At 30.0% G+C, this 144,179-nt stretch overlaps 6 protein-coding genes and 1 long non-coding RNA gene across 8 annotated transcripts; 3 read left to right on the forward strand and 4 right to left on the reverse strand.

Annotated features, from left to right (window-relative positions):
• Positions 1-4,480: 4,480 nt before the first annotated feature.
• Positions 4,481-20,237, reverse strand: LOC107443670 (carboxypeptidase B). 2 transcript variants are annotated; one of them, XM_043049079.3, is made up of 11 exons: positions 20,154-20,237; positions 18,482-18,557; positions 15,210-15,346; positions 14,631-14,721; positions 13,632-13,733; positions 13,425-13,529; positions 12,106-12,216; positions 9,061-9,160; positions 7,334-7,536; positions 7,071-7,155; positions 4,481-4,687 (listed from the first exon to the last, which is right to left on the reverse strand). In XM_043049079.3, exons 1-11 carry the CDS (start codon positions 20,222-20,224, stop codon positions 4,512-4,514), a joined length of 1,257 nt encoding a protein of 418 aa, XP_042905013.2. In that variant the 5' UTR covers positions 20,225-20,237; the 3' UTR covers positions 4,481-4,511. The 2 variants fall into 2 exon arrangements, with proteins under 2 accessions (XP_042905013.2, XP_071038911.2); XM_071182810.2 differs by lacking the exons at positions 18,482-18,557; positions 20,154-20,237 and adding an exon at positions 16,885-17,112.
• A 19,099-nt stretch (positions 20,238-39,336) lies between these two features.
• LOC147812512 (uncharacterized) lies at positions 39,337-46,944 on the forward strand. Its single transcript, XR_015432900.1, has 3 exons — positions 39,337-39,500; positions 43,722-43,962; positions 46,675-46,944. It is a non-coding gene; the product is annotated as an uncharacterized LOC147812512 (long non-coding RNA).
• Positions 46,945-51,669: 4,725 nt separating this feature from the next.
• LOC107444006 (uncharacterized) lies at positions 51,670-56,908 on the forward strand. Its single transcript, XM_016058051.4, has 2 exons — positions 51,670-51,775; positions 56,442-56,908. Exons 1-2 carry the CDS (start codon positions 51,755-51,757, stop codon positions 56,760-56,762), a joined length of 342 nt encoding a protein of 113 aa, XP_015913537.2. The 5' UTR covers positions 51,670-51,754; the 3' UTR covers positions 56,763-56,908.
• A 4,330-nt stretch (positions 56,909-61,238) lies between these two features.
• Positions 61,239-70,947, reverse strand: LOC107444013 (uncharacterized). Its single transcript, XM_016058061.4, has one exon. The coding sequence runs from the start codon at positions 70,806-70,808 to the stop codon at positions 64,131-64,133; it is 6,678 nt and encodes a 2,225-aa protein (XP_015913547.3). The 5' UTR covers positions 70,809-70,947; the 3' UTR covers positions 61,239-64,130.
• Positions 70,948-88,314: 17,367 nt separating this feature from the next.
• Positions 88,315-98,894, forward strand: LOC107444005 (uncharacterized). Its single transcript, XM_043049078.3, has 2 exons — positions 88,315-88,430; positions 97,804-98,894. Exons 1-2 carry the CDS (start codon positions 88,419-88,421, stop codon positions 98,665-98,667), a joined length of 876 nt encoding a protein of 291 aa, XP_042905012.2. The 5' UTR covers positions 88,315-88,418; the 3' UTR covers positions 98,668-98,894.
• A 13,605-nt stretch (positions 98,895-112,499) lies between these two features.
• LOC107444012 (flavin-containing monooxygenase 5) lies at positions 112,500-125,869 on the reverse strand. Its single transcript, XM_043049077.3, has 3 exons — positions 125,647-125,869; positions 115,310-115,955; positions 112,500-113,520 (listed from the first exon to the last, which is right to left on the reverse strand). The coding sequence occupies exons 2-3, from the start codon at positions 115,949-115,951 to the stop codon at positions 112,564-112,566; spliced, it is 1,599 nt and encodes a 532-aa protein (XP_042905011.2). The 5' UTR covers positions 115,952-115,955; positions 125,647-125,869; the 3' UTR covers positions 112,500-112,563.
• A 4,777-nt stretch (positions 125,870-130,646) lies between these two features.
• On the reverse strand, positions 130,647-137,769 carry LOC107456334 (flavin-containing monooxygenase 5). The gene is made up of 3 exons (XM_043049073.3): positions 137,633-137,769; positions 133,447-134,092; positions 130,647-131,667 (listed from the first exon to the last, which is right to left on the reverse strand). Exons 2-3 carry the CDS (start codon positions 134,086-134,088, stop codon positions 130,711-130,713), a joined length of 1,599 nt encoding a protein of 532 aa, XP_042905007.2. The 5' UTR covers positions 134,089-134,092; positions 137,633-137,769; the 3' UTR covers positions 130,647-130,710.
• Positions 137,770-144,179: the final 6,410 nt, after the last annotated feature.

The raw sequence follows: 144,179 nt of genomic DNA on the forward strand, positions 1-144,179 counted from the left end.
CTGACTATATTTGATTGATATTATGCACCAAGCATGCTTGGGAGCTAAACACTGGATGTTCCGAGTTCAACTGACTGCCTAATCGAAAAATCTGCTCCTGCACCTTAGAGCTCAAGATCAAGGAAACTGGGATGGGCACAGAAGGCCTTGGCCTTCTTTGGGCTGTCGCACCACTGAGTTTAGTTTATATTTGCATAAAATTTGAAACTAATCATATTGGTACGTTACTAGCGCAACGTATTTAATTTTTTGCTACTAAAAAAACTCGTTAAATATTTTCAACAAATAGATTATTCAGAACAATGAGGTAAGGGATTCCTAATAATGTTTTGAAATTTTTTATTCATTTATTTAATTGCTGCAATAAAAGTATTCATTACTCACTTACTGTTGATAAATTTTATTGTTAATATTCCGGTTTAAATCAGAAAATGTTGCTTTATATCCTATATCGTAAGTTTACCTTACAATAACGAAAACCCTCCTTTAGTTTTAAGAATGTTAAATGAAGTAGAGAATACTAAGAAAGAATGATATATAAATATTGCAGGTAAATACCTTTAAATTTGGGATAGAGAAGTATTTTGCAACTAAACGGTACTTTAATATTTATTTAAATGACTAACATAAAAATTATGATGACAAACAAAAGAAATCAGTATCCTTATGTGAGAAATCAAGATCATGCCAAGTGATGTATCGAATCATTTCGAATATGCAAACTGGTCATAATTTTCATCTGATCCTTTTTTTTTTAGTAAGATTACTAGAGAGCAAAAAGATACGTTGTTACGTAATTTAAGAAGCTGTGGAAATGATGATTTACATAAATCAAATGATACTTTTTAAATAATACTTTTTACCCACCGTTATTCAGCGTGATTTTTCTTTTATAAAAATATAAGATATTTCGTTTGTAGAAATTGTTAAGGGAAAGATAAAGTGTCAGTTACGAAATCGATTGTTGAACCTTTATCCACGCAAGAGATTCAATTTATAACTGAGAAGATAGATAATTTTATCAATATTTGAAATATAATTAAGTCAAGGTAGTTGTTGTTTCTACCTTAGGAGTTTTTAATTACTATATCAATTAAGCTAATTGCGAAAATCAAAAGATTTTAATAATGGAATTTAAAAATCGCGTATTCATACATGCTTTACTGCTTTTTCTTATTTTTTAATTTTTAAAATTAGTTTACCTAAAGTACGATGCTTCTGAAACCATATTTCTTTTTAATAAAACCAAAAGAAATGGTTATTAAACCATTCATTTAGTTATTTTTTGGTTCACATTGTTACGGTTTTTTAGAAGTTAGAGTTTTCAAAATTATAGTTCTTAATACCACACATTTGGTAAAAAATATAAAATTGAAAAGTGAATTTAACCGAATAAATGGTTTTTTATACCATGCTCTAAGATATCCTGATAAATTTACCACATTTACCAAATTTTATCAAATATTGCATAATTATATTTTAGTGTTATTTTCATCAAAATCATAATGAAAGAGCTTTAGTAGGGAGCTTTTTGGTGTTCCCATAGAGTCAGAAGTACGTTCAATTTTACCATATTCTGGTAGTTTCAACCATACTTTTTTCTCAGTGTTTAGTTATGATAGTTTAAACCATACATTTACTAAATATATTATAAAGGTATTTTAAACTTTAAGAAATAAATTTGGTAAGTACTTCAAAAAAGTACCTATTTGTAGCTATGCTATGATAATTTTTATTTTAAAAAAAACTTTTAATGTTACTATAAAACATAGAAACAATATTTTAATTTCTTTCCTCATAAGAGTATGTGCAATTATGCTTATTAAATTGCACACATGTAGTGCAAAACGTTAAAATTAAAGTTTTATTTAGGAGTTATCAAACCATCGATACATTGAAATGTTTTTTTAATTTAAGTCACCTCCCTTATTTAAATACATGTGCACTAATAAATCACGACAAGTTAGATTAATTCTCAAACCATAAGTGATAATACAATCATTTCATCAAAATCTATTCAGTATGAAACTTTGTTTCGCTTTCTGTGCAAAGATAATTTTTTTTAACATACGATCATGTTAAAACTGCTTTCAGTATTTTCTCATGAATACAACTCATCACGTGCATAGCCTCTCTTACATCAAGTTTTTAATTTTTTTTTGAAAAAAACTATATTTTTCAGTTTGTTTGAGTTCAAATTACCTACACGTTTTTAACTATCAAGTTATATCTTTCATTCATATTTTGTTTGACGTAAAATTAATTTTCGAACGAATCCGGGGTGATTCTACTTCGTGAAGGAGTGATACGCTGAGATATGCACTCATCGTAAAACAAATTGTCTTGTATCATCCTCTTACCCACATTTTGATTAAATCAAATCGAAATTGACGCATACGCATGTGAGCAAGAAGGTTGTCTTATGTTGATGTTACTAATGCTTCTGGCCAACATCACCAAGCCTGCAGAGGGAATCCAAACAAATTTTTAAGCCAGAGGGAGCGTTTCATGTTCTTAGTGGCGCCATCTATGGCCAAGAATAAGACTTCAGCCTCACAGACTTCACAGTCCTTTTTACAGATAGGACCCATTCCTACTCATTCATTCATTCACTGATCGTAATTTAGACCTGAACCAGATGAAGATCAATCTCCAATACAGTACCCCAAGAGGTATTGATTTGTTACGGAAATTGGAGGACTTTGTTTCCCGGGCAGATTTAACATGCACCAGTCACCATTTTATACACGGATATTCTTCAACCGGCACAATTCGAACTCACACTCTCAGGAACACGAGCCAATGGTATTACTAGCCAGGCTATCCCAGCCTCGGTAGTCTCATATACCGGTTATAGGGATCATGTATCGGCGACTACTTTCCTGAATTGTCGCTGACACATGTTTTGCTCCAGAATTTTAGTTTCGGAATTGCCAAAATATCGATATTGAACACTGCGTAGCGATATTTTTCTCGTTGAACTAGCTTGTATTATTTTTACAATGGCCAATTCAATAAACTCTAAAATCACTATAATATCATATTCAATTATTGTCGATTGTCGTAATGTATAATAGTCGAGATAGGCATTTGACCAAGATATGTTGGTTGGTTGGTGTCGTATCCTCTATAGAATCATATTTCATGGTGTGCTTGAATAGTTTTTGTTATTTCTATTGCATTAAAAGAATACAAATCCTCTTCTGTGGGGTAGTTTAAGAGGTGAAGGCCTGCAGCGACTGCAGGGCAGTTACAAACATGATATGGTGTCAGTTCCACATTAAGACAGTTGCCACAGTTTTGATATTTTCTAGTCTTATCTGTAGAAATTTTCATGATTTTATGATGTTTTGTTCTTAGTCTGATGAGAGTAGTGGCTGTCTTCCTATCGATGTCAAGATTAGTTATTTGATCGTGGGCTTTGATTTTTAAAGGGGTGAATAGTCTTGAAACCAAGATATGTTATCAATACTTATTATCGTATTCAATAAGTATAGTCATCAATAGCAATATTACGACTTTTGTATTCTATACTCATAATATTAATTATGATCGCGATATGGGCATATTTGATGCTCCTATGAGTTTCACCAATATCTGTTGACCTCCGTACCAGTATCTATAGTTTAACCAGTATCTATAGTTTTTTTCTAGATCTTTGCGAAATTGTCTTACGAATTTTTATTCATATTTTTTGTCTTTTTTTTAAAACTCAAATATCTCAATCAATTGTCAAAAAATACCTATAGTTTACACAATTGTACTAATTTGTATATTTTTCTTAAAAATTGGCAATCATTTCGTAACCCAATAAAATTTATCAACACTCACGATAATATCGTATTCAATAATCAAAATTATTTAAAAGAATTAAAACCACCTATACTATCCTTTACAATTATTTTAGAAGATTTGTCAACTGAGGGCATTGCTTGAACTAAACCAAATCTTTTTTGTCTATGTATTTTATTTATTAGACAAATATGACAATGTTTATTAAAATTTACAATTTCTGAAGTAACATTTCCCGTAATAAACAGGAGTATGTAAATTGTTTTTTGAATTACAGGCTGACACCTAAATTAAGTAATTTATGTCTTAAAGAAAATTTAACAACAATTTTGGTAAAAAAAAATAATTTTTACTTAAACATAAAATATTATTTGGAAAATTATAAAAAAAAGTCCGATTTGACTATCCTATTTGAAAGTCCTATTTGAAAAATTTTAAATGTTTCAAGCAATTTTTTAAGTAGCCGTTTTTATGTATTACCGTATATTACAGTTTGTGACTTGATATATGCTATCAGAAATGATCATGATATTATTGTAACCGATATGCATTGTTAACTTAACTTATATGTATAATCAATTGATTGTAACTCTTGTAAAACAGAATCCCGCGTTGTGTCTTACGCATTTGTGAACTTAATAAGAAGGTCGCGATCATAGTGTTGAGTGAAAAATCAGAGACCAAATCATTATAGAAGAAAATGCTTTTTATTTCAGTTCTTATAAGGCTTCGATTGCAGCCTTAATACCATCCCAAGTCTCTTCGCACATGGGCAGTATAAACTTGTCAGGTAGAATGAAACCAAATCGACCGTTGTCCCGCAACTCCAGAGCAAATCCCATTTTGACTCCTAACACCTCATAAATGTAATCCAGAGATGATCCCGCAGCTTCGTCTGAAATCGAAAATTTAAAATTTATATATATTACCTATGGAAATCCGTTATTTTATAGAATGACTAGGAATTTTATGATAACTGGACAAGTCAGTAAAAGTATGTAAACTAATTGAATTCAACGATTACTTGATCGTTAAAGTATGAAATACAGCACTCGAAAGGTCTTTGAACCGGTTCTAGCTGCTTTCAGTCAGTTTTGAACTGCTTATAGCTGCTTTGCAAGCTATAAGCAGTTGTAAGCTCTGCAAGCTATAAGCTCTGTGTGTACGCTTTTATGCATAGTTTTTAAATTGAGCAGAAAATCATCTGCTTTTTCTTATTATTCATCAATTAATCATCTGCAATAGGGATAAAATGCATTTTTTGGGAGAATTTAGCTATTTATGATGAATTAATAGACTAATAAAGTAACTTTGAAATTATTATTTTTCACTTTAACGTTTTATCATTAGTTATTTCATTGAATAACTAGGTAAAGTATAAAATATTTCTTCTATTAAATACTTCAACTGGCTTGTCTAGTTTTTTCATGAAATACCTAGTTATTTTATGAAATAACTGAATTAGATTTTTTATTGCTAACATATATATTACAAAAGATAGTTGTTACTTCAAAATATATATATATATATATACAGGGCCTGCGCTAAGGATTTCAAATTATTCGCCAGAAAACTAACCAAATATCAAAAGTATTCAATTTTCGGAAATCTTTGCCAAATGAATATTTAAACTTTTTATGATTTTTTACCCCATAGAAAACTATTTTACTATAGTTTGTTTCAGGCCTCAATATTATTTGGACCCAATTCTAATAGATCATGCGGCCCATCTATCGAAAAGTACTGTAATCGAATAAAATTTACTGATTTGTTTAGAAAAATTCCGTGATTTTGAGGATCGAGTTTTTTCTCTCCAGTGGAAAAAATCATTCGCCTAAACTCAATATATATATATATATATATATATATATATATATATATATATATATATATATATATATATATATATATATAAGAAGATATGAAGATAAATATATTTGAAGAGTGTTTCATAACGGACATTATATTGGAAGTAGAGTTTCCTTGGATAATGTTTTAGATGTCGAGAGCCAGAGATCTCTTATTTATCCTCAATTTTCCAAACAATTAATCGATATGAAAACAAAACTTTGACAGTTGGGAAATCATGCTGATCTAGAGTGATATCAAATGGCCCATGCCTTTCAAAGTTATATTGTAACTGGTATGAGTACAGAGATGTGTTTTTGGAACCCTATGGGATTGAGTTGGTTTTATTTTAATGGATGAAAACACGCGGTCGCATCGTTCTTTTGACAACAGAAATTTTGTTGAATGTGAAAATGCGTTTTATGGATTAACTAGCCTGATCTACTGGTCTGAATCTGATCGAAAATGTTCAGGATTTTATTTTATTTTATTTTATATCCGTCATTTTACGAAGGTGATGATGCAACTGTTACTCATGACTGTTAGGACAAATTTAGCCTATCTAAAGCCAGGGCTGTCTACCGCTTATTTTGAAAATGAGCGTAAAACATCAATATGAAGAAAAGTAACAGTTTTGTAAAAATGCTTTTGTGGTATGATTTTTTTTTGATATTTAAAAACTTACTCAACTGCATTACCTGGGCTGATAAAAATTTGCAAAAACTGATAATAAGGCAGTGGTTTTGAAAGTTTTCATCAAGGTGGAAAATTGTCGCAAAATTGGTGATTTTTATAAAAAATTTAATAACTTTTAAAATACTTAAACTAATTTCCTGTTCTGAAGCGCAGATAATTTTTCACGGAAAGATTACATGTATATTTTAAAATTATCGCATCGCTGCAAGTGTAAGTAAACTGTGGCTTCTTATTTTCCTTGGCAACAGAGTTTCGAAAAACACTGTTAAATTGCCTCAGGGGCATTAAATTAACTATAAAAAGGGGGTATTCCATGTAAGATCTTAATGATTCTTTTCAGAGACCTGCAGTTTGCTCAGCAGCGCTTGAAGTCGATGACACAAATGCATTGTAATTAGAAAAAAGGTATTCCTAACTGCAATATTATATATATTTAAAAAAAATTTTTACTGGAGACCATTTTGTAATGTTTCGACAACATTTTTCCTCATTAAACTGATTCCTGCTCAGTGTGGTTTTTTTTTAATATATCATGTTTATTATTTAATTTATGTAAGTTTCTATGTCTGATCAATAAGCAAGTTAAAACCATATTTCTTACAAATTATAATCATTCATTTTCAAATTGTTCAAAAAAAAAAAAACATTTTACCCCAAGTTTTATAGGGCAATAAAATATAAACATCAAGAGAAAAACTGAATATACTTAACGTATAATAAATAAGCAGACTCACATATAATGTTCGCAATGCTTCCTAATTCGAATTTTGTCCCGTATCTCTTGGCTAAACCATCTACACCAGCTTTTCCTACTCGAATCTGAAACACAAAATCACATTACTCATATTAAAGAGACTCTTTACTTTTACAACAGTAATTTCCATTCGTCACATATTTAAAATTTAAATATCAGTTTTCATATTTATGAAATGAAGCGTTTATAAATAATGTATTATCCTTTAGGAAATTTTATGAGGCACCAAATAATGTAACCTACCAGTTCGTCGTAGTTGGAGGGCAGAGTTTTCTTGATTCCATAAGGCGTCATCCAATATTGAGAATAGGCGTGAATTGAGAAATATACCTTCAGGCGGTCTTTTTTGGCGATCATCATGTCTCGCAATGCACGAGTCTCACTTTCAGAGAATGGTTTATCACCGCAGTAGATTTCTTCGCAAGGTTTCCTACTAGTTCCAACTCCTGAGGAAACAATGCAAAGTTATTTCAATGATTTTTGAATATTCCAAACAGTGCTCGATATCATTAACTTCCATAAATTTTTTTATTTAATGCATAATTTGTAAGCTAAAACGAAATGAATTTTGCCAATGTATCATTCTGTAGTGCCGATAAAATTCATTAACGTTTCAAAAGATATCGAACTAAGTACGAACAATAAAAACTGACACAATGAACAGATTTAATACAATAAATAAAAATTAAAGCAACAAAGTGGGGAAGTTTTGGAAAAGCATTTTAGGTTTCTTTTGGGCTCATATTCCACAATATAGATTTCTGAATACTTTAAAGTCTATATCTGCACAATTCATTTAAGCTAGTTAACCTTATGTCCTCCTCTAGCAACAGTATTTTTGTTTATAAATATCCTTAAGGTCCCGCAGTGGACTGGTCGTTAAGACACAGCTCCCAGCAGATCACCGATGTCAAGCATCACAGGCTGCGGTCAGTGTGCGGGTGGGTGACCACTTCGATCTTTCTGCGTAGGGACCGAGGGTGTTCGGTATTGGTCCTCGTTAAACTGTTCTACCGTAAAGTGCTCGACTTCGCGCGCAAGTCGTCGGGCTACCGAAGCGGGGGTGCCATTCCCTCTGCAGAGGATCAAAATTGTGATGGCATGTCTTCGGATCATCCTCAGGGATGTTTCCCAGACCGTCGTCAATAGCTTATTGTGCAGCTCTAGTGCGACGTAAATGAACTACAACAACAAATATCCTTAAGAGAAGCAATATTTTATTTTAAATGATTGATATTCTGGATTTTTTTTTCCGGCTTACTTGCAATTGACAAACATTTATTAACATAATATTTAGTTAGTCCTATAAAGTTATTCGAAATTATGTTAAATCCAGGCTATCAGGTTATCATATAAGGCTCTCATTTACAAATAAAAGTTCTTTACAGCCTTTGAAGATATTGAAATGAATGTTAAGATTGAAAACCAATGTTACGGTTAAAATGAATGTTAAGCTTCAAGACAATGTTAAGAGAAACGATATCAAAATAGGTAGGTAGATTGGAGACGATCTGGGACACATCTATGAGGATGATCCGAAGACATGCGATAGCAATTTTTATCCACTGCAGAGGGGATGGCTCCCCTTTGGTAGCCCGATGACCAGAGTCAAAAGTCGAGTACTTTACGGTAAAACAGTATAACGAGGACCTATACAGTGCATCCTCGCTTCCTACGCAGGCTGATAAATGTTGTCACCCACCAGCTCCCTGACCGCAGTCAGTGATGCTTGACCTCGGTGTTCGACTTGGAATTGCGTCTTTATGATCAGTCCACTGCGGGAAATATAAAAATTGATTTTTAGAAAGATGAATATTAAAATATCGTGATAGCAAACTACTGCATCTCGATACTTCTTATAATTCCACCCACTGGCATAGATCAAATAAATTGTTTAGAGACAAAAATAAGTTTTAAGAGTCGACTTATATGAAATATCTCTTAGGCTATTAAAATGTTAAAATATTCACCGCAATGGTCAATATCGAAGTTTCTGTTTGCATCTGCTCCTCTGCACACACCGAGCCAGTCAATACTGCTGCGAGATCTAGTCTTCCTCCAAAGACGATCCTATCAAAATATTTAAAATATTTATAGATCAATCTTAAACAAAGAATATTTATTCTTAAAAAAAAGTAATTTTGCTTTTATTGCATCTTCTTAAAATATATTCTCAGGAATATTTGAAATAATGTTTTAGAGAGTCAATTTGGAAACGCTTGCAGTAGGGGAGAGTGGGGTCAATTGTAACAGGGTACGATTGTAACAGAGCAAAAATTTCGAGTGTCGGGTTCTAGATTTGGTTCCTAGGTGGCGCACAAGGTGTATTTAATAAATCTACATGTACACCCCTTATGGCAACCATTTTTTTGTACTTTTGAAAGAGTTACATCACAAAAGATATTTTCACGCAAGTACTTTTTTTGGTATCAGAATATTATATTGTAACAAAGTAATTTTGTTTAAACAAATAAAAATTAGTAACCGAATATGTAAGTGGACACTTTAATTAACATTTCAATAAAAAAAAGATTAGTTTTGCTAATTAACTAGCATTGTTTTTAACAAATGAAGCTGAAATGGCGTCTTGGGGACAATTGTAACAATAAATAAAGGGACGATTGTAACAGCTGAAAATAAATAATCATATGTTTACAAACGATTACTTAACTCTTTAAGAACCACCAATAGTTTCCTATATCATATATATTATGTTGCACGTGCATTATTTTATTTGTCACCTTTCACAGCATAAATTAAAATTTTTAACCCCTTAAAGTTAAAAGTTTAACCCTTTAGGTCTCTGCTCATTATTATTTTTATTCCTAAAATATCACTACTATTTTGATCAATAAAAAAATATATCACAACTACGATAATATGCATAATTAACTATGTTTTAGTTGAATTTATGAACTGTTACAATTGACCCCGTAAGTGGGGACAATTGTAACAAGTGCACGACTGTCAAAAATTGTTAATAACTAAAATAATAACATTTAAAATAAGGTAAATATTTTTTTTTCTAGTAGAGGATAGTCTACTTTACTCGTCTTTCAATTAATACTAATAATATATTGGAATTTTTGTTAGTTAAAAATAGTTAAGTAAAAAATGTTACAATTGACCCCACTCTCCCCTACTATTAAAAAAATAGGCAAATTAATTAATTGCTAATTAAATTGCCTGGTAAGTCCTTGATTGTAACAGTATAAATGACAATTGTCTCCTAAACAAGGAGACTTGTTATTGGTTCAAGAATGAATCAGATCACAAATATTATATTTTTAAAATATTACTGAATTGTTCTTCTTCATAAGTTATTAAAGTAGAGAATTTGAATGAAATCGGTTGACTGGTTCACGAGAAATTCAAATTTTAAAAAAGATGAATATTTCGAAATTATTTCTTGCCAACTATTAGACTTATTCGTTATTGTATTATTTAGTTTAAAATTTTGAAGCAGAATTTTCATTTAAACATATTTTTCATATTTTATTTGGTTCAAAAGAAAGGGAAATTGTTATACTTAGCGCTTTCATAATTTATGTCGCCTGAAACACTGGTGTCTTGTTCTGCACTAAAGGTAAAATGTTCCAAACAATAATTTTTCAGTTTTGCACATATTTGCAGTTACTTAGATCTTAAAAAAAACAGTTATTCATCATTACAATTTATTTAATGATGAATAACAGAGAGCACCGAAATTATAGTTTTAAAACTTAACTAAATTGTTTTTATTCTTCATAAAGTGTTAAAGTAGAGAATTTAGGCAAAATCAGTTGAATAGTTCACGAGAAATTCAAAAAAGTTGAATTTTCTGAAATTATTTCTTACAAGCTATTGAACATATTCATTTTTTTATTTTATTTTTTATTTATTTTTTTTTTTTTTTTTGCATACTATAACCTTTTGACACAGAATTTTTATTAAACATATTTTTCCCACTTTTTTCATTATTTTGTAGTAATTTAGGACAAAATAATGGGAAAATATTATACTTAGCGTTTTAATAATTTATGGTTACGATTAAACTGATTTAAGTGCAGATTTGTTTTTAAAAAAAAACATTTAGTTGGAGATCTTAAAAAAGAATTAAAATCTGAAAAAAAAATGTACTCGTGTAATTTTCTAATTCTTACACTGAGAGAAAAAAGTATGGTCAAATTACCAGCATATGATAAATTAGACCGTATTCTTGGTTCTATGGAACACCGGAAAACTCGGTTATTTTTACAGAAGCACTTTGGTAATGATCTCGATAAAATTAGCAATAAAATATGGTTTTATAATATGTGATAAAATTTGGTAATTTTATAATGATACCTTAGGGCATGATATAAAAACCAATATTTCGATTAAATTTACTTTTCAGTTTAGTATTTTTTCTAAATGTGTGGTTATAAGAACTATAAGCTTGAAAAGCAGGATTTTCCGCAAATCGTTACCATATGAACGGAAAAATTATCAAATGAATAAATAATTCGATGCATTTATATATATTTTTTTCATATTAATTTCCATGCCATATATAGGTATTTTTACAATATTCAAGTCGATTAGGACATATTGTCCCAGGAGATTTACGGAAAAATGAGAAAAGTGAAAACTCAAAGTAAACTTATTTTAATATCTCAGCATTAGCATAATCTGCTTTTCATACTTAAATTTTTTAATGCTTGCAAATGTCGGGTTTAATGAGTTAAGATCACTTTGTAAATATTCATGTTACGAAGCATTTAATTTAACGTGATCTTGAATTAATTCTTTCACTTCAAAACTATTTCTTAGATATTCCAAGTCCAGATATTTTTATACATTTTTAAGGTCAATTTTTTTTTTAAAAATATGATACCATTCATTATTAAACAAGGCCTATATAATGTTTAATATTTCAATATATACATAGAAAATACATTATAACTGTAGTTTTCCTACACGGGACCATAATTCTGTATAAAAATCTTTGCGAGATTTAAAGTTTAGGAAACGCTACAGTAATACAAATTATTTACCTGGTCCCATGTGAATATATATCCATCAGGATTTATCTCAACAATTATGTTGATTTCGTATTTATCAACAAGAGCTGTAATTTCAGAATCCGACCCATAGGAGGTGAGGAGCTGCAAAATGAAAATAAAAATAATTAATTGCATATCTCACAGCTTGGAAAACTTTCCAATACTTTATCAATTATATAATTTGGAAATTTTTTAGCATTAGAATGTACTAAATTCGAGTATATCAACAAGAGCTGCAATTCCTGAATCCATAAGCTTCAACAAGAAAGTATTAAAATAATTACAAATCTTACGGTATTAGGAAATATATCAGGTTGCATTAATTGCATAATTTATAAATTTTCCTTCTTACTTTAATTGAAAGTTTTTCATCAAAGGATTCATAAGTTATTTTATAAATATTAATTTAAATTTCCACTGCCCGCCTGCGTTAACATCGTCAATTCAGGCATTATTTTTATAAATATTAGTTTGACTCATGTTGATTAATATTAGTTTTACTCATGTTGATTATTATTAGTTTTACTCATGTTGTATCAATACTAATGTTGATAATAAATACGAATTCAACGCAGTTAATAAATCTTACATTTTATAAATATTAGTTTTACTAATTACGTAGAATTCATATTTCTTATCAATATGAGTATTGATTTCAGAATCCTCCCCATAGGAGACTGCAACAAGAAAGTAATAAAAAAATATTACAAATCTTACAGATCTTATATTAATTACATTGTTTATGAAATTTTTAATATCATTTGAAAACAAAATTTTCATAATAATAGGACCTCTCGAGTTTCGTATTATTATTACTTTTTTTTAATTATATTGAATTGTTTATCAACAATTCAAGATATTAAAAAAAGTAATATTTATCAACACGGATTTATCAACTTATTTATCAGCACAAAAGTAAAATTTATCAACACGAACTGAGATTTTCGTATCTAACTAACACCTCCTAGAAGAAAGAGCGCCTCAACACGGATCAATTTAGTTGTCCGATGTAACGAACATAAACTGCGCAGTTGATGAAAAATGAGAAAGATGTCACTACTCGGGCTACTAAGCTGCGCAGTGGTGGTTAATGCGAACGATGTCATTACAGTTGGACTACTAAAAGATCAAATTTCTTGTTAACGGTAACCCGTGCTGAGGCCTTATCTTTACCTGTATTGATCTAATCCATAAGAAATGAAGAATACCAGCGAGCACGAAAATAATTGCTGAACTTACAGTACTCAGAAAACCATATATTCACTAGGTAAATAGGATATTTGTATATGGTTAAAATAAAATGTTATTACTTTGTTGACCATGTAGGCTCCAGCAGCTACAGATGACCATTCCCTTGCATGGATACCGCATTCCATCAAAATGGCTGGCTTGGCAGAACTGTCTCCAGAACTGATCTAAAATATATAAGAGTTCTAAAATATATAACAGTTCCTGTGGACCCAATATATTTCAGTGTAGCATTAAAATTAGAGTTGAAATTTTCGTGTAATGCTCACCTTCACGTTGTAAAGGGGTCTGTTTTCATAACTTTTGCCAATAACTTCAAGTTTTGCGATGTTTGAATATTTTTCACTCAAATCTTTCAGTAATTTAACGACCTGAAATATAAATGTTGTAAGCATTACTCAAAATTCTATTCTAATAATGTTTACCGTGAGTAGTACTTTCTACTTGGGCAGATAAATGGATGACTGCAAGCGACGTCATCGATCATGATTGGTAGTTAAAACGTGGTATTTGATGATGTTAGCAACTGTTCTTACCATTCATTTTCGAGTAAGCCTATCCAGTCAAATATAAATTCGATATTCGATCTCGTAATTGATTATCGCATCGTGTGATAACCTCGCAACTTATAAATTATGCTAAATTAATGGAATATGCAATTAATGTTTAGCAAAACAAAAGAAATTAGCTATCTATTTTCTTGTTGTTGTTGTTGACGTATGCCTGTTTAGGCAGAGGGGATGCGATTGTTCTTGTTTCCCAGTGGAGCCATCTATGGCCAAGAATTCAACTTCTGCCACACCGTACGTCGCACCCGTTTATAGGGCGAACCGATTCATACATCCATTCATTCATCTACTGACCGTAATTTTGACCTGAATCAGAGAACGATCGATCTCCAATCCAGTACCCCCAGAGGTATTGATTTGTTATGGGAACATGGAGGACTTTTGCGACTCGACAGATTTAAAGTGCATCAGTCACTTTACTCTTTGGCCAGCGAGGTTCGAACCCACGAACTCTCGGGCCCAGTGCCCTACCGATCAGGCTATCCTGGCCCCATTTATTTTCTTTTATTAACGAAAAGAACTCGGGTAAGAGACAAGCCTAACAACTGTAACGTTGATACGCTATCTTGTTTACATATATAATTACCTGAATACATAAATTGTATTCAAATAAATGAAGCTTTGTAACGCTGATCACAACTGAAGGAACATCTCCTTATCTATCAAACTGACGAAACAAATCAAAAAAATAATGCTTACCACTTCATATTTGTGATATTTGCCGAAATTATACTCCTCTGCTCTGCTGAAGTTTGTTGGAGCATTTTGAATCCTTTCTGCCTCAATAGCACTGAAATAATATTTAATTTACTTAAATTAAACAAGAAAAAATTATAATTCATTCGCGCATAATTCATTAAAAAAAAGAGACCCACATTAGGTTAATAAATAAATAATGATGTAAGAGTTTTAATAATGCAAAAATAATGTGTTGGTAAATGTCTTTTACGTTGTTTTAGCGCTTTTTCAAATTAGTTTTATGTCATCCCTTTTCTTTACGAAATGATAAAAGAAAATTTTTTAACTAGTGTTATTATCCGAATTGACTGAGTAAAATTTAATACGGTTTTCAAATAAATAAAGAAACAAAACAAAATATAATAATAAAAAAAATTAGTGTTATCGATTTATATATCAATAAAATAGATTTTTTCCACTCATTATTGAAAAGACATTAGGTAATTAAATTAAGAAAATGGTAACATCAGTTCAGACTTTTAAATTAATATACTGTACTCTAAATCTGAACTAAAATCTGTAGAATGTGTAATGAATTACCTTTGCAAATTCGAATAAGCCACTTCATATTGCAGACCCTGTTCTTTTAGAAGATGTTCGACGGGCTTAATCAATTCCGGTCTTAGGCGTGTCATCACTGGGGCACCAACAAATCTCGGTTCGTTCCATAGGTCAACCTTTTAATAAATAACAATTGATAAGAATATGAGCTCCCAGTATATGTTTGCAGAAAAATACCGGGTCTGCGTTTCTATTACTATTTTTATTATTATGCACTAATTCCCCCAACGTCTATATTTTAGCTTGGCGTCTTTACATATTTTAAGATCATAAAATCTAAATAATATAACAATCTCACATAAACAGGGATTCAGTTGAAAAATAAAATCATTCGCATTCCAAATCCATTTTTTGAAGAAAAAAATTAACAATATCAAAATAATCATTTTATTCGTTCTTAATCTTCTCTTTATCCTGATAATTAAAATCTTCCTAAAAACTAACATTTATAACAACTAATATTTTCCCAAAAATCATTTTATTGACAAATTTTAAACAAATTACATGATATATTGAATTACATGTTCTATAGTATAAATATATCTAAAAAAGCAAAACTCCAAGATTGCTAATTGCTAAAGAAATACTGATAAACATATATAAAAAATTTTATTTTGAAATTTGAATTCATCAAATTCCTGCTATAAATTTTAGCCTTCCAATTAAATTAATATTTTAAATAAACTTATTGATGAGCAAATATCCTTTACAATGACTTGAGAAAATTTAAAAGTTAATTTTCCCAAAAAACATTTTGTAGACAAATTTTAAACAAATTACATGATATATTGAATTACATGTTCTATAGTATAAATATATCTAAAAAAGCAAAACTCCAAGATTGCTAATTGCTAAAGAAATACTGATAAACATATATAAAAAATTTTATTTTGAAATTTGAATTCATCAAATTCCTGCTATAAATTTTAGCCTTCCAATTAAATTAATATTTTAAATAAACTTATTGATGAGCAAATATCCTTTACAATGACTTGAGAAAATTTAAAAGTTAATTTTCCAAAAACATGCTTTTATTTGTTTTATCTGCAAAAACAAACATTCATACCACTCCTTTTCTTTGAAAATAATAAAATATTTGAAAAATTTAACTGTCACAGTTTATTATTTTTACAAAGAATTGTACGAAAAAAATAGTTTTTGAAAAAACTAAACTGATTCTACGATATAATTTGCGTTTATATAAAAAAATTCGCTTTCGTTCTAAAAACTGTACTTAAATATTTCCATTAGTTTTTTTTACATTAAAAATAATTTTTACAGTGAAAATAATTTTCTCCTAATTTCACATAGTAATTTTTTTTTTTACAACAAAAGCTATATTAATTATTTTCGTTTCAATTTTAAACTTGTTTTACATTGAAAACTATTTTTACATAAAAGAAATATTTTTACATTTATTATATTTTTACAAATTATTTTCAAATATAAAATTACTTTCGTATTAAAACTTATTCTGTATACGATTATGTTTAGATTGAAAATTAGTTTTACATTGAAAATTATTTTTACTTTAATGTTTGTAGGGAACAATTTTTATTACAAATTATGTTTAAGGATTTCTGTTTAAGGATTGCTGTTTAAAAATTAATACTATCTTTTTTTTTTAAGATTAACATTATTTCCTAATACTAACTTGATTTCGCAGAATAAAATCAATGCTTATCAAGAAATTCAAGCGCAGCTACTTAAACGACACCCATAAACCAAGATTTAAGAAAGACATTTTCTTTAGAGAAATTAGTCTCATCTCTTTCTTAACAAATGTAGATAAGAACTGAAATACAGTTTCCGATAACTGTTTCACTTTAATGAGGATTTCAGTAGTCGATACCTGTTATCGAAACAACGGTTATTTGTTGACTCGTTCGCAATCACTGGTATTTTCCTCAAAAAGATCTATTGTTTCGAGCTTTAAGTGCTTTATTCTTGTTATCTTCTTCAGCCTTTCTGATTTATCACAAGAAAGTTACGAAGATCAACAGTTTGTAAGTTTTTTTCTTTATCGCTATTGGAAGTTTAGTTTAAAAGCACTTTGAATTATCTGAACGAACTATTAAGGGAATTTTGCAAAGGAATTTAATTCTTATTTGTTGGAGGCTTATTATTCTGGTTGTTTTTCAGTTGCAATGGAATTTTTAACTCGAAATTCTGAATAAAATAAACACATTTAAATTGAAAAGTTTACCTTCAACTCGTTCCCATTGCAGTAGAATATATATATATATATATAGTATCGCCAAGCCAAAAGTATAATTAATATAATTTATCAAACATAAACGTCATCGAACTTCGTAAAACGCTGTTTCCATTTAAAACTGTTCATTATTTTTTTCATTTTGTATCTATTCTGTAGTTAATTACGAAATAGGCAAAAGTGCATGTAAATACTTATTTTTAAAAAAAAGTAATTTATTTAAAAAATGCCCTTAATTTTTGCAATTTTTACTTTATGAACTATTTACTTCTCATTTTCTTTTGTAAGGTCCATGTACATAGCACATTTAAAATATTGATATAATTGCTTTAATTTTCCAATATAACTAGTACAGATTAAAAACAAAAGTTAACATTATTTAAAACAATTTATTGCATAAATATGCGTCAAAAACAAGAAATAAGTGTCGAAACACGTGCAATCATTATGGCACCTCATGGCGAAGGTTATTCAAGCAGACAAAGTACCTCTAAAACTCCATTTTTTAGGAAAAAAGAAACTGGCCAAAAGAAGAGTCGCCAACTATTAGGGAGACCTAGAAAAACGTCCAAACATGAGGATAAGTATATCAGCATTCAAGGTAAGCGGCAGTAGACTCTAACAGAAATTAGGAATTTAATGCTACGAGGCTGTAAGTAACGAGTTAATCGAATCTAATGCTACGAGTAACTGTGTCAGTAAGTACTGTACAACGTCGACTTTGTGACTATATGGTTCAAAAGATTGTGTAGCTGCTGGAAAATCTCTTTTGAAAAAACAAAACATAGTTAAACAATTGCAATGGGTTAAAAAGCATGCTAACTGATCTTTATTTAAAATTTGCATTAATTCCGAGATTTTAAGATATATATGCTAATTTTTACCCTCCAACAATATTTACAATTATTTCCTCATAGACTTAGTAACAATATTTTATGACGAAATTCTTTAAATGTTTTATTCCCTTATAGACCTTTATTAACAATATTTTATGCAAACGTTCTAAAAATGTTTTAAAACTAAATAAAATACTTACGGAATATTTTTCCCGCAACTCGTGTAACAATTCCAAGTGTTTCTCCGATTTAGGAGTTACTGTTAATACTTTATGCCTAAAATTAAGAAGAAAAAAAAGTTAAAATTTAACAATTAAATACAAAATTTGAAATTTTATGTGTTAGTAGACAACTGGAATAATGTTCTATAATTAGTTTCTTGTGAAATTGACAAACTGATAAACACGTATAGTGCTACAAAATTATTATTTGCAAATTTATTGAACTTTTTTTTAAAAATCGGTGCTGTTTAATTGACCTATTCGCATTTCGGGAAGATGTGGAAAATAATTGCTAAAGTTATCATTAATTCGATATAATCGATATAATATTAATTATTAAAAAAATTGAAATGCGCAATTTTTATTTTATAAAAAAATATACTCTTTTTTTAGTACAACACAAGCTCAAAACATTAATTTTTAAACATATTACAATAGTTAAAATTTTGTAAGTCGTTTTCATATTTTGTAATCTGGCAATCTTATTACGAAAATATTTTAAATCAGCTTTGAAAATTTTTCTGTACACGTAAGTTTGTTTGAATTCGCAACTCGCCTCATGGATTTAGTTATAATTTTTTCTTAACATTTTATTTTCTGTTTTTTATGTGATATTTGTTACTTAATGTATCCTATTTTGTTCTAAAAAGATATTATTGAGTGCTCCTCACACTATTTGTATTGATATATTTTGATTTAGCTATATTGATACAATATTAGAAAGTACGCCTTTTTGAGGATATAATCGTGTGAGCTGATGAAGATATTATTTCTTTTCTTACCCGGATTTTTATTGAATTAATTTTTTTATTATTGTGTTATTTCGTCTTATTTTATTTTCTCATTTCATTATTCTGTAATTTTCCCATGTTTTCCCTTTGTATATTTGAACTTTATATATTAATAATCGCATTTATAAGTTTAAGTAAGAACAGAATTTTCTACCTTAATTTACAGCTCGATTCTCAGAAGATTAAGGAAGTCGCTGTAATTAATAATAGTAATAACAATTAATTTCAAACCAAATTGCCTCACCAACTACAATAGCTGTCAAACGCTGAAATAGTATACAAAAATCATAACAAGCGCTAAAACATATCACTTAGATGGGTTCTTTCTTGAGCAACAATCCTAACAGCCTTTAGAAATTTATTAATAATAATAAATATTTCCAAAATAACTAAAAGTAATAGACCAAGTTATTAATTTAACATAATGGAAAATTTTATTAATTAACAAAAATTTTAAAATAATTTTTCATTTATTTCATGTATTGAAACTGTAATTATTTAATACATCACTTGCATTAAGAAAGTAATTTTTTAACAAATATTCTTTATGACATCACTTAGGTAAAATAACGTAAAAATATATTAACTTAGAAGAAAATATAAATAACACAGATATGCGACGAATATTTTAGCCTCATTCTCAATTCAATTAACTTTTATAATCAAAAGATATTTATAATTTAAATGTTATTCGGATGGATAAATCTAAAGAGTCATTAAAGTTTCCTACTTTTGAAAATTCTCGAAATTCGCTAAACTTATAAAACCGCCGCGAGGAGAAAACACTCCTTCACACAAACAATGAGGCTGTAATTAACAATAGTTAGAACAATGCTTTAATTCAAACCGAATTGTCTTACCCACTGTAATCTACATAAGCCGTAGACACTGCAAATATGCAAGACAACAGGAGAACTGTTGAAAGTTTCATTTTGAGGGATCTGATTTTCTTTCAGCTGAGATCCCAACAGCCTTAAGGTATATAATGTAAGATAAATATAAGTCAGATAAGTTATAATTGTAAGATTAAGGTTTATAATGTAAGATAAATATCAAATTTGTTGACGTAAACTATCAGTGATCAACATATCTGTTACAAATGTTGAGTTTTGGGTGATAAATTTGATTAGACACTTTAAAATTCTAAACTTTGATTTTTATTGTATAAGACAATGAAGTGATAAAATTGTGTCAATAATCTTGACATTGTTTTTAATGTTTCATTAACGTAAGTTTTCTGGGTCTTTCTTGATGTGTGAGATAGGGTTACTAGTTGAAGGATATTTTTGTTTAGAAAACGAGATAAAAGCATATCATTTTAATATTGTTAAATATCTAATCACTTTATTTAGAATATTACTTCATGTATGGTTACTAGTTGAAAGATATTTTTGTTTACAAAACAAGATAAAAGAATATCATTCCTAATATTGTTAAATATCGAAACACTTTATTCATAATATTTACTCCATTAGCGGTTATATTTTATTTTAAACAATTTTTTTTAAATAAATGAGATTATGATTTTTGAACTTTAATTTAGTAGCAAATATAAAATAATTTTTCTGATACTATTGCTAAAAGTATTGATTTTTGTATGTAAACTAGAAAGAAGATGATAATTTGGCGGAAATATAATCTAATATTTGAAATATTTAAGCTTAAGAAAACGTTCTCTACGAAGGAAATTTTCATTCCAAAAAAATTAAACTTAAGGAAAGAATATTTTCAAAGAAAATTAAATACTCGGTTCTTTTAATAAAACAGCTTGTTATCACAGTCGAATTTTATTATTATTATTATTACAGTTGAAATGTTTTTCAAATGTATGGCGCGTTTAAGTTACATAGAATACGAATGTTTCAAAAGTTTGTAAGAGTTTGATTAATTAGTTAGAGAGATTAAAAATGATGATTTTTTTACGAAACAATATTTTTTTTGACTTATACAAAGTATAAATCACGTGTAAAAAAAACTATTTCACTTGCAAAAATACTACTCTATTATACAAAAATACATAATTACTTAACTTTTACTTCATTCTAGAAACTTGGGTGTAAATAAATACGTTAGAAATAATTTCGTGCAAGGTAGTTGATCTCTACTGTATCTCTTCTATGTAAATTTAACGGAACGATAATTATTACAGGAGCTGAGGCAAGAGCTTATAGGAACAGTTCTAAACTTTTTAAATTCACTGACTACACTGAAAGTCCAAAAATATTTCCAGAATTAAAAGAAAAAACTGCAAGTTACGAGGATGAAAACTGAATAATCAAATATATTCAAAATCAGCAACGTGGTTCCGAAAAAGTTCTAAAGCACTCAACCGTTTATTTATTATTATTTTTTGGAATTAAACACATTTGCAGGCTTGTGTGCTCAACTAAGGCTGACAAACCTTTGTCAAGTAAAAAGACAGATAGCATAATACAGAGGACAGCATGAAGATACATCCAGGGTATCAGCGGTGGGCATAACCTCTTGACCAGGGAGGCCCTTCGTTTATTTTTATACATGCATAATGTAGTCAAGCATTTACATTACAAAATAAAACTTATAAGCCCTGGTGAAGTACAATAGATAGCACAAGTTAGAGAAAGTGCTTTTACTTTTTATTTACGTCCCACTGGAGCTGCATAATGGGCTATTGGCGATGGTCTGGGAAACAGCCCTGAAGATGATCCGGAGCCAACATTAATACGTCACATCCCGTTTTACAGGGTAGACACATTCACACGCCCTTCATCCAACCGCAGATTGTAATTTTGATCTGAATCAGAGCACATTCAACCTCCGATCAGACCCCTAGAAGTATTGATTTGTTAGTGGAACTTGGAGTATTTAGTCACCATTTTGTACACAGGGGACTTCGTCCAGCTGGGATCAAACTCATGACCTCTTGGACATGGCCTGAACACCCTATCAGTCAGGCTGTACCGGCCTCAGTTAGAGAAAGACAATACACTGGTACACACAAGATTACAGTGAAATTTGAACCCACTACCTCCATGCTACAGAGAGTTTGACGGAACGGCGAGGCCATATCCGGTCAGAGAGAACCCACTTGAGTGGTCAATATAAGGAATTTCTGAACACAACCAAGCTAAAAAGTGCCTAACTTTAAAGTACCGAAAATTGTGCTTTGTATTCTTAGTTATATCAAAAATTTAAAACATAAATTTTATATTTAAATTTAATATTTTTTATGTTGTTGTTGTAGTTCCTTATGTCGCACTAGAGCCGCACAATGAGCTATTGGCGACGGTGTCTGGGAAACATCCCTGAGGATAATCCGAAGACATGCCATCACAATTTTGATCCTCTGCAGAACGGATGGCACCCCCGCTTCGGTAGCCCGACAACCTGCAAGCGAATTCGAGCACTTTTGTGGTAGAGCAGTTGAGCGGTGACCAATACCGCACACCCTCGGTCCCTACGCAGACTGATCCAAATGGTCACCCACCCGCTCACTGACCGCAGCCAGTGATGCTTGACTTCGGTGATCTGCTGAGAGCCGTGTCTTAACGATCAGTCCACTGCCGGGACAATATTCTTTATGAGAATTTTTTTGAAAAACTCATTACATGGTAAGAAGATTACAAACGATTGAAAATGTGCGTGTAATTATAATAAAGAAATGACTTTGAAAAGCGCCCCTTGGTTTCTCTATAAAAGGGAAACATTATCGCTAAATAAAAAGTATATGTTCATTTGACTTTGCTACCTTGCGTAGCATTTCCTTTAAAATAAATTTTTATAAACATTGTTTTGACGGAAAATATATTACTTAATGACTTTTTCCGGTAACATCATTACAGAAATAGAAACATTTAGTAACCATTTTATTAACCATTCACAAAAAGTAATTTTAGAAAAATCACCAATCAAGTTTTAAGTACCAATTACGATCTCAAAGGCATATCTTAGAGAAGAATTCAATTCATTTTATCCTTGAAGTAAAACACTTTTATAAAATTAGAGTAAAGTTTTATTCTTAAGTTCATTCACTAATGAGTCGTCATTATTGTAGTTTTATTACAATTATTGGAAATAGGGTACCGGAAGAAAAACACTGTTCTCTAAATTGAATACGCTTAATACAAGTGTTTTACTGAGGTTATTACGCAAAATATGTTTTTTTTTTAATTTATCTTATATCTTCTTCGTTATAAGAAATACGCAAATTCTGTAATTTATATTGGATTATCATATATTTTCTTTGCTCGATTGAGAAGCGAAATTCTTTTATTTTGAAATTAGAATTTTTCCACATGATTACTTGTACTATGAAGAAACATGCTTTTAATGAAAATAAAACAGGATATGCCTTATGCGTTTGTTAAAATTTGTCCAAAATATACTAATGGTTCACTCTGCTAATTGACAAAATTTTGGGCTGAATAAAGCTGTAGATTTTTTTTTCTAGTTACGAAGAGATAGATGAAAAAGTTTGAGGAAAATTTTTTCCGGAAATATACATGGAGAAAATTGCGATACTGGTAAAATTACCGTACTTTAAGGTAACGAAATTAAAATGGTAAAAAAAAAATTAATTGAAAAAAAAACGTAACTCTGGCTAACAAAACCAAAATATACGATATTTATACCATCCATTTAATAATTTTTTCGTTCGTATGATAACGGTTCACAGGAAATTCTGGTTTTCAAAATCATAGTTCTTATTACTACACATTTAGTAAAAAATATTAAAGTGGAAAGTAAATTTAACCGAATAAATGAATTTTATGCCATGCTCTAAGGTATCATGATGAAATTTTATCACATGTTATAAGACCATATGTCATTGTTAATTTCCCCCCAAAATCATTCAAAAAAAGCACGTGGTTAAAAATTATGCAGCCATTGTATTTCCACAGAACATGGAAGGGGAATTAGGGTTACTCGCAGTTAGGAGGTTAGATCTACTATTATTTAAGTGATATTTCAATAAATATAACTACATACATTAGTAGTATTACAACGTAAATATGAATTTATTCATATGTGAATATGAATTTATTCATATGTGAATATGAATTATTCATATATGAATTTATTAATTTTAAATATGCCTACATTATAACCTGAACAGGAATTCAAACCTATTCATATTTTACATGCTTTTGATACCTAAGCATGAAATATGGCAACAAAGTCAATTTTTATTTAGAAATATATTGCTGATGAAGGAAATACGATAAAAAAATTTAAAAATAATTTCAATTAATTAAACTTTATTGATTTTTTATTATTTTTAATTATTCCACAAAAAATATAAATTTTAATTTCTTAGCTTCACATATTTTAGGATACTTTTCATAGTCACGACTTAAATTTTATTACTCTAAGTTTTTATTAAGCTATTTTTTCTCAATTTAATCGTGAAGCAAGATTCTACTAAGTTGAAATAATAAGATATATATATGTTATAAAGCTGTCCATAAGTTTACTTGGATTAAATTTCCTACCTTTCTAATAATTTTCCATTGTAACTAAAAATTTCAACAACCAATTATATATATTTTTACAAAATAATCGCTTTGTACAAGGAAACAAACCGAAACAAAATCATAAAATATTATTTTCTGAGTGATATCAAATACTGTTATAATGTAATAAATGTTTATTATAATGCAAATAAAAATATTAGTCAAATGAATATAATAACAGTATTAATGTAATAAATCGAATATAACGAATTAGAATAATACATTAAATTACAACTTATCAATAAAACTTTACAACTGATATTTGAACGTGTTTGATTCTACATTTGACTGAACAATTGGGAAAAAAAAGAGAGGAAATTATTGAAACATCGACATTAAATGAATTAAGCTATCTTTTAATTTTTCAAATCCAAAATCAAATTTTTAGTGAATTCGCTGAGTTTAACGTAAGTGAAGTAAGTGCACGAATGAATTTAATGTATCCTTTGTTTAATTTATGTACAACAATATTTTAGACAATTTTATTTTCAAAAATTTATTCCTTTTAAAATATAGCAAGTTACGTTCAACTGTATTGTCAAAATTTATCCCTTCAACTGTTTTGTCAAAATTTATCCCTTCAACTGTTTTGTCAAAATTTATCCCTTCAACTGTTTTGTCAAAATTTATCCCTTCAACTGTTTTGTCAAAATTTATCCCTTCAATTGCTAATATGTAAATTTAAATATTGACTTCAATCGTACAAAATAAGTTAAACATTATAAAATGAAATTAAAATTTACTTCGCAATAATCTTAACCCTTTACTGGGATTCTATGAAAATTATAATTATAATTTGAGAATTTAGGTAAGTAGGAGTCTAACTTTCTAGATAGTCCAGAGTCGGAGTCAAGCATTTCAACAACCAATTTCACAGCTCTGATCACAATTCCAAATTTTGATCATTTTTCACTAATTTTTGACTGAAACCTAATTCTATTTTTCATTTAAAATTTGTATGCATTGATTCTGAATTTCCGATAAAAGAAAACGACTATTTTCCTTAAAGCTAACTCACATAGAATGAGTTCAACTCGTTTAATTTGTGACAGTCTTAAGGGTGTCATTACAGGAAATCCCACAACTCTTAACTCGCTCCATAAATCCTCAACATTAAAAAGAATGAAATAATAGAGAATAATAAATCTAAATCAATTCAACATAATTCTAAAACAAAAGTAAAACACTTAATTATGATACTGTCAAACTCATAAAAGGAATACCACTGGTTTCAGCAAACATTATGATGTGGATATGTTTAATGTCATATAAATACATCCGCATAATAATTTATGCGGGTATATTAAGCTGCTTATTCCGTTATAAGGGGAGTGCATTAATCATCTTAAATGCTGTTTTCATATTTTTTTTAAATAGTATGTAATACATAGTGTATATATATATATATATATATATATATATATATATATATATATATATATATATATATATATATATATATATATATATATATATATATATATATATATATATAAAGCTTCACATAGTATATTTAAGACATTTTCTAGCAAAGGCGGAGCTCCAAATCGCACTCAAAAACTGTGTGCTTAAGTTTTTATCTTAGGGAAAGTAGCAAAGGAATTTCCCTCTATTTTGTTATATTTGAGGGGAAAAGGGAAGTGATAAGAATTACTATTGGTTTATGAAAGAAATCGCGCGTTCCCACACAAAGCAAGGGAAATATGTCCTGCTCTTAATTAAATGCATAGTTGAGCCAAAAATAGATTTAAGAACAGGATGTGGCTTTTAAAAGTGTGAGAAAGAATTTGGAATAGAATAATTAATTAGTAATAAAGTAGGAGTTGTTTTATAGCAAGGAAACTAACGTAAAAAGATTAATAGAAGCTTTTTATGTTACATCCCCCCTCGCCGAAAAATTTTAACTAACGTCAAAATTTTTTTAAATTATCCCTTTGCAAAACTTTCCTTATGATGACACAATTAAAAAAATTAATACTAATATTTGTAATATCAACAAGATATAAAGTGACATGAATTATAAAAAAAAAACAACACATTTGCACACTATGTAAAAAAAATTTTCATACAGTGTTAGAGGAAGAAAAAAATTAAGTAGCGCTACTATCGAAATGAAGTGTTAGATCTCCATTTTCAAAAAATTGTTTGTGATTAAGTTTTTTCAGTCCTTCTTTTTAATCACAGTAAATAAAGTTATTCCTCATACTAACACAATTAAAATAAACTTTTCACTTAAGACAAGAAAATCTATAAAAATTTCCTAAAAGATGTAAATATTCATATTCAATAACAAGAAAGATACAAAAATATGAAAATGCAAGTGATATGAGATATAAAAATACAAATTGACACTTTTTATCAAAAAAAATTTTCAATATAAAATGTAAAAATTTTTTTGACACAATGGTCTTTAATCTGAAGTTTAAAAAAAAAAGGGGTCCACATGTTCCATTGAACTGTATTATTGTCATATTTGGTATTTAATTTTATTTTCATGAAACAAAAAAAAATTGACACTGGTAAATTTGATGGTTATTTTACCCTTTGAGGTTAAATTTTTATTGTCTCTATAAACTATTTATTTTTAGCAAAAATATCTGAAAAATTTCTTAAAATTCCTGAAGCTGGAAGTTTTTTTTTTTTTATTATTATCTTGAATTTGCATAATTCCGTCAACATGATTTTGACAATGTTGCGCACCATTATCACATTTAGTCTCAAGAACATTTGAAAACTGAAGATTATTTTCAGTTTTGCTATTTAAATCTTTATTTTTAATTCTATTTTTTATTTTTATTTTTTTTTAAACTCACTTTGTTAACATTTTTCTTTTTACTATTCTTCTTTTTTTTTTATGCCCAAATTTTAATTTTCTTCCTTTCTTTTTGTTTTTCTTAGATTTGAATTTTTTTTTCTTTTCTATCTGCTTTCTTCTTTAGTTTTTTTTTTTTTTATTGCAAACATTAACCAGGATTTTAGGAAAAAAAATGTGTGAGAACAAATTGCTTTTACAATCAGAAAAGGTGATCAGTCTTCTCAGAATTTACATTACAACCCGTTTAACACAATTCATTATTAATTGAAATCCAAAACAAAGCTTTCAAATTCAATATGGTATTAGGTAAATCAGTTTTTTAAAATTTGACTGACCTAGCCATTTTCCTTATTTTTAATTTGAAGTGCAAGTTAGGTTAATTTGCAAATGACTTTTTGTTTGTTTTCATTTATCTTTTTTTTTTTCTTTTTGGACACATAACTTTTCGAAATTATTTGTTGCGTTTATTTTTAAAGTACCACCTGTGTTAGTATTTAACAAGATAGTTTTCTTAGTCACCATCGGGTAGTTGTTACTTTTATTATTTTTATTTTGAATGTATTTTGAGTGTATCCGGATACTATTCATTCTCAATTCGTGGTTTGGTCACTTTATGTTGGATTTGACTCTTTCTCTAATAAATTTGATCTGTTAATGGAAATGCCTGAACCTTCTCTGAGTCTAACTTCATTTAAATTCTAATTTTGAAAAATTTTGTATTGATTTTCAAAATTATTTGTTGCACTATTTTTGATTACCATCTTTAATTTGTAATTTTTGCCACTCCGCATTCAAATAACCAAAATAAATTTCATTAACTAAATATAACATTTAAAAGAAAAAAAAGTTCAATTTATGAATAGCACATATTTTGCTTTTTTAAACACCATAATAAAATAAAAATTTAAATTTTTCTTCTACAATCAATATAATATACACTGTGATATATAATGCAATATAAAAAGTGATTCCTTAAATAATAATTAAAACCATAATCATACTGCATTAAAAGTGAAAAAAAAAATATGTGATAGCACTAAATTTTAATATCATTATTTAATTTAAACAAATAATATTATAAACCATTGAATAATAGCATCAATAAATGGAACTATTATCAAAATATAAATATTAATAGATAAATATAATATTACCGGAATAAATATTTGGAACAATAAACATAAAATTATATGTTCCTATTTCAATATATGAGCGTAAATGATTCAAAAGTATTCACGTTTAAAAACTTAAACTTTTGAGAGTAAATACCAATCACATCTGTAATTAATCACCAATAAATCACTTCTAATATTTGATGAATCACGCGCACACGCGAGCGGAATCATAGCTACCACTTGAGATCACATTTTTGGTCATCTTCCGTTCAAGGAAACACAGAACACTCGAGAAAATCGCCAGAAAACGAAATCAATTCGATCATATGCTGAACCTTTATCAATCCTCAATGAGACCGACAAGCAGGCAGCAAGCAAGTAGGGCAACACAGCAAGCACTTGCTGTAAATCCGCAAGAAGCTAATTGTTGATGGTAACACACGGTAGGCGAAAACGAAACCAAAACAGCGAAGACATCAATTCTTTAACGGCGATTCCGGTACAACGGTGTAGAGGCAACGTCTGGACCCATTATGAAGGAAAGTCCCGAAATTCTCATTCTTTTAGTCAGGATATCTGTTTCACGAGCAACGCCGGCATCTCCTAAAACTTCATTCCATTATTTTCTTCTTTCCTTTTATATTTATATATTTTTTACTTATTTGAAAAAAGCATTTTTTTTAATGGAGCCAGTGAAAAAAAAAAAAGTGCCAAACCAACTGCAAAATTTATCCTGCTAGGCTTGAAAGGGTAGCAGTCATGGTGAGTGATGTTAGGCCACGCAGATAGCAGTTGGAAGGCAAAAAATATTTTATTAGCTTCACATAGTATATTTAAGACATTTTCTAGCAAAGGCGGAGCTCCAAATCGCACTCAAAAACTGTGTGCTTAAGTTTTTATCTTAGGGAAAGTAGCAAAGGAATTTCCCTCTATTTTGTTATATTTGAGGGGAAAAGGGAAGTGATAAGAATTACTATTGGTTTATGAAAGAAATCGCGCGTTCCCACACAAAGCAAGGGAAATATGTCCTGCTCTTAATTAAATGCATAGTTGAGCCAAAAATAGATTTAAGAACAGGATGTGGCTTTTAAAAGTGTGAGAAAGAATTTGGAATAGAATAATTAATTAGTAATAAAGTAGGAGTTGTTTTATAGCAAGGAAACTAACGTAAAAAGATTAATAGAAGCTTTTTATGTTACATATATATATATATATATATATATATATATATATATATATATATATATATATATATATATATATATATATATATATATATATATATATATATACATACAGGGTGAGGGTGATTCTAAAAAGATGGGCAAAATTTTAGGAAGTGATAGTACACACCCAAGCATACAATTTTTATCAAAGAATGCATGGTCGAATACGAAACGCAAATCCGCTAGAGGGCGTCAAAGTTTATGTTCTTATATGAGGCAAAAACACACAAAGAACGATGAAGTTAAGTTACAAAAGCAAATTTAATGGTATGTGATTACAATAAGTGTTTAAAACAGTGGCCGGCAACGGCTCTGCACGCAGTACAACGGCGAAGAAAAGATAGGCGAACATTCTGAAACACACCAGGCATATCACGAACATTCCTCGCAGCGGCCGAAAGCTTGGCTACAAGTAACGCAGCGCAGTAACTCGTAACAGGAATGGAGCTTTCACGTTTGCATCAAACAACTTTCCAAATGCGCCAGCACCTTTGCGTTTTGTTTTCGACCATGCATTCTTCGATAAAAATTGTTTGCTTGGGTGTGTACTATCACTTCCTAAAATTTTGCCCATCTTTTTAGAACCACCCTGTATATAACGATAATTTTATAATTTTAGACAATAGTAATGTTTTAACGTTTTATTTAAAACTTATAATTGGTAATGTATGAAACTATTCAATAAAATAACACGTTATCGTGCCGCTTTGCATTATACATTTATTGATATCAAGCATCTTTTAAATAATTTCTACTTTAATGCAGCACAAAAATAAGCATTGATAAATAATTCTATCGATTATTATTTTACTTATTCATCATAAACGTCTGTAGTGAATAGCAAATCTGGTACAATATTTAGAATCGTTGAAGAAGCAGCTATAACAATATCAATCGAACATTTTTGTAAACATAAAACGAAATTACATAGCATAAATAAATTAGTAGGTAAAATATTTTGTCAATCTCGAATAAACATTTAAAGTAACGAATGAATTATTAATAATGATTTTACTACAGCATTTAAATCTCTAAAGTGAAATAAATAAACAATAATCAATGTTATGCAGAAGATCCACTAACTTCCTTTTGACAAACGCTATTATGGTCTCAGGGGCTCTGCCGTGATTTATGATGGAACAATTGAGTCCAGAAATTTCTGACAACGCGGGCCATAGTTTTGTGGGAACTTCAACAATATGACATTAAATTCCTTTTGTGAAATAATATGTTCCATTTTGAAGATCTCGAAAATAATATAAAGAACTTTTAATATTAAATATCATTTAAAAAACATGACTTGAATATCGAAATCTGAAATTTATTGCCATAAATTGAGAAATTCGTTTTTACTCAGAATTGCATAGATATGAAAATGAAAAAGTGTTTGCGGGGATCCGTAATTTCACGCTCTCACCACACTGTAAAAAAAAAAATCTCGGTAAACCATTAACCTGTATTTGGTGCCAAGTCTCTCAAGATCTCAAAGTTTAGTTAAATGAAAGATCATTTTATTTTAGTTACACCATAAATTGCGAAGTATCATCGAGAAATACTTCCATGGTGCAACTGACTGCACCAAAATTAGGTAAAAGACGCCAAACTATGACGGTGACTGTCAATTGAACGATATTTGTTTACGACGCCATGTTTTTTTTACTCTGACTCGGTGTATCGGAACGACTCATGCATGTTGTTTTAAGTATGAACTTATTTAGGTAGATAAATGTCTTATTTGCATTAATTAAACTTCATGTATTTTCACCTTTTTAAATTTGGTTGGCGGTTTAAAATGGTTAGAGGTATGTCATAAAATGCCCTAATTATGGTAAATAATTTTGTTTCGGTAAATAGCAACCTTAACCTTTACTTGAGAGTTTAAGAAATATCTACTAATGGTGCAACTTTTCTCTGTTTTTATGAAAGAAAAGAGGGAAAGAATAAAAATAGGTGTTTGGTTTCTTCAAACGCCCATTTTTGGTGCAACCTTCTTCTGATATTTGGAGCTAACGAAAATACCAAAACATGGTAAAATTGAGCACCATTTTATGTAGACAGCAAATGGATACCAATTTTTGGTGCAACATGGCTTGGAATTTTTAACAGTACACGGAGGTTAGAAAAGACAATAATTGAAATTTCATTTTATTTGTTTACCGTTATCTTCAGATAGAACCATCTCATCCTACAAATGAACAGAATTTATCCCACAATTGTAACGTAATAAACAAATTTCCATTTATTTACGTACTAGAGAAAAGCGGATAAACGAATCTATGAAAAAATAACTCCATATTTTACCAATTAAACAGTGAGTCAATCAACAACCAAACTGATGAATAAACAAATCAGCTAATTAATAAATAACTGAATCGCAATGTTAATCATCCAATGAGCAAATCAATGACTTGCGATGACTTTAAACAGCAAATTAATAGTCATAATATATAATAAACGATCCTAAAAATAAATAATTAAGGAATATGTTAAGCGAAAAAAAAGTAAATCAACTAATCAATGTGATATAGAATCTGTTAAACATTACAATGAATAAGGTTTTTGAAAAAATAGAATGATAAATCAAGGAATAAAAGAATCTATGAATTTGTAAATAAATGAATCAGCAAAACAATGATTAAGCTAATCAATAAAACAGTGAAGCAGTGGGTCATAAAATCATTTAGAAGTTGAATATCTTTTCAGTGATTCACTTAATTTATTTACTTCATCGTTGTCATTATAAGTTTTCTCACTCTTTTGTTGATGAGTAACCAATTAATTGAATTTTTTATTCGCCCATTTAACCTTCTGATTCGTTGATTCACTAATGTGTTGACATGCTAGTTTATTGACTCTCATATTCATTGTTTTGGTGATTCACTGTTTTTATCAATAACTGGTTTGCTCTAGATTCGTTCATGTAGTTAGGTTAATTTTTTATATTAAATTTTAAATAATTTTTTTTCTCGCTTATTTAACCAGCTGATTCATTGATTCACTCCTTTTGACATGCTAGTTTATTGATTCTCATACTCATAGTCTTGGTGATTCACTTTTTTTTCAATAACTGCTTTGCTCTTGAATCATTCATGTAATTAGATTACTCACTGTTATAACTGTCTTAAGAACGGATTTTAATTATGAATACCTATTAATAGCCGGAATGAAATTTTACTTTGGTTATTTCCTGTAACTTTCATTTAAAATAACTTCTGCGCTTAGTAACATAAAAATAAAACTTTTATACATAAAAAAAGAACTTTTGCTAGTAATTATACGTAAATAACTTTTAATAGTAACTATGCGTAAAAATTTTTAACAGTAACTATGAGTAAATATTTTAATAGTAACTACGCATAAAAATGTTTGCTAGTAATACGTTTAAACAGATCTCAGCTGCTTACAGTAACGTATATAAAATATTGCATTGAAGAATTTGGAATTTACATAAGTTTGGAGTTAACTATTTGACTGATTTCTTTCAAATTTTGTATTTTACCTTTCAAAATTACATTCCTAAAGATGATGTCAAAATCTGTATACCTTCAATTCGAAATTTTTCCGACTTTTATTAAGTTTATAAAAAATGATAAATAATTGCTAAAAACTATTTTTTGCGTTGAATTATCTTCGGATAAGCAAATTTTATAATCGTGCTGCAGAAATTTTTTTTCTTTCGATTCGCTTAAAATATTTTCGAGATAAGCGAAATACACAAAATAGGAAAAGTCCCTAACTTTCGACTGCTCAGCTGCATAAAGTATTGGGACTTAGTTTTCCAGATTCCAGCTACCCCCTTCCCACCATAATTTGGAGATCAAGAATCTGAATCCGACTAAAAAAAAATTTCTTATTCCTAATTTTTCAAACTAAAATATCCCATACAGTAATTAATTAGCATATTCAAAGTGAAGCCCTTCAACCATTATGATTGAGCACTAGAAAATCCAGTCATTAGCTGGAAAGCTATTTTGTATGCTTTCTCAGCAGTTTAGTACTTTTTTTTATTTTGCGACATGCGCACATTTGTTTTTGCCGAGTGGATAGGTTTCCCGGCTATCTACCACTTTGCCATTAAAAATCGCTACAATTTTAATTTATATGCAAATATAAATATTTATAAGATTTAAATATTGCGGTAAACAAAACTATCTTATTTTTGCAAAATAAATCCTAATAAAGAAACACTTGCGCTAATACTTTTTTTTTCTCGAAAATATCCTCCACATAAAAGTAAAACTGGATTCATTATTCACTTTCTTGCCTTAACGTATTACCTCAGAAAATATTAAAAGGAAATATTTGATGTTATATAAAATAATATTTTAACCAAAAATTCCACTTCCTGGCAACAGATGGCGGTTAAGTATCTTATTAATATTCTACGATTTTATCTCTAAACTTGTTGGGAAAAAAATCTGTTCTGCATCGTTGATCTGCCATATAAACGTCTTAAGCTCTTAATGATTAGATTAAAATCATTGATTTTAAGCAGAAACACACTTTTTAGTAACACATTTGCGTCACTATATCCAAATTATTTCGGAAAAAAGGATTTCACACATTTCATATGATAAAATCTATTTTTTTAAAACCCTCATATTTCTGCTTTGCTTAAGAAATAAAAAAATAAAAAACTTTTTTTTTTGTTTTGTTTTTCACATCGAAAGGCAAAATACTTTATGAATGTTTATCCCTTTAATTATGAATTGGAAAAGACTTACGGAATATATTTTATTCTGTTCAAGTTTCTATGAACAGTTTTCTAAAGGTGTTAGCGTAATATTAATCTCAACCCTTGGCGCAGAATTTTTATTAACCATATTTCCCATACTATTCTCAGTATTTTGTATTAATTTAAGTCAAAAAAAGTGCAAAATAGTATATCTAGCATTTTAATAATTGATAGTTATAAAATACAGCATGATCCACCTTTTTTTGCGTTAAAGGTAAAATCTTCAATCATAGTTCGAACAATAATATTTCAAATTTTCAGTTATTTAGAACCAACAGAAACAGATATTCATCATTGGAAAATATTTAATTTTCAAAATCAACTATTGATAAATTTTGAATATAAATGAAAAAAGAATTTTTTAAAGTTAATTTTTTAGGGGTGGGAGATTTTGTATTTTAGTCCAAATATAGTTTCGATAATCTATCTCATCAGTTTAGTAAATATTAGGCTATTTTATATATATATATATATTTTAAAAATACCAAAAGGGGTTATTGCTTACATTTGGGTACTTGAACTTCAAGAAGATGATTGCGGATACCTGCATATGTGACGATCTACAACGTCAGCGTCAGCTAATAGTTTATAAGCATAATGGCGTGTTAAAGTTGAGCTAAGTTTTTTCACATAAGTTGGAATGTGATCGAGATACCCGGATCTCCACACTATAGTTTGTCTTAAGTAAGTACTTCCCCAGCCATTCGTCTGGACCCGTGGCGGTGTCTATGGTAACAAGGTATAACTATTTCAAGAAGGGATGTGGGTCACTGTTTAAGACAGGTTTTGGCTTTGGTCAGCGAGAGACAGGTAATCTTTTTCTCCGGTTTATTATGTTAGCCCTACATTGAAGAGAAGGTACCCTGCCTGAAATCTGCTGTTCTTGTTTCCATAGCAGCAGATGGCCTCAGACTTTGTGACTGGAGGAGTTCTTACCGTAGACAAACTATACGTCACTCGAAGGTATCCCATTAGAGAGTCAGAAATTACTTAACTGGAGCACAAAATGCTGAGATCAGACAACACATAAGTTTTAATTTTAATTCAACGTAGAGATTTTATACCAAATTTAGTGGCAGGATTGGCATAAATGATTGCAAACATTTTATGTAAAAAAACAAAAAAATCTTTTTCTCTAACTAAAAGAGAGGATTTGAAACTTTCATGATGTTAACTGATCAAATGTAGATTCCGAAAAAAATATTTTTTGAATAGAGTTTAGAGGGTTAGAAATAAAATTTAAATAAAACATGACATAAATATCACTAGAATTTTTTAATTAACTATTAACGTTGTTATTCTCTAACATTTTAAGAAGCACCGTGTTACAAGTAATACAAGTTTATTGTTATAGTTCTAGTTTTAAGTTTTTATAGGTTCTCTTTATATGCTTCAATTGAGAAAATCCAAATTACAGATGATAGTAAAAGTTTTGATCAGAGGTAGTATTTTTTTTTTATAAAAGGAGATGAAAAGTGTAGTAGAGAATTCTAGACATACATTTAATGAAAAAGTTTCTGCAGACTATATAATGAATAAAATCCCTTTCTACTTACCCTGAAACTAATTCTAAAAACGTTTTAATTGCATTTTAGTAGTATGTTTCCGTTTCTCTTTATTCCGTTTGGGCCCCATCTTTTAGAATTAAAAGAGAGAGAAAATTAATTACCTATCTTTCATATTTTTTTTAAAAAAACTTTCACAAAGCGTTTAAAAGGATGCATTTAAATAGCTTTCAAATTTGAGCAATATTTTTCTAACATGTAGAATCAAAATTTAAATATTATATTTATTTGTCCAATCTAAACATAAAAACTTAAAATGATAAAAAAAAACTTTACAAAATTTACATAAATTAAAGAAAATAACTCTTTAAACGCCTAAGAATAAATTAAAAAATTTTAAACATCATTTGAACAATTTGAAAATACTTAACTAGGGATATTTAATTAAGGTCAGATGGTTCATACGTAATTCAAATATCCATAAAGATCTCAAAATTCCGTTTCTATCCGAATATATACACAAATTAAATGCAGACTTCTACGACAAAGCCATAAAATGCAGCACAGCCAACTTCAATGAGATTTTTAACTTCGAGAACTATAAAAAAGACGATAAACTAAGACCAATAGCCGCTCATTTCACCTCCGACGCCTCATACCACAACTATCAGCACAAATAATAGTCTTCAATTCCAGCATCTATAGTCTAATAATCCAAAGTACCAATAGTCCACAGCATCAAACACTTTACCAATACTGAAATCCTGACCTGTGTTACTTCACGTTGACAATCAAACTACAGCCATTCACAGATTACAGCAAGTTGCTCTTATTACTTTCATTTTCTTTCAGTTATACAAGCAAGGTGCTTGTCTCCCTGCAACAGCCACCCCATAGACTGCTGAACTCAAACTGTCTTTTATTTTAACTTTTTATACTACAGTAAACCGGGGCGAGTCTACCCATCCAGGGGCGAGTCTACCCATTTTAGTTTTATTTAATTTTCACTATTTTAAATTGCAAATAAAAAAATTTTTACCGACGGAGGACTTAGTTCAAACTCTAAGGAAGATGACGCTGTAGTAGTTTGATCCGTTTTTATTTATTTGGCGTCTTTTTAACCGACCTGTTCAAAGGTCTTTTGAGAGATTTGTATTGAAAATCAGCAAACTTTTAGTTGGTGCTCCGTAAGTATATTATTATTATTACTATTTTCTCTTTGGTTAAGTGATAAACTTATCTAAGACTAAGATTACATTAATTTTATATGAAAAAAAACAAAAAGAATGTAAGTTTTGCTGTTGTAAACAAAGAGCCAGAATTCGCGGGGCGAGTCTACCCATTCGTATTTAGTTTTAATAAAGCATAATAATATAATTTAGAACTTTGTTTATATTAAAATTAAGTCATTTTAAATGAATTTAGTATATTATTTTAATTCTGCATTGATAAATTTATCATTAATAAGAAAATTTATTGGTTAAATATAAATGTAAATATAAAATATGTTTATTTTACCCATTTTTTCAATTTTTATATTAAAAAATTAAATTTTTTTATTTAATGCAAGTTAAATAAATTATTATTTATTATTACAGATGGTTCGAAATTATATTCGCAAAACAAATGGATTTAAATGTTACAAGAAAATGCCATGATTTTGTTAATAACCTTTAAATATTATTATTTATTATATATTTAATTGTAAATTTATATTAGTTTTAATTTATTTTTATCAACAATAATCAGAAAAAAATGTTATTTTATAATGTTAATGATTATAAAAACAAAACTGTGATCAAAATGTGATAATCGATCAAATACTCAATTTGTGTTATTTTATGAATACAAAAATGGAATATATAATAAAGTTATGAATTTTACTTCATAAATATCCTATATAGTAACAAAAATAACAATTTAATAGTAAAATTTGATTATTTACAATGTTAACATTCATTTTAGTAGAATGGGTAGACTCGCCCCATACGAGAGATTTGTCAGCAGTTCTATAAAAATATACAGTAACAGCGTAACTGTTAATATTTTCTAAAATCGATTTCACAACTTTAAAGAGGGATAAATAGCGATTCCGAAACACCTATTAAAAGCCTTTTTTCTTTAATATTTACAAAAGTTTGACCACTTGAAAGTTGACGAACTGAAAAAATGGGTAGACTCGCCCTGGTTTACGGTATTTCATGATGTATGGGATATGGGCCTTCTGCGCGGGCCCAAGTGCCCAATTTTTTATAAATAAAGAAAAGAAAAGAATATTATAATTAATAAGGATATTATAATAACAATTTACAATTAATTGAACTAATAACAATTTACAAATAATTGGAACAAAAATAAATTATATGTTTATTCGTGTAATAATCTATACTATTCGCATGAACAAGCTTAAAAAAGTGACTAAAATTTACAAATTTACGCTTTAAATTAATAAATATCAATGATATGTTTATTCGTATAATAATACATCTATGTCAGTTCAACTATTCACTTGAGACAGCATAAAAAAGTAACCTAAAATTTAAAAAATTGCTCTTTAAACGAATAAAATTTTGCTGGGCTGTTCATATCATCACATACGTCGAACAGTTCAATTATTTACTTGAGTACGTTTAAGTAAAAATAACTTAAATTTAACAAAATTGTGCTTTAAACTAATAAAAATAAATGGAATGTTTGCTCACATAGTAATATATCTATTTCAGTTCCAATATTTACTTGAGCAAGCTTAAAGAAAATTAACTGAAATTAAAAGCAATGATCACGTCTTAAACTAATAAGAATTTTTATGGTCTGTTCTTTAGATATGAGACTTTTAGATATCAAGACGAAGAGCATAATCAGTAAAGAATCCATATCGATTTCTGCTCACATCTTTTTCGGTGAGGGAAAAAAAACACAGTTTATCTGAGCTGACCAACCGAAAATAATGGTCAATGTCTTTTAGGATAAACTGGCCACACGTATTTCACTCTAGTATGCTCCATTTGACGCAAAATATCTTCTTATTTACGCTTCGGGAACGTTCAAATCTTGGTTAAGGGCAAAATAACAATTTTATTTTCGAGAATCGTATTATAGAAAGAAAAAAATAAGAATTGCGAACACCATCAAGGATGAAGACTGACCATTTTCAAGGAACCGCCAAGGAAAATGGAATGATATCGAGAATTGAAATATTAACTCGGAAAATAAAAATTCCATAACAATTTATTTTAATAAAGAGGGCAGTTTGGATAAGAATTATTTTTCTGAAGTTTTCTGATGGTGAGGATAGTAGTGCAGAGAAATGGGAAATGCGGTAAGGTACCCAATCTCTAACTTTAGACTTTAAGGAATTCTAACTTTAGACTTTAAGGAATAATTTATATTAAAACTATATTCTAAAAGTCTACTTATTTTATTCTATTTTTATGTTTTTTAACACTTTTGACTATAATAAGTAGCGATATTTTGGAGATATTGATTAGTTTAATGTGAATAAAATTATTTGAGATATGGTGTTTATTAAAACTGTATTCCAAAAGTGTACTTATTTTATTCTATTTTTATATATTTTATCATTTTTGACTATAATAAGTAGCGATATTTTGGAGATATTGATTAGTTTAATGTGAATAAAATTATTTGAGATATGGTGTTTATTAAAACTGTATTCCAAAAGTGTACTTATTTTATTCTATTTTGATATATTTTATCATTTTTGACTATAATAAGTAGCGATATTTTGGAGATATTGATTAGTTTAATGTGAATAAAATTATTTGAGATATGGTGTTTATTAAAACTGTATTCCAAAAGTGTACTTATTTTATTCTATTTTTATATATTTTATCATTTTTGACTATAATAAGTAGCGATATTTTGGAGATATTGATTAGTTTAATGTGAATAAAATTATTTGAGATATGGTGTTTATTAAAACTGTATTCCAAAAGTGTACTTATTTTATTCTATTTTTATATATTTTATCATTTTTGACTATAATAAGTAGCGATATTTTGGAGATATTGATTAGTTTAATGTGAATAAAATTATTTGAGATATGGTGTTTATTAAAACTGTATTCTAAAAGTGTACTTATTTTATTCTATTTTTATGTTTTTTATCATTTTTGACTATAATAAGTAGCGATATTTTGGAGATATTGATTAGTTTAATGTCAATAAAATTATTTGAGATATGGTGTTTATTAAAACTGTATTCTAAAAGTGTACTTATTTTATTCTATTTTTATGTATTTTAACACTTTTGACTATAATAAGTAGCGATATTTTGGAGATATTGATTAGTTTAATGTCAATAAAATTATTTGAGATATGGTGTTTATTAAAACTGTATTCTAAAAGTGTACTTATTTTATTCTATTTTTATGTTTTTTATCATTTTTGACTATAATAAGTAGCGATATTTTGGAGATATTGATTAGTTTAATGTGAATAAAATTATTTGAGATATGGTGTTTATTAAAACTGTATTCTAAAAGTGTACTTATTTTATTCTATTTTTATATATTTTATCATTTTTGACTATAATAAGTAGCGATATTTTGGAGATATTGATTAGTTTAATGTGAATAAAATTATTTGAGATATGGTGTTTATTAAAACTGTATTCTAAAAGTGTACTTATTTTATTCTATTTTTATATATTTTAACACTTTTGACTATAATAAGTAGCGATATTTTGGAGATATTGATTAGTTTAATGTCAATAAAATTATTTGAGATATGGTGTTTATTAAAACTGCATTCTGAAAGTGTACTTATTTTTTTCTATTTTCATGTATTTTGACACTTTTGAATATTATAGGTAACGATAGTTTGAAGATAATGATTCGTTTAATGTCAATAACATTTCATAATTATATGTAAAGAAAAATAACATTAAGAAATATTAAAAAAATACATGTGTGCAGTGTATTGCACAAACAGTACAGAAACCCTTCTTTCTTCTTTATTTGTTTGTTTTTCATTCGCAAAATAATACATTCAGAACAGTGCAAATGAGCTGATAAAAGGTAATAAGTATAAATCATGGCATACTAAATATACATTTTGACCTACAAAACAGAAACGCATAATGTAAAATCATATTTTATTTATGCAAATGTAATTATTTTTCTTAAGGAAGAAAAACAATTGAGGATTTTCGATAAAAATTTTACCTGTAATATTTTGTTTATTTTTTTAAAAATTGTATTTATTTATAATTTACTTAAATGTGATTATATTTATCGATATATTTTTCATATATTTATTGATGCGTGATATTTATAATTTATCAACATATTATATTTTCAGTATGATCACCAAACCAATTTCGGAGCTAAAACCCTGTTTCTGTTTTAAAATTGTTGTTTTCTTTTTCAAACCCACTCAGTATGCGAGGACTTTGTTTTAACTTTTAAATAAGGGATGAACCGAATAAAAGTGATAATACATATTTATACAGTTTACGTAAAAAAAGAAAATAAATTGTAATTTATTTTCCGCGAAAAGATTCTAAGAAAATAGAGGAAAAAAATTGCTGTTAAATTACACTACTCCACAAGGGTGAATTTTTAGAATTAAAATTATGAAATTTATAGCAAACGCAAAATTAAATTCTTTCATTTTTTTGTTGAATATACATTCAATAAGAACGCTTCAAATGCACTGTGTATTTTATTTTATAACTATCGTTGAACAGCTGACCCAATTTTGAGTTTACGACTATTAATGCTGAACTCCGTAGCCTTGTAATTTAGAACCCAATCCAGAAGACAAGAGAACACCTGATCAAGAATTGGGGCAAACTAGCCTTAGTGGATCCGTCTACCACTAAAGATATTTCAGTGCTGTGATCGGTGCAAGTCGGGTGCGGAATTTGTATCAACCAAACACAGCTGGGATTCGAACATGGTTTACCCCATTGGGAGTCGAGAGCTCTGCCCCCTGAGCAACCACGGCAAAACACTGTGTATGTCATTAAAAAATTCAAGTCTAAATGACTAAAATTTCGTACTGTTTCGTATAAGGCAAAATCAACCAGTCTCCGGACGAAATTGCGATTAAAAAATTGTCTGATAGTCGCCACTCAATCGCCACTTTTTTTGTAGAACATACACATCATGTCTATTTCATTTTTATTAATATTTTTAAGAAATCTGCCATTATTTTGTATATTGTACAATATTCTGATAATTATATCACTTCACGTTGTTGCTTAAAATTCCTCTTAATTTTATAAATAAATCTTGTTCCATATTTTGAGAAATACTTCAAAAGAAATACCTTACATTATAAAAATAAGAAAATTTTTAATGTTTAAAATTTAAAATTTTAAGAAAAGTGTCCTCAGTTAAAAAGGCCACAAACATACTTTATAAACTGGCTAATACTGCAGCCAAATTTCTGTCTAAACTGAATTGATCTTTTCACTTTTTTTTCCCTTTACATTCATTCGAATTTAGAAAAAAACTTAAAACTTAACTTAAGATAACTTTAACTTAACTTATACCTTAAGAAATTAACAGAATGCTCCGTAGTGACATCTCTTTATTATTGATACGAGTATTAAGAATTGCTCAAAGCTGTATACATATTAAGTGTCACAAATTAATGTTTACACAAAGAAAATACTAAACGCTTTTGTATGTTGCTCAACTAAGAAAAACTACTAAGATAGGCAGGACTGAAACATTCAGAACCTTGGAAGTAAAGAGGAGAAGAAAAGTGATAATTATTAGAAACAGCTACATGTTATACCAAGAAATCAATCAGGTTTTGATGTGTTTCTTCTTGGAATCCTTCTAAAAATTTTTCCTTTTATAAATATTAATTTAACACCATTATAGATTACATTTATTTTTCGCCATTTTCATCAAGGATTATAAAAAAATATAACTATATATTATGATCAGTAGTTATTGAATAACAGGCACCAAATTAAAAAATGATTAAAATTATCTTAATTTTTTTTTTTATAAAACTAAGACTTTACCAACTGCTCGCTTTCGCCCTGAAACCACCAAAGTTACGTTGTGATTTTAAAGAAATCATTTCAATATCCCAACTAGATGAGAAAATTATTAATTTCGTTTGTAAAATATTTATTTGTGAAAAAGATGATGAAATTCAAAGTTTTGAAATAATTAAATAAAATTGAATCTCAAATATAAAAATTAATCCATCTTTTCGCTTCATTACAAAAATAAACTTTTTTTTCAACACAGCTATCAACTTTATTATTTTAATGCTAGTAAATTAAGGGTTGCTTGTATTATAATTTATTTTTTAGATAAACGATGCTAATTAATATTTTGGTACTTTTCCATTTTCGAAGGCACTAGTAAATTCAGTTATGTTATGTATTTTATTTAATTATTTGAATAAAAAAAATAAATAGTCATCAACTTGTTGAGTTTACCTGCCCCCGGTTATTCTACATTGGCGACTTTCTCCCCTGTGCCGTCAAAATGGAAAAGTGCCAATATTTTTTATCACTTTAAAAAAAAATATTAGTTTAACGTCTTTTTCAGGCCATATTAATTCTGCTGACATTTTTAAGTGCTGTTTTGGCTGAAACTGTATTGGATGGAGCGGGTGATGAGGAAATAAAAGGACATATATATTCGCCAGTTTTTGGTCTCATAAAAATCGATCTGCAAAGGAAATCTCGCCAAAAAATGAATATGGATCTTCCTATCATGCCGTATGTTTACATCAAGCCAAAGCCAGTTCCTATGAGTGATAATTATTTTGAAATCGATGATGAAGCAGGTATAAAAATATTCATTTCATTAGTTATACATTTAAATTTAAACCATTCAGAAATATTTTTGAAAAATGCAGTTTTTTTTTTTAGATTATTGAAAGAAAGAAAAAGAAAATTCTAATTGATTTCAGAAATAGAAATTGTAGGTTGCGCCATTTAAACAAACGAATATAAAAGAAATGGGTGAGCGAAACAATCTGAAAAGTACAACGCAAACAGCTTCAAAAGTTGGTGATTAATAGCAAGCAGGGGACGCAGTCTCTTATAAAATTAATTAAAATATTCAAAATTAATTAAAATATTCAAAATTAATTAAAATATTCAAAATTAGTTAAAATATTCAAAATTAATTAAAATATTCAAAATTAATTAAAATATTCAAAATTAATTAAAATATTCAAAATTAATTTAATTAAAAGTAGTAGAGCTGAGATATTATACAAGATTAAGGAGAAAAGAATACGCAAAGCGTACACGAATTAGCGAGGAATTGTGAGCAATGTGCGGTTAATTATAAAATGCAATTAGTTATTAAAGAAAGGAATATGAAAACATATGCTCCAAAAAATACTCACTATTTCAAAACTAATCATATATTTTAGTTTGATTTTTAAGAACAAATTAATTTAAGTTAAAAAGAAGTGTCATTTTGAAAATAAAAAAACAATGGAAAAACGATAAAAAATGCGAGATCGGTAAGAATTTGCTGCACAGAAGTACCGAACAGAATTTAAAAGCGGACAAGTTATTAAATTTTGATTTAATGATCGAATTTTCCAAAATTAACGCGTAATTTTAATAATTCAAGAAACTAACCTGAAATAAGATAATTAATTTATGCAGGCGATGTCTTGAATTATGAAATCAAATTCAAAAACGTACTTTCTCTGAATAAACATGTTTTCGTTTTTCTGTTAAAAGCCGATTTCTATTCTTGATCTTTGAAATAAAGAGAGGTAGTCGCCATTTGAAGAATAATTTCACTAAATTTGAAAAATAATTCCCTTAAACTTTCGAACTACCTAAACTATTGGGACCATATTTTTCAGATAATGACTACTCCCACTCTTTCGAGAGTCAAAAATCCGATTAAAAAATGATCTATTTATATAGAGAAAGTACGTTTTTGTATCTGATTGTCGCACTTAAAATATCATCTGCACTAGAGTTAATACATTAAGCTGTGAAGATTGCATCTTAGTGTGTAAAAATCCAATCATTGCATCAAAAGTTATTTAGGTGTTCCCTTTATTTTGCACTCTATGAATTTTGTGTTTCTGACGGTTTATTTAACTGGAATCATGTAATCCAATCACAATATTTCATTAAACAATTAATAAATTAATCAAATCAATACCAGGAAATAATAAACAAACAAACGAAAACATTTGATCTTTAACCTCATTTACATTTCTCCCGGGTTATATTCAAACTGCATTAAAAAATATGATACGATGCGATACGACGTAACTATCTAACTTGTAGTTACTTGTAATAACTAACGACGTAACTTGTAATTTTTGAAAATATTTGCTAAAAATTAAAGCAAAAAAATTTGCATATTTGGCAAAACATTTGTAAATAGTAAATTTAAAATAGTAAATTATCGTTTCAACATATCGCCCACAAAAACATTAACAAAATCTTAATAAATCTGTATTGAGGAGGGTAGTATTAAAATATTGAAATCAGTATTATTAGTGGATAATCCTTGAAGTTGTTCCAATAATCGTATCTCACTTCCTCCAATCAAACACGTTTTTAACTTTCTTTTCTTGTTAATTCTCGCCAGATTTTGATAGCATATTTAATTTTAATATCGAAAGCGATTATTTTCGACCCTTATGTATTTTGATGGTCGTAAACACTACGATAACACCACGTTGACCGCAATGCTAACTCAAAACATCCTCAGTGGTAGACGGGTAAGATATTAAAATCCACTTGTAATCTGGCTAACTAAAGTTTTCATGGTTTTCTTCCCCATTTAAAGCAAATACTGGATAGTTTCTTCAAATAACCCTCAACAAAGGCAAGTTTGTCCCAAAGTTTTATCCTGATATTCCCCCGTCTTCTGGGCTGGGTTCAAAATTACAAGCCTACGGAGTTGAACATTGATAGTCGTAAAAGAGAAAAGGTTGTCTAATGCCAGGTACAAAATAAAATGAAACAAAGAGTATATGCATATGATGATGTATAAAAGATCTAAATAGCGCAATAGAATTTATTGAGAGATAGTAGAAGTAATAGAACAAATATAGAGAGCCATTTTTTATAATCCAGAAGCATCCACAATGTCCCCTGTCCTCTTAAATATCGGCACAAATGCTAAGTATCAATATCGAAACGTACTGAGTACTAAGTACATGAATATGAAGTTTAACAATATCTTAACACTAACTTAACAGTATCGGTTTCTATTTTTTAACACCATTATTTTAACTGTTTTTGCGATAATTTTTTTAAACATCAACATAAAGGTGTTCTTGATTAAACATATACATATTACATTATACATATGCCCCATTCCTCCGACGATATGAGACTAATAAGATTATGACTAATTAAAATTTTCTCTCAATACTTTTTTTCCGCTAATATCTTCAATAAATAACCAATGCTGATTGAATCAAGAATAGATGTTTGAAAAATTGGTTAAATTCAATAATATTTTAATAATTTAAGTTATTTACTTTTTGTGTGAATATTTCTTTCAGATGAAGAACTGTAACTGGTGCTGCCATCTTGCTTCAAAACGTCGAAAATGTTACTATTTTGAGCATATTAATTCAAGTCATAAACAATAAGAACTTCTTACATGAAATTTTCATTGTAATACAACTGCATAAAGGAATGTATCTCAATAAGAAAACATAAAGAACAATGCTTTGTTCGAATTAAATTGTTATTACTAATTTAAAACAATCAAAAGCAATCAATCTGTAAACAAAATTTTCATTTAAGCAATTTTATTTTTTGAAAACATGTGTTATGAGATGTTTTTGTAAATAATATTTAATAAACTATTGGTATAAAATAGCTTGATTTATTTTTCAATTATATTACATATTGGTTCAATGTTGTGTTTTTTGTTGCTTCGCTACATATTTCTAATTCTTTTTAATCTAGATTTCTAAAAAGTAGTGTTGGAAACTGCTCATTGTTATACACGAATACAAAATAATGCACAATAGCAATGCACAAAAAATAACGTTTAAAATAATAATGATATTATTCGTTCGCAAACGTCAATCCATTCATTTGTAATAAAATTGCTGATTCTTTATTTTTTTTTAAAAATTAATTTTCAAAAAAATAACAAATAAAACGAAATCGTTCGGAAGTTTAAAAAGAAAATATAATTTACTGAAATATTAAATAATGCATAAAAATTTCTAAGACATAAGAGAAATATATATAATAACGGGTAAGTATTCAAAAAAAAATTATTATTGATCAAAGAAATACCTAAAAAAAGGAGATTTAAATGGATACCTCATAAAAACATTTTAGAAAGTTTAAAAAAAATAATACTTTAAAACTTTGAATATTATTAAACAGCATTAAAAACTAACAAAAATATTTATAGATAAACTTTTTTTTTCATACAAAAAACAAATTTTTATATTATTTTCAATGAAATATTATATAACAACGTCAAAAAAATATGGCGTGGATTTATTACTTCTTTGTATTTTTATAGTCATATTTGTAACGGAGGTGTGAAGGTATCAAAAAAGAGAAGGAGACGTAATTATCCCGATGTAGCCTATATCAGCGATATACCCAAATAGGGTTCCGTCCAAGTGTCGTAGGGGTTCCAAGAGTTTAAATTTTTTAAATCAGTGATATAGCCATTACGCTGACCTCGAGGTGACAACTTGAGAATTATATGCCCATTTTTATAAAATATAAATTAGAAAGTATTTTTCAGATTTATTTCAGTAGATTACAGGAAGCATACTTGCTCAGGATATTGTTCTAGCCTGATACGTAACTGTAGAATTTCAATCAATTATCATCATTGACTGCGCCAGCAAAATATACAGTAAAACGCTATGTATTAAGTATATCAGATTTTCATTAGGATATAACAAGGGTAGGCAACGCGGCGTCCGCGGGCGCCATGGCGCCCCCGATCGATTTTTAATGCGCCCTCGCTGGACTAATGTAAATGTATGACAGGATTCCTTATTCCCGAAATTTATTTCTTATCATTGCCTCATACATTAGGAAATGTTATGCGCAAAAACAATTGGTTTTCAACACGTATTTACGATAGTAACAAAAATTATTAATTCCATAAGATCGGGAGCTATGCAACACAGATTGTTTAAATTACTTTCAGAAGATGAGGACGTTCAGTTCACAGATCTTCTTTTACATACTGAAGTGAGGTGGCTGAGCAGAGGTAAAATACTTGAGCTGTTTATCATGCTTTTACCACAAATAAAGGAATTGATTGCATCAAGAGGCGAATTTTACGAGCAATTAGAAAATAAGGATTGGCTAATCGACCTCGGATTTCTGACAGATATAACGGCAAAGTTGAATGAATTAAATTTAAAAATACAAGGGAAAAATCAGCATATCGCTGACATGATTGGTGCAGTAAATGCATTCAAATGCAAGTTAGTGTTGTTGAAATCCCATTGAAAAAATCATTATCACATTTTCGAAATATAAAATATACTGTTGAGAGTTTAAATTGAATAATGAAACTTTTACTGTTACATCATATTTAGAAATTATAGATAAGCTAATAGAAGAGTTTTCTTCTAGATTTGAACATTTTGCAGCACTAGAACCCGCTCTAAGATTTTTCGTAAATCCATTCAATGTTACTGAAGATGATGTCCTTGAAATAGTTTCAGTGTATTTCGAGCTTCATAATATCGAAGACCTAGAATTAGAAATAATAAACTGGCAAAGTGATATTATTTTAAAAGCGCATAGTAATAATAAAATGTTTTGGAGCTTAGTCGATGAAAATAAGTATCCTATTTTAAGGAAATGCGCGCTAAAAATTTATTCATATTGTGCAACAACATACAATTGCGAGTCTTAGTTCTCAAATAAGAAATATTTGAAATCAAAATACAGAACAAAGCTGAATGACTCACATTTAGATAATTATTTAAGGACATGGAACTCTAAATATATCCCCAATTATAAGAAATTAGCTGAAAATATAGACACCCAAGTTTCACACTGAATTATATGTATCATTATGTATGACACCAACAAAATGAAATCTGTTTTTTTTTAATGCCTTTTTATACCTGTTGATTATCTGTAGAATATGCGGCCTCGGTGATTTTCAAATTTTGTATTGCGCCCTGTTGCCGACCCCTGGGATATAATATCGTTGGTATATTTTATGCTAATAAGTATTTAAAATACAATTTTTAAGGTTGCATTAGTTTTTTTTTTTAATGCACGGTTCTTGACTTATTACGAGTAATTATAATTTCTAAATTATTTGTGTAATTATAAATACGTTTGCTAGAATCCGTTTACTCCAATATTTGAAAGAACAAATAGTGTTATAAATGAAAAAGTGTCAAGTTTAAAAATCGGTACATATTTGTTTTATTTAATAGTGTAACAGATTCAAAACTCATTTTCGACACTGTTTTATATTTAAACTACTGAAGTCAGTTGCTTGTTTCTCACATTAGGTTCATTTTATAATGTATTACCGAACGGAGAATAACTTTATTTTTATTTTATAACCGTCGTTGAACAGCCGACCCGATTTCGGGGTTATGACTACTAATCCTCAACTCCGTAGCTTTGTAATTTTGAACCCAATCCAGAAGACAATGGATCTCCTGGATCAAGTATTGGAAGAAATTTGCCTTCGTGGAGGACTTTTTGAACGGAAATAACCCACATATGCATTACATGGAGGGGAAAACCACGAAAACCTCCCACGGTTAGCCTACTGGCAAGGGGACTCTAACCCATAATACGACTACCACTGAGGATATTTTACGTCACGCACTGGGTCAGTGCAAGCTGGGTGCGGAATTCGTATCAACCAGCAATGGCTGATAGGATTCGAACCCAGTTTCCCGCTTTGGAAAGGGAACGTTCTCTCCCCTGAGCCTCCATGACTCTGGTAGACTAATTTTTTACTTTATTTTATAACCGTTGTTGAACAGCCAATCCAATTTCTTGGGCTTACGACTGCTAATGCTCAACTCCGTAGCTTTGTAATTTTGAACCCAATCCAGAAAACAAAGGAACTCCTGCATCAAGTATTGGGAAAATTTTGAATTCGTGGACGACTTTTTTGATAGAACTAACCCGTTACATGCAGAGGAAAACCCCAAAAACCTCCCATGGTAAGCCCGACGGCTAGGGGAATCTCTACGGTACCCTAGTAATACACTTTTTTTTCGCCAGTGAGAAATAAATTTTTCTCGCAAAGTAGAAATATGTATCTTGGCTTGATGATTTTTTCACTTCATTTAGTTTTAGTGAACGTTATTTAGTTTTCGTTAATAAGTAATTAATCAAATCAGTGTTTCTCTTATTGCATATATTGTATCGAAAAAAAATTTCTAACACTTTTACCGTTGCCTGCGTTTACAAAATAAAAATTAACAAGAGGGAATTTAATTAGTATATCAGATTTTAATTGGAATATAATACCGTTAGTAGCTATTTGATATTTAAATTAGAATTTGTGGTGATGTAATATCTTTTTAATGCAGAGCTTTTTTGTTTTGTTTTTTTAAGAATCAATTTTTAAATTGTTTACGTTAATACAAATATCTTTAAATTCGCTTGTTTCAGATATTTAAAACGTTAAATTGTTTCAATTTTATTCTTTGAATTGAAAAATGTAAAAGAAAACTCTAGCTATGAAACGCTGGTGGGTTGTTTTATTATTATTAATATTAAAACTGTCTTATAATCAAAATACTCATATATATTAGATTATTTTCAGAAAAAAAAATTTTTAAAAATTATTTAGTCCAAAACAGTGCGGCGAAAATGTCGGGAGCATATGTTGAGTTAGATTATGGACAGTTTTTTAATTTTCTATAAATGTTTAGAACAAGAGATTCGTTATAAACCGATTGTTTTAAGCCAGATTGTTTTTCTAAAATAGACAAAAAGTTAAAAAAATTATTTGGTCTAAATCAGGTGAAGTCCAAGGTACATTTTGCGAATTTTTAATTCCTTTTTCATTTCACGAGGCATACATTTTAAACTGCTTTTATATTAATTTATGACTTCTTCCGTTACACATTATATTTTGCTCTAAGTAACCTTTCTAAAATTAAAAAGTTTGCCTAGTGTTCTACAAAAAAAGGAAACTCAACATCTGAAAATACGTCGATTGCCCGGATTTACTGCTTTTTACGCAAAATGAACACACTATTCTATTTAAAACAAGTCGAAAATTCTAGCGGTTTCATTTTGTTTCGCACATCACAGCAATTTCAATTCCTCCGAATAGACCTATCAAGACGCATTGAATCGTAAAATAATCCTAAAAAATTAATCAAAATTATCCGTAATACTTCGTAATATTTTAAGTCATAAGCCAATAATAAGCTATTGTAACTGATATAATACATAAACTTTTAAAATTCAAGCACTTTTACCTCACGGTTTGTCGTAAAATCAATCAAATGGGAAATATTACACCATTACCGAGAAATAAACATTATTAAACGAAAAAAGAGGGGATAAATTGGTATAAAATAATACTGAAATCTTTTTTAGCAGCACTTTATTATTATTCCTTTAGTCAAATGTGATGAGTGTCTGAAACACAAAATGACTACGATGAGATATCTGGTAAGAATATATTTTATATTATGCTAATGGAATAAATTGATGCAAATTGCCATAATATATTTTATAATATGCCAATTTGCTAGTTAACTCTTATCATTAGTTCGCAACTATTTTATTATTTTTTTTGCAATAAATTACATTGTATACATACATATAATAATACATAGTAAAAAGAAAAATACAATTTTTCTTTTACAATGTTGCATCAAAAATTTAAAATTTAAAGGTTTATTAAATTTTATTTCATTTGAAACCGATTTGGCTCCCCTTATTTAGTTTCCCATTTGATTGTGATAAAATTTTAGCTATATCATATTGTTCGCTTATCATCGCATCTTCATCTACAATTTGTTTATTATAAATTTTTTCTGTTTAATTTTTGTTATCTATAAAAACACAAAATTATTATCCTTCGTTAAGATAAACGATTTGTTGCGTCAAAATTAAAAATTATTCAAATAAAAGATCTTAAAATTTTTTACTATGTTAACACTGATTTGGTTCACCAAATTTAGTTTCCCATTTGACTTTTGCTCAGTTACCATTGTAATTTTATATACAAGTGTGTTTGTTTTTTAAGATTTATTTAATTTTTGGTTATTATAAAAAGTTCTTAAGCGTCTTTTGCCCAAGATTATTTAATTATAGAGCGAAAAGTTAAATAAAAATAACGTTTTGCATTTTCGTAGTAATTTAATACACAGTTTTAAGCGAAATTAATTATAAAAGTAAATATATAACTCATTTACTGTTTAATAATTGTAAAATAGTCTATTAGATAGTGTTATAAATATATTTATCGTAAAATGATGCGTAATAAGAAAAAAAGGGGAGCTATTTTCTATTAAAAGAATGCCGCTATTAATTTTGAGCCCTTTAATATTGAATAATAAAATTAATCTCAGTAAAAAGGGATGAAATAAATGTTGCAGAATAACACCTTGAATAAAGAATAAATGAATTTTCTATAGGAACAAAAATACCGAATTTTGTTAATCAAAGAATCATAATTGATATGTGATCATAAATCACAACTTACTTACGGGTGATTAAAACCTGTGTGTAAAGGAACTTATTATATTTACCAAATGATTTTCAGGCTAACCAGTTCCTACAGCAATAAATAATATAGTCTTAGACAATTTTGTTTCTATGTTATAAAGAATGTTCCTTTTAGGCGAAGAATAATGGTTTTAGACCACTATGTTTTTTATGTTATAAAGAATGCTCCTACGACAATGAATAATGGTTTTTGACTACTATGCTTTCATGTTATATAGAAGCTTCTACGAAAATGAATAATGGATTTAGTCCACTATGTTTTAATGTTACAAAGAATGCTCCTACGATAATGAATAATGGTTTTTGACTACTATGTTTTTACGTTATATAGAAGCTTCTACGAAAATGAATAATTGATTTAGTCCACTATGTTTTTATGTTACAAAGAATGCTCCTACGATAATGAATTATGGTTTTTGATCACCATGTTTTTATGGTATATAGATATCATATTGTTATTTCCATTACTGTTAAATTTTTTACTAACGCTAAAATTACTTAAACCTTATTAGCATTCACCTCATTAGAACAATACTAAACAACAGTTAGAAACAGTAAATAAAAGGGGTAGGGTTGATTCATGATGATTAGATATAATTTAACATATTTCTTTCACCATAGAAATTGAAGAGCTTTAATCGCTTTACTTTTTTATCTAATTTCGGTTTGAATTTATTGTTAGCTTTTCGGTTTTAATTAATTTTGGTTTCATTTCTTATGATAAACGCTTTAATGAAACTAAGTTTATAGAATATAATTTGTCACATAAAAGGGTCTTAATATTATGTTTACTACCATTTCTGACCTAATATTTGAAATGAAAAAGACTAGCCATTGTTGAAAAAAATACTTAAAAACAAACCCTTAGCCTTGAAGACATTTTTTTAGGGATTTCAAAAAGAATTTATTTTAAATTGAAATTTCAAAAGTCGAAAGATAAAATGGAATGAGTGTCTCGTTAAAGCTTTCACGCAATAATATGTTTCGCTCAAACAGACTTCAGTTCTTGAAATAAAGAATTTATTGTGAAGGTTCCTTGGAGCAGTATTATTCTTATCCTCTAATGACGAAATATATGAAAACTTTTTTGTCATACTTTCTGTAAACATAAATTCTGTTTATAAATTCTGTTCATTCATTTCTGTTCATAAATTATGTTAACCCTCTCACTAATACTTTTTTTTAAAACAAAATAGGTTCAAAAATTCCGTTTCATTTGTCACATATTTCAACTCAGATGATAATTCTAAAAATAGCACAGCTTTGGAATCCTTTTACAATTTTCCATTTTAAGTGCGTGCTGTTTAACAAAATAAGGCATTTTTCTGATACTAAATTATACTATAATAATATGTTATGAATTGTGCTGAAGTAAAAAAATAATTTTAACGAAAGTAAATTTTTCAACATCCTTTTGTTAAAAAGAGCACCTTTCTCAAAGTTAATGGTTTTAATGTACATGTTTTAACGTTAAAAGGAAATTGCGGTTTGAATTTGTTCACTTAAAAAACAAAGCAAACAGTTTTTTTTTTTTTTTTTTTTTTTTTTTTTTTTAGTTAAGTTGCACTAGTATATATTTAATTTTCACAAATCAAACAAATAAGAAACAATAAAGTAAGTAAGTAAATAATTTGCTTATGTAATCTAAGCGAAAAGGGGGGCACTTACTTAATGCAGTTTGTCGGACGTTTTGCACTGAGTAATTTTAATATAACAAAATGTTCTTAAATTCTTATAAATTATCAACTGTGGTTTTTAATAATAAATACTTCAGTGTTATTCCATAGATGGCAGCACCATTTGAATGAAATGAAATCTTATGTGAAGAATGAGTTCAAAAACTATAACTTTTTATTATTATTATTATTATTCCTTCATCCAAATTATGGATACGAATTTTAACATACTTAACTTACTTAGTAATGAATGAAAGAAACTAATAATTTAATTTAATGATTTCTATGCCACTTTCTTTTTTTTTATAAATCCCCTCTTCCAAATTTAAGTATTATACATGAAGAAATAACTAAATGAATAAAATAATTTTTCATTAAATAAAGAAAGAATACAGAGTTTTAATAGCGTAATTTTTAACAGAAAAATTATCTGCAATTCTATCTCCGCACAATTTTTTTCCTATAAAAAAAAAAAAAAGAAGAGAAGCTTAATTTTAAAAGATTGTGATGCGGTTCCCTTTATATAGGGCCCCCTTGACCGTTAGTGCCCGACTACCTCGACGTAGTTATGGCCCTGCATTCAGTGATAACGCAATTAGTTTTTCCTGGAGTTCTTAAATTATTAATAATAAACACTTCATCATTATTTCATAGATGGCAGCACCATTGAAATAAAATGAAATCATTTGTGGAGAATAAGTTTAAAAGCCCTCCTCCCCCATAACTTTTTATTTAGTACGATACAAATTTTAAAGCAAAATTATGGTGCACAATAATTAATAAAAGAAACTAATAATAAAATTTAATGATTTCTACTCCACTTCAAAATTTAAGTCTTATATTTTGATAAAATAAATAAATAAAATAATTTTTCAGTAAATAAAATTTTCATACAATCTTTTAATGGAGCTTATGTATCACTCAATATCTTTTCTTACTAATATTTAGAATTAGAAATAAGTTTTAGTATAAATAAATTTTTAATAAACTATTATTACTTATAATTAAAATGTTCACACATTAAATTTGAATAAATATAAATTTTAAATGTAATTTACGAGGAAATATTTAATTTAGAAATATTAATTAGTATAAATGAATTATAAAAGTGATTTACTTTTTATCAAAATGAACATCTTCGTCGCTGCAATTAGTGGGTATTTATAACACTTTTATTATTTAACAGTACGATCTGTTAAGTTGTAAATAATGTTGAAATTTCAAGAACAACATTTCTATCTGCTTCCATTTATTTTCGAAGTCTCCGTCGTAATATGAAATTATGTTTTTTACGAATAATATGCTATCTTAATAGCTAATGCGAGTTTGTAACTCAGGACTGATAGATCAAATTTAGCTTATCTAACGCCAGCGCTGTCTACGCTTAATTTGAAAATGGCTCAAAACGTCAATATGGAGAAAAGCCTACAGTTTTGAGAAAATGAAAAGCGTCTGTGGTCCAATTTTTTAATATTAAAAAGCTTAATCCAATTCTAAATTACCTGAGCTCATAAAAATTTGCAAAAACTAAGATTAAAGCAGTGATTTTGATAATTTTCGTCGAAATGGAAAAATGTCGCCAAATAGGCGATTTTTTTTTTTTTTTTTAATTAATAACTTTTGACATATTCTAGTTATTTGTCTGTTCTAAAACCTAGATAATTCTTCTCTCCAATATTATATGTATAACTTAAAATCATCATATTGCTTCAAGTCTAAGGCACCCAAATTATGGCTTTTTTATATTCGACATTTTCTTTTCTTCTTTTATATGTCGCCTATAGGCGACATAGCTTCGAATCACAGTGTTAAATGATTTTATTGTTCAGTTGTTCTTTCAGTTGTTCTGCGAACACTCGGTATATTTTGTTCAACCATTCACTTACATAAAATTTATACTTCTTACTAATTTATTTTATTTTTTTCAGATATTTACAGTAGTCACTCTTATGCTATTTAGTTCCATCTCTGCAGATCCAGAATTAGAAGAAAAAACCAAACATGTGCCGGAATTTAAGCCATTCGAATATTTACCATTTCCTCCTTATCCTCTTCTTGGCGACTACAAATCTCCGGCAGTATATGGATACGGCCTTGGATTTCCACCAGGTTTACTAAAACCAGAAATTCTAACAAAGGATTTTAAACCTCCCCTGATATCCCCCTATGAAATGGACAAAGTTTTAGGATATGGTGGGTTTGGAGTGCCATATGGAGGCTACGGATACCCTGTTTTATTTGGTTATTAGTGTCCTATGTAATTGTATAGTTGATATCATATTTTCTTTCATTGTTCAGACTGTTTAGCATTCTGTCTTAATTTGTATTGGATAGCTTCAAACTGGCAAAAACTGCAATTAAACTGTAACAATAAAATGAAGAATTTGATAATATTTGATAGTAACAATAAATTGAAGAATTTCTATGAATTTGTATTTCTATTAGAGAAACACATAAAAGTGTGTTTCTCTTATGACATTAGAACTGATTGTAATAAAGAACCGAAACATGAATTCTACCGGTGTATAGGGGCGATTTTAGCCCGCCTTCTCCCAAATGTTTTTAACGCTAATTTTGTTTGGAGTTCAAAAAATAAATGGGTCAATTTATCTACATAAAACTACAAGAATACAGGACAACGAGTATGTAACGATATGACCGATATGTTCCTGACAGGCATTATTTGCATTGATGTTATTTTAAGTTAAAGTCTTGTTGTCCGGTATTTATTACACTGATGTTTTTTAAGGTTGAGTGTTGTTATTCGGTATTCCTTACAATGGCAATTTTTTCTTCTTCTTTAATCTGAATTCTTTAAAATTCGCTGCAACTTCCAATTAAAAAAATAAACATCATCGTAACTACTGAAGAAAAAAGAATGCATGTATTAACATAAAATAAAAGTTAGCTGCTAACTCGAAGCTTCGGAATGTTTTTTAATTGAATTTTGTCATTAGAAAGGTAATATTTTATTTTCGATTTTTCATTGCTGAAATCGAATATAAATTTTGTCTGCAGTATGTCTGTATGCCTATTGTTTGTACATGTACCCGTCCCCCTTCACCACCTGCGAAAAATTTGGAACAATCCCACTCTTGTTGCGAGACAGCTTAGCAGACAAACAAGCACAAGAAAAGCAAGCTGTGTACGTTTTTTTTCCTTCTTTTTTACAATTTTGCTGAGCAAAAAAGTACTCTTTGAAATATAAATACAAACACACAACTATGAAGTTTTTTTTTCTTTAAATCCATTAAGCGGAAATGAATAATAAAAACATAAATTAAAATTATTTAATTTTATCATTATGTACCTTTTAGTTTTGAGCATGGTTATGCAGTCTTAATAAATGCTGAAAATTTCACTGATTAATTGCTCAAGACATCCACGCAATCTTTCTAATGCCCTTTGTGCAATAATGTTAACGAAATAATTTTAACTTTTTAAAGAAAATTTCGTTGGCTTCAGGTAATTTATGTGTAGAAAATGACGTTTTTAAGAGTGTTACAAGGGGGTTTGTTTCAAATAGCTTAAAAGAAAAATGCAAATTCGGTGATCTCACGTTATCCCCACGTGATGTGTTGTTCACGTGACGTAAAGAAGATTATGTAGCGTAATGGGATACTTGCAAGTGACGTAGTGTGGGTATCTCGATCCTAATTGGTTGTTGAAACGTGGCATTTTTTCTCGTTAGCAGCTGTTCTTTCCATTTTATTTCGAATAAGCCAAGCCTGTCAAGTATCAATTCTCATAAGTGACACATTCAAAGTTCTTTCACAAAGATCCTTTCTCAAAGATTTCAATTGTTTTCCTATATATTTACACAGTGACTTAACACATAGATAGGCACAAAGCCCTGTGGAACATAAACTAATTATGCATCGAAGTTTCCAAATACACAAAACAAAAATATATCACGGCTACAATAAAATACATATACAAATAATAAATCTAAGTCAAGGAAAAGGAGTAGACGAGAGAGATTTATATTTTAACCCTCGATGTGCGATACGGGTCTGTATGGAATTAACTTATAGTTAATTAGCATTCTAACTTCTGTAGAGAAACTTAACTCAACTTTAATATGCCATTTTGCTGATAAAAATTATCTGGCGCTGACGTCATTGGTCACGTGTGTGGGTATGGGAGGTCTCCTTCTTCTAGAAATACGAGTACCCAATTATCGTGCATTGTAACTGCCACTGAAAATTGTTAATGATTAGAGCTGTAGGTTGTCAGAAATTAGGTATGTTATTCTCTTAAAATTAAAATGCATAGAAACAGCAGTGATGCTATAAAAAACTTCCATGAATATGCCGTTTGAGCAGTTCGCAGTAGAATATTTTTATATCGATTGTATCGATATGCATCTTTACTCACTGTAAATGAAAAAATGTGTATATTAAAAAATAAAAAGATGTCTTACTGGAACAGGCTACTTGTTACTCCAATGCAATAATTTATTCACTCGATAACTTTAAATATATTACAATTATTTTTCATAAAAAATTGTTTCACTGGAATAGGATATTTGCAACTCCAAAGTAATAATTTATTTACATTATAACTTTAAATATATTACAATTATTTTCAAAAAAAAAATTTGTCTTACTGGAACAGGCTATTTGCTCCAATGCAATAATTTATTCACACTACAACTTTAAATATCTTACAATTATTTTTAATGTAAAGTTTTTTAAAGGTAAATATTAGCCCTACGAAAATATTATGATGGATAAAATATTATTTCAATTAAAATTTAAAAATGGAGGTTGAAGAATTATCAAGGCAAAATAATATTTCTACGATTAAGCAATTTATTCTTGAATTATCAATGAAAAATTTGGATTTAAATTTCTATTAAACTGTAGCCTTCCAAAAAATTTTTTTTGTTAAAATAGATATTTATTTACTTTTCCCAGCGATTTTATCCCTTTTTTAGAGTCATATTTAGTTCAGTAATACCCAAGCATATCTACACGGTATTACTCATATCGGATCATTTCGGCAAGATTTTCGTTGTTGGACTTATTTTTTTATTTTTTTCACCTGAAACGGGACAACATTATAAACATCAACAACAATTCAAGCGACATTAGACATAAAAACTTTGGTAACATAAATATATCACATTATACATTTAAAATTTGACATTACAGAAATATCTCATTATATATTTATGGCAATTTGTAGCATGAAAACTTTGGTAGTATAAAATTATCACATTATACATTAGGAAAAAAACTTTGGTAATACAAAATTATCACAGTATTCCTTAAAAACATAAAACTTTGGCAATAAAAAATTATCACAATATATATATATATATTTTAAAAATATATAGACTAAGACAACAAAAAAATAGTTATCGATATATTTCAAAATCATTAACCAGAATTAACAAAGACATAAAATAGATTGTAATCAGATAAATGAATGTGGTATGTGCTATCAAATGCAAAGAAAGTTAAAGTAGGGGAGAGTGGGGTCAATTGTAACAGGGTACTACTGTAACAGAGCAAAAATTTCGAGTGTTGGGTTTTAGATTTGGTTCTTAGGTGGCGCACAAGGTGTATTTAATAAATCTACATGTACACCCCTGCTGGCAACCATTTTTATGTACTTTTAAAAGAGTTACATCACAAAAGATATTTTCACGCTACGCAAGTAATGTTTTTGGTATTAGAATATTATATTGCAACAAAGTAATTTTGTTTAAATAAATAAAAATTATTAACCGAATATGTAAGTGGACACCTTAATTAACATTTCAGAAAAAAAAGATTAGTTTAGTTAATTAACTAGCATTGTTTTTAACAAATGAAGCTGAAAAGGCGTCTTGGGGACAATTGTAACAATAAGTAAAGGGACGATTGTAACAGCTGAAAATAAATAATCTTATGCTTACAAACAATTACTTAACTCTTTAAGAGCCACCAATAGTTTCAAATATCATTTATATTATGTTGCATGTGCATTATTTTATTTGTCACCTTTCACAGCATAAATTAAAATTTTTAACCCCTTAAAGTTAAAAGTTTAACCCTTTAGGTCTCTGCTCATTATTATTTTTACACCTAAAATATCACTACTATTTTGATCAATAAAAAAATATATCACAACTATGATAATATGTATAATTAACTATGTTTTAGTTGAATTTATGAATTGTTACAATTGACCCCGTAAGTGGGGACAATTGTAACAAGTGCACGACTGTCGAAAATTGTTAATTACTAATATAATAACATTTAAAATAAGGTGTTTTTTTTTTCTGGTAGAGAATAGTCTACTTTACTCGTCTGTCAATTAATACTGATAATATATTGGATTTTTTGTTAGTTAAAAATGGTTAAGTAAAAAATGTTACAATTGACCCCACTCTCCCCTACTAATAAAATAAAACCTGGAGAACAATAGAAATTATGAGTACATATTTGCATAACAGATTTAACTACAAATATACGTGTGTACATACTTGCGTACGTAATTGAGTTAATAATTCGATAAGATATTAGACACTTGTTTATACACTCATGGACAAAAAAATTAGCGCACCAAGAAGGAGTCGTCAAAATGAAACGAAATTTTACATACGTAATAAATACTTTGATATAACTAAATGATTAGAAAATCAAAAAACCGATAATCTTTGATATTCTAATCATTTACTTATATCAAAGTAGTCATTACGTATGTAAAATTTCGTTTCATTTTGACGACTCCTTCTTGGTGCGCTAATTTTTTTTGTCCATGAGTGCATATAATGTTAGGTTACACCAGGGGTCGCCAAACTTTTTTGATCATCGACCCCTATATAATTTTTCGAAATCTCCATCGATCCCAGCAAAAGTAATTTTCTGTTAATTAAAATAAAACTATATTAGATACTGTGTTTGTGCATTTATTTTATGATTTTAAACATTTATTAAAGTAATAGTACATTGTGTAACAATAGTTTTATGAAAAATATATTAATATTGAAATTTAAATTCCTTATTATTAAATAATAAGTAATTATGCATAAGTAGATATAATAAGTAAAGTAACTAAAGATTTACTGCTTCTTGATCAATGAGATGGGTGTGCCTGTTTTTTTTTTGCAAGGTTCGCTATATTGGGTTCAAAATTGGTCAATTTTAATTTTCGTCAAAATTGGTCAATTTTGTAATTTTCGTAAAAAAAATACAAAGTGTGCTATAGTTTTGTCACGGGCTGTACTAATCCATATTATTAATGCTTACCTTTTTTGTGCATTGATAATTAAAATTGATATCTAAACCAAACGAATGGTTTTATCGAAACAATAACTAATTATCCGAAACTGTAAAAGTTTTAATAATGACACTGCAAATAGTCAACACAGTTTGCAAAGATAGCTGAAACTGCGTATGATATTTGCATTTGTAACGTCAATGCTCGTCACACGTGACATTTGGACAAGCGCACATATGCATATGACTTATAAACTGCGCTGAGTTCGTGCCACTGCACGGTGGTACGTAAATACTTGTTTCACCCCAATAAATATACGTTTATTAATTTATGTTTTATAAAGAAACTGATATTGAGTCAATTATAAAAAAAAATCACAAATTTCACATACTTAATTAGGTAAGTGTGATTTGCGTATTGAGAACTGTTTTTTTTTCAACCCACAATCGACCCCTCCGATTCGGATCGACCCCCATTCGCCCCCCTGTCTCCGATCGACCCCCGCTTTTGTTAAATAGACCCCTGGGGATCTATACAGACCACTTTGGCGACCTCTGGGTTACATAAAGGTTTAAAAGCACATGACTTAGAGCCATGCATTTCTACATTAACAATGTAGTTTCTTATCATTTATCTTCAGTGCTGCAGCTACACAGATAATACTTATGAGTGAGATAATCCTCATCAAAAAGTCTATCACAAAATTAGTTATTATTCCAATAGTAACTGCACAAACTAATTTTCCAATAAATATGTAAGTAAATGTGTACATAAATAAATAGTAATATTAATTACACAGTACATAAATCAATACTAATAGTAATACCTATATACACACATAAGTACAACATAGGTAATGCGAATAAATGCAAAATTTCGAAAACATTGAAAAAAACATAAAAACTATTGTAATGCAACGTTCCATTAGGACAGTATACATAAAAAAAATATAAATCTTTTACAACACAAACCTGTCGCATTGTAAATTTAAAAAAAATAAAGAAATTAAGGTAACATCAATTAGTTACTGAAACATTTCAAATTCATTACCCAGAATTGACAAAGGTATTAAATAGGTTATAATCAGATCTGAATGCGGTTTGCGCTATTAAAGACAATGAGAGTAATAAAAGTATTAACAAAATAAAGCTTCAAGTACATTCGAAATCAAGTGTAATTAATACATAAAAGAATTAACTGCGCATATAAAGTGTACATATTTACAACACAATATTTTAAGTCATACTTTAACCATGTAAATACTTTAAGTTATTTACAGTAATATTAATTATTTATGTACATATACTGCATAGGTGGTGCGATACTTCAATAAAAAATTTATTTCCAAAATTGCATACACATCAATACAATTTAAACCATGAAAAAATATACCCTTCATTTTATGCAGTTAAACAATTTACATTAGATAATTCATATTGAGGTTCATATTATTCGCATTAGAATATTCACAATAGAATTCATCTTAGAATGTTCATCTGACAAAATGTACAATCGTGTCCTATTGAAAAATGACTTAAATTAAAAACACTTAAAGATTACCTTAACTAGTAAAAATTATGGTTCCATTTACTCTATCTGACTAAAAGTAATCGGACATTAAAATAAAGTATAGTTTGTCTACGGTAAGAGCTCCCCCCGTCCTAAAGTTTGAGGTCGTCTGCTGCTATAGAAACAAGAACAGCGCATTTCAGGGAGGGTAGATTCCCTTTCTCTCGCCACCCCGAACCAAATCCTGTCCCTTACAATGACTCCACACACCCATTTGAAATAGTTATAACTCGTTACCATAGTCACCGCCACGGGTTCAGACGAGTGGCAAGGGGAGTTCTTACTTTAGATAAACTATATATGATCATGGTGTGGGAGTGTTTCTCATGTTTTGGTCTGAGTCCTTTAGTCCTTGTGAGCGAAAACGTGAACTCTGAGATGCAGGTGGAAATTGTCTAATTCTATGGCAATATTTCGGAGAAAAGCTGATTTCTCCTCCAGCAGAATAGCTGCTCCAATCGATTTTGATGAATTGAGTGTGATTTATACCCCTTAGAACACCTTTGGGCTAAATTGAAACGCATATTATGTAGGCAGACAAAACGACCATCCTTGTTGTAATTCAGCTGTAATGAATGACTGGTGGTCAATTCCTATGGTCATCTATAAGTCTTCCATCTTCTCACACGAGTGCAAGCTGTCCTCCACGCTTGCTTCATCGCCTTGTATCATATGAATCTTGCATCATATGCTTCATTTTACTGCTAAATTGTAAAAAAAAGTTTTTCATACAGTTTAGGAAAGAGAACGACTGAACTCAATATTCAGCACTAGATCAAGATGCAATATTTTTATTCTTTAAATATGTTGATATTTTGTTTAATAATAATTCGTGATCATGAGCTTGTGGCATTGGGTCCATTGAGGTATTTTGCCCTGTTAGCTCTTCTTATTATTGAAGCAATTTCCTTGCGGCACCTATGTATTATGTCCAGAGGAATGCGACCGAAAGAATTTCTAGCTTCAATATTTGCTCCCCTTGTTACTAAAAGCTTAGCGATCTCCCTTTGGTCTTCAACGATAGCTGCTTGAAGAGGGGTACGACCGCGAAAATCTTTAGCTTCTACATTACTCCCTCGTTCTAATAATAGCCTAGCAATCCTCTTCTGACCTTCACAGATAGCTAAATGAAGAGGTGTGTTACCAAAAGGATTCTTGGCCTCAATATCAGCCCCATGTCTTATTAAAAGCTCAGCAATCTCCTCTTGATCTTCATCAATAGCTAGGTGTAGAGGGGTATAACCACTAAGATCTCTATCTACAATATCAGCCTTTCCTGTTATTAAGAGCTTAGCAAACTCAACGTGACCTCCACGGATAGCTATGTGAAGAGGGCTATTACCACGAAGATCTTTGACATTATTATATGCCCCATGCTTTATTAACAGCTTAGCAATATCCCCGAGACCTTCAATGATCGCTATGTGTAGAGGGGTGCAATCATAAGGATATTTGTCTTGAATACAAACTCCTCGGATCATTAAAAGCTTAGCAATCTCTGCGTAACTTTCGCTGATAGCTGTGCAACGAGATGTCTTACCATTATGATCCTTGCCTTCAATAGCAGCTCTTTGTTTAATTAAAAACTCAGCGAACTCTTTTTGACCGTTATCAACAGCTACGTCCAGAGGAGTACGACCCCGATAATCTTTAGCATCAATATTTGCTCCTTGTGTTACTAAAAGCTTAGATATCTCCTCCTTACCATTAAAAGTAGCTAGGTGAAGAGGGGTACGACCTGACGAGTCTTTAGATTCTATATCAGCTCCTCGTTTTAGTAAAAGTCTAACTATCTCCTCGTGAGTTCCAAGAACGGCTAAGTGAAGAGGTGTGCAACCAAAAGTATTTTTAGCTGTTATATCAGCACTTTGTGTTATTAAAAGCTTAGCTATCTCTTCGTGACTTCCAAGAATAGCTGTGTGAAGAGGGGTCCAACCACGAGAGTCTTTAGCTTCAATATCTGCCCCTCTTCTTATCAATTGTTTAACTATTTTCTTGTAACCTTCGCAAATAGCTGTGTGAAGAGGGGTATTGCCAGAAGAATCTTTAGTTCCAATATCAGCCCCTCTTCGTATCAAAAGCTTAGCCAGTTCTTCGTGGCCTTCACCGATAGCTACATGTAGAGGGGTATTTCCTGTAGGGTCTTTGGCTTCAATATAAGCTCCTCGTGTTATCAACATTCTTGCAACCTCCACGTAACCTTTATCGACAGCTCTCTGAAGAGGGGTATAACCACAAGGATCTTTGGTTTCAATATTAACTCCTCGCGTTATTAAAAGCTTTGCAACTTCCACGTGACCTTCATCGATGGCTTTGTGAAGAGGGGTGTAGCCACCGGGATCTTCGGCTTCAGTATCAGCTCCTCGTGTTATTAAGACACTGGCAACTTCCTCATAACCTTTACGAATAGCGACGTGAAGAGGGGTGCAACCACAGTGATCTTTAGTTTTAAAATCTGCTCCACGAGTGATTAAAAGCTTAACAAGATCCTTGTGACCCTTAAGGGTAGCCAATTGGAGAGGAGTATAACCATCGGCATCCTTAGCTTCAATGTTCATTACTTGTGGTATTAAAAGCTTAGCTATCTCCTGGCGTCCTTTGCCTATAGCTATGTGTAGAGGGGTAGCACCACGAAGATTTCTAGCCTCAATATAATCTCCTCGAGATATTAAAAGCTCAACAGCCACCTTGTCCCCTCTGTTGACAGCTATGTGAAGAGGTGTATAGCCATGAGTTTCTTTGTCTTCAATATCAGCTCTTCGTTCAATTAAAAGCTCAGCAATATCTTTCTCCCCCCTGTAAACAGCTATATCCAGGGGAGTACGACCACTATAATCTTTAGCCTCAATATCAGCCCCTTTTGCTATTAAAAACATAGCTATTTCCTCGTATCCTTTAAGAATAGCTATGTGAAGGGGGGTACGACCAAAGCCGTCTCTAGCTTTGGGATTAACTCCTTGATTTATTAAGAACATAGCTGTGGATAAAGGGATCTCACCGTATAAGGGATCTTTAGATTTAAAATGAGCTCCTCGGGCTGTTAAAAGCTTCACAACCTCCTCCTGCCCATTAAAGATAGCTATTGGAAGAGGAGTAAAATTATTTGCATCTTTAACTTCAATATCAGCTCCTCGTGTAACTAAAAGCTTTGCTATCTCCTCGTAACCTTTTACGATAGCTAAGTGAAGAGGGCTATTACCGCGAGAAATTTTGGCGTCAATATTGGCTCCATGGGCTATTAAAATCTTCGCAAGCTCTTTGTAACCTTTACCAATAGCTACATGAAGAGCTGTATACATACAAGGATCACCGATCTCAGTATCAGCTCCTCCTGATAATAAAAGCTTCGAAAGCTCCTCGTGACCTTTTTCAACAGCTATGTGAAGAGGAGTGTGCAAAGCATATCTAGCATTAATGTCAGCTCCTCTAGTTATTAAAATTTTAGCAATCTCTTCGTGTTCTTCATCGATAGCTATGTGAAGAAGTGTACGATCATAGCAGTCTTTCGCATTTATCAGGTTAGGTGTGTCATCTAACAGAGCATTAAGAAACTTTTTTAATCCCTTTCTTGCTGCTACATGCAATAATGTCGTTTTATTATCTAGTATATTATCAAAAACGAAGTTTTCAAGGATTTTCTTTGCTTCACACAAGTCGACAGCATTCCCTCCTTTTTCGAGAAGTGATTCAGCAATAATCCAATTATTACTTTTATCAGCGTATCCCAAAGGAGTAAGACCAAAAAGTTGGTCTTTAGTATTGACATCGCAACCCCGATTTAATAGAAAGTTCGTGATATTGAAGTAACCATACGCAGTAGCTAAGTGGAGAGCCGTTCTTCCTACTCTGTCAGTAGAATTGATGTCCAAACTTCTTGTGTCTACACATGGTAATAACTCTTCAAGTTTATCTCTGTCATTGTTTAAAACAGCTATGTGCACTTTACATTTATCTTCATCGTCAGCAACCATATAATCGAAAAACATGCGCGTTAAATCACTTCTCAATACTGTCCCAAGGGAACATATTCTTTCACATACAAACTCCTTCACTTTTTCCCTTTTTATGTTGTTAGAGTAGAAAAGAGCAGCGAAGTATTCAGCGAAACTGTAGTGAATAAATATTGGCTTGGCGCCGAATATATGACTGATGAAACCTAAATTTTCTTCCCCTTCGTTTACTTGTTCTAGGTACTTACACAAATTATCCATCTCATATTCATTAAGAAACTTATTTAAATCATCTTCAGAGAAAAGAGAATTTAAAGCTAATAAGGAATATCGTTCTAAAAAGGAAGAAAATAGTAATTTATTGTGATACCCTGGTTTCGTAAAATCCATGATACCTTTTTCCGCAAAATGGCGTTTGAACTTGCTCTGAATAAAAGCTCTATATAGACCAAATAAATTCAGCTTTTGGGGAAAGACTGATTCGTTTTGATTTATGTGATGATTAGAATTCTTAAACTCTTCTTGAAAAGCTTCTGCCATCATTTTGGTATGCAATGGTATTCCAGTAAATTCTTTAGATTCATCAGACATTGGCTCTGATATACTGTGAAGTAACTTTTTGACAAATTTTTCGAAATACATTTCATCGGTAAAAGTAATACCCAGAGATTTTTTCCAATATTTTTTAAAAAACATTAACTGGTCTTTTTCAGATAACAGTTTTAGTGTATATGATAGTACGCATAGTTTATCTTCCAATAAACTTCTCAAGTGTGGACGGGTAGTAATCCAAAGCTTTTCGATTTTAGTTGCCATTAGAATGTCTATTAGCTCAAGAATCTTCTTTTTATAATCAGGAACAATCTCATCGAATCCATCAAGTAACAGAGCAACTCTACCTTGGTGATTCAGTCTATGTTCGAATAATTTGCGTTCTAAAATTGTGGTTAAATTCGCCATATCTGCTAAAAATGTAACAATTTCGCTTTTATCTTTGCCAAATTCTTCATTTGATAGCTTCTCTGTATAATTATTCAAGGTAATTTTCACAACCCACAAGGCAGGATCACGTTTTTTAATATTTTGCGCCAGTTTCGTCAATGCAGTGGATTTACCAGCACCAGATACTGAACTTATAATTACTACAGAGCCCTCTATATCACAGTCTGCAACATTGTCTGTATTTACATCTATAAACTCTCGTAAGTTTGATAAAGCACCACGAGATTTTTGCCATACAAAACATTCATTATCTTCTGTCAACCAATGAACATTAAGGTCTTCGTTTTCATTGCATAGTTCAATAAAATGTTCTTCTATCCTAGATATTAACACTATATCTTGACCCGGTTTAAATTCAGATTTATCAATTTGACTATTATCAGTAATATAAAATTCATTAGACTCTTTAATATTTTTATCAACGTTTACACAACGATTAAAAGTTCGATCAATGTAGTAATTCTCAACATCTCCTAAGTCAGGAAGGGCTTTACCAACCTCGATTGCGTCATTGTTGATTAGTTTTGATAAAATTTCGTCATTTATTAAATGTTTCAAATCTCCTACTACCAGGGAACCCAAACTTAACTCCTCTCCTTGAAAATAAATTTTTTTCTCCAAAATTTCTCGCTGTGAATCTGCGGTTAAATCGTCAAGTTTCGTATCATAATAATCCATCATTTCATGGTACAGATTATTATTAAATTCCAAAATATTTTCTAAAGTGTTCATTTGTTGAGAAACCAAAATGAATTTAGTTTTAGGTCTACCTTCAAAAGCATTGAATAATTTAATAAATAAGTTAGTTGCTTGTCTGGGCTCAAAATCATAATCGAGTATAAAAAGCATGGGGATGCTTTTCTCTGACTGTTTTAAAAAGTTAGTCACTGGAAAAAACTGTTCTAAATTTTGAAATTTCGTCAGGCTTAGAAAAAACGTTTCATAGTCATTTGCTGTCTTATTTATAACCTTGTGTATTCTTTTTACTTCTATCAGCGCATGCGCTTTACTTATTACTTGTAAAAAATGCAAGTCAGTACTTTTAAGAAAATCAACAAGATATTTCATAGTTGCATCTTCAAACTCAATATATTTAATCGAATGAAGATATTCAAGAGATTGCGCTTTGTAAACAACGTTATAAACATCCCAATTCTTCAACGCATCTTTTATTTTAGTGTGCATATTTGGACAAATAAACAGAATATTTTTGACACAAGTAATCAATTTTTGAAGTTGTTCTATCGAACTACACTTAATAACACCTCTCCCTTCCCCTTCTTCGATCTCAAAATATTTTAGTATTTCTTCCACTTCGACTTTAATTATTTCTCCTTTCGCCATTTCCTCAAGAGAAAATAATAAGTCGTCAACGGTGGAAAACAGTGAGAATTTTTTTAGAATTTTATATCCGTTCAGAAATTCAAATTCTGGGAGTGTGAAAATATTAGCACTACATTTTTCTTTATTAAAAACCTGAACTTGATAACGGAGAGCACAATACTCGTCACTACCAGTAGAAGGATTGTAATAATTAGTACAACTTGCTAATTCATGAAAACGTTCGTATTCGTTTTGGTTTGAAGTGAATAATTTCTTAAGCACTATTCCACCCAACCCTTCGTTCACCAGTGGCCAATCTACAACCTTCATTATCTTCTCCCTTGATTCGCTGTTTCGTTCGGAAACAAATACCCTTTTAATTTTTTGAATACTGTGCGTTTCACTCGTGTATTGAAAAAGATCCCATGTAGATGTTCTTATCGGCAAGTCTTCGATAAAAACACGGAATAAGTTGCCTGCATTAAGGTGGGAGTGAAGGGTATTGACCAAATTTGGTGCTGAAAGGTAAATTGTGACATCCAAAAAGAAAGACGAATGGGGCTTGCCGCTGTAACGCACATCAAAGTCACTTTCCATTTTCAACAACATATCTTTGCATCCAGGACTATCAAAAGCCACCGTATGAGTATGACAGCCTTCTTCTTTGCTTTTAACGAAAATGTAACCTTTATAATCGAAAAACTGAGGAACAAGGTATTGAATGGTAAAAGCCGAAACTTGCGCCAACCATCCGCCAAGCGAATGCCCTGTAACAGAAAGAGTCAAGTTCGTTGAATACTTCTTATTAAGTTGCTTTATCATGGTTGCTACATAATGGGAAAAAGTAGCAGCAGAATTCATTTGAGAAGTGTATTCGTTCGATAAAATGCCTTGATAATCTGCCCAGAGATCGTATGGGTTCTGTGTGCCTTTGTGCGCGATAACAACTTGTTTACACTCGCTGTTCCAGTAAGCGGCGCCAAAATATCCGTCGTCTTTGTTGCTCGCAGTCATCAATAAAACCCAACCTTGTCCAAGGGGATCTGCACAATTTCCCTGTTCTGAATAAACTCTGGATGAAAATTCTGCCAAGCAATAATCACTGGGGTAAATATACCTATCGAAAGAAATCGATCTTGGGTTTGTTTTCTGTACATCGGATTCGATCGTTGATATAAAATTTTTGTTACTTAATTCCAAATCAACTACTGTCATTTTTTCGTTGAAAGGAAGTACCATTTTAGAACTTTTTTCTCTCTTGGAGGTGAAGAGCTTTAAATAGAATAAAATCTCACGGTTGTGTGTTCCTTTATCCAGAGATTCAAAAATTTCCACAGAAGCAATATTATGTTTATCTACAGAAAAAAACTTAACATTATTGAACATTAAAAAAAAATCAAAATTTCCCTCCACTTGGCTATATTAGTAAGATACACTGTTTCTTTAAAACTGATGAGTTATTGTGCTGGCACTAGTTTGAAATATGTTTTTTTTTAAATGCCTTAATATTTTAGTAACATAGTATTATATTTCATTAAATACTTAACACTAGAATTATTTTTTTTAAGAATTCGATAATTTTTTTTTTACAGGCTCTCGTAGTTAACTTTAAAAACAGCACTCACGCATCTTTAAAAAAATGGAAAGGAATAAGGAAAACGTAACGTTCATCCCTACTCGCAGATTTGGTTTCTGCTTCGATTGGATGAAAATTTAAATCTAATCATTTTGCTCGCTTACTGGTGGAACAAGATCCGAAAATTTGGTTTATAACTTTTCATTCATTTTTTGTTTACTATAAAAACTCTTGCACATTTAGCAATAACATTTATATATTTAGCTCCAAAAGATAGTTTAACGATACTAAGCAAAGTTAATTCAGTTTCGGATATTAATTATTTAATGTTCATATTTTAGTTTGCATACTTTGACTGAATGCAGTTTCACAGAGAGTTTATTTTAAGAGTAAATATTACGTATTAAAAAGTAAATACTTATATACTGTTTAATAAAATCTCTGAAATGACAAAATAAGTTAAACACAATAAGTGTAATAGTTAAATGTCTAATGTTTTAACGAATGTACGTATAATACTTCTGTTATCAAATCAAAATAAAATACCATTTAACTAGAAATACAGAAAAAGGTAAATACCGTAATAACTTATTTTAAGCTGATCCTAGTCAAAGATTTCCGAATTTTCATTCTTCATTAGATACCCGCAAGTGAGGTCAGCGTGCTTTGATCCTGATTCGCTGCCGAGACGTGGCATTTGTATAGTTAGCAACTGTACTTTAGATTCTATTTCGAGTAAGCCTATCACATCAAATATGAATTTTCTTTTAAGTGACACATTCTAGATTCTTTCACAACGAAAGATTTGTATTGTTTCTTACTTAAAACAAAGACAGACGCGAAGCCATGTAGAACACAAGCTAATTATGCAACGGAAGTTCATAGATAAACAAAACAAATATATTCATGGTTGCAATAAAATACATATTCAAATAATAACTCTAGGACAAATATTAGACGTAGTCGAAAAAAAAATTATATTTAATTTACTATTATAATTCGTTATACTAAATTTACGTCCGGTTAGTTACATTTCTATGTAATGTGGTGAAACTTAATTCAACTTTAGGCAGCAATATCCGGAATAGTAACATAAAAATGTTTAATAGTTGCTTACTTACCTACATTTTCTAACCATATTATTAGACGGCCTATAAGATTCTATGTAAAATCTTAATAATCAGGTGATACTATACGCCCTTATTGTTTTTATGTGACTGAAACTATTGTATGCAATAGTTTGCACTTGTTTACTTTAGTGTATCAATTGGTTAAATTAGACGATATATAATATAAATTAGACGATATGATAAATTAGACGATATATAACATAAATTAGACGATAGGATAAATTAGACGATATATAATATAAATCAGACGATAGGATAAATTAGACGATATATAATATAAATCAGACGATTGGATAAATTAGACGATATATAATATAAATTAGACGATAGGATAAATTAGACGATATATAATATAAATCAGACGATAGGATAAATTAGACGATATATAATATAAATCAGACGATAGGATAAATTAGACGATATATAATATAAATTAGACGATAGGATAAATTAGACGATATATAACATAAATTAGACGATAGGATAAATTAGACGATATATAACATAAATCAGACGATAGGATAAATTAGACGATATATAATATAAATCAGACGATTGGATAAATTAGACGATATATAATATAAATCAGACGATAGGATAAATTAGACGATATATAATATAAATTAGACGATAGGATAAATTAGACGATATATAATATAAATTAGACGATAGGATAAATTAGACGATATATAATATAAATTAGACGATAGGATAAATTAGACGATATATAATATAAATCAGACGATAGGATAAATTAGACGATATATAATATAAATTAGACGATAGGATAAATTAGACGATATATTATATAAATCAGACGATAGGATAAATTAGACGATATATAATATAAATCAGACGATAGGATAAATTAGACGATATATAATATAAATTAGACGATAGGATAAATTAGACGATATATTATATAAATCAGACGATAGGATAAATTAGACGATATATAATATAAATCAGACGATAGGATAAATTAGACGATATATAATATAAATCAGACGATAGGATAAATTAGACGATATATAATATAAATTAGACGATAGGATAAATTAGACGATATATAATATAAATCAGACGATAGGATAAATTAGACGATATATAATATAAATGAGACGATAGGATAAATTAGACGATATATAATATAAATCAGACGATAGGATAAATTAGACGATATATAATATAAATCAGACGATAGGATAAATTAGACGATATATAATATAAATCAGACGATAGGATAAATTAGACGATATATAATATAAATCAGACGATAGGATAAATTAGACGATATATAATATAAATCAGACGATAGGATAAATTAGACGATATATAATATAAATCAGACGATAGGATAAATTAGACGATATATAATATAAATCAGACGATAGGATAAATTAGACGATATATAATATAAATCAGACGATAGGATAAATTAGACGATATATAATATAAATCAGACGATAGGATAAATTAGACGATATATAATATAAATCAGACGATAGGATAAATTAGACGATATATAATATAAATTAGACGATAGGATAAATTAGACGATATATAATATAAATCAGACGATAGGATAAATTAGACGATATATAATATAAATCAGACGATAGGATAAATTAGACGATATATAACATAAATTAGACGATAGGATAAATTAGACGATATATAACATAAATCAGACGATAGGATAAATTAGACGATATATAATATAAATCAGACGATAGGATAAATTAGACGATATATTATATAAATCAGACGATAGGATAAATTAGACGATATATAATATAAATCAGACGATAGGATAAATTAGACGATATATAATATAAATTAGACGATTGGATAAATTAGACGATATATAATATAAATTAGACGATAGGATAAATTAGACGATATATAATATAAATCAGACGATAGGATAAATTAGACGATATATAATATAAATCAGACGATAGGATAAATTAGACGATATATAATATAAATCAGACGATTGGATAAATTAGACGATATATTATATAAATTAGACGATAGGATAAATTAGACGATATATTATATAAATCAGACGATAGGATAAATTAGACGATATATAATATAAATCAGACGATAGGATAAATTAGACGATATATAATATAAATCAGACGATAGGATAAATTAGACGATATATAATATAAATCAGACGATAGGATAAATTAGACGATATATAATATAAATCAGACGATAGGATAAATTAGACGATATATAATATAAATCAGACGATAGGATAAATTAGACGATATATAATATAAATCAGACGATAGGATAAATTAGACGATATATAATATAAATTAGACGATAGGATAAATTAGACGATATATAATATAAATCAGACGATAGGATAAATTAGACGATATATAATATAAATCAGACGATAGGATAAATTAGACGATATATAATATAAATCAGACGATAGGATAAATTAGACGATATATTATATAAATATAGAATATTTATTATATCAAGCATTATATTAGTATATTATAATAATTAGATCAAATTATTAGACGCAATGTAGTTTTTGTAATAATGACATAATTTGCACGAGTTTATATTCAATACTTTTATATTTAAACAAACATGTAATGGGTTTTTATTCAGGAAATTTTCTATATACTTTTATACTTACTATTTGTACTCATTTTTATCGTATTGCATTACAATGTTAAACAATTGATGCAGGGGCGTAAACAAATGCAAGCCGGTTTCATCCATGTAAAAACAATACAGCTGAATACTATCACCTGATAATTTTAATTTTACGTAGAATCCTATAGCACGTGTAATAATATACCCAGTAACTATACAATATACAGAGAAAAATAGCTCATGATAATAATTTCGAATGTGAAATAAAATAATATGTACTACAAAAACACGTTTATTGAGCGACTAATTACAAGTTAAAAATAAGAATACTTTTAATGAGAAATTCGAGCTTGATGTTTTTTTATAATTTCATTTATATTTAGTGGTAAGAAAGTTTTTTTTTTATACTAGTTATTAATTGTTAGCTTGTTTCTTATAGCTATTAACTGACAGCTTTTTTTTGCATTAATTTTCATTTCTGTGATTCCTTGTTAACTTGTTTTTTTTTTGCCAATTTTTAATTGTTAGCTTGTTTTTTTTATAGTTATTCTTTGTTAATTTACTTTTCTAATTATTAATTGCATAGCTTATTTTAATTATTAGCTTCTATTTCCTTTTGTAAGTTAACATTAAACTTGCTTTCTTTTGTTAAGTAATAGTTTTAATAGTCATTAAATTTACTACTTATTTTAACATTGTCAGAGGATAGGACTATCACCGACAAAGATGTTCACTCCATTGAATTATAAAAATATTATACATATTTCATTACTCAAAAAAATATTATACATATTTTATTACGAGTAAAGTGTTTAAATTAAAGAAATGTATACAAAAAAAATACATATATATACATTTAAATTCAAACTTTATTCGTAATAAATAAAGGCATTCTAATTCTTACGGTATCATTTCTAAAATTTGATGGTACGCTTTAAGAATTTGGCGGCACACAACAGTGACGTGTTACAGTGGAATCACTGGTCTAGCTAGTTCTTTCATGAAGTAAATAGATGAATTCCATGTTGGAATAGTGCCAAAACGATGCTTTGCGCTATTAATTCGAAGTATTGGCATGCCAATTATTGCATGTAATATTTAGTTACATGGAGTTGTTACAGCATTCTAATATTTTTTTTAACAAAATGATAAAATTATTAAAAAAATCATCCACTAATTAAATTTTCTACTTCGAAGTTTTTATAACACACTAATTAGACTAAGCCAAATTGAATTTAATCCACTATAAATTTAAATATCAAACACTATTAAGGTTTGTCTATCTAGTTATTTTGTTTATCATAACTATCGCCCATATTGAAATCTTCACTGAAAATTACTTCAAAAGATTTCGTGCATTACATTATAATTAAACATTTACTCTCGCAAATAACACCAAACATTATTAAGATTTGTATTACACTCAATTTTGTTACCTTATCTATAAGACGTATATTTATTCAGATCTTACTATTTTAATTATTAACTACTCCGCTATAAACTACTTCATCACGATCGATATATGTCATTATAGTTTACGAGATACCTTAAATAATTATGTTTCTTACCTTTGGAAGTTAATTTATTCCAGTCACATACTTTTTTTTTTATTTGATATGCAGTTTTTGACAAGCTGCATGTACGAGATTGTTGCATTTTGTTATTAAAACAAAATAGAAATGATAAAGTCAAGCGTATCGTGAACAATTAACTGATAATGCTAAAGCTGATAAGTGATTGCGGTATTTCACATCTTCATCCGTTTCACAGTCACTCTTATTTTATTTCCAAAAAAAGAAAATAAATTGCATGAAATTAGCATGCATGTTTTCATAATAAAGAATTTATAAGGTAAGAAAAGAAAAAATTTCTTTAACATAGCCTAATATTAAGTAAACTGCGCTTAAAAGAGAAAACAAATGAAGACCTTCATAACTTTTGGTCTAATAATTTGATTTTCATGTTCTCGCGATTTTTGTGAAAGTATTCTCCATTATTGGTGTTTAGATTGAAATATTACTCTTAAAATGTTAACTTAAAATAAAGTATTTGTTCTCACAATTTTCGGACTTTTTCTTTACAACAAATTCAGGGGAATACAAAACAGTTTTTACAGTGCAATTTAAGTTAAGTTCATCGACATTTGTCCAAATACTGGAAAATTACGGCCTCTTCGAATGCTGAACCACTATGCTTCTTCTATAGACTTGTGATCTGCTTTTCTCAACTTTTTTCTGATATCTAATTTTTTTTTTCATGAGCAGAAATCGTTAGTTTCCTTTTTTTCCATATGTTACAAACATTAGATAGTTTATATTCCCTCCAAATATCAGCTTGATTACATCCATTTTCAATTTTTCTGATTATGCCCATTATATCAACAATGGAGAACGTTTTACGTTTACTGCTCGCCATAATTAAATTAGAGTCACTTGTTTGCAGGTATATTTTTAACTGAACTGAGAGCAAAAAGGTGTTGAAATGAGGGCCTTATAAACCATGGTGCCCGCGGTCCTTAAAAATTTTTCGTAGTGGTAGTAAATTAAGATTAATGATAAAAGATATTTCTTATTTTAACATACTACTTTGACGTTAAATGGTTTCGATGCTGAAATATTGATGTATTTATATTTTCTTTGGAAAACGATTTTCAGTGGTGGTTGCAGAGTAAATAAATAATCGACATTTGTATAATTTTCGTTTCCACTTTTTGAAATTTGCAAGGCCCGCGGGAACCCTGTAAACACATATTAGTGTCCAACCCTTTGACCAATAATGAATAATTACTCATTCCCTCGGACAGAAAATTCATATTGATCCCACTAACACCTTACAGGTGCATCATTTGCCTGGGTTGGAAATATCTGTTTGGCTTGTTTAGAGATGAGAAAGTGAAATAAAAGAAGTAAACAAGAAAAAATACTTATCGCTACATTCTCTTCTATAGATGGTTATAAAAGCGGTATATGTATTGATTTTGAAGTAGAAATTTCAAAATTATTACAAAAAAAATGAAGAAAAAAATCAGTCAAAGACAGAAAACGAATCTTGTTATTCGGCCAAATAGCGTAAAACAATATCAATTGTTACTAAATCTTGCTTCATAATGCAATTTTAGAAAGCCCTATATAGCATCATTTGATTCAAAGCGAAAACTATATAATATGTACAAATTTGCACTTTTTTCCATACAATACCTTTACACACATCTTCTAAACTAATCATTAAATAGTCTTAAGATAAGTTTCATTCAAGTGTAAAATATATGCCCTTGATGACTTATAGAAAAAACTCAATTCTGCCCCAAAACTTCATCTCACTGAAAAAGAAGATAGATTATAGCGTATAGAGAGTATCATTTATGACAATATTTATTGCTTGTTTACGAAGACTCATGTGTTTTCAAATAAGTAAATATTTAATTCATGGACGATCAAATATTATGATAGGGGGGGGGGGGGGGGAATCGGGCTTACGATTGTTACGTAAAACACCAGAATCTCTTTATTTTCTACATTTTTTTTTAAAAATGAAAAATGTGTATCAAAACTAATTTGGAACAATATTAAACTTGAAAAGTTTCATATTTGCAAGTTAAACTTTAGTATTGTAAAGTTTGGAAATTTTTTTTTAAGAATAAAGCTTACAACTACCGCAAAAAAAATCTTAAAGATTCTCATCAAAATTTTAAAAGTGTATTGTTTATTTAAATTCATTTCTAATATTAGATTACTACCGTCAAAGCGAAAAACGAGAAGGTTTTCGGATTCCTTACGCACTAATGGTAAATAAGGGAAGTAATTCTATTACTTAGCTTAGAAGGGATTCCGAGATCGTGACTAAACAAGATCTGAACAGGTTGTTTGTTATTTCACTATATTTAAAAAATAAAATCACACATCATCCAAAGCTATTGGGATAAAGTTATCCCAAATCTTCTACCATTACGAAGTGCTCACCGTTGGGTTCAGATAATTTAATAAACATTACGAAGCTAATAAATGATAACAAAACCATTAAAATAAACAATGTTCAAATTTTTAAAAGATAAATGTGCTTGAAATAGTTTACAAGTAGCAGTTAGAAATAGCAAAGAAGTATTAAAATTTCCTTAAAAATTATGAAATTAAATATGAACCTGATAGCGATTTAATGTAATTCTTAGTGAGAAAAATGTTTTTTCTTTCAATTTTGAAAAAAATATTTTATATGGAAAAAAGAGTCTTGCCATGAAAAAAAAAACCAAAAAGATATGAAATGTAAAAAAAAAAATTTTCTTACAAGATTTCGGTTATTATTAAATTGATTAGATTGATAAAAATTATTTTTTTGAATCTTTTTTAATTTTTTTATTTAATTTCCAAAATAGTTCTGGAGATACGTGCAAAAGTTCTTATCTAATTAATTTATGTGGAACAGATATTTTGAGCAACTCGTTATAAATTTAGTCAAAATTATAAATCAATAGACTTCATTGATTACAGTGAGCGTTTTGAAATTTCAGGAAGTAATAGGGCATGTGAAATAGATGGTCACAAAATAGCTCAGTTAACTCAAGTATTTTTAAAAAGAGCAATAGTTGAATGGTAAGAATTTCCCTTTTCTTTTCAAAATAAATTTTTTTTTCACTAACTACAAAAAATTTACAATAGGTAAGATTTTGAATTTAAAAATTACGTGGTACTCCACCCCGCAAACCGTCGAAAAAATACTAAAAAAAATTTTAAAAAAAAGGAGATTTATGTTAAAAGTCGCATGTCGTAAACAAAATTTCAGTCAAAAAATTGAGTCCTTTAAAACTATTAGAAAAGCTCTGCATCAATTATCAAAGAAAATATATATATAAACTACGAACGAATACAGGTAGCAGCAAAATGTTATGTTTAAATGTGATTCGTGACATTACATAGTAGCGACAGGTCGATACTTTTAAAATCGAGTGAAGAAACGGTCATCAATATCAATCTCAAAATTGAATAATTGAATCGTTTAGATATAGAAACAGTGAAGAAAAGAGTTTTTTAAATTGAACACGGAAGCTGGTATATATGACTAAAGGAAAAAATCGACTCGAAGAGAAAAGTTATGATGAAATCGGCATAATCACGATGATTACTCAAAATTCCAGTTTTCTTACGTAAAATTGTATTAAAGGTAGATTCGAGTTTATTATATACGATTCTTTTATGTAACTTATTAGAATTCCAAATTTTACTTACTGTTCGATAATCCAAAAACTAAACGAAAATTTTCAAGGCATAATCAAAGAGATTCTCTAACTATAAATTCATCTAAAGAGGATTGTTATTACATTAGTTCAACGTTTTGATAGCGGTTCTTAAGTTTTTAATTTCGAAAACTAATTCCATCGCTATTATTATAACATCAATCGAAACAAATATCAATGGAAACCGTATGATTGCCAAGAAAAAACATTATCCAAATCGTGAAAATTTCATCATTTTCTTCTTCTTGGTTTCTCTTGATTCTCATATGTAACATCCTTTTTTAATTCGTATTTCCTCTCACTACCTCTAAAGATTCAAAACCTGAAAGACAATCTGTCTTCTATGAAGAATTTTTCCATTCTAAGCCCTAACCGAGAGAGAGAGAAAAAATGCTTTGCATTACACATCAAAGTTAAATGGCTTAACAAATATTGAATGCAAGTAATATAAACAAAATTCATATTGCCGGAAAAGAAATTTTTCGTAAATCTAAGAATACTCTTCTTATTCCTTCCCTACACGGTGGTTCTCCGATGGTGCATCCTCTTTTATTTCGTATTTCCTGTCACAAGCTCTGGAGATTCAAATCCTGGAAGACAATCTGTCACCTTCGAAGAATTTTTCAATTCTAAGCCCTGACCGAGAGAGAGAAAAAATGCTTTGCATTACACATCAAAGTTAAATGGTTTAACAAATATTGAATGCAAGTAATATAAATAAAATTCATATTACCTGAAAAGAAATTTTGCGTAAATCTGAGAATACTCTTCTTATTCCTTCCCTACACGGTGGTTCTCCGATGGTGCATCCTCTTTTATTTCGTATTTCCTCTCACAAGCTCTGGAGATTCAAATCCTGGAAGACAATCTGTCACCTTCGAAGAATTTTTCAATTCTAAGCCCTGACCGAGAGAGAGAAAAAAGGCTTTGCATTACACATCAAAGTTAAATGGATTAACAAATATTGAATGCTAGTAATATAAAAAAAATTTATATTACCTGAAAAGAAATTTTGCTGCTATCTTGAGAAAACTCTTCATTCTCTTTCCTTCCTGGATTGTTCATTTTCTCCTCTCACTCCTCTTTGCATTCTCTCTATACTACCTCTTTTATTTCCCTTTTCTCTTATTTTCTTCTTAAATTTAAAAACATAAATTCAATCCTTTTTATTTGGAGAATTATTCATCCTTTTAAAACCCTGCTGGACAGAGAAAAATTTCATTTTGGGTAAGCATCATCAAAGTTAAATGATATGATTTGGATTGAATGCTTGTTTCTTAACATAAATTTATATTTAAATATAATATGCATAAAATTATAAAAGACTATTCTCCAATCTGAGTTGCATGCTGACTAACAATTTTTCATCACTTTACATCTTTATTTCCTTCAATTAGCTCCTATAATTTTATCAGTTTGTCTGTAACAACTTTTAGTCACCCTCAAAACACAACCTTCTGTCAAGAATTCCAAGCTCGAAATGATCCCTCTAAAGATTTTTACTTATTGTTGCAATTATTTTGAAACAATGAGTTTCTTATAAGTAATAACCGTTTCTTTTGACTGTAATTGTTAAACTTCATCTATTAGCTTTGTTGAAACAATGTTGTACACATTAGAATAAATATTAAAATTTATCTCAGTCGTTCATTGTTAGAGTATGGGTTTATTTAACTTTTAAAAAAACTTTTAGAGAACTTATAGATTTGCTGTTTACCTCTACACAATTAATACTTTATCAGAGTATTATACTAAATACATATTTTTAGAACTTAACTTTAAAAAAAAACGGGAAACATAATGAAACGTGATTTCCATAATTTTGCTTATTGCATCGACACAATTAGTACTTTATCAGAGTATTCTACTAAGTATTTATTTTTAGAATCTAAATTTACATATACATAAATTAGGGATTCCAAATACATAAAAATCTGTAAGAGTTAAAGCAAGGAAATCGTTTTTTATTCCCTATCCCCGTTATTTTTAATCTTTTTTTATACTTTATTTTTGATAAGGGTTCTAAAATATATGTTAAAGATTTTTTCCAGAAATATGTATTTCTATTTTGTACTTTATCATTATATGTTAGAGCATTATATGTTTAGTTAAAGTTTTTCTTCAGTTCTGTAGGTTTTAAAATTATGTATTCTAATGATAATTATAATTTTAAAAGCTCGCATTTCCCGTTATCCGTTGCTAAAAATAGTTCCAAATGAATTTTTATATCTTAAATGCCACATATTTTTTTTTATTGTCAGAATTATGTTTTTTTAAGGTTAACATTATCATAGATTACGGAAATTTTACCAGAATTTTTTTCTTCGTGTAGTTACCAATTAAATATTTTTTCGAGCAAAGAAAATAAATATTGACCCTAATTTTAGTTGAAAATCTAAAATCACACTGCTTTCAGACATTTCGTTTTCCAAAAGCCTTTTTGCTTTTCAACTGGTCTGTTTTCTCTCGTAATCAAACATGTTTGCATTGCTAATTATTTCATGGGATGTCGAGGCCATTTTATTGAACATCTTGTGCATTTTTTTCAAACTAAGAAGTATAAATTTAAGGTTTTGTTTTATTTTGTTCATAACATGGGGGAATTTCTATCACATCATTACCATTTTTAATCTTGAGTAACACATTTTTTAAATGAATGTTTTTCAGTCTTGTGTAGCAAAAAAACAACAATAATAGCACAAAGTAACCGTGACAGATGATTAAGACCTTTAAACCGCCAAACTGAGACTGAAACTTTTATACCGTTTAATTTTAATATTAGGTTCTTCAAGTTAAACAACAACAAAAGTGTAATCCATTAAAATGTTCTCCCATTTGAACAAAAGAGAAAATTTTCAAATTTCTTACTTGGCTCCAAATACCTAAAGAACGTTTGCATTTTATTCCTATTTTGAAGACTGAAAGATTTAAAAGAAAAGAAAGTGAAATGAGGCAGTATAAAGCTGTTTATTACTTGAACAACACAGAATGTCCAAATCCAAATGGTTCGAAAGTAGAAGTCGAATGTAAATATTAGCAGGTTTTGGTTAAGTTGATCACAAATTAAGTAAATTAAAGTAATTGTAAGCATTAATGGAAAGTATTAACGCAAAATAAAGAGGTAAAAGAGTATATGTGTGCTGTATAACAACGATTCTCGTTCTAAGTACAAAACTGGTGAATTAAGTACAAAAAATTACTCTGAAATAACTCGTGAAATGTGTAAAGAAAAGAATTTGAAATTTAAAGAGTTATTCAACCTATTTTAGAAAATAGTTAAATAGAAATTGAAAAATAATATATGTTAGGGATCATGAAACCAGTAGCTACTGCAACTGCTGGCACTAATGCATACTGGTACTAATGAAGATAATCATTCGAGAAACATTAATGAAGTCTAAATGGTCGACAATTTTATCAATTTTCTAAATGATGTGTTAGAGCTAAATAGTTACTGCAGTTGCTGGCACTAATGCATACTGGTACTAATGAAGATAATCCTTTGAGAAGCATTAATGAAGTTTAAATGGTCGACAATTTTATCAATTTTCTAAATGATGTGTCAGAGTTAAATAGCTACTGCAACTGCTGGCACTAGTGCAGATTGGTACTAATGAAGATAATCATTCGAGAAACATTAATGAAGTCTAAATGGTCGACAGTTTTATCAATTTTCTAAATGATGTGTTAGAGCTAAGTAGCTACTGCATCTGTTGGCACTAGTGCAGGTTGGTACTAATGAAGATAATCATCCGAGAAACATTAGTGAAGTCTAAATTGTTGACAATTTTATCAATTTTCTAAATAATTTGTTTGTCTAAAAAAATTAATCCCGATGATTGACCTATCGCAATTTTTGACTTTGCAATCGGGTAATCGTATATTAAATTAAAAAAGTTACATTTGAAATGGTGCGTTTTAAATATGCTAATTTACTAATTCAGAAAATACAAGTAAAATTATATAAATCGTTTTAAATAGACATGAGATTTTATTTTTTGGCGATCAAAATATGGGTCTTTTGTCATCCCCAAAATATGACTATTAATATAAAGTTAGTAAAAGTGATCTAGGTTTCAACCACATTCCCGTTTTTGTGTTTCACTTTGGCTGGAAAACTAATCGCATGATTCGAGAAAACCTTGTTTGCAACTATAAGATATTTCTATTCAAAATAATATATTACAAATGTAATTTTAAATAAATATTACTTATTTTTATTGTTTAATATTAATTTGATAAAAGAATTTTGAGCAATATTTTTGCTTCGCGTTAAATTTTTACTAGTTCTGTATATTCTGAAGTAAGATTTTATGAATGTCCGGGAAAAAAATGTCAAGTTGTGGAATTATAATAGCAGAATTAAAATGAAGCAGCGAACACTTTATTCAACAACTATTTAATCATAAGCAGAAATACTTGTCTATAATTTATAGTGAAACTTATTAGCTAAAATCATTACATGGCCGAATTTCAATGCTAGTAAATTAAACAAAAGCAAAAAAAATCATTTCATTTCTTTATGATTGCTACTTCGTACGTTTAGGTTATGCTTATAGTTCTTTAACATATATTAATTATAAATATTAAACTCTATTTTATTCTAGAAAACACTAAACAAATGCATAAATAGTTTTATTTTAAAAATAGTTATATGCATTGTAAAGAAGGAATATTATTTATTTTTGAATATCATTAAACCATTAGCTGACTTTATTTTGCTTTTCTTTCATATTTTATTAAATAAATATTGAATGAAACTTTTTCACTAACAATTTTAAGTCACCTTTCTCATCTTCATCTTCGGCCAACAAATTCCTTTATTTACATCAGTTAGTCTTGAACAACTTTTTTTCAACTTCAAAAAATAACCTTCACACACGAAATTCAAACGCAAAATGAACTCAATAATGATTTTTACTTATTGTTCAAATTAGTTTTCAACAATGGATACTTTTATATCAAATATTATTTGTTTCTTTCAACTGTAATTGTTTAACTACATCTATTGGCATTGTTGAAACATTGCTGTACACAAAAAAACCCAACTTTATAGTCATTGTTAGAGAGTGACATTATTTAATTTTTTGAAAAACGGAATACATAATGAAAAATGATTTCCATAGATTTGATATTTAACTCTACACTATTAGCTCTTTACCAGGGGGTTCTACTAAATACATATTTTTAGATTCTTAGTAAAAATATAACTACATCTATTAGCTCTGCTGAAAGAGTTGTGTACACAAAAAGATAATTAAAAATTAACTTATTAGCCATTGATAGAGAGGAACTTTTTAAATTTTAGAAAACATAAAGAACATTCAACATTTAGAAGCATTCACAGAACATTTCAGGACATTTTGCAGGACATTTCAGAAACCTTTAATTCTATACAATAGGTACTTTATCAAAGTTTTTCAAAATCCACCTAAAATATATACTTTTAAAATCTCTGTAAAAATTTATACAATTTACAGATTCCATATTAACATAAGTAATGTTCTGTAAAATATGAAATGAGGCAATATCTCATAATGATAATTTGAGTTATTCCTTTGTTTGATTTTAAGTATGGTTTTTTAAAATAAATATTTATAGTATATTATGCATTCTCCTCAGTAATAAAAAAATCAGAAAAGTGAGTCAACGAATTGCCCAAGACTAAACTAAGGGAAAGCAGGACCCTAGGAGATATGTGCTTTCAGAATTGAAGAAATCTAAATATTTTAATTAGTTTCTACTTACCAATTTCTTTTCAATAAATGAAAATATTTTTTTTCTTCAATAAATTCAAATAAATACAGCCACTTCAACTCCTGAGTTAAAGTTCTAATATGAAAGGGATGTTAAAACATTTAAAATTTCCAAAAGTCTTATGTTTATAATATCTGCCTTTAACCAGTCTCGATTTCCTCCAGCTATCAAACATATTTGCATTGCATGTATAGTAGTTGATTGAATAGTGATAGCATTTTATGAAACATTTTGTATATTTTACTTATCAGCTTATGAAGAAGTATAAAATTTACATCTGTTGTGAAGCTATTTTATTCATAAGACAAGAAATTTTTGTCCCATGATTATCATTTTTCTTTTCATGGAGCGCATTTTTCTCAATGAATTTTATCTGTCTTACATCTCAGGAATACCGCATCTATAATCCAAAGTAGCCGTAACAGATTATTAAGACCAGAGATGCAGTTTTAGTTACGAAGCCGTAACAAAACCATAATAACCATCATAAACCATAAAATTGTACATTATTAGCCAAACAGAAACTGGAAATGGAGAAATAGCATTTATTTTTTTTAATAAGATGCTTTTTTTTCTTCCTTTTTAAAAGATTACCAACCACAGCATCTAATAAAATGTATTACTATTGAAAAAAGCATTATTTTTCAAGTGGAACTTGCTAGAGAATGTTAAAGATTTAAAGATAATTTTTCAATTATCTATTCAATAAAGAGTAAATTAGCTTAGATAAGAAAACATTACTTAAACAAATTATTTTACGTTACTCTGGGTAAAACAAATCTTTCTCCATTATTGATACTATAATAATTACATTATACATGTATTATATTATACTATATCAGGGGTGGCCAAGCTCCTTTGTAGTTGAGCCGATTTCAAAATGTAAAATTTTTCGCGAGCCGCAATTAAATACGTATTTAAAAGGTATGCAAAAAAGGTATTGAAATTTTTTTTTTACAGAAATTATATTTATTGAAAACATATAAATAAAAGTGCAAAATATGTGTATTGAATTTAAATATTAAAAATTAAACACATTTATTACACTTCTCTTGATATTTCTTTTAAATTTGGTGAATAATTGAATAATTGGTGACAGCACTTCTCAGTAATTCGTTGAGATGCTGGTTAGTTAATACTGATCGGTGGTTGAATTTCGAGAATTTTAAAGTGGAATAAAATTATTCACTTAAGTACGTTGTTCCGAATATTGACATAATTCGACAAGCAGCCTTTTATATTTCAGGATATTTTGATTCTGGTACAAATTTCCAAAATTCAGTAATCGACATCGACTTATTTTTTTAATTGCAGAGCTTGATCGTTTTGCATCTCTATTAATTCCAATTCTTCAGATGCTGTTTGGGTCATAATTATATTGGAAATGGAAAACTCGCCTTGAATTATGTTAATTTCAAATGGATTCAGAAAAACGTAAAAATAAAATAGCACAAAAATAAAAAGGGAACTTGGGTACATTTATCGAGAGCCACAAATAATCCTTCAAAGAGCCGCATGTGGCTCACGAGCCACATGTTGGCTACCCCTGTACTATATAATTAATATTATACATTAATGACCTATACTAATAAAATAATTTATAAGTTTTAAAAACACTGTATATTTAATAAACATAAAACTGAATGGTTGTAATTGAAATAAGGTTTTTTTACCAGAAAATTAATTTTACATTGATTTAATGGAAATTTATAATTTAAAAATTTCATACTATCTTTATCCACGTTTAGTCCCCTTTCATTACTCTTTAGTACAAAACCTACATTTTCAATAAAATTTGAAAAATATACACACTATAGAACGAATTTATTAATTACATTGTATGGAAATATACTAGATTAAATAATATTAAAAAAAGGATAAATTAGTGAAAATTAATGATTTCTTTAAAAAAAAAATACAGTTGATTTAAAGCAATGATTTTTTTTAAAAAATAAATCATGTCATTCAAATCGCGATTGTCATTATGACTTGAATCAAGTTATTTAAATCATGCCATACCGGATTATAATAATAATTAACTATGAAATTAATAATAAAATACAAATATTTAAATACAGCGAACGTAATTTTAGGAGTAGGAGGCGTGGGGAATGAGAGTCTTTATTGTCAATAATAGAATGCCAGGGATACATCAGATTATTTTCCGTATAATAAAAAAAGAGTTGCGCTTTTGATACGATAATAGAAAACGCAAACAATGTTTGTTTAATTATTTTTGAACTTTTTTATATTCCACGGCTTTATAAATAAAAACGGTACAATTCAATCGAAAAATCTACAAAATTAAATATTTTTTTAGAAAAAATATGAGGTCAGTAACATATCTTTGACCCGAGCACAATCAACTTTTTTCATTGTTCACAATTTTTGCGTCGAAAAGGAACTTGGTTCTTTGTTGATAAACACGCATGTTTTTGCGTGTTGTGTCTATAAATGCTGAATGTATTCAACAGCATTATCACAAATATTCAAAAAATAACTACTAACAAGGTTTTGAAAAATTCACGATGAAATTTAAGGTAAGTTCTCAATTTTTTTATAGTTCTCTTGCAAGACCTAAACTGAACCATATTATAGCTTGCTGCATCCTTAACACGATGCTGAGGAATATATATATATATATATATATATATATATATATATATATATATATATATATATATATATATATATATATATATATATATATATATATATATATATATATATATATATATATATATATATATATATATATATATATATATATATATATATATATATATATATATATATATATATATATATATATATTGTATATATATATATATATATATATATATATATATATATATATATATATATATATATATATTGTATATATATATATATATATATATATATATATAATATAATATATATATATATATATATATATATATATTATATTATATATATATATATATTATATTATATATATATATATATATATATATAATATAATATATATATATATATATATATATATATATATTATATTATATATATATATATATTATATTATATATATATATATATATATATATATATTATATTATATATATATATATATATATTATATTATATTATATATATATATAAATAATATATATATATATATATCAGATTTATTTATTCATTTCGATAACACTACGATACAATTTTCTCGAAAGAAAGGTTTACTTTAATAATATATTAAGGCTTCAGTTAATTCACACCGTTTTATTGTTAAAAACAGTGGTAGGGAAAACTGCATTATTTTTGTAGTTTTACTACAACTACTTTGTTACGAATGTAGTTAACTATAACTACTCTTCTATAAATGTAGTGACTACAAACTACTTTGGAATTCAGTAACTACTTCAATTCTTTAACCCTAAACATACCATTACCGGTCAAATGACCGTTTAAGAACTTTTGCATCGAAAATGCACTTCTCATCTTATCGTTTTTGCACATTTGACTTCATGACTTTTTCTAGCAATTATATACTGCTAATATTCTATTATCATAAATTTTTTGTATTTTGTTTGTTTCGAAAAATGCTTGTCGTATGCCTATTTCTAACACAACCAGTTATTTTACCGGGAGAACAATTTATTGCTTTGTAAGGTTATCGGATCAGAAATTACGATGCAATGCGTGTTCAACGTACTGCATTCGATGAGTTGCACATTTCTGCAAAGACTGCTGCTCAACCAGAATAACTGTGAATCCAAATTTCAAGAAAGTACCTAAAATTTTAGATTGGCCTTTTTGCGTCAGAAAAAGTGACAAAAACTAAATATTTTGCTCAGTAGCTTATATTTAATTTTGATAGCTTCACTTCATATCTAACTAACAATTAGTTTTTACGCCGAAAAACGTCGAAACAATCAAGACAGGGCAAGTTCTTAGAAGAAATAATATTAATTATAAGAATATTTATAAGAATTATAATTCTTATATATTCTTAAAATTATAAGAATAATTATAAGAATTATAGAAATAATAATAAGTAGAAGAAATATTTTTGAGGAAAATGTACAATGGTAAATTGCGTTGAGCAATGAATAAAAAATTCTTATTCTTTGTGTTTGTAATACACAAAAATTGGCATTATACGATTTTGTTTAATTATAATAAAGTTTTTTTTAGTTTATTTCCTTCCTAACATCCATATTTCTTACATTCAATCAAGAAACATAGAGTCCGGCCATTTGCCAGAAATAGGTATATATTAAGTGTTGGTATGTTTAGTGTTAAGGAGACGAACTTTGCTAGAGAAATTAATTTAAACTGATACGTAATTTCTATTTAAGCTCCGCTGTACCTACTGGATCATTTTCATTGCATTCATTGACAGAACCGCGAAGATTTGTAACCGTCAAAGTCGAGAACAAACAACTGTTTTTTGCATCACACTACTCTCTAAGCTGCTTTCTTTTTTTTTAAAAAAAAATGTAGTACACTCCTCTATAAGCTTCGAAAAAAAGAAGCGACTACAGTAGTTTCACTACGTAAAGTGCGATAATTTCTACCACTGCACTGTGGGCCTGAAGACTATGATCTTTGGCCAAAAGTCAGAAATTAATTTTTCAATTAAAATATGTGTAGGCAGTTATAATATATCCCAAATTAAGTATTCAAAATCATTCCAAACATTATAATTTACTTTTTGAACCGACGAGAGTACAATGTAATGAAAAATATGTTTAAAAAAATTTTTTTTTAATTTAACTTTTAAATTTTTATTTCAGAAATATATATCGGAATTTCACCTTACTGTTACATTTTTATCAGAGTAATTAGCGTTAAATTATAGTACAATTTTTCAATTTGTTGGATTAGTTAACACTCCTGACAATTTTACAGTTTATATCTTATCATTTGACATTTTACAATGTTTGAATGACTTTCGAAAATTAGTTCCAAAAAGTTCCACGAGGAAATTAGCTAAACTTTCTTTGTTGTTTTTTTTTATGTTTCTTCTTTCGAAAAAACTTGCCCTATTTTGCCTTTATTGCTAAGGTGGACTAAATATACCGAAAAACCAAAATTATGTTTTTTTTATGTTTTCGCGTTACTTCGTAATCTTACTTCGGAAATATAATTTGCTTTTCATTTTTAATATAAAATTACGAAAATTATTGTATTTTCATTGCTATATTTAATTATTTAAACTTACTATATAAATTTCTTATTTTTGCTCGCCATATTTCAGCCGCATATTTTGGGTATTTTTAGTGTATTTCAAAATTTCACCTATGACTTCAATTTACCTGCACATAAAAACCCCTAAATAAAAAACCCCAAATTTTGAAACAAATTTTATCGAAATACTAATTTTGGCCACGAAACCTTGGATGCTGGCCCACTGTGCACTTGAAATGCACTATTGTTATATTTCATTTTTTAAAATATTTCAATTTAAGATGTATTTAATTTTAACTAACTAATTATAAATTATAGTTCTTAAAAATATTTAAGTTCTTAAAAATCTCTGAATCTTATTAACTCACAGTCACAGGGGGGATTTAAAATTGCATCCTGGGGCAGACCCACAAAGATTTGTATCCATCAAATTCAAAAAATTAGTTGCTTTAGAACAATGTTCATAAAGTAAACTAACGTAAAAAGTATTTGACCGGAATCGCTACAAACTACTGTTTTTCGTATGTCACTACTCACTGCACTATTTTTTTAAAAGAAAGGTAGCACACTACACTACAAACTACTCAAAAAAGTAGCGACTACAGTGATTTCACTACATGTACTGCGCTACTTCCGTCCTCCGGTTAAATGTACCAATACCTTTTTTGATAATATGGTGTGATTACTACCTTTGATTAATTAGGTTAAGTCGTAAGTAATTTAAAATATCTTTTGTACCTAGGCAATAAGGTTTCAAGGATTTTTTTTTAGTCTGTAAAGATCCAAAATTTGCAGCCGAAATACAGACAAAACATACTTTATCGAATTGGAAAGAAATAAATATTAGAAAAATCTATTTTCTCTTTTAAGTTAAAGTTTATTTGAAAGGTAGATTTTTTTTTAAATGCAAGTTAAAAACATTAATGTTGTTTCTAATGTCACTTGCCACACGGACAAGCCTGGTTGGTGAAAACGAGCAAATTTAAGGCAGAGTGTCAGTTTCTTGTTTTTCAGTGGCGCTATCCATGGTCAAGAATTCAACTTCTGCCACATCCGTTTATAGGGTGGACCCATTCATACATCCATTCATTCATCTACAGATCGTAATTTTGACCTGAATCAGAGAACGATCGATATCCAATCCAGTACCCCCAGAAGTTTTGATTTGTTATGGAAACATAGAGAACTTTTGCGACTCAACAGATTTAACGTGCATCAGTCACTTTACTACACGGAGAGTCTTCGGTCGGCGAGGTTCGAACACACGAACTCTCGGACATGGGCCCAGTGCCCTACCGACCAGGCTATCCTGGCCCTTAAAAACAGTTTTTTTTAAGCGATGGATGCTTACAAAGATCAATTACACCATAAATTGTTATTTTGGTTGTGTAATTTATTTATATGAATGAGATGCAATTATTTATGCAATGTTTTGAATGTTGTAGTATTTTGAGTACTACGTCTCAAAAGTGACACCATGCCAAAAAAAATATATTCTGTGCCAAAAAAAAAAAACGGACCACAGTGAATAACTTTTGATCGAATGATCGGATCTTCACGGTCTACAATTCAATCTTAGGATCGAAGAAATGACCTCAAATATGCTACCTCAATTAGTGCAAACAATATTTTAAGTTACGATATTGGACACAAAAACGTACTTTCTCTTATTCAATAAATTTCTCTCAATAAAAACCCTTTTTTTCCAACGGATTCGGATTTCCGACCCCCCCCCCCCAAAAAAAAAAATATATATGGGTGGTAGTCGCAATCTGGGAAATATGGCTCCCATAGTTTGATCAGGAGAGCGATCCAAAGTTTAAGCCCCTTAATGTTAATTTTACTTTTTGCGTATTTCGCTATATCTCGAGAACTTTTTAAGTGCTTGCACACAATTGCTAAATTTGTTTATCTAAGGAAAAGTGAATGTAAAAAATCCCTTTTTGTAAATATTTATTAGTTTTTATTATTATACAGTCGAAAAAATTTGGATTGTACGATAAGTAATTTTTTACATCATTTTAAAGAATGTAGTTTAATGAGGCAAAATAAAAATTTTGAGCAAAATCGGTTATATAGTTCCTGAGAAATCGAATTTTAAATGTACGACTTCTTTAAAATTCCTTGAGAATTTTACCTGTATTTTCGTTTTCATAAAAATTTATTTGCGATAACCATCATATTTCCACATACAAATCTCTTCTTTGAACTACAGATTTTACGGAGCAAGTATTATTTTTAAAATATCATAATGATCATCATATATGTATATTGAATAACGCAATATTAATTTTATTATTTATCAAACAAAATTTAGTTAAAATGTATCTCTTTCTCTCAGATGTTAGGCTAAAGAAAGATATGTGTATATTTTTAAATGACCCTAATTAAATTTCATATAAGCAATATTTCTAAATTTTAAGTATATAGAATGACTTTTACAGTAAAATATGCATTATTTTATAAGTATTATGCTTAAATATAAATATATCTAACAACAAGTGATTTTCAATTTAGCGTTACAATGGCATCTTTTTCATTGCAACTATTCCTTTAAAAAATACTTCTTTTTAGTTTTAAATACATTTACATAGTTTCTAAGACTACATGGTAAAAGTAGCCACAAGCTAGAAAGCAAATTTTATTTGTTTTTGACCATTAACGAACTTTTAAACAAAACGTGTAACAATCTTTTTAGGGGTTTGTCGAGCATTAGCAATCTATGGGAAAGTATAACATCTTTAATTGTATTTTTTTTTTGGATATAATATAAGTGCATAAGCGCATAGTAAGATTTCATTGTTGATTTCATCTTATTTTATAGCCGGCCTTGAACAGCCGAGTTTTTTTGTAATCCATAAAAAATTATTCTAATTTCGTGTGTTTGGGGACTTGCTCTTGAGTCTATTTTTACGGATAAAAACAGCAACAATAATTTAGCCCCTGATAAAATCAGTACAAAACGAGAAAATCATATTTCTTTTTTTAAAGAATTCTTAATTTTCTAAAATCATTAAAATTGTATAATTAAATATCAACCTTATTGATTATCAACTTTAAATTATCCACTTTTAATTATCCTACACTTTAAATTATCCACATTATAAATTTTAATTTATTACCTAGCGCCCATCCATTTTCGGGCCAATCCAAGGTAATTAACAAATTAAACGCTCTTTAATATTGCAGTAAGAACGCGCCAAAAGAGATCACTTTATTTACGCTTCTGTTTTCATAATTTGTAATCTGGCAATCTTTACGAAAATATTTTAAATCATTCTTGAAAGATTCCGATACGCGTAAGTTCTCATTTTATTTGAATTTGCTCATGGCTCTATATATTTCCTTTCTTGTTTTGTTCCGTATTTTCTTGGCATTTCACTTTCTGTTTTATTGCTAGATATGTTTTATTTCGTATATATTTTTTACTTAATGCTATTTTCATTTCAATTTTTTTTAGTGCTCCTCACACTATTGCGTCGATATATATTTTTTTGGCTATATTTATACAATATTAGAGAGCGAATATAATCGCATTTGCGGATATAATCGTATTTGCGGATATAATCGTGTGAGCTGATGGAGAGATTATATCTTTTCTTTATTTTGTTTTCCGGATTTTTAACAAGTTTCTTTTTTCAAATGATGATAAATTGAAATGATTTTTCGAAATTTGTTTTAAATATTTTTAAAAATAATTTTATTTTAATAATTTTTCTTCTGCTCTTGTCATTAATATTATAGTATTTTCATAGTATTTTCCATATATAAATGTCATCAGATTTTCTCAAAGACTAATATTTCGTTTTATTCAAGTTTTAAATTTGCTTTAGGTTCAATGGCTCCACGAAAGATAATTATTCTCACTGCAATGATACTTCATACCAATAAGTCTAGTTCCTAAACACATTTTATTATCTCTTTTTAATTATGAATTATATTTTAGAATAGATAGGTATTTTTCAGCTTTATATATTATTTCTACTTAAACACGCTATTACCTTTTATAAGCTGATTTTAACTAAAAAATCATTTTTCTATTTTTTTTTCTTCTTTTCTTTTTACTTTTTTTTTAATAAAATAAAACTTAGAACTTTTCTGTTTTTTAGAATCGTTTGAGTTTAGTTTCTACTCCAAATCAGACAAAGTTAAGAGGATTTAAAAAATCATTTATTTTGGTTATTAAATTGATCATTGTGTCTTTTTTCTCCTCTTTCTCAAAACTAATTTTTCAGTTCGGTTCTTTGCCTTCATTTTAAATGCAATATACCGAATTATTTTTGTTCGAATTACTTGAAATTTAGCATGAATATTTTCTTAACAAATTTATAAGAAGTGGACACTGGACAGGTTAGTTGATTAAACTATTATTCTATATTTTATAGCAAAAAAAAATTTTTAATTGCCAAATAAACTTTGCAATTAAAATTAGCCAAAAATTATTAAAAGTCAAATAAATTTCGATACTTGCTATAAAATATCTAAGCATTCATATTATGTCAAATGCTCAGTTTATTCCCTAAGTTATTTTTTATGAGTTTTCAAATGAAGCAAATCATAACAACGTATATAAATAAGCAAGAATTACATAATATATAAATAATATATATTATAAAGCAAGAATAACAACAGAAATATCACAAAGCATCGTGATTTTGAAAACAGGTCGATTTTTGATCTTTTTTAACCTGCTATACCCCCATATTTTTAAAACAAAATATTTTTTTAATTTATACTATGTTTTAGTGTATAATACACACTCAAAAATTTCTAAATTAAATATTTTAAATGTTTTGCCTCCGACAATATTCGGGTACCTACCTTTGTAATTTTGTAATCGATTATATTTCAAAATATTCCTATAAATAACTGGGGTTGAAAAGTGGTCCCAATTCTAAGTTTGCGATTATGAATGTTCAATTCTGAAGCTTTGTGATTTAGAACTCAACTCGGAAGACAAGGGAACTCCTGGGTCAAGCATTGAACAATCTAGCCTTCGCGAAGGACTGATCCGAAATTGCGTTACAAGAAGAGGAATCCATGAAAATCTCTCATGGTTAACTCGACGGAAAGGTGACTTTAACCCATGACCCGTCTATCACTGAGAATATTTTTCGTCTGCACCATGCCCGCTATGACAGGGAGCAGAATTCGCATCAACCAGCCACCGATGTGATTCGAACCTGAGTGCCTCCCAATGTGACCCAGGTTCGAATCCAAGCCGAATTTAAAGTAAGAATCACCTAACTAAAAATATTATGCGTTTAATATTTTTAGTTAGGTGATTCAATTTGTTATTTTTGTCTTTTCGTTAAAAGTTTAAGAACTACCTTTTACTTCGTTTTAAATCAGCAAAAAAACTGATTTGAATAAAGTTGTAAAATACGCAAAAACAATGATTTTTAGAAATGAACATATAAAAACAACTATATGGTTTTAAATTAAGTTTCTGAAAATGCTGATTGCAGAATTTTGCTGATACAGTTTTATCAAAAAACATTTTTGTAACCCTAAAATAACTCTTTCTCTCACATTCTGATTAAGCCACAACCTTGTTTTTACTATGTTTTCCAAATCAAAATTTTCAATGGTTTTCCATTGATGGACCAACATAATCTTAACGGTAACCATCAATAATTCCATCATGAACCATTATATTTTTGATGGTAAACAACATAAGTAACCATCACCCCAATGTAGGAATTCGAACTGATTTATGATGCTCCAGCATAAGAATAGCAGCTTGTTTTGATGGGTTTTTTAATGTTAAACCATCAGAAATTTTAATCAAAGTTTCTTAGAAATCAAATATAGGAACGATCATGAACCATCCTCACTCCAATGTAGGAATTCGGACTGATTTATGATGGTTCAGCATTAAAAAAACATTTAATTGTTTTGATGGTATATTTCTGAGTACCAACGAGAAATCCCATCAAACCATCAGAGAAATGTATATTTGGAACCATCATGGACTATCACTGATCATCATAGATTGTTGGTCCATGAGGATCAAACTTTTCTTTCTCATAATAGTATTAAAGTAGCATTTTTCATCATGGAACGATGGAAGTTTGTTGGCATATCAAAAATGAACGCATAATGGAAAATGTTTGATGATGGTGACCATTATGAATCGCTGTGAAACCAATGTAAACCATCAAAATGTTTTGATGAGACCATGAAGAATTTTGACTTGGGTTAATACGGTACTATCATGTAACTATCAATCATTATGAAAACTGAATCATAATAATTAAATGCGTATTTAGTTTCCCCTCTGTTGTTTATATCTCCCTTACTGTTGAATACAGTTGTAAGATTAGTTGTGTTGGAAACATCGGGTATGACTGTAATCATTTCAATTGTAGGGCAAGGGACAGTGTAATTATAAGTTCCCTTTTCAAATCAAGCAGAAAAGCGATATTTAAGATCATCTTCTATTATAAAACAAAACACGATTTCAAAACAGGCTATAAAATGCTTCAGCGTATTGTGCTGATTTCGTGTGAAAATTCAGGACACTTGTAAAAAAGGCATGAAAAGGCAGTTTGATACCAAAAACTTTATCTTTGGAAAAAATATGACTTATTACTACATTGCCACGAGTTTTAATTTAAAGCTATTCACAATAATATCTAATTATTTTCATATAAATTTCTGGATTACTGCTTTTCAACCATTATACTGAATAATTAATGATATTGGTGTAAACTTGACCACTTCTTTCGTTCTTTCCAGGTACATTTTACAGTTCTCTTAGGAGTGAGTTGGGCTCTTCTCTCAGCAGTGATCCGAGCACAGAATTGGGACATGTTAGGTTTAGGAAACTTAGGAGGAGGAGGCAACGCAGGAGCTAAAGCTGGCGTTGGAGCTAATATGGGTTTAGGCTTCAATGCCGGAGCTGGAGTCAATGGTCAAGCAGGAGCAGGTAACGGAATGGCTGGACTTGGTGGTAATGGTAATGTAGGTGGCAACGTGGGTTTTGGAATGAATGCTGGTGCCGGAGTCAATGGTCAAGGAGGAGCAAGAGGAGGTAATGGAATGGCTGGACTAGGTGGAAATGGAAATGTGGGCGGCAACGTGGGTTTTGGAATGAATGCTGGTGCTGGAGTCAATGGTCAAGGAGGAGCAGGAGGAGGGAATGGAATGGCTGGACTTGGTGGTAATGGTAATGTAGGGGGCAACGTAGGGTTTGGAATGAATGCTGGTGCCGGAGTTAATGGTCAAGCAGGAGCAGGAGGTAATGGAATGGCTGGACTTGGTGGTAATGGTAATGTAGGTGGCAACGTGGGTTTTGGAATGAATGCTGGTGCCGGAGTCAATGGTCAAGCAGGAGCAGGAGGAGGTAATGGAATGGCTGGACTAGGTGGAAACGGAAATGTGGGTGCAAACTTTGGTATCGGAATGAATGCTGGAGCAGGTGTGGATGGCAATGTTGGAGGAAGTGCATCAGGCAATGCAAACGATATGAGTTCTAATGACCCACAAACGCAGGAAAAGAAGCCCGAAGATGCTGAAAGTGACGACGCCCCAGAACCACCTACTCAGAATACGGATATCGAAAACGAGACAAAAGACGAAACAGAAACCATAAATCCTTAAATATGAAGCATTTCTCCTTTACCATATTATTATTTATTATCACATAGTAACTAAAAAATGCAACACACCTATTATGGTTGTGGTTTATTATTCGTTTTATTATTCATTCTTCATATTTTACTTGTACATATTTTTGTAGCTCAATTGTTTTATTTCATTTAAATTAGTTTTATGTTTTGTTATTTTGGTTGTACGAAAAGGTTCTCAATAAATATATCAACGTTTATTAATTCAGTCATCTACTTTATTCAACTACTATTTTTCCTCTGTTCTGCGACAATCAACTACTGGCGCAAATGGTAAAATTGAGTTTCACTATTTTAAATTGGATATACAACTCATCAATTTTTATAAAAGTAACGCATTAAACGAAATAAAAACTACAATATAACTCCAACTCTTGGTTTTGTGGGAGAAAGTTTCTAATTTTTCAATACCGTCCTCGTAAGAAAGATTGAAGTATCTATACTTCTTCCTTACTGACTTTCTTGCTCAGAAAAGCAGCATAGTCTTGTATACATTTCATGTTTTATGCCAAAAAGAGATAAATTCATTGTCCTTTTTCAATGCAACGTCCATTTTTAGAGTAACTAGATATCGATGTCATTCTTACTTATGCCATAATAGTAACCAAGGATTTGAAGCATTAATGAAAGAAAAACCGAATGAGGTAGAAATGTATGGCTGCGTGGGCTTAAGAAACTGGAACTGTTATCCTCGTTCAAATCAAAAACATTCAGCCGTGTCCATTTTCCTAAACAAACATTTTGAACATTATTGTGTATTTTCGTAAACAAGCAATTTGAGCTATTTTCTGACATGACCTAACATTTTTTTTTCTTTTTCCAAATTACATCAAAACTTAAAAACAATCTCCTTGTAAAAACTTTAGAAAAGAATTTAGATTGAGTTTATCTTTATAGAATTCCGTCTACCTACGATTGGCATTTATTTATTTATATTTCTCTTATCAGCTTTTATTTATCATTTATCAGTTTTTATTGGTTTAACATATCATTGAAATATTTTCCTCTTAATTTCGAAAAAGTATTAAAATAGTACCCTTTTACGAAGCTATAAAAAATATGAAATATTATTCTTCATACGTAATAAATCATTATTCCATTAATTAATTAAACTTTAATTTCGTAATAATTATTATTCTATCATGAAGCTTTAAAATGTGTTAAATATAATTTTAAATTTATAAATTATGACACTAAAAATGCTCAAACTAAGATTGTCACAACGAAATGAATCAACTTCAGCCTAATACAACTAAAAATTAATTAACACTATCTCACAACTTCTTTTTACTTAGTATTATGTCTGTTTTATAAATTTTATATATAACTATTCATAGGATGTTTTTATTCTGTTGTTAATGATTCACTTTAGCTATACTAATGAGCTATTTGCGACGATCTGAGACACTATAGATGTAATAAATAGGAATTTATTGGAATTTTTTTTGTATCAATACTTTTTAAAGAAGGGTTATTTTTCAATAGATGGCACCACTATGATAAAATTTAAATGCAATCAAAATTATGACATTTCATGAGAAATTTTTATTTATTCTTTTAAAATGGGATTTTTGGGGTAGATTGTGGATATAATTTGTAGTAACATTTAAGGAGGTTTGGATTATCACTTTTATGGCGTATTAGTGGGGTTGTAGCTGGGTTTTTTTCTTATGGATCTTTTTTTTTTGTTCTGACGTCCACTGGACGTCCACTGGATGCGGGATGACTTTTGAGCGAGTAAACAGGTCAGTATGGATTATTCCGCCTTGCTGAGAAAGGTATAAGAGGCGTGAAGAGTGGCTGAAAAAGTAGTAAGGACCATTTTGACCATTTTGGAGTCGTACGTATTTCATTCTCTCGCAATTATCAACGTAGCTTTGTTTACAAAGTGAAAGTGAAGATAAAGTGGGCGTTTTCGCCGAAAGATTTATGAAATAGTGTTTGTGTTAATCTTCGATATCAACATGTGAATTAAAAAAGGAAACAGCATTTATTATTATTTCATCGCAATTATCAACGTAGTATTGTTTACAAAGTGAAAGTGAAGATAAAGTGGGCGTTTCGCCGAAGGATATATTAAACAGTGTTTGTGTTTATTGTGACAACAACATGTGAATAGAAGCAACAATTATCGTTATTTCATAGTGCAAGTGCAACTCTTATAATTTCACCTTTGATTTCATATGATTTATTGCAACAGATAGTGCAAAAGTTATTTTTATTTTTCACGCATCGCAGAGTTTGTGATAGCTAAAGCAGCCCAAAATATTTTGTGCATTCATTCACTTCATAATAGCATCAACTCATCTGGAATAACATCAACTACATCAGGTAGATGAAAAAAACTTTATTTTATTTCATACTACTCTTATTTTTTCCTGCAAAACAGATAATTCAAAGTGTGCAAGAATGGCGGACTGCAACAGTGAACAGCCCCCTTGGGTCACCAACCTGCTCAATACCTTCCAGGGAACAAACAACAATTTGAATCAACTACTATTAGAAATCCAACAGCTAAAAGAAACAGTGGCTAACCTACAAAAAGAGAATGAAACTCTTCGAAATGCAAACAAACACCTGCAAAAAATGTCTAAACAGTATACGGAAGCGCCAATCCTGATACCGGAAGCTGCAACAACTGAAACATCACCAAAAAAGCAGAATAAGAAAAAGACAGGTGCAAAAAACAAAAATGAACAGAAGCAACTCAACATCAACAAACCGATAGAAAACCAAAACGCAGTACAGAAAAGAATTAGATCCCATAGCTCCGACGATGAAGAACAAACAACAACGAAGAAACAAACAACACTGAAAAATTCCGCTAAACCACAAGAAGGCAACACTTCACCGAAACCATCCACAAGTTACCTCCCACCGGCAAACGTCAGTTATGAAGCAAGAAACAACGCCTGCGGACCTGTGAGAAACGGCCGCGAAGATGATAGTTACGTCACAGATACGGATGATGGAGAAGAATTTGTGTTTCAAAAACGGACGCGTGCCGGATTACCACCGATCAGAGCTAAAGCAAACCCTACAGAAAGAAAATATAACAGGTTTTGAAGGAAAGTACACGCTCTCAAGCTACACTTTATTGAAATCGAAAATAGAAGAAAAGCAATCAAAATACTGGATCAACTTGAAGTACAATATCACACATTCCAACTCAACACAGAAAGATCACTCAAAGTAGTAATAAAAAGCATCCCGACCGACATTACAGCAGAACAGGTTAAACTAAATTTAGAACAATATGGCTACTACGCGAAAAATGTCAAGCAGATGAAGAGATATACTGAAGATGGGCAAAAAAACCTACCACTCCACATAATCACCCTAGAAAAAACAGAGTCCAATAAATCAATATTTCATATGACACGCTTCATGGATCTCGTCGTGACTGTTACAAGCTACAGAGGACGCCGTGATTACACTCAGTGCCACAGGTGCCAGCAATTCAATCATGTGCAGGCATCCTGTCGGCACACACCAAAATGCTTAAAATGTGGACAAGAACACTTGACTTACCTTTGCACGAAAACAAGGGAAACCGCAGCAACCTGCGCCAACTGTGGCGGTCCACATCCGGCCAACTTTAAACAATGCTCTAAACATCCAATCAACCAAACAACTCGACGTAAAAATAACTCACCAACATTTTCTCCAAGCAACAACCAGTTTACCACATATGCAGATAAGCTAAAAACAATCAATCAAACAGCCAACACAGATATAATTAATGAAGCAAAATCAATACTAGCAGAATTAAAGTCCTTTGTAGAATTTGTACAGAACGACGGGGGCATAAAAATTTTCAAAGCATTTTTAACACATTCAGCAAACATCATGGAAAAACAACAAGCACAAGAAGACACAGAAGAAGAAGAGTATTAGAACAACAATCAAGCCATCTCTCAACCTCATAACTTGGAATGCTAACGGGATCATCAACAAACAACATGAATTCAAAAACTTCATCACCGAATTTAACCCAGACATCATCGTAATAACAGAAACTCATCTAAATCCAACAATCAATCTTACAATAGCCAACTACAGAGTGCATAGATGCGACAGAAATTATAGAGGAGGAGGAGTTGCTCTACTAACAAAAAATAGCCTAACAACCACTACCTTTAATCAAACCACTGACAGAGGCTATGAGCAAATATCCATATTACTAAATCACCAAAATCAAAACATCAAAATTACAGGAATCTACAACTCGCCACAAAATCAGCTAACAGATCAAGACATCCAACTTCTCTTCCCACCAAACACACCAACAATAGTCGTAGGAGATTTAAACAGCAAACATACTATATGGGGCTGCAACACCACCAACAACAACGGATCCCACCTAAGAAAACTAGTTCTGGATAACAACCTAACTGTCATAGCACCAACCAGCCCAACACATATATCCGCCAACAGCTCCGACATTCTGGACTTCGCAATAACCAACCTGCAAATACCCATAGTGGCCTACACACTCAACCAGCTCTCTTCCGACCATCTACCAGTACAACTATCAATAGGACTATCCACGCAGCATAATATCAAACCAAAACTTAAAACAGACTGGAAAACCTACCAAAGAATACTTGCAGCAGACACAAGCAACTTGCCCAACCTGGAAGACGAGCCCACCATAGAAAACCATATCCAACAACTCCAACAAGAAATAAATAAAGCATATGAAACAGCAACCACCGAAATAAGTAAAATCGCGCACCACTACAAACTACCAATACAAATCAGGAATATCATCAGACTAAGAAATCACTATAGAAAAGCATTCCAAAGAACTGCAGACCCCATATATCTAAACGAAATGAAACAACTAAATAAGCAAATCAAAAAACAAAGCAAAGAATTTAAAAATCAACTATGGAGAAACAAGCTCGCCTCTCTATGCACTTCTGATCAATCAATATGGAAATTAGCAAAAACCTTCAGGACTGAACCACAAATAAGCAGACCAATCAAAGGACCAACTACACTCATCTACGACACAAAAGAAAAAGCCGAAGTATTTGCCGATTCCTTACAAACACAATTCTCCCCTAATACAGATGCAGATATGAACCACCATAGTACAATAGTAGAAGCAGTAAACAAATTTCACGAAGAACACCCCAACAGCGAATCTATTGAACCAACGGACAATAACGAAATCTTAAATATCACACGAAGACTAAAAAACAGAAAAGCCCCAGGAGAGGAAGGAATAACAAACTTGATGATTAAACTACTACCACATAACTATATTAGCAAAATTACAAATATTATAAACAGCTGTCTTTCACTCAACTATTATCCCACAATTTGGAAAAAATGCAATAGTCATCCTGTTTCTGAAGAAAAACCCAAGCTGCCCTGAAAGCTACCGTCCGATAAGCCTTTTAAGTATAATAGGAAAAATCTTCGAAAAAATTATCTACAACAGAATTAAACCTCACCTAAATATACTACCAGATGAACAATATGGATTCAGAGAAAAACTAGATACCACCAAACAGCTACTCAGAATTATAGATTACACAGGCAGAGCACTAATTAATAAAGAAGCCATAATTTTTCTAATGATTGATATCTCCAAAGCCTTCGACAAGGTCTGGCATACCGGCATAACATTTAAATTAATGCAACTCAACTTCCCCCCTGGAATCACAAAACTTCTCTCATGTTACCTAAGCAATAGAACATTCCAAGTCAGCCTGCAAAACCTCAAATCATCTAAAAGAAACATCACAGCGGGAGTTCCACAGGGCAGCATACTGGGTCCGATACTCTATATACTATACACACATGATTTCCCAATAAATAAAGAAGATTATAATAGCATAACAGCATACTACGCAGACGACACAGGAATCATCATTAAATCACGCAACCCAAATCTAGCGCTCATCAAACTGCAGGAACAACTAATAGAAATAGAAAACTGGTGCCTAAAATGGAAAACAGCTGTAAATGCAGATAAATCTCAAATCCTGATAATACAGAAAAGAAGAAAGAAAATCCAGCAAAACTGCAAACCGAAATTATTCAATACACCAATACCAATAGTCAAAAAAGCGACATATCTCGGTCTAATAATAAACAATAAACTCTCCTGGGCAGATCACGTTAAACACATCACACAGAAAGCAATAGCAGCAACAAACAGTATCCAGCCACTTATCTATAATCCGAATGTCTCCTTACTAAACCGCAAACTACTATATACCAGCATGATAAGACCGATTTTAACATATGCATCATCGGCCTGGGCAACAATACCAAACCACCTAATGAAAAAACTAAATCAGTGCCAAAATAAAATTCTAAGAAAAATCACCCGCGCCCGTTGGTTCATTAGAAACAAAAATATTCACATCGACCTCAAAATTCCTACCTTATCAGAATTCATCAATAAACTAAATGCCGATTTTTACAGAAAAGCAGAAAAATGCAAAGCAGCAAATTTTAATCAAAACCTCTCATATGAAAACTACAGCAAAGATTCTCGCCTCCGACCAATAGCAGCTTTTTACACTTCCGATGCATCTTTTCATCATCATCAACGAAAATAAAATCAAGCAAACTATAGCCGAACGGATAGAACACCCGACTACCACCACAAAGATCGCTGGTTCTACCCCAACAGATGTCACTTTTTCCAAACAGCTACAGAATACCAAACAGCTTCAGAATCATCCTGTCGTCCAAAATTACAGCAGAATCATCGCAGTGAATAAAATCATCGACGTCAGAAAAAATCACCAACATCCTCAAAGCAACCTGAACTTCATCAACCATAGCCATTCTGCAGCTCATCCAAATCATCTGTGAAAAATCAAAAATATAAACTATGAACTCTATAGAACACTAAAAATAATATAATATAATAAATCAACAGAAATATCCTGCTACAAATTATATCACTATGTAAATAAAAATCACAATCATAATTTCACATAATGTAAATAATCAATTTTAATATCTATGTTAATTTTTCTCTTTTTTTTTTTTATTATTTTTATCATTGCATACCATAATGTTGCAAAATCAAAATGTTTTCACACAATGTTTTTTAAAATTCATGATGTATGGGATAGGGGCCGCTGCGCGGCCCAGGTACCCAATTTTCTGTTAATAAATGAAAATGAAATGAAAAAGTAGTAAGACGGGAGTGCCTGAAAAAGTAGTACGACGGGAGTGCGGATCGTGCCCGATGGAATGTTGAGTGGAAACATCACCGCTAACAGGATCTATCATGGCTGCTAGAAGTATGTTCTGAGCCGGTATCATCGAGAATGAGTTTAGATTTGGCTGGAATCTCGGAATGAGTTGATCTAGGCGGAAATGCTGAAAGGTTGATATTTGGAAAGAGTCCCTGGATACCGCGACTAAGTACGCCACCTTGATCGGATGAGCTGTTGCCTGGAAGAAAGTTGATCTGAAGCCTCATATAGTTGACGGGAAATGATAGACGGAGTGTCGCTAGATTCAAGACGGTTGACAAGAAGTGAGCGTTCCTCGGCAGAAAATCGAGTGTTTCTAAAGAGCTGAATGGTGGTCGGAAGGTCGAGGTTCTCCTAGTCCACAAGTCTACCTGCAGGCCCGGTGGGCGTTCCAGAAGGTGATCTGCAAGTTCCTTTGTATTTATAAACTCTAATTTCTTACCTTTTTAGTAACTTTTTAGAAGAGCATTTTATTCCGTATTTTAAATTATTTCTATCCAGTGTTAAGATACCTATTTTAAGATGAGCATTGGATATTTATTTTTAATTATCTGTTGTAGGAATATAATGACCTAAAGTTAAATGTTTTTTGTAAATTTAGAATGAGCTAGTAATTTTATTTCGTAAATGCCTCGTTTAGTGTGAATTAATTTAATGTTATGCATATGAAATTTAAAAGTGCTTTTTATCGAAAAGTTTCATCTTGAGTATAACCATTTGGAAATTTAAAAGTGTATAAATTGAAATTTTGAGTGCACATGAAGGCATCTGGAAATGATCGGGATTGTGTTTGTTGATAATTTATAGTTATAATAAAATTTGCTTTTTATTGTTAAAAGTTTCATGTACTTCATTAGTCAAGTGTCTATTTTTGAACCTGGATAACCGTTACCAAAATTCAATTAAAAAATCACAGCCTTGCCAAAGTTTAAAGGGTAACGGTACATAGATGATTCAAAGGAACTTGATTTTTAAAAAAAAGCATCATTATTTGCGTATACATGCACTACACTACCTCAATTTTGAAGTCAGATAATGGTTGAAATAACCCGATCTCCGCACCACGCTCGCCAATCGCCCAACCATGAGAGGATTTTTTTTAATTTTGAAACCTAAAACAATTAATTTAAAGTGTATTCCGATATTCTAAATCAGAGAGACAAGATCGGAGTAAAATTAAATCCAATAAACTATCTAGTATGCTACTTATTTTATTCTTTAAATATTGAGAATTTAATATTTTACCTGTATTTATCTATTTATCAATTAGTTATGAATTATTAATAAAAATATAAAATGAGCAGAATCATTGCGTGAGTATGATATATTCTAAGAATGAGAAGTCATTGTTTGTTCTTATGAATGATGGCGCAGCGTTATTGTCCTGATGCCTTGTTTTAAAATTGAATTACGTTTTTGAATGTTGAAAAACGAAGAAATATTTGCAAGCAATTTCGAAAGAAAAGTATTATTTGCAAATTTGCAATTTTAAATATTTTGATTTCATTAAGTCGTATGGTGGACTATACAAAGCCATTAGCAAAACTGACTAACTTTTTATAATCCTCAAGGATTATTAAAGAACAAACACAGACTGAAACCGGCCTTCCTGCTGGCAAGCAATTCTACCCCTTCAACCTGCCACCACAAAAGACGAAAAAACCTCCTTATCCTCCTGTAACAAAAACCTCCTCTACCCTCCTTATTAACAACAAAGGCATCTAGGTGTGAAAGATGAAACAAGCTATCAGGGGGTACTTTATGTATTATGTATATTTTATTTTATAACCGACGTAGAGCAGCCAACTCAATTTTTGGGTTTACGACTACTAATGTTCAACTCCGTAGCCTTGTAATTTTGAACCCAACCCAGTAGACAAGGGAATTCTTGGATCGAGTATTGGGAGAAATTTGCCTTCGTGGAAGAATTTTTGATGGAGCTAACAAGCATTTACGTTGCATGGAGAGGAAAATCACGAGAACCTCCCATGGTTAGCCTGACGGCAAGGGGACTCTAACCCTTGATACGTCTAATACTGAGGATATTTCACGTCAGCACTGTGGTTTGGTGCAAGCCGGATGCAGAATTCGTATCGACTGGGATTCGAACCCGGTTCGCCTCATTGGAAGGCGAACGCTCTATCCCCTGAGACATCGCGGCTCATGTATTATGTATAGCACTTAAAAAATCAGTTTTGGGTATACAGGACAAATGTGTAAGCTTAAACCTATAAAGCATCAGTCTAGGGTATTCAGTCATTGGCACACTAGCAACCTTAAAAAACATCAGTGTTGGGTATATCTGGTTGTGAAACTCAAGCTTAAAAAATATCAGTGTAGGGTATACCGGCCAAATCTATGCCTGGCAGTAGCATTTAACTAGAAGAAAAACATCAGTGTGGGATATACTAGGCAGGTTAGTACTTTGTAATAAATAAAATTTATTTAAGGGGCTCTGAAAACCTGGCTAAAAAACTTGATAAATGATAAAATCTTAAGTAGGCTTATAGACGAAATTGAAGTGGGTAAAGCAATTTCTGACTATATTTATAGATCTCTCAAACGGAATTTAAAATATCCCCAGTGGTAGTGGTAGTGGTTAGAGTCCCCTTGACGTCAGGCTAACTGTGGTTGATTTTCGTGGTTTTCCTCACCATGTAACGAAAAACGGTAGAGTTTCATCAAAAAATCCTCCATAAAGGCAAATTTCTGCCAATACTTGATCCAGGAATTTCCTTGCTTTCTGGATGGGGTTCATAATTACAGGGCTACGGAGTTGAACATTAGTAGTCGTAAACCCGAAATTGGTTCTGCTGTTCATCAACGTATATGAAATAATAAAAAACTATACATTTCTGCAATTAAAAATAATTCTTTATTTAATGAATTTTTTTTTATTTATTGTAATTTTTTTTTATTCTGTGATTTTAAAATAAAACTATATTTGCACTATTCTTTTTTTTAAATGAGGAAAGGTGTTTTCTGAGGCCTTTAAGTAAATTTTATGCGTAACAAAGTCCTACAGCCTGGTATAACCTATACTGATTTTTTTCTTTAGCTTGAATGCCACTGGTCGGTATACCCTACACCGAAATTTTTTAAGCCTAAGTTCAACTGCCCGGTATATCCGACACTGATGGTCTTTAGGGTTAAGAACCAGTGTCTGGAATACCATAATTTGATACTTTTTAGGGTCAAGGGCAACTGCTCTTTATACATTGGTCCCCCATATCCAACACTGATTTTTTAGGTTAAGTTCTATACATAATACGTAAATACAATACTATACTAGTAAATATATTATATTATGGTAATAAATCTAATCCTGACACCAATATCTCAAATTTAATTCTGGCATGAGACTTCTTATTCTTGGAATGATAGAATCTTATTTCTAGGATAGTGCTTGATTACTATAAATTGCACCCCCACAGGGTGATTTGCATAGCTCACTAGAGGCGCAATATACTTACTGGTAGGAGTGAGAGTTATAATTGAAGCAACTATTGCGCGCAGTTCACCACTGTCCATCGTGGCCGTAATTTCCATCGTGGCTGTACTTAACGTGCAGATTATTAGGCTACAAAATTGGAATAGCCATTCCTTCCACAGATAATCAAAATTGTGAAGACATTAGTATTTTTCAACTATCAGCCATATCCATTCAAATAAAAATGATATTATAATTCAAAAAATAACGACTATAAATGATTTCAAACGGTTTTAATGAGCAACAATCGCATGCCGTAGTCGAAGAGTAAAATTTTATACTTCAAAATAATACAGAGAAAATGGCAATAAGGTTAAGAAGTGCTAAATAAATCTAGGTAATTTAGCATCTAGGATATTAGCAAATTAATGCTGAATCATATGAATGTGTTACAAAGATTAATTTGGTTTTAACCTTAACTGTTTCCTGCAACAGCGATTCAGAAAATTATCGGTAACATTTACATGTCACCCTCTATATGTAATTAAACATTTACAAGAATGAAAATTTCAAGCAATATAATTTGAAATTTAATATCTGACCGCATTTTAAAAATGATTTAAAAGTTTATTTAAAATAATTTTAAGGAAATCTGCAGATAATATAGAAATTATTTACTTTATATAAATGGAGTAAAAATCAAAATTTATATAAATAGCATAAAATACGAAGCTCTAATCTATATATAATAGATTATCGAATAACCAAATTATTAAAAATTTTAATTTATTTCCTGCTCTTACAGTTAACGAGAATTGTGATTGCTTCTACAGATTTTTATGTAACGAAGAATACTTTAATGTCGCGAACTATGTATGAAATAGTTAAATTGCTGTGCCGTTTGTCTATGAAGTAATGTTTTTAAGGGTAAAAAAAAGAGCAATTCGTGCATTAGTGAAGATAATATTGAATTACTTGTTGTTACTGCTGTTGTTGTTGTTGTTGTTGTGGTTCATTTACGTCGCACTAGAGCTGCACAATGGGCTATTGACGACAGTCTGGGAAACATTCCTGAGGATGATCCGAAGACTTGAAATCACAATTTTGATCCTTTGCAGAGGAGAATGCACCCTTGCTTCGGTAGCCCAACGACCTGCACGTGAAGTCAAGCACTTTACGGTAGAACAGTTTAACGAGGACCAATACCGCACACCCTCGGTCCCTACGCAGACTAATCCAAATGGTTACCCACCCGCACACTGACCGCAGGTGCTGATGCTTGACTTCTGTGATCTGCTGGGAACCGTGTCGTAACGATCAATCAACTGTGGGGAAATATTGAATTATAGCCAGTTAATAACTTAAGATCACTGGCCTAGTGGTTACCATATATGGCAACGTTACTTTTAAAAAGTAACGAGTAAAAGTACAAGTATTTTTAAAAAAAGTAACGAGTAAAAAGTAAAAAGTTCTTATTTTAAAAAGTAACGAGTAAAAAGTACAAGTAAAAGTACAAGTGCTACACAAAAAAAGTAACGATTTAAAAGTACATTTCTAGGAATTCGAAAATTCAAAGTAACCTAAAATTTCATTGACTAATATTCTTATGGTCTTTAATGTTTTTGCAAAATTGTTGTTATTTATTTAATTATTTTTAATTTTGAAAGTTATGGGCATTAATTTATTTTTAAATTCGGAAGAATATTATAATATAATCTTAAAATATAATCGTATAATATAATTTTATAATCAAATAAGATTTTAATATCAAACTTTTTATGGATTTGCACGAAAAAGAAATTTTATCTATTGATTTTAATTTTTAGTTTATTATTTTTATTTATTTAAATTATCATTGATTTAAAATTGTTTTACGCTATAGAAACGCGTTTTAAAAGCGCAAACATAAACAAAGTAAACACGGCGTTTCAGATAGCTTTGTGATGTTTGAGCTAGTAAAAAATAATTGAATGTGCAGTATAAGCTGAAACAGAACAGTCTACAGTTTTATTTGTATGCGGAAGTCATGCGAGAAAATCATTTTCCGAACATTTCTGCCTAGTGGAATAATAAAAATTTGTAAACGAATTTTAGTATCAGACGCTAAATTAATACTTTCGAGTTTTCAAGAGTTAAAATAGTAATTATAATAGTTTTCAATAGCACAAATAGTTTTGAAGTTCTTAGATATTTGACTGGGCGTTGTTTGACAAGGTCGGGCATAAACAAAATTTTAGTAAGAAATGAACGAAGTAAAAATGTATTTAGTAAAAAATGTATTAAGACAAAAATGTGAGTTCAAAAAGAAAATTGAAAAACGTAATAAAAAAAAAACCAAATTTTTTTTTATTTAAAATGCATTAAATAAATGCATAAAACTCGAAAATGAACGAAAATAACTTGCTAATTAATATTTTTATTCATTTTGCAAAATAATTGCATTTCGAAAGTGGTGTCACTGAGTCTGCTGCGAGAATTTCTAAGAACGTGCTTAGCCACGCTGAATAAGCGCTCCACGGGAGGTCAAGGTATTTAAACACGAAGTTAGCTGTGAATGCATATATATTGCACATTAATTTTATAAATCAAAAAAACATAAGCATTTTTTTAAATTTGAATTTTTTCTTCCTTTTTTTTCTTTTTAGAAAGCTTACCGAGCTTCAGAAAAAAGTAACGATTTCATTCGACATTTCCGTTACAAATACTTGTACTTTTTCCCTAAAAAAGTAACGAAAGTACAAGTAAAAGTACTAAATTTAAAAAGTAACGAAGTACAAGTAAAGTACGTACTTTTTACTTGTTCCGGCGGTACAAGTAACGAAAGTAAAAGTACTGCCATATATGGTGGTTACTGTACTGGACAACAGGGGCAGTGATTGTGGGTTCGAATCCCAAGGTAGGCGTTTATGCAACCTTCTCTCTCGGTGTGTTCTATGTCCTTTCTTTGGTGTGAATGCAACCAGCCCCATAAACGGGTTTGTGGCTGTATAACGTGGGCGACGCTACTCCGCATCCATGGTTTAGCCACATGTCCCCATTGGGTAACAATAAGAGAGTAGCAATTCTGGCACTTCTGAGGCCGATGGGAAACAGACCCGAGTGCCTGTTATTAAAAAAATCAATCAATCAAAATACAAAGACAAATTAAGACAAATTTAATTTTATTGAAGTTCTCAATTGATGAATAACACAGAGGAAAGACTCCTTTTTATGAAAAAGGAAGCAAGAAATATAGAAATTTCTTCCCAAATCTAACAAATGACGATTCCACTCTTTCCACTTCCTTTCTTTTTAATGGCCACAGTACTCTTTCATCACATTTCATAATAGCTTCTCTAGCTCCTTCCCATGGATGTGGTCCTTGTAGTCTGTACTGATAGGAAACACTAGGACCAAATATTAGTTTGAACCAGAGCTGCGGATCTGTAAATAACATTTTGTAAAAATTCGGTTTAGCACCTATTAGTTCAGCAATCTCGTCTTGAAACTGCGTGTAATCGACGCGAACACCTTGTTTACTGCAGGGCGCATATCGTTGCTCGTTGATTTCAAGCCTTTTCTTGATATCATCCATCATTGTTTCCTTCGAAGGTAGTTTTAAATTTCCTGCAAACACTTGGGCCACCCATCGACACTGCATTTCTCCCATTGGAAAAGACGGACCAAACGGTAGAAAGAACCCCACGAAGGCCAATGTGGAATGCTTTAAATCAGGATACCATGTGCATTTGTACAAAGTAAGCTGTTTTTCCATTTCTGTACGGATGTCTTCTTCAAGAAAAGGAAACTTCCATGTGTAGCCAGTAGCCATTATGACTACATCGGCTTCAGTGACGGACGATTCGCCTTCAAAGAGGACCCCATTCTCGGTGAATTTTGATATGTCTCGTTTTTGAATGATAGAGCCAGAGAGCAATTTTGATGCAAGATGGTCGTTCAAGACTGGGTCTTTAGAAAGTACATGAAACTTAGGTTTGACTGCATACAAATTTGAGTTAAACTTCGGATCAATAAGGACAGTTTCAAGAAGCCAACTTAATAAATTTGCCGGTAACAAGTCAATTAAAAAGGTGATATAGCGTCGGGCCAAGGCATGATCGATTGGTAAACCATCAGGACCAACTCGATTCAAAACATGTGCTCCCGTTCGTGTACTTAGATAAACCTAAAAGGAAAAAAAATTATATTGGAGAATGAATTTTATTCATATGAAATTTACATTTATTAAAAAGTTTTAGTATTTTCTGATTCGTAATAAAATTCTGGTTTGCGAGAGCGGTATATATTTTTGGTGAGTGCATAATTATGTTTAGGAGCACACAAATTTCAGTATTTTTGAATTATGATTTTGTAAATAAGCCCAATTAATTCAAACATAATGGATGTAATTAATTATTTCTGTTATTATTATTGTAATGGGTATATTGATTAATTGTTTATTTTGATGTGATGTAAAAACATCAATCACTTTTAAAGGTGCTTTTAACTGCCTTAAAATAAGCTTACCAGAATTCCAATTCAGTTAAGTTGGAAGTTACAAAATAGAACAACTTACCAAGACTTGTTTAAGGCAATTTACTTTCTTTTCCAAGCGAAAATTTTATTGCATGATTGGTGGTTTATCAACGAGTAATATACAAATTTCAAGAAATCACTTTTGTTTCATTAAAGTCCGCTTTTGATAGATGATATGTTGACAATTGATACGCGCCACATATCGTTTATAACGGAAAACGAAGACAATGATCATTTTCATAATATTATGAATTCTATTTATGTTTGCAATGTTCTCAGTTTTTCTAAAGTAATCTGCATTTGTACTATTTTGAAGAAATCATTTTGTTTTATTTAAGTCTGCTTTTTTATAGACCATATGTTGATGATCGTTACGTTCGGCGATCGTTTCCACGATATGTAGACGATGGTTCACGCCACACATCGTCTATAGTTGGTAACGCCAATTGGATCATTTTCTTAATGTTATGAATTCTATTTATCCTTCCAATGCTTTCGGCTCTTTAAATAATCAGCATTTAATCTACTTTGAAGAAAAATCACTTTGTTTTATTAAAGTCTGCCATTTATAGACGATTTGTTCACGATTGTTTCAAGTCACTTATAGTCTATAATTGGAAACTCCAACTGTTATATGTTAATAAAAGCCGGTTACTGTACTGGACTATGGAGCCGGTGGTTGTGAGTTCGAATACCACACTAGGCATGGATGTAACTTTCTCTCTCTCTTTTACATATCCTATCTGTGTGATTGTGTGAATGTAACCTGCCCTGTAAACGAGTTTATGCTTGTATGAAATGGTAAAAGCTACTCCACCGGGGTGACTTAACCACAGGTGCCCACTGGGTAACGATAAAAGAGTAGCGATTCTGGCATTTCTGAGGCCAATGAGAAATAGACCCAAGTGCCCGCCATTGAAAAGATATTGTAATAAAAAGTATTTGTTTCAAATTTGAAATTAAAAAAATTATGAATAGTAAATTGAACTAAATATAATTGGATATAGTGAATTAGTAGTTTAATTGTGAAGAAAACTGCTTCAAATAAATGCTATTACCCCTCCCCGTTTTCTTTCTGCCGTTTGGTATCTCGATCCTAATGAAGGTTACTAATTATGGAACCGAAACTTTAGTATGTTTGATTTTTAACTTAATTCATATTGCATAACTTTATTTTAATAAAAAGTACAAAATATACCTTTTCTAAGTTCGATATGTCATTTGATTCAAATGTAAATTCTTTCAAAAAGCTCAATTGCCATTTAAATTTTGTCTTAGCCAACATCAGCATTTTTGCTAAGAATTTCGGTGTTTCGTGAACGCGAGTAGTTAACTTAATAGAGAATAATTAAGGAGAAAATTTAAAACTTAAGAAATTAGAATAAAATGTGAGAAAATAGAGCCGCTAAAGTCACAAATTATATCCTACAAACACTTACTTGTTTTGCCACACTACTAATTTCAACTGCAGCATCTAAGCCAGAACAACCCATTCCAACGACAACTACGTTTTTCTTCTCGTATGGTGCGACACCTTTCACACTGTGGGAGTGGATTATTTTTCCTTTAAACTTGTCTTGACCTTCATATGAGGGCCATTTCGGTACATTAATGTGCCCCACACAAATAGCCACTCCATCATATGTATCCGAAGTGACCTCACCCGATAGAGTATTTCTCACGCTCACGATCCACCTGCCAGTCTCTTCATAATCAGCAGCCCGTTTTACCTCCACGACTTCTGAATTGTACTGGATGTGATTTAAGACTCCTTTTTCAGTTGCATAGCTCATGAAAAACTCATGGAGTTCAGAGTGTTTCATATAATTGGGCAATTCTTTGGGTGGAGGATAGTTGCTAAACGCTCCGATCTCTTTGCTGTGGTTGATGATTGTTGTTGGCATGATTGAAGGAACTCCTATGGTGGATTCTTCTCGGTAGCTCCAAGTGCCACCTAGTCTGTCTGTTTTCTCAAAGCAGATAGGCTCCATGCCGCCCTCTTCTTTTAGCATTGCGATGAAAGCACATCCTGAGAAACCGCCACCTGCAATGGCTATTCTCTTCTTGACATCTGGTACCATGATTCTGAAAAAAAAATTTATGATAACAAAAATATCACCAAAACAATTTTCTTTCAAAATTATTCTATTAGAAAATATAAATAAAAAATATTACATGAATCCTAAAGTACCCAAATAACTTTAGAGGCAAAATTTTGAAATTTTTAACTAAGACATGCTTTATTTGGATTTATGTGTGTATTACACTCTAAAACGTGGTATAAATACCAAAAATATGAAGAAAAAAAATGGGAGAACTTGTCAAAAATGACCCAAAATCGACCTCTTTTCAAAATCAAAAAGCTTTATTGAAATTTATTATTTTTGCATTATAGACGATCGCATCGCTCGAATACGCCATCTAGGGAGAAGAGCGGTTCCATACCTTTGGCCCTTCTCCCTTCCCTCTCCTTGTCTTTTCCGTTGTATAGGAATGTACTACGATATTTTTTCCTTTTCTTAATATTTTTCACTTTTAATTACTAAAAATATTTTTTTCAAATTTCCATGATGCTTTCTTTTAGAACTATGTTTAATATAATTTTCAGATCCATATAGTTTCCCTACTTAAAAGATTTTAATCTATATGAAAATCAAGACAAAAACTAACGTACTTCATTCTTCCATGACTCTCCACACGCTACTGATGAAAGCATACGAAGTGTTGCCATAGGTAGAGAGTTCCACTCTACACCACCTGTAGCCCATTTCGGACGCCAATTCTTGCTTTATATAATACTCATAAAAGCTCAACTTAGATAACAGACTACGCGTTAGACATGAGAATAATATTTAGATATTTTATATCCAAAGACCGAAACTTATTTGGCAAAAAAAGTCAACAAATTGTGATATTTTTATTTTAGCTGTAAATTATAAAATAATAGTTTAATCAGCTTTTAATCTTCCATGACTCTCCACACGCTACTGATGAAAGCATACGAAGTGTTACCATAAGTAGAGAGTTCCACTCTACACTAGCCCATTTCGGTCGCCAATTCTTGCTTTATATAATACTCATAAAAGCTCTACTTAGATAACAGACTACGCGTTAGACATGGGAATAATATTTAGATATTTTATATCCAAAGACCGAAACTTATTTGGCAAAAAAAGTCAACAAATTGTGATATTTTTATTTCAGCTGTAAATTATAAAATAATAGTTTAATCAGCTAGACAGTTATATATTTCCTTTATGTATAGCAACGGCCTGACTAGGATAGCCTGGTTGGTAGGACGTTGGGCCCTTGTCCAAGAGGCTGTGAGTTCGTTCCTGACGGCCAAAGCATACAAAATGCAAAAAATAGGCGAAAATTAACTTTTGCAAATTGATGCAATGTATGCACTCTTTTTACTTTACAAAGCTGCAAGTAAAGAAATATAAGTCGATATTTCGAATGTTCCATGTTTCGAATGTTCTGTTACGTAAGTTTCATAAAATATTTATTTATTCATTAGTTCAGTTTACTAACTTAGCTTACTAAGTGCTTAGTCTAAATCAAATCAAATTTTAATATTTTTTTAAATTATTTAGTTTTCTGAATTTCAATAATTTGAATTGTTAAGTTTGTAACACTATCTAATAATAGACATGAAAAACTTGCACAGACATGACATTAGTTTTAAGCTCTTCTTTAAAAAAATTTGATTTATATGTTATTAATGATATTAAAATTATGTCTGAAGTATTGAATGTCTAGATTATATAAAAAATAGTAGGAATTATCAGAACAAACGGGACAATTTGCAACTTATCAGAAATAAAAATTATTAACTAAATATTTACAGTTTAAAAAAAAGAAAGAGAATAAAAACATTTAAGTAGTGTAAAAAAACAGTCATGCTTATTCATTTTTAAAAACTGCTTATTCTAAATATTTTTTATCCTCTTTTTGAAATTTTAAATAACATCAAATTATGAAAATGATCTATATTTAAAATTTATTAACTGCTTTATAATGAATTTAACTGAATTGCTCTATCACTAAATACATAACAAATCTGTACTGACAAAGATCAATGTAGATGTAAGCAACACTGATAGTAGGTGCTGGCTAGAATGTTTTATGTAAAGTGACGTCACAGGCAATGATCGTCAGCAACCGACCATTTTTGGCAGTAACATTGTGGGAGTAACATCGTAGAACTTTTTTTCTTGTCTAGTTTTTAAAGCTCTTTCATTGTAAAATAATTTTGGAAATCATACGTATTACCCATTATTAACACGTGAAACACATATTTTCTCATAGCTCTCAAAATATTAACTTGGTGACGTCATATTCATTTGCTGTGAAAATTATTTAGGTTGATTTTACTTGCTTTTAACATGAAATAAATAAAAAAATGTCAGAGATAAATGATTACTTAAAAATGTGCAATATACTCCCAATGGGACTCTCTTTTGATTGAACAGAGTTGTCAGCTAGCAAATATCACTTATACTATCAAAAGAAAAAGTATTAGCAACTATTAAATGTCTATTTTGCAAAGTTTCTGAGCAAAGTACGCTTCGAAGAATAGCAAATTCCATCTGAGGGTACGAATTAAGTTTTAGCGAATTTTGGACTGAGGAATAAGCGGTAACTCATGGCATCCACTACTTGAATTTCAGGGTTTCAGCACAAGCGGTTCAAGAGTAACCAGAAGCACGTATTAATACGAAATATTTTTTAAATTTTTAGCTGGTTACCTGTTCTTTGTGTGGAAGAGAAAAATTGCAAATAATTAATGAATAAGTTTTCAAACAGTTCAAGAGTTTAATCAGAGACGCGTATTAATACGAAATATTTTTTTAATTATTAATTACTTTAATTACCTGTTCTTTGTGTGGAGCAAAAAAATTACTAATAATTAATGCATAAGTTTTCAAACAGTTCAAGAGTTTAATCAGATACACGTAATAATTGGAAATATTTTTTAAATTTTTAGCTGGTTACCTGTTCTTTGTGTGGAACAAAAAAATTACTAATAATTAATGAATAAGTTTTCAAACAGTTCAAGATTTTAATCAGAGACACGTATTAATTAGAAATATTTATTTAATTGCTATCTGGTTACCTGTTCTTTGTGTGGAACAAAAAAATTACTAATAATTAATGAATAAGTTTTCAAACAGTTCAAGATTTTAATCAGAGACACGTATTAATTAGAAATATTTATTTAATTGCTATCTGGTTACCTGTTCTTTGTGTGGAACAAAAAAATTACTAATAATTAATGAATAAGTTTTCAAACAGTTCAAGAGTTTAATCAGAGACACGTATTAATTAGAAATATTTATTTAATTGCTATCTGGTTACCTGTTCTTTGTGTGGAACAAAAAAATTACTAATAATTAATGAATAAGTTTTCAAACAGTTCAAGAGTTTAATCAGAGACACGTATTAATTAGAAATATTTATTTAATTGCTATCTGGTTACCTGTTCTTTGTGTGGAACAAAAAATTACTAAGAATTAATGAATAAGTTTTCAAGCAGTTCAAGAGTTTAATCAGAGACACGTATTAATTAGAAATATTTATTTAATTGCTAGCTGGTTACCTGTTCTTTGTGTGGAACAAAAAAATTACTAATAATTAATGAATAAGTTTTCAAACAGTTCAAGATTTTAATCAGAGACACGTATTAATTAGAAATATTTATTTAATTGCTATCTGGTTACCTGTTCTTTGTGTGGAACAAAAAATTACTAAGAATTAATGAATAAGTTTTCAAGCAGTTCAAGAGTTTAATCAGAGACACGTATTAATTAGAAATATTTATTTAATTGCTATCTGGTTACCTGTTCTTTGTGTGGAACAAAAAAATTACTAATAATTAATGAATAAGTTTTCAAACAGTTCAAGATTTTAATCAGAGACACGTATTAATTAGAAATATTTATTTAATTGCTATCTAGTTACCTGTTCTTTGTGTGGAACAAAAAAATTACTAATAATTAATGAATAAGTTTTCAAACAGTTCAAGATTTTAATCAGAGACACGTATTAATTAGAAATATTTATTTAATTGCTATCTGGTTACCTGTTCTTTGTGTGGAACAAAAAAATTACTAATAATTAATGAATAAGTTTTCAAACAGTTCAAGATTTTAATCAGAGACACGTATTAATTAGAAATATTTATTTAATTGCTATCTGGTTACCTGTTCTTTGTGTGGAACAAAAAAATTACTAATAATTAATGAATAAGTTTTCAAACAGTTCAAGAGTTTAATCAGAGACACGTATTAATTAGAAATATTTATTTAATTGCTATCTGGTTACCTGTTCTTTGTGTGGAACAAAAAAATTACTAATAATTAATGAATAAGTTTTCAAGCAGTTCAAGAGTTTAATCAGAGACACGTATTAATTAGAAATATTTATTTAATTGCTATCTGGTTACCTGTTCTTTGTGTGGAACAAAAAAATTACTAATAATTAATGAATAAGTTTTCAAACAGTTGAAGAGTTTAATCAGAGACATGTATTAATTAGAAATATTTATTTAATTGCTATCTGGTTACCTGTTCTTTGTGTGGAACAAAAAAATTACTAATAATTAATGAATAAGTTTTCAAGCAGTTCAAGAGTTTATGCAGAGACACGTATTAATTAGAAATATTTATTTAATTGCTAGCTGGTTACCTGTTCTTTGTGTGGAACAAAAAAATTACTAATAATTAATGAATAAGTTTTCAAGCAGTTCAAGAGTTTAATCAGAGACACGTATTAATTAGAAATATTTATTTAATTGCTAGCTGGTTACCTGTTCTTTGTGTGGAACAAAAAAAAATTACTAATAATTAATGAATTAGTTTTCAAGCAGTTCAAGAGTTTAATCAGAGACACGTATTAATTAGAAATATTTATTTAATTGCTATCTGGTTACCTGTTCTTTGTGTGGAACAAAAAAATTACTAATAATTAATGAATTAGTTTTCAAGCAGTTCAAGAGTTTAATCAGAGACACGTATTAATTAGAAATATTTATTTAATTGCTAGCTGGTTGCCTGTTCTTTGTGTGGAACAAAAAAATTACTAATAATTAATGAATAAGTTTTCAAACAGTTCAAGAGTTTAATCAGAGACACGTATTAATTAGAAATATGTATTTAATTGCTAGCTGGTTGCCTGTTCTTTGTGTGGAACAAAAAAATTACTAATAATTAATGAATAAGTTTTCAAGCAGTTCAAGAGTTTAATCAGAGACACGTATTAATTAGAAATATTTAGTTAATTACTAGCTGGTTACCTGTTCTTTGTGTGGAACAAAAAAATTACTAATAATTAATGAATAAGTTTTCAAGCAGTTCAAGAGTTTAATCAGAGACACGTATTAATTAGAAATATTTATTTAATTACTAGCTGGTTACCTGTTCTTTGTGTGGAACAAAAAAATTACTAATAATTAATGAATAAGTTTTCAAACAGTTCAAGAGTTTAATCAGAGACACGTATTAATAAGAAATATTTATTTAATTACTAGCTTGTTACCTGTTCTTTGTGTGGAACAAAAAAATTACTAATAATTAATGAATAAGTAACATTAAGGGGTCCGACCTTTGGATAGCTCTCCTGATCAAACTGCAGTGCGTCTACCACTACAAAAATACAATTCCAATTCACTAGTTTATAAGGTATGTTAACTCGATTCTATGTAGGAGTACATTTTCAAAGATGAAGGTTGACATTGTCTCTCCCCACATTGGTGACCCGGACGTGATGTGAATACGCCTACCTTGACAGAAATTCCCACTTCTATTGGAACACGCTTACTTCGATGGATGGTCCACATTGAACAGTTGACTTGCTATTTGTTACTGTGACGATGTCCACCTACTCGCGCTGTTGCTACTCAGTCTCGATCACACACAACGTCAGGAAGAATACACTCGACAGCTAATGACAACACAGGAGCAATCACGACCCTGAACTTCAAACAGCTCTCACGATCAGCAAAAGTACGGCGATCTTAATACAACTCTCTAGTAGTAACTAGTGGTATCCGTTCATTGAATTCTATCATATGTATAATTCTGGTGGGGGAGTACTGTAGTGTGTCTACTCCTACAAAAATACAATTCCAATTCAGTAGTATATAAGGCATGTTAACTCGATTCTATGTCCGGGTACAGTTTCAGAAATGAAGGTTGACATTGTCGATATCTGCTCTCCCCACAAAACTATGGGGACCATATTTCCTGGATTGCGACTACCCCCTATATTAAGATCAAGAATCCAAATACGTAAAAAAAATACGCTTATTCAGAGAAAGTACAATGTTGTATCCGATTTCGCCACTTAATTATTAATCAGCGCTAAATAATTAGCATACTTGAAATCACCATCAGAAACCATTAAGACTGACAATAAGTACGCGAAAATCCAATCATTAGAAAGAAAGTTATTAAGGATATCTTTTTTTGCCTACTGTACATTGCTTTGCTTGTCTCGCCAGCACAGACAGTGAATAAGAATAACACACAGACAGGCAAGAAGATAAACAATCCTGCCTTAATTATTATAGATATCAAATAAATTCAGTTTATTTTTAAAAATCATTCAAAAATAGCCTCAAGCTGTTTAACTATCAAAACAATCAAATATATCAAATATATTTATATAAAAAACTAGGAGGCTTCACCCCCTGCTCGCTGGTGCTCACCAACCCCCGGAACTGCTTTCGCAGTTCATTTCGGATTGCTTCGCAATCCAATGCTCGCTTTGCTCGCTCATTGGATACGTTCTTAACGTCTAGTTTTTGTATACTTTTTTGAATACTGAAGTTTCGAAAACTTTTCACTGTAAAAAATTCTAAACCTGTGCATTTCAATATTAATTTGAAATTGCAAACAGTTCATATATTTTTCTTAATCACACTATTCTAAATTTCAGTTGTTGAGAAAAGTAACTGTTGTAAGTTTTGTTTTAAAGTCTTTCCCACCAGAGGGCTAAAGCCATGTGTTGTAAAACAATATGAAAGAGTAGTCTGCCACTGAACGCCGGATGAAAATGCATCGGCTTTGATGAAGATAATTTTGTATTCTCCGAAGGGCGTTACCTTAATAATATGGAATTTGTAAAATAAATGTATATATTTTTGATTGTTGATGAAGCCCATCATTTTGTGTTTTCAGTAGTGTTCAGAAGCAGAACAACTATAAGTTTTTTATTTTATCACAAAAATATAAAATTTTTAAAAAACAAAGAAAAGAGTAAGAAAATGAGTACAGTCATAGAAAAAGTTAAAATTATAATATAGTATTTGTCAGTTAAAATAAAACTTTTTGTCTAAGTCATTGCTAACAATTCAAATTTCCCCGAGGCAATTCTAAAGTATAAATTAAGGTAGTAGTGTTAAGTTGAAACACAATATTTTTAGTTTTGATGTCAACAATACAATTCAGTTTTTCACAAAAACGATTGTTTCCATTGTTAAGTTCAATGTCAACAATTCAAGTTTTTCTGAGGCAACTCTTAACCTCTAAATATAATTTTTTTTCATGTGCACATTTCTAAATGTCAGTATTCAACCACAAAACAACTTAAAGTACTCAAATTTAGCATGAAGTTGTAAAATGTAATGAAAGAGGATCATAGCAATAATGAAAGTAGAAGTAAAGTTAGTACAGTAAAATTAAAACAATATTTTTAATCAATGAGCCAAGTTCCTTAAGAAGCAGTTGTAAAAGTAGGTTGTTTATTTAAAACTTTTTATAGAATTTCTTTAAGAACACAATTGTTAATTTGGGCATTTGGCGATACAACACTTTTAGAATTGAAGGATTTGTTACGTCAAGCGCTCAGGTATCATATCAGGGCTCAGGTATCATAAACTGCTGTTTGTAGAAAATGCAACACCATGAAGGAATCATCAGAATCAAATGAAATTCGCAGAAAATGTCAATTATAGGATATTATGCAAATTAATAAAGTTTCAGAGCCATCGCGCGTGCGTGGCGCGCGCAGCGCCCTCTGAATTGATGCTGAAAGCGTATAAATAAAGTGCTGTAGCGGGACGTTGAAAATAGTCTATGATTATTTGTTAGTGGCAAACGTTTAGTGAGACCTGAGTATGCCTCCACGACGGAAGAATAAGAAATTCAAGCAACTTACGGAGTTTGAACGAGGGAGGATAATCGGCCTTCGAGAAGGAGGATTTTCCTATCGCGCAATAGCAGCTCGTATGCAGCGGAACAGTTCCACAGTGATGCGAGTTTGGAAGCAGTGGACCGACGAGCACCGAACAACTCGAAAAACAGGCACTGGACGACAGAAGGTGACGTCAGAGCGCGATGATCGACACCTGCTCCGCATGGCGGTGAATGATCGCACAGCTTCCTCCAGGCAGCTGGCAGCACATTGGTCTACTGCTACAGGTGTACAATTGTCGGCTTCGTCAATTCGTCGTCGTCTGCTGCGCCGTGGATTGCGTGCAAGGGTGCCATTATACAGGATTCCCCTCATGGCGGATCATCGACGGCTGCGTCGGCAGTGGGCTCTTGAGCACAGAGACTGGCGAGCTGATTGGCACCAAGTTGTCTTTTCAGATGAATCACGCTTCAATTTGTGGACCCATGATGGCCGTGTTCGTGTTAGACGTTATGCCGGTCAACGCTGCCTTCCTGAGTGTATTATTGAACGACATAGTGGTCGAACACCCGGAGTTATGGTCTGGGGTGCGATTTCGTATCATGGACGATCCAATTTGATACGAATTGAGGGTAATCTCAATAGCAACAGATACGTCCGTGAAGTGCTACAGCCCGAAGTCGTTCCTTTCCTTCAAGGCATCCCTGGAGCTATCTTTCAGCAGGATAATGCACGCCCACATGTTGCGCGGACTGTTAGAGACTTCTGTTCAGCACAACGCATGCAACTTCTTCCTTGGCCTGCTTATTCGCCGGATATGTCGCCTATTGAGCACGTGTGGGATATGGTTGGTCGGCGTCTCACTCGTGATCCGCGTCCTGCAGTTTCCAAAGACGAACTTTGGTTGCGCATACAAGCGATATGGAATTCTCTTCCTCAAGCAGATATTCAACATCTGTTTGACTCCATGCCACGTCGTATAGCAGCACTTATTGCAGCGCGTGGTGGCTGCACCAAATACTGATTTCGGACGCTTAATTTGTTTCTTTTGTTTTGAAAATTTCATCATTTATTTGTATCAGTACAAGTCGTTTCTGCATTAAATTTCATTTGATTCTGATGATTCTTTCATGGTGTTGCATTTTCTACAAACAGCAGTTTATATTTTGATCTAGTTGCGCTTCTAAGTCATTTTGATTTATGTTGGTAAGTTAACTTTCAAAAAATTCTATGGCTGGCAACAGCATTTTAATTTTTTATGTTGTTTATTTTTATTTCTTTTAGAATTCGTTATTTTTTTATCGAAATGTTTTTTAACCTAACAGAATTCTTTGCCGACTGTTTTCTCTATGAATGAAGAAAATAAATCAAATATTTAACTGTTGGGAAAAGAATCTTATTTAGTTGTAGAAAGTACTTCAGCCAAAATTTGGGAACCACGTAAGAGAATTATAAATATTAGATCAGAAACACATCATTAAAAGGCAGAATGCTTTGGTGTTTTCAAAACAAAGCAAACGTTGCCCCCGGCGGAAAAGAAATACAGCCAAAATTTGGGAGCCACGTAAGAGAATTATATATAATAGATAATGAAACTTCAGGGAAATATATTTTTAGAATTGATTATTTTTATACTTACTTTGTGTTTACTTCCAAACAAACCAAAAATCTATGGATATTCCTGGTGAAATAATAGTTTGACTTGCCTGTTGCGTTTCATCGAATAAAAATAGTACATAACGAGTAGTGATAAACATTTTGAAGCTATCCATCGTCAATTTATACACACTTTTTGATAAGCTATGTAATTCGAATCTTTTCTGGTTATTTTTTCTTCCTTCTTGTTATCTAGAATCTGATTAGAATTTTAAAAACAAAAATACATAATCAAATATGCATTATCTGACATGTGACGTGTTAGGCATTGTTTCTGTAAGAACAGCCTTATTAAAAAAAATATAAGGCCGGTGTCCAAAGCACGTAAAAATGTGTATTTCGACATAGACAATATTTGAGAGCTTACGCAGGAATAAAAAAGAATTATAACCTGCAAAATGTATACAAACATTTAAAACTGGTCCTTTATAAACAACTGCTATTTAACCAACTGCTATTAACCCAAGCACCAACTGCTATTTAAAAGAATAGAAGATAAAATGTTGAATGCCTTTTTTAAAACTCTAGATGAAACATTTGCATTCGAAATTTGAATTTCAAGAAAACAAAACATTATCTCATGGGCGTTATTAATTTTTAATGCATTTTTAGTGTAGGAACTCCATACTTTATTTTCATGTATACCAATCATACCATATATTTCCATAAATACCATAAATACCAAACTACACTTTTTCTAAGCATACTTGTATTCATGGTTGTAATAATTTAAATTATTTAATGATAGTTGACTGATTGCAATCATGATCAATCATACATTAAAATTGCAATTATAATTATTTAATTTTTTTCTTCTTTTTTTCAAGTACGCTGGTTAATAAACATTCAAGATTGCCGAAAAAAGGTTACATTTACAGGATTATTTTTTGCTGCAATCAATCACGCATTGTTCCGCAGTGGACAGACGCGGTCCCCACTAGAACACCGAAGCTAAGCATCCTTCCTATGAGGTGAACCGGGTTCGAATCCCAGCGGTAACTGCTAGATGCGAATTCCGCTCACGGCTCGCACCGACCACAGTACTGACGTAAAATATCCTCAGTTGTAGACGAGTCAAGGGTTAGAGTCCCCTTGCCGAGCTAAGCGTTAGAGGTTTTCATGGTTTTCCCCTCCATGTAACACAAATGCTGGTTAATCCATTAAAAAGTCCTTCATAAAAGCAAATTTCTTCCAATACTTGATCCAGGAGTTTCATTGTCTTCTGCATTGTGTTCAAAATTATAAGGCTACGGAGTTGAATGTTAGTCATCGCAAACCCGAAATTGGGTATGCTGTTCAACGACGGTTATAAAATAAATAAAATACCCCACTGTGCAGTACTAGTGCGACGTAAATGAAATACCTACCTACCAATCGTACATTAAGATTACAATTCTAATGACAAATTTTCATGAAATTCATTTATTACAATCAACAGTAATGACTAAGGCCCGGATTTTGATGACATTTGCATTTTTTTGCATTTTTTGCATTTTTGGACATTTTTTGAGATTTTTAGGGCATTTTCTTTAAATTTTGGGGCGTATTTTGCATTTTAAAGCATTTCTTAAATTTTTTGGTAATTTTTTCTAATTTTTATTATTTTTTATAATTTTTTATTATTACACTGGTTTTCAAACAATGAAGAAAATCTCTAGGATATTAACAGGCGAAGCAACATCTTTTCAAATTGAAGAAGAATTGTCAGTAAGTGTGACCGTCCTTATCAAGTACGCACCAATAACATCAGTAGACGTTGAAAGAAGCTTCTCCTGGTATAAAAATTTGCTGTCAGACAAGAAACGCTCGTTTACATTTCAAAATATTAAAAAAAAATTTAATAATCCACTGTAATTCTGATATTTAGTAATATTATGAGATGGAAGTTGTTATATTCATTTAAGTTTCTATATAAAATGAAAATGTTTTGGAGTTAGTCATTTTTAGAGCAATTTTCGCATTTTAATGGCATTTTTTGCACTTTTAATGGCATTTTTTGCACTTTCAAGTGCATTTTTTGCAGTTTGTTAGGGCATTTTTTGCACTTTTTAAGGGCATTAATTGATATTTTTTAGGTCATCAAAATCCGGGCTCTAGTAATGACTAACCAACGAAAGTAAAGATGATTATTTGTTATTATCTGAATACCCATTTATTGAGCGGGTATAAAAAAGTAAATAATCAATAAATTGGTATCAACCAACTCTACGAAATTGTGCACTGAACTAAAAGACGCATACCGGTAAAATTCATTAAGCAAAATCAATTCCTATTTTTTTCCTGTTATTATTTGTTGCCCTTTCTGGTAGCTTTATGTTACCAAATTAAACATGTTTTAAGAACTTCATCTCATCAAAATAACGATTAATTACATTTCGCATCATTTGACATGGCGTAATGTTTTTTTTTTCAAGGTCAACTCCTGATAGTTAATAAGTACCACAATCAGCAATTATTTTTTTTTTTTTGGTGTGCCATAAAAGCCACTTCCGACGACACAAATAGTAGATATGTTGGTACCAATATTAGTATATTTAGTACCTATTTAAAGTACCAATTGACATAATAATATTGATACCCATTACTAAAATTAATTAAGATTCATTGGCATCAATAATAATAAGGCGATTTTTTTATGGTTTACCCAGATTAATAAGTTCCTTTACTCCATTAATTTACCTTTTAAAAACAGAACTTTTTTCTTATTTCAATTTGTACTTATAACCAAACTTAATTGAGCATCATTGGCGAAAATAACAAAATGCTAGATTTTTACGATTCTAATTTACGAATACCTTTTCCATATCAACTTAGCTTTATAATATATAGATTATTTTTATTTCTTTTTCTAGTGCCAAAATTAATTGATTTTAATTCATTAAAATTGTTAATATTTTTATAATCATTTTCAGCCAATGAACTAGTATCGGTACTTTTTTCGAAGGATGTAGACAATCGCCAAACTATTACAGACGTTGGCATTAAATACTACTGATATTGACATTATAATTGCAGTGGTGGTGAGAACCTTTTATACCAATTATAGATGTCTAACATGTATGGTAGTTATAGGTTTGTATGGTAGTAATAGGTTTTTTTCCACATTCCGAAATGGGTAAGCTCCCTAAAATTACAATGCTACGCTTTCATAGCACCTAATATACAAGCCTTCAATTTTTTTTTTTATTTGTTGCATACTCCGGTGCTGCTTCATGCTATTAGATTTAGAATAATATGAGTTAGAACTTGAACTCAATAAAAAGATTAACTATACTTAAAGTAAAATTTAAAATTTGGCATTCAGAATTTACCCATGGCTTAATAGAAAACTTCAAATTTAATTTATTAGTTCTTGTTGAGTCTCCGTTATTTAAGTTAATAGAAGCATGCTCTTAAAACATATAAAGTATCAATATAAAAAATCACCTGGTTTCATATACCTTTTAAGCTATGAATTAGGCCACGTCATAAAAATAGGTTGCGAAATTATTAATGGTGATTCTATTTGTGATAACATAACAAAGGAAACCAAAGATAAATATTCAATAAAAGAGTGCGATTAAAAAAAAAATTGATTGATTAGTAATGCAAGAGGACAAATCACTCATAATCTATGCATGCATATCTATACCTATACTAAAATAAAGAATTTGTGTGTCTGTCCTCGTGTCTATTTACCGGATTGCGGGTTTACCGTTAATTCTAAAAATAGGACGTGTTGATTTTTTTTATTATAGAAATGTTTTAAAAAATGGAATTTTCTGATAGGCTTAGCGGGGAAAAAATTATAAATAAATTGATTTAATATAAATTATGGAGGATTTAGTTTTGTCAAATATATTAAAGATAACATAAGTGATATCTGTAGGCTTATAGCCCTGATCAAAAATATCGTTTATTGTGCGTTCTGTAATACTTAATGATTTTTTATTCGTTTGGCCAGATTATCTAAATGATCAACGTGATCGTAGTAGGGTAAGCGAACGGCGTCCCGGAAATAGAACGTGTTTATTTTGTTTATAGTTATGCATTTAAAACGCGTTACTATAAAACTGAATAATTTAAAATAGCGTGTATTGAAATAAAAAAGTTAATTTTGTAGGTAGGTAAGTAGATACTTTATTTAAGTCACACTAGAGCTGCACAATGGGCTATTGGCGACGGTCTGGAAAGCATCCGTAAGGATGAGCGGAACAATTTTGATTCTCTACGGAGATGTTTCACTCGTTGGAGTCGGAAGGTATGAAACAACGGTTGCAAAATAAACAACAACAAAAAAGGGTTAACAGGGAGGTATGTCCCATTCTTACAAATATATAAGCCTTGCGGTGTGATTTCTTACTTGAAATAAGGCAGTTTAACATTTCCTCTGGCAATTGGTCAGAATTGTCCTGTGGCAATTTCAAACCTTCCGATTCCAACTATGCACGATCATGCTTGTTTATTACAATTGTTTAGTGGTAATTTGTTCTGCGGTGAATGAATGTATGAACATATCAAATTTTACTAAAATCAGTCCAGAGTAGTTTCAGAGATAATCGGCCAAGTCTGCGAATTCTCTTAATTTCCTATGCCAGTGTAATTAAATTGTGGTGCTATTTATCTATGAAGTAATCTTTTCAAGGGTAAAAATACAACCATTCGTACACTATTGAAAATAATATTGAACTACAGCCAGTTTATAACTTAAGACACGCCGGTCACTGGTCTAGTGGTTACTGTACTAGATTACGAGGGCAGTGGTTATAGGTTCAAATATCACCGCAGGCATGGATGTAACTTTCTCTCTCTATGTGTTCTATGTCTTTTCGTCTGCGTGATTGTGTGAATGTAATCCGTCTTATAAGAGGGTTGGCGGTTGTATGCCGTGGGCAACGCTTCTCCACAGGTGCCCATTGGGTAACAATAAGAAAATAGCAACTCAGGCATTTCTGGAGCCAATGGGAAGTCAACCTAAGGGCCACCCATTAAAAAAATAAAATAACTCAAGACAAATTCAATTTTATTGAAAATTTCAATCAATGTATAACATAGAGAAACACTCCTTCTACGAAAAGGGAAGCAAGAAATATAGAAATTTCTTTGCATATCGAACGTATGGCGATTCCACTCTTTCAACTTCTTTCCTTTTTAATGGCCACAGTACTCTTTCATCACATTTCATAATAGCTTCTCTCGCTCCTTCCCACGGATGTGGTCCTTGTAGTCTGTACTGATAGGGGACACTAGGACCAAATATTAATTTGAACCAGAGCTGCGGATCTGTAAATAACATTTTGTAAAAATTCGGTTTAGCACCTATTAGTTCAGCAATCTCGTCTTGAAACTGTGTGTAGTCGACACGGACTTCTTGTTTGCTGCAGGGTGCATATCTTTGCTCGTTGATTTCAAGCCTTTTCTTGATATCATCCATCATTGTTTCTTTCGAAGGTAGTTTTACATTCCCTGCAAACACTTGCGCCGCCCATCTACATTGCATTTCTACCAATGGAAAAGATGCACCAAATGGTAAAAAGAATCCCACGAAGGCCATTGTGGAATGCTTTAAATCAGGAGACCATGTGCATTTGTACAAACTAAGCTGGTTTTCCATATTTGTACGGATGTCTTCTTCAAGAAAAGGAAACTTCCATGTGTAGCCAGTAGCCATTATGACTACATCGGCTTCAGTGACAGACGATTCGCCTTCAAAGAGGACCCCATTCTCGGTGAATTTTGATATGTCTCGTTTTTGAATGATAGAGCCAGAGAGCAATTTTGATGCAAGATGGTCGTTTAAGACTGGGTCTTTAGAAAGTACATGAAACTTAGGTTTGACTGCATACAAATTTGAGTTAAACTTTGGGTCAATAATGACGCTTTCAAGAACCCAACCTAAAAAATTTGCCGGAAGCAAGTCAATTAAAATGGTGAGATAGCGTCGAAGCAAAGCATAATCCAGAGGTAAACCATTAGGACCAACTCGACTAAGAACATGTGCTCCAGTTCGCGTACTTAGATAAACCTAAAAGAAAAAAAAATTATATTGGAGAACGAATTTTATTCATTTGAAATTTGCATTTAGGAAAAAGTTTTAGTATCTACTGATTCGTAATGAAATTCAGGTTTGTGAGAGCGTTATGTATTTTTAGTAAGTGCATATGTACGTTTTGGAATACACAGATTTATGTATTTTGAGGACGATATTGTAAATAAGCTCGATTAATTGAAACGTAATGGATGCAATTAATTATTTTTGTCGTTATTATTGTAATGGGTGCATTTATTAATTGTTTATTTTGATGTGATGTAAAAACATCATTCACTTTTAAAGGTGCCCTTAATTGTCTTAAAATAAACTTACCAGAATCCCAATTCAGTTAAGTTGGAAGTGACAAAATAGAACACCTTACCAAGACTTGTTTAAGGCGATTTACGTTCTATTTCAAGCAAATATTTTATTATATGTTTGATGGTTAATCAACGAGTAATATGCAAATTTCAAGAAATCACTTTTGTTTCATTAAAATCTGCCTTTGATAGATGACATGTTGACGATTAATTCGCGTCACATATCATTTAAAATGGAGAACGAATACAATGATCATTTTCATAATATTATGAATTCTATTTATCCTTGCATCGTTCTCGCCCCCTTCTAAAGTAATCTGCATTTGTACTATTTTGAATAAACATGCTTTTTTTTTTATTAAAGTCAGCTTTTTATAGACGATATGATGATGATCGTTTCGTTCCACGATATGTAGACGATCGTTCATGCCACACATCGTCTATAATTGGTAACGCCAATTGGATCATTTTCTTAATATTACGAATTCTATTTATCCTTCCAATGCTTTAAGCTCCTTGAGTAATCAGCATTTATTCTACTTTGAAGAAAAATCACTCTGTTTAAAAAAAAACCGCCCTTTATAGACAATATGTTCACGATTGTTTCAAGTCACTTATAGTCTATAATTGGTAACTCCAAAAGTTATATTTTAATGAAAGCCGATTACTGGTCAAAGGGTTACTGTACTGGACTATGGGGCTGGTGGTTGTGAGCTCGAATCCCACACTAGGCATTGGTGTAACTTTCTCTCTCTGTTATATATCCTTTCTTCTGTGTGATTGTATGAATGTAACCAGCCCTATAAACGGGTTTGTGGTTGTATGACATGGGCGACGATTCTCCACCGCCCCCTGGGTAACGATAAAAGAGTAGCAATTCTGGCATTTTTGAGGCCAATGGGAAATAGACCCAAGTGCCAGCCATTAAAAAGATATTGTAATAAAATATATTTGTTGCAAATTTAAAATTAAGAAATTATGAATTGTAAATTGAACTAAATATAATTGGATATAGTGAATTAGTAGTTTAATGGTGAAGAAAACTGCTTCAAATAAATGCTATTACACCTCCCAGTTTTCTTCCTGCCGTTTAGTGTCTCGATCCTAGGGAAGGTTACTGATTATTGAGCCGAAGGTTCAGTATCTCTTATTTTAGGGCTTTATTCATATAGCATAACTTTTTTTTATATAAAGTACAAAATATACCTTTTCTAAGTTCGATATTTCATTTAATTCAAATGTAAATTCTTTCAAAAAGCTTAATTACCATTTAAATTTTGTCTTAGCCAACATCCTCATTTTTGCTAAGAACTTCGGTTTTTGCGTGAAAGCGAATAGTTAACTTAAGAGAGAATAACTAGGGAGAAATTTACAACTTAAGAAATTATTATAAAATGTGATAAAATAGAGCCGTTTAAGTCACGCAAACAACTCACATCCTACGAACACTTACTTGTTTTGCCACACTACTAATTTCAACAGCAGCATCTAAGGCAGAACAACCCATTCCAACAACAACTACGTTTTTCTTTTCGTATGGTACGACACCTTTCACACTGTGGGAGTGGATTATTCTCCCTTTAAACTTGTCTTGACCTTCGTATAAGGGCAATTTCGGTATATTAATGTGCCCCGAACAAATAGTCACTGCATCATAAGTATCTGAAGTGACCTCACCCGATAGAGTATTTTTCACGCTCACGATCCACCTGCCAGTCTCTTCATAATCAGCAGCCCGTTTTACCTCCACGACTTCTGAATTGTACTGGATGTGTCTTAAAACCCCTTTTTCAATTGCATAGCTCTCAAAAAACTCATGGATTTCAGAGTGTTTCATAAAATTGGGCAGTTCTTTTGGTGGAGGATAGTTGCTCAACGCTCCGAACTCTTTGCTGTGGTTAATGATTGTTGTTGGCATGATTGAAGGAACTCCTATGGTGGATTCTTCTCGGTAGCTCCAAGTGCCCCATGGTTTGTCTGTTTTCTCAAAGCAGAAAGGCTCCATGCCGCCTTCTTCTTTCAGCATTGCTATGACACCACATCCTGAGGTCCCGCCACCTACAATGGCTATTTTCTTTTTGACTGCTGGTACCATAATTCTGAAAAGAAAAGAAATGATAACAAAAAAATGGCGTAAAAAATTAAGAGAATTTGCAGACTAGGGTCGATTATCACTAGAACTACTGGACCGATTTTTATTAAATTTGTTATGTACATACATTGACACAATACAAAACGAATAACCTTTCAAAAATTGTAATACGCATGCTTGATCATGCGTAACACTCGCTGGAGGTGGAAGGTATGAAATTACCGCAGGACAATTCAGGCCAATCACCACAGGAAATGATAAACTGCCTTATTTAAAGAATGAAATCAAGCTGCAAGACCTTTATATCTGTGAGAGGGGACCATACCCCCTATCAATCCATTTTTCTTCCGTTTATTATGCAGCCGCTGTTTCATACCTTCAGACTCCAACAAGTCTCTTAATGATAACTTCATGGATACAACATTGATGCTACGGTTCTCTTACCTTTTTAAAGACCACAGGAATCGTGTTAAAATATTAAAATGCATATGTTTATTTTTAAATAGCGTAAAATTCTAATCAAAATAATGATCAAGACATAAATGTAAAACAGTATAATTGATGATAAAAACTTCACGAAGGAAAATGAAGAGGAAAATAAAAGTCGACATGTTTCGAGCGTTCAAGTATAAGCACCCATTCTCAAGACTTCGTGAGACGTGATTGACTTCTGTCCTTAATTATTGGACACATGTCTATTTTAATAGTGCAAAACATGTCTACTTTTATTATCATTTATTATTTTTAGATAAGGATCTTTAGTAACCTTTATTCACCTTGATCTTTGAGCTTGCCCGACGTAACATATAAAAATAAATTATTAAAGGACGTGCTATTGATATCATTTTCATTTAAACAGAACTATAATAAAGCAAAATTAATAAGGAAAAAAAGGAATGAAAGCCAACAAAAGGAATTATCGTTTGAAAAATTGAAAAAAAAATAATTTTCCAACAAATTTGCTATGCTTTTAGTAAGCTTTCATTTAATGAGCTTTTATATTATGTTCAGATATATTACTATCAGATAAGGGCATAGGTTCGTAGATTAAAAAAATATTAATTAGTCACTACTTTCTAAAAAAAATCAATGCAATACGATTGTTTTTACCGCTAACCTTAATAGCACTTTTTAAGGACATAAAACTATTTCAATATTTCAAAAGTCGAATGTGAAAATGGAATGCCCCCTAGCACCAGGAATCAAAATGAAATTGTTACAAAGACAGCTATTTTAAACAAGTTAGCGTTTCCGTCCTGCTCGAAGTTGTTTGAAAATGTATTTCTTATTTATCGATTCCAAAGTTTGTTCGACATATATTTTACTATATACTTTAGGCGTATTTCCAACGAGTTTATTTTTATACCCTTATTTGCTTAAAATTATTAAATAATTTGCTTAAATTATTGAAGCTCTATGATTTAATACATTTATAGTATAATAGTAAACGGGGCATCCATCGCATGTGCTAATAAACCTTGATACCGATGTCATTTAATAAATGGAATAAACTTAGATAAATAATAATTGTTAAATTTTTTCTCGTTTTTGAATAATATGTTTCGTTAATCAGATTTCAATTCTGTAAATAGCGAAATGATTGAGTAGGCTCCTTGGAACAATATAGTCTTATCTTCTCTTATGACGAAATGAAGGAAAAATTGTTTTTCACGGTTTCTGTAAAAAGTACCTTAACCTTCTCAACTCTATTTTTTTTTATCAAGATAAGTTCAAATATTGCGTATTTTTTATTACATTTTTTAAATCAGATGATTCTAAAATTGACACGGCTTCGGAATCTAAGAAATTTCAAAATATAGTATTTGCTGCTTAACAAAATAACAAATTATGCTATAATAATATCTTGGGAATCGTCTAAAGTAAAAAAGTAATTTTAAAAAAAAAGAATTTTTTCAACATTTTTTTAAAAAAACAGTTTTCTTAACATTAACTGTGTAATATATAAGTTTAAACGTCATAATAAAGTTGCGGTTTGAATTTGTTCATTTAATAAAGCAAACAGTTATGATTTTTTGAGTTGCACTAATATGTATTTACTTTTCACAAACCAAACAAATAATAAACAATGAAGTAAATTAATAAATGATTTGTTTGTTCAATCTTAGAGAAAAGGGTGCACTTATTTACTACAATCGGTCAGACGCTCTACACTGAATAATTTTAACATAGAAAATGTTCTTAAAATCTTATCAGCTAACTGGCTATAGTTATAAAACAAACTTAGCAATTCGAGTGTTGATTTAACGAAAAATTTTAAGTACCAATAAAAATTAAGGAAAATAGTTTAGTATATTATCGAAAAAAGATCTACATGCATTACTACAAAGCATAAAGAAAGAGTAAGAAATATATTGAACTTATTAGTTAAATATTTCTGTGAATCACACGCGGTGCAGTAATTAAAAATTTAATTTTGAAATTAAGATATTAGGATGATATTTAAGATACTGAGATATTTTAAAACACTTAAAAATTTTGGCTACGAATTCGGCAGCTTTTTACGTTTAATATCTATATACTCCTTGTAGTGAATTATAAGACATCAAGACTATTTTAGATATTCTATGTAAAAGTCGTATGAAAGAGAAAAAAAAGAGATAATCAATCATTTATCTTCATTTTTTGAAAAAATAGAATGCTTTATAAATAGTCAGCTGTTTCCTATCGAATAACTTTAAACAGCAGAATGTTTTTAATTTCTCAACAAGATTTTATTCTCAGCTAGCTGGCAATAATTCTAAACTTCTTTTAATAAAAACTTTACAATAAGTTAAAAGGGAATTTTATATTAAAGGAAAACCGACAAAAAAGTACTAAAAAAATTTCTTTGTGTATTAATGAAAAATAATATGCGTGGTAGCGAAAAGAATAAGATTTTCAAAAATGTTAAAATCTGATTAAATAGTTGCTAAAATAGTTCTAAGCACAAGCAGATAGGTAATTAAAATAAAGATAATTAAAAATGTCGACTGCGTATTCGTATTAATAATTATAAAATATATATTGAAGAAATTGATTAATATATTATTCCAAATCTATGTATGCGTATATAAATTATTGAAATTGTATCAATTATTAAAAAAAAAACTTAAAAAATAAAGTATAATGAAATTAAATATAAGCACAATCTGATGTATAATCACATTCTATCAAAAACATGCTTTTATAAAACTAGACATTCGTTGAATAAAATGTTTTTTATTCAATAAAATGATATATTCAAATTTCTTTACTAAGTTAAAAATAAATTCTTAGATGACTAAAAATGAAAGTCGTATTTTATAAGCATAAAAATAAAGCACCAGCACAGACAGTGAATAAGAATAACACACAGACAGGCAAGAAGATAAACAATCCTGCTTTAATCATTATAGATATCGAATAAATTCAGTTTATTTTTTAAAATCATTCAAAAATAGCCTCAAACTTTTTAAATATCAAAACAATCAGATATATTTATAAAAAAAACTAATGAAACTTCAGGGCAATATACTTTTAGAACTGTTCATATTATTTTTATACTAACTTTTGCTTAATTCCCTGCAAACCACTGATCTATGGATTTTTCTGGCGTAATAAGAGTTTAACTTGTCTGTTGCTTTTCATCGAATAAAAATTGTATGCAACGAGTAGTCATAAACATTTTAAAGCTTCTTCTCGTCAATTTATACACACTTTTTGATAAGTTATGTAATTGGAATCTTTTCTGAATTTTTTCTACCTCCTTGTTATCTAGAATATGATTATAATTTTAGAAACAAAAATGCATAATCAAAAATGCATTATCTGTCAGGAACGTGGCAGGTATTGTTTTTGTTAGTACAGCCTTACTAAAAATAATATAAGACCAGAGTCTAAAACACGAAAAAATGTGCATTTCGAAGGAGACAATATTTGAGTGCTTACGCAGGAATAAAAAAGAACTATAACCAGTAAAATGTATTCAAATATTTAAAACCAATCTTTTATAATTATTACCAAGCATTAACTTCTATTTAAAAGAATAGAAGATAAAATGTTGAATGCATTTTATTAAACTCTAGATGAAACATTTAGATTCGAAATGCGAATTTTATGAAAACAAAACGTCTCATGGACCTAAATAATTTTTATGCATTTTACATGTAGTAACTCCATGCTTTATTTTCATGTATACCGGTCTATAAATGTCTTTGCCAAAAAACACGTTTTCTAAGAATACTTCCCAGATAGCAATATAAGGTTTTTTCAACGCAACAAAAATCTTTTCATGCAAACCTAAAAAGGGTTTTTTACACGGTTTACGTGTAAACCTTCTAACCTTAAAACGAGGTTGTCTTAGGGTTTTCAAGCGGGAAAAAAAACTTGAATAAAGCTAGTTCTAAGATGAAAATCATCTTAAATCTACATAATTATAAGGTTTCCGTTTGTAGCGTTTTCGTATGCTCAGCTAAAATCTACCCTGTCATAAGATTTTCATTGACAATGCAATTTAATGCTATTGCTAGTGTACAGTCAGCAAAAAAAAAAAGATATCACCCTGAATAACTTTTGTTATAATGATCGGATTTTCACGATCTAAGTGTCAATCTTAATGGTTCCCGGGGGTGACCTCAAATATGTTAATTAATTAGTGCTAACTATTAATTAAGTTACGAAATCTGACACAAAAACGTACTTTCTCTGAATAAACATGTATTATTTTTTACATATTTGGATTCCTAACCTTCAAAATATAGGGGGTAGCCGCAATCTGGGAAATGTGGTCCCCATAGTTTGGTCAGGAGAGCGATCCAAAGTTCGTACCCCTTAATGTTAATTTCGCTTTTTGCGTTTTCAGTCATATTTTCAAAACTAATGAAGCAATTCAAAAAAAAATTGCACCCACTCATAAAACTCATTTACCCAAAGATAATTTCATGAAAAAAATAATTTTTAATAATTATTAATAATTTTTTATTATTTAATTAAATTGAGGATGAAAAAATTTTGAATTATAAGGTATGAATTTTTTTATACCATAATAATCTACATATTTTTCAATAGAAAAATCTAAAGTTTCAACTGTTTTTATTTATTAGAAGCTGAAAAAAATTAAAATTAATTATTTTTAAAAAAATAATTTGGCGACAATAAAAAAATGACTAAATGGGGCGATTAATATTAAAATGTGATAAACTTGCGAGGAACTTGACTTCGCGCGCGTAGCGTAAAATTTCATTCATATTTTTTTCACTAATAATCGTTTGCTAATCTTTTTATTTTTATTTCTTTCAAACTATAAAATACGATGTTTCTTTTTAGTCATTTAATAATGTATTTGTAATTTAGTAAAGAAATTATGAATAAAACATTTTGAATAAAAAACACTTTATTCAACGAATGTCTAGTTTTATAAAGGCGTGCTTCTGATAGAATATGATTATGCACCAGATTGTGCTTACTTAATGTGATTATTTTTTAATTTTTGATTTTCTTTTTCAATAACTGATACAATTTCAATAATATACACACGTATGCATAGATTTGGAATAATATATTTATCAATTTCTTGAATATATATTTTATAATTATTAATACGAATGCGTAGTCAACATTTTTAATCATCTTAAAACTTCCCCCGGTGGCTGAGCGGTAGCGTTTCGCCCTGTCGTTCCTCGGGCCGGGCAAGGCTGACTCAGCCTTTCATCCCTTCAGTGGGTCGATAAATAAGTACCAAGCATGATTGGGAACTAAACACTGAGGGTTCCGCGTTCGGCTGACCACCTGACCGGAACATCTGCTCCTGCACCCCAGAGCCCTAGGTCCAGAAAACTGAGATGGGCATAGTAGGCCTTGGCCCTCCATGGGCTGTCGTGCAGCTGAGTTTAGAGTAGAGTTTTTTAAAACTTCTTTACATCTTATATATCGCCTTAATCTTAAAATAAATTTGTAAATTACCTGTCTATGCGTGTTTCGCAGAATTATTTTTCTAACTTTTTTATTGAATTTTAATGCAATTTTTTTTAAAATTCTATTATGTATATTTTTTTCCAATAATATACTAACCAATTGTTTAAGTACTTTAATTTATGTTTTTCTTTAAAATAAAATTACTTTTTAAATTATTGCTAAGTTCTTATTGAAAGAAAACTTAAAATTATTGCCAGCTATCTGAGAATTAAATCTTGTTAAGAAATTAAAAATATTCTACTGATCACACTCAATATCATTCGAAGCAGAACAGCTGACTATTTACTAAAAATACTATTGTTTACGAAAAATGAAGATAAATTATTAATTTTATTTTTTTTATTACTTTTTATTTATTCGAGTAATGAAAAGTAAATGCGTATGTGCGCACAGGGGAAAAATTTAACAGATTGTTTCGTTTTTTAAATGAACAAAAAACTATGGGCATGCAATTTTAATTCAACATTCAAAGTTAAACTTGAGCGCTAACCCTTTTAAGTTACCCTTTTGTCTTAAAAAGTTGAAAATATTTTCTTTAAAAGTTGTTTGTATAATTTCTCAACTTTTGCACAGTTCAAAAAAATATTGCTATATCAGGAAAATGTTCGATATGCCTTGTTTTGTTAAACAACTACTAAAATAAAAAATTGCAAAAAGATTTGAAAAATGTGCTATTTTTAGAATCATTATCTCAAAAATTGTTCTTTTACTCCATTTGACTTTTTTCTTCTTAAATAACTTATAATCATAGTTTCAACACACTTTTTGAAGAAATTATGTATACAAATTTCTCCTAATATTTCGTAATAAAAAAACAAGAATATTAATGATTTATTTATACAGTGAAACCTGCCAAGTTGACCACACTTGTAAGTTTTACACCTGAATAAGTTGACCTCAATTATCAAGAACGGAAATTTTCCTACATAATAAAGAAGCAAAACCTTTGTAACTTGACCACCTGTCTATCTTGTATGTTGACCACTGAAATAAGTTAATTTTGTCTAGGAGTATTATGAAATTCTATTCTAAAACCCTCATAAATTGACCAGAAAAAAAAAATTCAGAAAATTTTCTGTCATTTCGCAATGTATGTTAATACTTCACTTGTTTGGTGAAATAGTGTAAAAAGCTAATCTAAACCTTTTTGTGAGTTGACCATCTGGGGAAACTGTAGGGAGTCAGCTTTTGACCATTTCTTTCATTCATTCATTGAAAACAGGTGTGTTAGTTGAAAAGTTGCTCTTCCAGTTGCAATAGTGAGCAAATAGGCTTGTATGCGTAGTAATAACAGAATAAATTTTAAAGTGTTAAAATAATTTTGTTTTGTTAAAGTTTTCAATGTTTTCGTGTTCTGATATTTTAAGAAATTATTTTTATTAAACACTTCACATGCATAACTAACAAAATAATTTTTTTTTAAAAGTTAGTTAAATATTAAAATTATTTCTGTGTAACAGATTGAAGTTCGTTTAGGTTTAAACACATTTCTTGAGATATTCATTTGGCCATTTGCTAAATCAAATTTTTAAGTCAAGTAAAAAAAAAAAATTTTAATGTATAGCAACATGTAGGAAACGAAAAAGTAAACAATGTCCCACCCCTTCTATAAGTTGACCACTTGTCTACGTTGGCCACTAAAACAATGCACATGAAGTGGTCAACTTACCCAAGTTTTACTGTAATTGTTTCATTGAACCAGAGTAGTTAATTGTTTTCGTAATAATCGGCCTTACAACTATTTAACTTAGATTCTTTGGACTAGGCGTCACTTCATGCATGTCTTTCGAGATTGAAATTTCAAAGATAAAATGTAAAAATTACAAGAATGCGTAAGCTGGTTTCAACTAACAAAAAAAAGGGACAAAATCGTTGGCAAACGAAGTTATCTCATGAAAAGAGTGTCAGAGTTGAAAAATTATTGTTAAAACTGTAACAATTGTTACTCTTGTTTAATTAAGGGTATTATAAACCTAATTTTCGTTTAATCATGTTTTTTAAAGAACTAACGAAAGGAGTGTGTAAATAACATCAACTCTTTTTACTGCAAACTAAGTTTACTTAATATCATTTGCAAATATTAAGAAGTACAAATTCTTGACTTGCTCCTTAAAATAAAGTTTTATTTTAATCGTAGTTGAAGAAGTACGGATATAGTTAAGGGAGGTATGCGACATTCGGAAAAAAAAAGTCGTGTGATAGAGATAGTTTTAAACAGAACGAATTAGTTCTTTTAATTGAAATGCTGACAATATCATTACAGCATTTTGGTTAACAAGTGCCATGAAAAAAGGTTCTGAACTTAAGATATGGATTTTAATATATTTTCCTATTTACATACCTCCTTGATCTCCGCACCGTTTTAATATTCTGTAAAGCATAAAATGAAATAATGTTGAATAAAAAAATAGATTTCAAATGAAATATTTTATTTTCCTTAATACAGGGTATCTGTTACATTTTAGATTTTCAAATTCATAACTTTTCATGTCTAATTCCAAGAATTTTCATGATTTAACGAAGTTACTATTTTCTCCGATAAAAACAGAATAATAAATTCAAAAAGCATTATAATCACATTATATAAAATAGGTATAACCAAAACACTGCAGTAAGAACGCACTTTAATACAAAACCCCTCTATTTAAGCTTTTAGCTCAATTTCCGCTTTTGGTTTCATATTTTGTAATGTGGCAATCTTTTTCGAAAATATTTTAAATAATTCTTTAAAAATTTCACGTTCATGTAATAAGTTCATTTGAATTCGCAGCTCGCTTTATAGATTTCGTTTCATGTTTTATTCTGTTTCTTCTTTATACTTAATTTTCTGATTTCGCTTGATACTTTTACTTATTGTGTTCCATTATGTTTGTAATTTTTTTGTAAAATTTTTTTGAGTGCTTCTCAAACTATTGCATTGATATATTTTACTTTGGCTATATTGATACAATAATAGAAAGTACTATTTTTTTGCTGATATAATCGTGTAAGCTGATGAAAAGATTATATCTTTTATTTTCCGGATATTTTTAGAATTTTTTTTCCGGTTTCTTGCTGTTTTATTTTTTATTATTATTTTTCTTCCCCCCTTTTTTATTGTTCCGTAATTTTTCCCAAGTTTTTTCTACATTTTGAACTTATTTACTTATTTTATGAGTTCTATTTACTTGCAGCTTATGCGCAATAAATGAAACTTATTACTTTTCGTAATTTTCTTCGTGTTTTTTTTGTTTTTATTTATTATGATATATATATATATATATATATATATATATATATATATATATATATATATATATATATATATATATATATATATATATATATATATATATATATATATATATATATATATATATATATATATATATATATATATATATATATCAAAATGCTTTTAAAATGCCTTATAACATTTATTAAGTTTTACAATTTTATCGAAAATAAATACCGTGATTTCTATAAAATTTTGCGATTATGCATCAGAATAGCTATCTTTTTTCAGGTCCACCTTTGCTTGATCACTTTTTTTTCCTTTCCTAAGAAACTCGAAGTTCGGGGCAAAAGCATTTAACCCTACAACTCTTCATAAATTTATGATAACTTATGAAAATTTGGTTTTAATTCAAAACTGTCATACAAATTACATGAAAACAGCTTTACAAAAATAAATAATGTCAGATAAAAATTCAAAGATTCTATAATCTTGGAGAATCAAAAATAATTTATTAATTTATTTAAATTTCCTTTTTAAAGGAGATTTAAAAAAAAAAAAAGCCCAGAAAGCAACGTGAAAAATTCTTTTGGTTGCTTAGCAACGAGAAGCACTATCTTTTCCCATCTTGTCATTCATTCAGTTTCTTTATGGTTGTTATAAATTATTTCCCCTTCTATGGCGAGGTAATTTGGCATATTTTTAAACCATCGTCAGATATATAAATCCCTATTGCGACCTAATTTACAACCCATTTTTTCGAAATTTTGTCTACCCCCCCCCCTATTTTAAGGGTCAGGATTCCAAATATGTAAAAAAAAATACATGTTTATTCAGAGAAAGTACGTTTTTGTGTCTGATTTCGTAACTTAATTAATAGTTAGCACTAATTAATTAGCATATTTGAGGTCACCCCCGGGAACCATTA

Source organism: Parasteatoda tepidariorum, chromosome 4 (assembly GCF_982258835.1).
Source record: "Parasteatoda tepidariorum strain Cologne lab strain chromosome 4, Ptep-v5.0, whole genome shotgun sequence".
In the NCBI taxonomy this organism is placed as follows: Eukaryota; Metazoa; Arthropoda; class Arachnida; order Araneae; family Theridiidae; genus Parasteatoda; species Parasteatoda tepidariorum.

Bases quoted from the DNA above. Each gene is read 5' to 3' on its own strand.
- LOC107443670 (XM_043049079.3), bottom strand. From the start codon at position 20,224: ATGAAACTTTCAACAGTTCTCCTGTTGTCTTGCATATTTGCAGTGTCT. The intron at 15,347-18,481 runs GTAAGTATTTTA...ATTTATTAAAAG, and splicing joins AGTTGCGGGAAAAATATTCC to GTTGACCTATGGAACGAACC. The intron at 14,722-15,209 runs GTAATTCATTAC...ATATTATTTCAG, and splicing joins GCTTATTCGAATTTGCAAAG to TGCTATTGAGGCAGAAAGGA.
- LOC107444006 (XM_016058051.4), top strand. From the start codon at position 51,755: ATGACTACGATGAGATATCTG. The intron at 51,776-56,441 runs GTAAGAATATAT...TATTTTTTTCAG, and splicing joins TGACTACGATGAGATATCTG to ATATTTACAGTAGTCACTCT.
- LOC107444013 (XM_016058061.4), bottom strand. From the start codon at position 70,808: ATGGTACTTCCTTTCAACGAAAAAATGACAGTAGTTGATTTGGAATTA.
- LOC107444012 (XM_043049077.3), bottom strand. From the start codon at position 115,951: ATGGTACCAGATGTCAAGAAGAGAATAGCCATTGCAGGTGGCGGTTTC. The intron at 113,521-115,309 runs GTAAGTGTTTGT...TTTTCCTTTTAG, and splicing joins TTAGTAGTGTGGCAAAACAA to GTTTATCTAAGTACACGAAC.
- LOC107456334 (XM_043049073.3), bottom strand. From the start codon at position 134,088: ATGGTACCAGCAGTCAAAAAGAAAATAGCCATTGTAGGTGGCGGGACC. The intron at 131,668-133,446 runs GTAAGTGTTCGT...TTTTTCTTTTAG, and splicing joins TTAGTAGTGTGGCAAAACAA to GTTTATCTAAGTACGCGAAC.